Source organism: Corapipo altera, unplaced genomic scaffold, assembly GCF_003945725.1.
Source record: "Corapipo altera isolate COAL_440 unplaced genomic scaffold, ASM394572v1 0, whole genome shotgun sequence".
Taxonomy (NCBI): domain Eukaryota; kingdom Metazoa; phylum Chordata; class Aves; order Passeriformes; family Pipridae; genus Corapipo; species Corapipo altera.
In genome coordinates, this window is record NW_020884872.1 from 27,747,840 (window position 1) to 27,892,018 (window position 144,179).

Genomic DNA, 144,179 nt, shown 5'->3' on the forward strand with positions numbered 1-144,179 from the left:
TGTGTCCCCTGGCTGTCCCAGAAGTGGCACTAGGCAGAGATGTGATGCAGTACTTTGGAAGTCATGCTAGTGCAGAAGTTATGTCATTTAACATCTGTTTTCAACTTTTATCACTACTTCAGGCTTCTTACCTTTATACCTTGAGATAAACTATTCAGTTGTGAGGCACAAGGGAATTTACTTGACTTTTCTAGTTTTACTGATACTAGAAGTGCAATCAACTGCATACAGCTGTGGTCAGGATGAAATATGTGATTCTAGGCTCTGGAAGTAAATTTTTAGTGTATTCATTCTCATATAGCTTTCCATTTCATTTGCCATGCATGATACAAGTATTAACTAGGAAAAGAGAAAACACTGAAGAAGTGCAGTGATGGAACATGGATGCTATTTTATACAGTACAGACCAATAGCATGTTTTTACATATAATCATAATGGCACTTAGTGAAATAAAACATTAAATATTAGATTAGCTTTCACATGTTTGAAGATGACAAGCTGCCACCATCAACACCTGGCATTATGAATTTTATAAAAATATTGAAAATAAGTTTTTATAAACAGTGAATGATGAATTAAATAAATAGAAAGTCAGCCCATGACATGGAGTTTCCTATTCTGCTCAGTATTTCCATGCAACCAGGACCACAAAAAAAAGTCCTCCACAAAACATATAAGAAACATGACCAACTTTGGTGATGGTCTCTTTTGACCTATCAGTACAAGTGCTGTCAAGCATATTTCAACTGCAAATCCCAAGTCTGTAAAGTTCAGAAAAAACACAATGAAACAGTGCTGCACACTTTAACAGTCAAAGGATTTATTTCCTCTCTGTCTAAGAGCACTTCTACAAACATTGTCTATAATCCTCCTGCTTTGGGGGCCTACATTTGGTGGGATAAGCCCATAATACATTTGTCCAGTCCTATGATGTCAATTCTCTAAGGCTTAATTTATGTAATACGTTTTGATCCAGATCCTATAAAAATGTGTGAATCACAAGATTATATATATATATATATATATACACACACACATAATACATATATAATATATATATATATAAAATATATTGCAGTCATGGTAGAAGTATGCTGAATTTTGGAGTGCTGAGTTTAGGAGCATTTGTTTGTGTTTCTGACTTCTCATTCTAATTGCAAATGGATGTTAGTCTAGGAAAGGAGTGGTGCCTCCATGAGAAGAACATTTTGAAATTAGTATCCAAATGCAATATTCCTATATTTCACTTTTCATAAAATTATCATATACTTGGTTTTCCATGGGAACAACCACTATCAGCATTTTAAGGCTGATAAGGATTATAGCATGCAGGCACTGAGAAAGAAAACAAGCCTACATGGTTTATAATGTTTACATTGAATGCCCCACTCTGGGTCATCTCAGAGGTTAAAAGCCTTGGCTAATTTCCCATGTAGTTATATGTGCAAACAACAATCTCTTGGACAGCTGATCCAGCCCCTAAGGGTGAGGGATCCTTTATACATGTACCATCAGTCCTACCTTGTGTACACAGGCAGCAGTTTCTGTGTTTGGGCATTGTCAGTGGCCCATGAAGGGAGAATATAACTTTGTAATGGTGAGAATAGAGAGCAGGATGCAATGGGACAGCAGAAATCAGTTAAGATCAATACCAAATACAGTGTCCTATACAAGAAGAAAAGATGTATGAGACAGCAATCCAAATTACCAAATGTGGTAGGAGGACTCCATTGTGCTAACAACTCGTTTTCTCTGGGTGCCTAATTCCCCATCAATTTTCATTCTCAGTCTTAGTCTATGTGTGTACAAATAATGAGGTCACTGTCTTGTTTGGAGTGCCTGGGTGCTATGGAAACAGCTCAGTCTAAATCCAAAACTCAGCAAATTGCTTGCTGTTGATAGAAGAGCTGTGGTCTTCATTTGTAAGAGTATTCAAAAAATACAGAACTTATTATCTTTTGAGAAAATATTATGTTGCCGACCGATGGAACCCCCTGGTTCAGTGATCCTTCAGGTTTTGCTATATGAATAGCCACTCTTACATGGTCCCTACTGTAATTGCTTTGCTTCTTTCATTTGCTCTGAAGTAAAGCCATCTTCCAAAAGCCAAAACAAACCTCCCTGAAGCTCTCCCAGGTTAATGGGCTTCTTAACTAGCAAAAATATAGTCTCTGCTATGAAATTCTCATCAAAGGACTCAGCTTGTTTTCCATCTCTTCCTGATTCCAGCTTACAGTGACAGTTTATTGTGGCTTATTGGTAAATAAATTCTTAGAAATTTTTTGCTTATGTGGAAAAAAAATTGGAAAATAAACATGATTATTCACTTCATAAAAAAACACATAAAACCATTTCAATAGAAATAAGCTATTTTTCACATATCAGTGAGAAAACATGAACAATATTAACACAGTCCACTGAATAGAAACAGTGTTATTTTATTCAAGTTCTTATCATTACCTGAGGTATAATAAAACTCCTGCCTGAATAAATAAACTTCTTATTTTTCTCATCCTATAAACACTGTGTTTTCTGCTCTACAGGCTACTTTCAGAAGCAGTTCCAGTGTGTTCTCAACCAGCTCCATTTTCCTTGCCTAAGTTTCAGACATCATCAAGCTCAACAGCACAGTGAGGCGTAAGATTAAAGTTGACATGTTCCTTCAAAGCCTGTATGCTCCATGCTTAGCTCTCCATCACAGTCAAAGACCATTAAGGTTATCCTGCTTCCTGGAAATGATGCCAGCAGAAACATTGCAGTCTCTGAGAGTCCCCAAAGGGCTAGATGGGGACGAGGTGCTCCCAGCCCCAGAGGAGCAAGGAAGCATCAGCTGGCCCTTCCTCAGGGAGGCCCTGGTAGAGAGAGTGCCAGCTGACCTTGTCCCAAGGGATGTGAAAGCTTTCACATGGTCAGGAGAAACATGGGCAGGAATGGGGCAGGCAGGCATCAAGAGGGGACCTGTGGGGCAAAAGGAGGATCAACCCCGTTCCCACCAAGGGTGATGCAGAGCAAAGCGGGGCTACCCTCTTTTTTAAGGAGCTACCCAACAGAGGCACCCACTGCTCTGGCCCAGATCTAATAATATTGTTGGAGGGTAGAGGCATGAAATACCTCAAATTTCCTTTCAAAAAAAAGTTTTTTTGCAGAAGAATATGCCATTTCCTGTTTATTCAGCTCCACTAAGCAAACTTGATGAAGTCTGGGGAAGATACAGGGTTTTCTTTGTTCTCAAGTAGCCTTCCTCCAGTCTCCATGTGCATAGGATCAGAGACTTATAGCACAAAGTGGTGAGTAGAATGGAGGAACTGCTGAATCCATGAGATATTGTTCACATTGACACTAATACAAGAACTATACTAATGGTTTTAAAAGGCAGGAGGATGGCTTTTATCCTAGAGAATATAAGACACCATAATTTCATCTGAGTTGCTTCCCTGCTGCAGATAGAAAATTAAACGTCTTAATCTTGTGCAGCTTGCACTACAAAGCTCCAAGTGGAAACCAGTGCAGCTCTAAAATAAGGCAGATGTGCCAGTCGTTGCATTGCTCATCCTAGTGTGCTAGAGTTGGATGTCTTTTGATCTGATACTTTAACACACTGAGGTTTTGTGGGGTTTGTGGTTACAGGAAAAGACATAAAATCACAGAGCATGAAAGAATTAATCCAGTAGGAGGTTGAGTTTCAGTGTCCTGCCTACACTTCTGAATCTGGACAGTTTTGCACTAAAAGGAAGGCTTTTATCTCAGTTGTCTTTAACCATCTGACGTATGCTCAGCTCCATTTAACAATCCACCTACCTTCATAGCAGTTGGAAAGACACCACTTCCAGCTTCAGCTGCTTGTCTTAGGATGGGATGAATTATTTTGCAAAGTAGCCTTTCTCTAGATGACCATATTGTAAGAGTAGCCTGCTTTTCAAGTAATTGGGTGAATCCCATCTAAAATGTCAACATCTAAGTCTGTTGTAGCCAACAAGGGACCTTCTGTGGATTCCAGAGAGGGCTGCTTCACCATCCAAATATCTGCAAAATTTCTTTATTTGGCTTAAAAGTACCAATGTAGAGGAAAAGTATTCTTACAAATTTAAAAGTTGATATTAAAGTCATTACATTTGCAAGAGATGTCTGTAATAGCAAGCAGAAGAACTGGAAATAAGATGAATCAGACATAAAGTGAAAAAAGTCCATCTACAGGGGCAAATCTGCATCTTATGCTAAAAGGAAAGCCTGTTTCTGGAAAGGCTCCATGAACTGATAAAATTTTGCTCCTGAAAGGGCTATTTATTCACTGCAGAAGATAAAATCTACGCTGAGTCCGTTTTTTCCTTCACTAAACATCCATGGTGTTCTGTCCTCTCTGCAGGCATCCTCTTCGGTCATGCAGTTGCTGCAGCGAGTGGTGGCATTTCTGTAAATCATTTCAACACCTGGAAAAGACAGCTTTGTTGCCTGCAAATACAGCACTGAGATGTCTGCAAGAAGAGGAAAAGAGAGAAGCAATATAAAGAGACAGCCTTACAGATTGCATGCATTTTTTTTCTTCCTCTGACTGCAAAGAACCAAAAGAGCACTTTGCCAACTCAGATGGGAACTCCAGCACATGTTCATTCCACTTTCTGGGGTCCTGTAGGCAGCAGTTGTCTAAGGATGCAAGAGAACATAGCAACTGTGGCACATGCTAGTGACAGGAAGGATGCACAAGCTGCCCTTCAGCAAGCAGTTCCCATTCCTGATTCTCCCTCTTCTGCATGCCTCAGCCCTCCATCATTAGCAACGTTCACACTTGGGATAAACCTTTCCTTGGCTTCAGGTTTCTCTTTTCAGCTTGATAACCTGGTGGTGGTCATGCAGGAACAATTCTCCTGCCTCTACCCTCCTTACTGCCATACCTGAGCTTGAACCTGAGCCAGGACACCAGAGTGGGGTGGCTCCCTCCATCCTGGTTGGCAACAGCAAAGCAGCAGGACTTCCCTGACAAATGGACCCATCATGCTTTCGGAGCAGAAAAGTTTCTTACAAAAGTACCCTGAGTGCTGTTTTCCTCTGTCTGCTCTTATTTCTGCCTCCTTCCCATCTTTCCTGTATCTCCTCATTTTGACTAGGAGTTTAATTTATCCAACTGTGCTTTTAAGTTCAACAAATACATTTATAATATGTGTAGCGTTTAAAACCACATTATGAATTATATATGTGCACACTATTTAACAGGGTATGATGTGACTTTTTTTCCCCTTGCAAGTACAAATACAAATGATTAGGTCTTCAATCTTCCATTCACACTACAAATGTGTTCATTGGGTGCTTTACCCAAACTACAAGAGTGTTATAAGATATCCCTGATTGTATAATTTGCAGTCTCCAGTTTTATGAGATGTCAGGAGCTTTTTAAGGTAATCAGAAAAATACAAGTCTCGAATATTGTTGACTTTAAAAATCCAGTTGGAGGTCATATCTTTAGCAGCTCTTAATTTGAAGGTAGGTAAGTAAACTGACAGATGAACACTCTAGGGGACTGCAGGATGCATTTTAATTAGTCATTAACTGTCATGCTTCTACACAGAAATTATTTTGTATTTGAAAAGACATACAAAGCCTCTAGGATAACTTCAGTCTCTGCACACTGATTTCTGTTCTCATGCTTGCTTATAGCTCTACACTATCCCTGATCCACAGAGATTTTGGTGTCTTGGATGTAAACACAGTAAGAACAATGGTAATTCAGCAACTGTTCTCAAAGTAAGGAGGAAATTCTAAGCAAGAAGTGAGAGTAATATTGCTGTTACACACACACGCATACAAACAAAAAATAATACAAACATGTAATTCGAGAAAAGCTGAACTCCTTTACCAACTTCAGAAAATCATGACTATTTTTTTCAAGAATGACTACATTTTTTGTTGTTTCATAATGAAATATATAGTAGTTGTCTCATGATCAAATAATGAACACTAAAGTTTTTTTTTGAATGGGCTGCATCTTCTGGTAAAGGGTGCAATAGAGTATATAAGAAACTTCCTTGTCTTATGGGGTATTTGGCCAATATTTCTTGATTAAAAATTGTTTAGAAGATTATTTTGATTGTAGATACAGAATTTACCTATTTAGGAATCTTATTAATCTTCTTTAATAAGATTCCTCACCCTCTACTCTATGCAGACTTCTGTATGACATGAAATCCTATATATAATTTTATCTTATAATTAAATGTGTAGTTTTACCAGCATTTCTATTTGATGCTTCTGGCAGTAAGAAACGGAAGAGGGAATGTGGTGAGGGGGTAGAGTCAAATTCATATTTTTATTAATATTAAGAAATATGCATTACCTAGCAGTTGGGTCATTTGTGTTCTATACTTCATCTGTACTGTACCTAGACAAATAAATTTCTTCATTTCACTATGTTACATTTGTCAGCAGGTACAAATAGAGTACATTTTCAATTGACAATATATAATTTTCAAATTTTTGGAAAACTAAATTTTTTCCCAGCTGTGTCTCTGGAATCCCCGTCACCGTGACCAGAAGCCCTGTGCTCATCCTCAGGGACAACATGGCCAGAATTCAGAAGGAGTCACTATAATTGAGTTAGAGGGAAAATAACTTAGAGCTGATTTTATTAGTTTGAGTTTCTCTGCAGGAGTGTGTTTTAGCCTGAGATGGCAGCTACCAAAAGTCAAAGCTAAATGCTCCTTGAACTTGATTTAATTAATTATTATAATTACATTCCAGCTATGATTCCATTCTGCCACCCTTTTTTTTTAAAGAGTATTTAACTTTTTTTTGGTTGTTAAAAAAGTCATTGTTTTAGTTTATAAACTGCAGCATTTACTCTATGTGAAGATGAAATGTGGGGCCAAAATATTTTGAATGGGGCTAAAAAAGATGTCTACTGGTATGAAGACAGAGAGAGGAGTTAGCTTAATTTTATGGAAAGATCATAATAAGAACAGTTGGATAAAAATAAGATTCTAGCCAGAAAAGTCCGACGGATTAGTGGGAATGGGGGAGACCTCCAGGCTTTAGGCTGCTAGCCCATTACCTGCGAGGTGAATGCCCTTCCCCCCGCCCCAGCACGTGGCCCTGCGACCCCGCTAGGAGCACACAGACCACCAGGGAGGGACGGACGAAAGAGGAAGGTTATTGTGGGGTAGGGGTTTATAAGGCTTTCAGGAGGGTCAAAAGGGGACCAATCACAAGTTCAGGGTCACATAGAAAAAACCATCAGGTGAAGGGTCAACAGCCAATAGAAAGGGGTTAACAAAGGCCAATGGGAAACATCTCAGGACACCTTCCCAGGACACCTTGTGTGGGAGCACAGGGGATGTTGGGAAGAAGATCAGTGACTCTGCAAAAAGGTAAAAGCCATTTTAAAACCTGTTTAAACCACCTTAAAAACTTCAGTTTCTGTAACATTTGAACTGCTCTCATTTTCTTCACTAATCCATCTCTGACAGGACTTCTTCCATCCTGCATATGGCAAATCCATTGCCACAGAAAAGCACAAGCCAAAATATTCCTTTTGGTTTTTTTTAATATTTTCAATGATTTCTTAGGAATTCTACACAGTTTACAAGTACAAATCTGCTTTCCAAGTTCCAACCCTACCAACTCAGGACAGGATTAGAAAGTCAAGGTGTGCTATTTTTGGCCTATATATTGTCAGGACTGAAATAATTTAAAGAAAAATTATATTTTGCATTCTTGCACAGTTCAGTATCTCTAAGAATACAATATGATTTTTGACTCTGATGGCACTGGCTTAGTAATACTGAAAGGAATAAAACACTATTATTGATGCTGTATGTTAAGCTCTTTGCAAAGTACTCAGAATTTCTACTTATCCTTTCTCATGCAATTTTCTAAAACTATTTTTGTTACTAATACGTACATTATACCTTCCATCATTGTTGTTACCTCCACTGCAGTGAAAGCAGTCAGCCCTGTTGAGGGACAGACAAATAGCACAATACCCACACAAATTTCTGTGTTCACTGCACAGGTTGCAGCTAGGAAGGACCGTGGGGAGTATCCCTGCCATCACTTTGTGTCTGCCTTCCTGTGACGTTCCCCAAGCAATATCAGCCCCTATGTGCTCTTCACCCAGCACAAATCCCTCCAGGACTGTGACTATGTGATTGGACGTGAAGAGGATGTGTGCTCTCCTTTCTCTGCTAGTGACATCACACCCTGGCTGGAAAGGAAATATTTTTCTTCTCTGGAGAAAGTGCCAGATGAGAAGGATGCATGTTCTCCAAGTCCTTTCAGGCACAGATTTAACATAGCTTAGCTGAGTGATGAAGGCTGAGGAAGGACACGGAGGGGTGGGACTTCCCCCGAAGTAACAACATTGACAGATCACTGTTTTCTATTAGGTGCACAGAAGGGAAGACACATCTCTTATTTACAGGAAGCATGAACAACAGTTTGACTTGGCTTTCACTGTTTCACATCATAATCTGTAACCAATTTATATATGCTGCACTATGTTTTGCTTTCTGTTACTATTTCAAAACTACACAGACATACAGATTGTTGGGAGTTCTCATCTCTATGCCCAGGCATGTTTTTTTAACTATTAAAGAATTGCAATATCTATGTATATCTATGTATATCTATGTAAGGAAACTAAGTTTTATGAAATGGATTATGTATGATGAGGCTAGTGGGTTGTTGTTTCAACAAAATCAGTATAAAACTATATTCACTTCCTTGATAATTCTAAATTTTTATTATTTCCCTCAGACTAGGTCGCAAAAAAAAAAAAAGACATTCAAAGATCTTTCATTAGTAAATGTAACCTTTTGTGCAATTAGAATAGGGTTAGATTACTGTTTGGTTTAGCTATGATCAAGATTGAATTTTTTCCTGGCAAAGACCAAGCTAGTTGATATGATTGTTCAGAATCACTTTGCAATACTGATCCACCACTCTGACAACAGTCTGTCTTTTCTGATTGTGTTCTTTCTGTCAGCAAACCACCTCTATTCTTTTATTGCTGAAGGTCCTCTATGAGATATCTAACCTAAAGTAATTAAGTTTAAACAGATTCCTAAAAATCTTCCTTTCAGTTCACGCCATGAACATTTATGCAGGTTGTAAGCTTTGAATGGGTTTGACATAGCTAGGTCCCAGGGCTATAATACATGCAAGAAAGATGTTCTGTATTCAGAAACCACTCTTCCAGCTTTTAAAGCCAAAATGACATTGGCTTTTATGTTGGCAACTACCCAAGCTTCCCAGATGCTGATATATTATTCATAATTAGGACTACATACTTTTGCAGTGATTTTGTTATAGCACTGTAATTCACACACACAGAAACATAAATATGAAGGTAAATGAATTCCTAAATAACACTTCATTTATTGATATACATTTGTAGACGGATTTTGCATACACATTTACAGTTGTGGTCTAAAAAATATCGAGAAAGCTGGCGGTTTCTTGATTTTCTTTTTCTCCCAACAGAAGAGTGTAACAATGAATTCCACTCAGAAACAGTAGCACAAAGGTTGCATGTGTGCCATACAGTTAGCTAGTCATTGACCATATTATTTATCAGAGCTACATGGTGCTCAACATAATGACTGAACATGCTTACTAGCTGTTTCTCCTCTCTCAAGAACAATTAAAAGATTACCAGTGCATGACTAGAGGCCTACTTTATGAAAGCATTATAAATTATAAATTTATAATGGGGGGAAGACAAAGATGGAGAAAAGAGACAACCATGACCATTGCTTGCACAGATAAGATAATACAATTTGTTCCATGAATTTAGCCTGTTGGGTTGGAGAAAACTTTCTAACACCCAGATATGGCTCAGCAAACCATATAAGCTGTAAAACTGGTAATATTTCACATAAGAGCTGTGTGAGTGCAGTGAATTTAAGACTAAAAGGCTTATGAGGATGTAAAAGCAAAATAGAAGTTCTTCTGTCTCTAGACTTTTGATGAATCAATCTCCAGCTCCCTGCAGAAAACCTTAGCCATACAGAGAGACATGTAGGCTTAAAGGCATTCCTGGGAAAGGTTTCTTTAAGTGAAAATGTAAGGTAAAACATACAGAGGTATCTTCCCCAAAATGCCAAGGCAGTGGAAAGGGTTCAAAATGGGTTTATTTTGGAGGCAAAGACTTAAAACTTAAAACTTCTCGGCACTCCAGGCAGTACCATGCCTCAGAGAGCAAAAGGCAAACTTCCTGTTCGCTCTCAGGCTTTGTCATCACTGTCTCCCCCACACTCCCACTACCCCTGGGCCACAGTGGCCCTGTAACATTTCTACAAATGTTATCTCTCTCTTCTCACATATTAGAGAGAGAGGCTGAGAACTTCTCCTGCTATGCAGAGGTGGGGAGAAAACATTGAAACTGCCTTTGAGAAAGAAGGCTTCTAGGCAGAAAGCCTTCCTAAGTGAAAAGAGTTTCTAGCTTTCCCTTTATGAATTCTTCCAAACAAAAAAGTTACACTGAGGCTGAATTTATCCAACAATAATGAGAGCTAAAAATGTGTTAAAAAGCCAGAATGTGTTCTAATAAACCAGAAACCCGTAGAAGTGCTGCCTATATTTCAATGTAACTTCATAACTAGACATTTTAAAGATTTTGCTGGGTTTTTTTACATTCGGAAAGTTGTCTGTCTAGTGTAGTATTCCTCAAGAAGGAATTAAGTTTACTAGTTACAAATATCGACCAAAACCAAGCTGGGAACTAAAACTCATAAGTTAATGACCAACAATAGACTCATTCTTTAAGTAGGTCATCTGTAACACTGCAGGATACAAAGCAAATTTCCTGGTCATAGGTAAGCTGACAATTGTCCAGAAGTTGGGGAACAGAAAGGCATTTGCCTCCTGCCAGTGTGCTTCTGCCACCAAGCTATCAACAGCCTGAAGTAAGCCCAGCTTTTTGGGAAAAGAGGATTGAGAGGCATTCATATTCCCATCCTAGTCTACCTTCTACCTCGGTGTTCCCCTAGCTCTCTCATCTGAAGTGTCTGATTTTTAAAATGAAAAAAAATAATCTCTGATTCGTACAGAAGCTGGAGCATGAACTCTTTAGATGGATTTACCTTGAAGAATTTATGATTTACAGTATCTCCTGTCACTGAAGACAGGTCTAGTTGACCTACTGCTCTAGAAAGCCTTTTCATAACATTTCAGGGCCTTTCTTCTCTCTTTTAACCTTAGTTGAGCAAAATTCTTCCAGATAATTCTGTATTCTTAACAGAATTCTTTCTCTCTCTGTTTTGTTTTGGTGGGGGTTTTCTTAGTGGGCTTTTTTTCCTGGTCTTCTTCCACACGTTTTTTTTTTTTAACTAACAGAATTCTCAGGGAAGTAATTAATCTTCTCTCAATGTGATTTCTGATTTCCCTCTACCAGGCTCTTGCTGTCTCTACTTTTTTGAGACTATTCATTACATGTCTTCCCTTCTAAAATTCATAATACACTGAGAAGAAAGGAAAACCATATCACAAGGAAACTGGGGTGATGGATGAAAATGGCATAAACACACTTCTTTTTCCAGATTTTCACGTCTTACGCTTTTTTATTCACCTGAGCAATCATTGCTTCACTTTAATTAGGTACAGTAGTTTAGAAGACATTTATTTAAGTGTGGTTATTTTTCTGTGTCTAGTGAAATGCACTAGACAATGGGCTTTTTGGTTTGTCTGTAGTTGGTGTACACATACTGTATCATACATACATTATATATACGAAACTATATATAAATAGTTTACTGTGAACTGCAGACATCAAAGTTCATGCTTTCTTTTGCTTGAAAAGTGCTTTGCTAAGCACTTTCCTTTGCTTTGGGCACCACCCCAAACAGCAAAATAATAATAATGAACTCCTCCCTTTCTCTCCAGCTGTTTAACGTAGTTTCTTCTGATATACCATTAAGTCTAACTAAGCTTACCAAAACAATTGTGTTTTGCTTGTTATATATTTGCCATTGGAAAATCCAAATTTCTTTGTGACAAACCAATGTTTTTCCACAGAAAATTGGATTGAAAAAAAAGGAAACAAAAAGCAAAACAGAAAACTTCTTCATTCCAGGCCATGAGACAACTACACATGGATTCTTTCTTCAAAAGACTTCTGAGTTTGCGACATCCCATAGTTCTTACCAAATTATACCAAGGACTGAGTTTCCTCTCTGATGACTTTAACCACTTTAAAATTACATATGTGAATTGAACTACCTTCCTAGAGTCATCAGGAACAGATAAATACTTCTCAGGACTGTTCATCTCACATTTAGGTGTCTAAATCGAAAAGGTTCACTCAACCCCTCAAGACACTCTAACTGTCAGCACTGAATGAAAACCTAAAAAACTCAAAAGAGTTGAAAGAATATGATATCTTTGAATTTTTTTTCACACAGAACATTAAGGAATGGCTTTCTTCTGTTCAGGAAGAGAAAAAGATTTATAAATAATGGACTCCCTTAGAAATGGAAAATATTTTTTCCCAGGAAACCACATTTGTTTTATGTCACTTCCAAATGGAAAGACTGCAAAATTGTTTTCCATTATTTTATTAATAAGGGTAGATAAAAACCCCCATCAATCTGCCACTGCTGTTACTCTTACTATGAGAAACCATCCTCTCAGTCACTGTGCAGAAAAAATCTGTCCATGGATGGACAGAAGGAGTAGGAATCGAGATGGTGGTACTCATGTCAAAGCCACCACACAATTAAACCATGACCTGTATCTTCCTTAAAGCTTCACTGTCTGGAGTTTAATAAACTGTGAGATAAAACCAAACACTGGACTCAAAGCAGGGGAACAAAAGATTAATTTGGTTAGTCAACCCAATTAATCCTTTTCCTCCTCTGTTAATTCTCAGTACAAGAGACTTCAGGACACTACAAGATGCAGGACTGGACACTGTTTGTACATGATTTATGGAACTGCAGCAAAATGTCAAGTGTCTTAGATTTTTCCGTAAAGTGGGTTGGTGCCAGTAGTGTCAGATGTATGTTAATAATATATAAATGTATTCACTGTCCTAAAACAGTGGTGTTAACTTTGTTCATGCACATAAAACTTTATAGTGGTGGCATTTTTGATAAAGGGATTTTTTCAGGTATAATTTTATTCCTGTGGTGCTAGTCTGTGAACTATCATTCGTCTAATTTACCTGTAGTGTCATATAATGTGTTCCCATCTGCTGTTTTTGTCTTTATCAGATGCACTTAATGTTTCCTTTTTTGGCAGAGTATGTATATCTGTGAAAGCTGATATTTCAAACCTGAGTAGGAGGGTCATTTAATTTTAGGTTGTTTGGTTTTTTCCTGGAATAAAACAATCTTTTCAGAAATTAATAGAGATCTTGATAGTAATTATCAATTGTTCATTTCTTTCAACAGAATGAGAACTGATGCTATTAGGTTTCTTAAAAACATGCTGTTCATACCTATAAACAAGCACAAAAGGCGACGCTGTACCTGCTGTAATGTCCTGATGTTTCCTTGTGGCTTGTAAAACATGGAGTAGGATGAGGCACACCAGATGGTATACACTGTATTCTGAAATCTTATGTCTCTGCAATATTTTCACAATCCTGTTTTTCTCAAGGAAATTACAATGATTATAAAAATGTGTATTTGATATGCAAAAAAATGCTTTGCATTTCACTGAATTATTGTCATAGTGATATAGAAATTATAATTCTACTCTACTGTATACTGTAAAATTAGTCAAGATGCTTGATTGTGGATCTACATTATGAAGAACTGATTAGTATTTATTTCCATTACCTTCTTTAGGCTATAACCTTGCAGATGCACAGTGCATTTCAGTAGTTAAAACAGGCTCAACCCTTTTCCCATTGGCAGCCAATAAATCTTCCCTATAGATGTTGCTGTTGTGGAAGACTTGCAAAGTGTTTGTCTGTCAGATGTTTAAAAGACTGGGTTGTATATCTGACTATTTTTACAACAGGAAAAGAAAAATTAATCAATTTTTGAACTTCATAATGAGCATTGTCAATCTGGGTAAGCATTTATGACAGTTAAGAAGCTCTATTCAACACAAACTGTTGGGTCTAATTTCCTTCTCAGAATAGAAAAAGGAAAGTAGAGGGCTAAAAATAACTCCAAAACAACAGAGGTCTGAAGACCTCCTCTTTCAATATATGACATGAGCAACAAAGACATTATTGTGCCTAGTAGGATTAACATCATTGCGCCACAATGCAATTCCCTAGGCAACTTCATCCACATTCCAAAAGAATTTGCCTAGAAGTACTATCATCTCAGCATCTTCTGGATAGTGATGTTTACAGACACATAAAGCATTACCCCAAGTGGTGGCTAAACACTAACGATCCATTAGGAACATGACAAAACCTTTAACAGATCATTATCACCACCCACTTAGCCTCTAAATGACCTTTGAGTTCACCACATCCATAAGAAATGTTCCAAAGCAAGAAAAGAGGAAAACTTACTCAAAATTTCTGGGGCACAGAATGTTTTTTTACCCTCTGCTTTCACAGCTTTTCATCAAGAATTTGGAAACTTCATAGGAACGAAGCTGCCACAAAACTTTTCAGGAGGCTGGGTGGTCTCAGAGATCGTGGGTCTCAGACATTTATAGATACCAGCTACCTGAGGATATCTGTCACATACTTAACTTTTTTTCAGCCTCTCCTGAGGCCGTAATAGGAGGCGAAAAGAGTGCAAGAAAGTGGGGGCAGATCTGTGGATGTAGTAGATGCTGGGGCCCAAGAGGCAGCATGAGATCACAGAATCGTAGAATCAACTGGGTTGGAAAAGACCTCTGAGATCATCAAGTCCAACCCTTGATCCAACACCGCCATGGTTACTAGACCATGGCACCAAAGTCTCATCTTAAAAACCTCCAGGGATGGTGACTCCACCACCTCCCTGGGCAGCCTATTCCAATGTCTGATTACTGTCTCTTTGTCATGGGTTTACTTGTTCTAAAAAACCAAATGGGAACTTTTCTTTCCCCTGCTGCATGTGGGGGAGGGATGTTGAATGGAGAGGACAGTTTTCTGCCTTAGGTGATTATCCACACAAAGGAGCTGGCTGGCAGAACTACATTCCAGCCTGATAGCCCTCTCTAGGGCTGGGTAGGGAGTGGGGAGTTTTTTCTCCCCTCCTCTCCTTGGAAAGCAGCACTTCACTTTTTGCCTTAACGGAGGCAAAAGGGAGGGGCTGTGTTGGAAAAGCTTTGAAGTTGTTTTGCTCTCGACCTGGTCATCTAGCTGCTCTCCTCAGCTTGCCTGGATGCTGCCCCTGTCTTCAGCCTGAATCTGCTCAGAATTCATGGGAGAGTTTGTGCTCGTTGCGGAAAGGGAAGAGTCCCGACCTCAGCCAGCTGCAGAAAAAGTGAGTTTCATGGGAAAGAAACTGCCCTTCTTTCCCCTTCTCCCCTTCCCCTCCTTGGTGGGGGAAGATCTCCATTTCGGCTTCTCCCGTGATCCGGGGCCCCAAGCGGTGGCTGCCAAAGCCCAACAGCGCCCCTGCCGACCAACACAGCGCACTGCAGGCTCTGCTCCTCCAGTGATCCAACAGCGCCCCCTGCCCACCATGATTAGAATCGCACCAGAGGACAGAGAAGTATCAGACTTTCTTTTCTGAAGGGGACTGTTGGGTGCAGGATTATTGCTTAGTTGTTTTTGTGTTCCGTTACTGGTTTTGCCAATATACATATACCCTTTAATAAAGGGTTGTTATTTCTTCCTTTTTTCCATACTTCCTTAATTGGAGCCTCTTAATTTCAGATTTACAATTGCTGAGAGAGAGGAGTTTGGTCCACCCCATAGCTCATCCTCCTAAGCAAAACACTCCAGTTTCTTTAAACTGAGACACTCCATAAGAAATTTCTTCCTAATATTCAACCTAAACCTCCTCTGGCAGAGCTCAAGACCATGCCCTCTTGTCCTACTGCTGGTTGCCTGGGAGAAGAGGCCAATACCCATCTGGCTACAACTTCCTTTCAGGTAGTTGTAGAGAGTGATGAGGTCTCCCCTTCTCCAGGCTAAACAACCACAGCTTTCTCAGCCTCTCCTCACAGGATTTGTGCTCAAGTCCCTTCACCAGCCTTGTTTCTCTTCTCTGGACATGCTCCAGCACCTCAATATCCTTCCTGAACTGAGGGGCCCAGAACTGGACACAGATCTAGAATCTGAGAAGCTGGTTTATGAACTGAGGAATTATACTAGTTGATATTGTATTATAAACTCATGGCACTGCACAGTGCTGAACAGTTTGGCCACATTACCAGCTTGAGCTCATCTCCAGAAACATCACTTCTTTCAGAGTACTTAAAGAACCCCGCCACTCTAATTCCTATTTCCACTTTTTTTTTGCAAAAGGCCTTTTAAGGGTCCTGCCATATGAACAGTGGTGAAGAGATGACATAATTTGTCCTTCTTGCTCACTCTGTGTTACTCAACATCTCTGAGATGTCGCCACATTGAGGCTTTCTGCAAGAGGAATAGTTACTCTGAATCTGCAAGAGGAATAGTTACTCTGAATCTGAGTAAGAGCACAACTGGTAGAAAACATTTCTCTGAGACTTGCCACCCAGCATCATTTGCATCCCTTGCATCTCTTTTTCCTGATATCTTCTGAGGTGCTACACTTCTGGTGTTTATGAGGTTTTTCCTCAAAATCTCATCTGGATAGACCTCCTACTTGAGACTTATCAGGTAGAAAAGGATTCACAGCACCTCCTTTGGGAGGGTGTTTGACTACTCTTTTTTTTTAGGTTATACACTGCATAATCCTTCTGGGTGAATGGATAATTTTTTCAGCACGGGGATCCTGCAGCTTGTGACAGAATTAGAACACATCTCACATGATTTGTAGTGTAATTTTGTGCCATGAAAAGGCCATCATTTGTCATAAAAAGAAGAAACACTTGCAGCGGGAAATGTTTAATTATTTCTTCTCGGAATGACTCAATCATTGAACATCTCACATTATCTTTGCCTATTTGACAGAAAGAAATTAATAACATGAGTAAGATCTTAGGAGGCTAGATAATGAGCTCTCTAGGTATCAGTTCTCTAGTTACACTCCTCTTACAATTTCTGATCTAATGTTTAAGGCTCACCAGTTGGTCTTACTTCAGTGTCTCAGGATTTGCAATAGATAATATATGGAACTTCAGAGTCTTAAAATGAGAGTTGCTGAATGCATCTCTATTTCTGTTTTAATAGCTCTCAGGCCATTTGCTTGGGAATAATTCAAGGTTATAAAAACTTTCATAGAAATGAAGAAAGTAATTTTAACATCTAATTTAAAACTCTTGGACTAATATGGTAGTGTGTTACTTATTTGAAATTCTTCTGAAGAAGTAGGGCTGTACACAGATAAAGTAAAGCAGGTTTTACCCTTAACTTCATTTAGTGAGCCCATTCACTCTGTTACAGACAGATTGTTGCATCTCTACTTAGTACTGTCATCATGACCATGTCTATCTGACCCCTCTTCTATTATTTCTTTTCAGGTCTGCAGACTCATCCTCTCATTTCTTGTCCTTTTTTCAAATTGGCTAAAAGACTCTGGCCCTTTGACAGTTCTGATATTTCTTCTCCTGGCAGTTTTTGAAGTTAATCACTTCAGTTCACTACTAAGATCAAGGGCAATCAAGTAATAGAAATTACAGTTTAGACTATTACTGTCACAATCATAAACTGGAAAGTTTTTTGGCTTTCCCTTTTCCATTGTAAGACATTTGCATGACGTTAATTTGAAACTAAATCTAAGTGAGTAAGTTATTATGCAGCTAAGGGCTGGAAATCAGCTTCAGACATATCCAGCAACCTGCAGAAATGTGATGACAGAGCAAAGGCTGTTTCTACTGCCACCAACCCACTTGTAGCCCAGACCTGCATATGAGCCCAGATTCCCTGACCGAAGTTGGAGAACAAAGACATGGAGCTCTCCTAGCGTGGCAGGATAATGCTCTCCCATAAGCCCTGCCTTTCTCTGTAGTATTCCCACAGCCACAGCTTGAACCATTTCTCCCTGAAAATTTAACCCCAAACTTCAGCACAGTTTTCGAGTGTGTTGTTCTCACAGATTTCATGATGCAAGATACAGAGGGAGGTCAGAGCAGCACTTTGTGTCCTCTGGAGCCTGTGTGCATTGCTGGTCAGCCTGCAGGTAACATCCAGGGGTATCAACATCTTTGTAAGAGAGACAGCTGTGAATCTCTTAAGCAGCTAACAGTGACAGGAAAAATATTTTTAGCCACTGCTTCTATTCTGGTTGTCTTGGAAAAAAAACTATCCCTCTGGTATTTTTGTGCAAAGTGCCTTGTGCAAGGGAGCCCTGGTTCCTCAATAGAATCCTTATTTTTTTTGCAGTTGAAATACCAATACTATGCACATGTGAACTGAAGGCTTCACACTACATTTCACTAATAATTTTTTTCAAATGCTATAACAGCCTTTCATTTTTTCTCTCTTCTTTGCTGATTTTTTCTTCCTTGAAGCAAAATTCACCAAGGAGATAATTCTACTCTGTATATCAGAAATGAAAGCATGAAAGATTAATGTTTTTCTTTCAAATCCTGATGCTCAATTTGCTTTTCCTAGTGGGGTTCCAACAGCCAAACGTTTCATTTTTTTCCTTTCCTAGAGGAAGTTTTATGCTTATTTGTAGCAGAGATTGGTGAGTCAAGTTTAACAGTGGGAGAGCAGTAGCAGCCTGCAAACACAATGAAGTGCCTAATGGGCATATATATCTGAACTATTATGATACTTAGTACCAATAATATGACCATTACAAAAAAATTCTGAGCTTCCAAAAAAACCCCACTAGAGACAAGACTGTATCCTTCCCAGAAAAGATTATATATATTATTATAATAACCCGGAAAATATATAATAAGATGGAAATTCCCGGCTGTATTTTCAGTATCTCTGAGAGGTGTTTCCAAGCGTCTCTTAGCCAGAAGTGATGTTCTGGCTTTAGTGACTGGGGCAGCAGTGGTGGCGATGAAAAGCTGCAGTCACCGTGTGACCCCTGCTGGCAGAAAATAATTGATAATAAAATGTCAGAGGAAAGGAGACTTGTTTGCAATGCTATGACTGAATCAGTAAACTACATAAATAGTTGCGGAACCAATAGAAGAAATAAACAAAAGATCCTGTCCTTGTGAAACAGAAGATAAATGAACAAAAAATTTTCATTCAAAATGTCAATTAATTGATAATGGCATTTTACCAAGAGAGGACAAAAGTGTCTGCCACCTCTTCACTGGACTTATCCTGATGCAGTGTGCTTCATATATATTCCGAAGATCCGAACCATATTGTGATAAACAATGTGCTTACAAACTTCCTCCTTCTGCAACTGAGGCAGGGCCCATAGAGCTCACTTTCTATCCCAGTGACAGTGGTTAACACGGGCTGCCATCCAAGCTGCTGCAAAGGAATATCTGAAGCAACATGTGAAGGTAACGTGTAAGTCCCAATCTTTGACATAGTTACTGGAGTTTCCTAATGATTTTGGCACTACTACTGGCCACAAATCCAGGCTTCAGTGGCACAGAGTTGAGCATGGTCCAGAACTGACCCCCTACTTCCCAGACGGATAACGCTGCAGTCAATAGTCTCCTATGGCATACTTCATGCTGCACATTTGCTTGAAACCAAGTAAATCTTAGGAGATGCACAAAGGAAAATTCTTCAACAAACTGTCTGTGATTTTGTTATTCATTCCTGCTAGTATATAATAACTACCTTAATTTGTGTTACATATCATTCCCCTTTCAAAACACAGCAGATTTCTAACACTCTTAGACTAGTTCCATGTTGATAAGCTAGTACGCATTTTGTTAGTAGCTCCTGTTACTAAGGCTGGAATTGACTCATGACCCTGGAGTCCAGTGCTCTTCTTTGGTGCTCAAGTCTCTCCCTCTTGTCTGGGCACAATTACTGAGGCACAGCCCCAAGTTGGGGGCTTTTCACATTGAGTCGTCAGATGAAGTCTCTGCTGTGACTCACAGAGCTATTTTCTTCTCCGAAACATCTACAGGATAATGAAGTTTATTTAAAAAAAAGATAGATGCAGCTGAAATAGAAAAGAATACATACAAAGGAGTTAATGTAACTAGGTCACATCCACCATCTACCTGGGGAGGAACAACCCCAGGCACCATTACTTCATGGGGGCCTCCCAGTGCTGAAAAGAAGATAGGCAAAAAAGGACCTGGAGGTCCTGGTGGTCGCTAAGTTGAATATGAGCCAGTCATGTATGTTTGCCACAAGAGGCCCTTTGCCACGAAACCCACAAAAGCTGACTTGTGGTAAGTCCCCAAAAGTGAATGCTTACAGTGTGTAGCAAATTCTTATAATTCCTATAATGCTTATTTAGCTAATTAAAATTACTATGTATTTGCCAGACTAAACGTATATAAACAGACCCCTCACCTCCACTCAAGAGAGGGAGTCTGCTTATTTACAGATCATGAAGATCAGTTTTTCCTAATTGTCTCCTTGATTAATTGATCATTCCAAAACTCCACTTCACACGCCAACTACATTTTACATATGAGTATACAAACAGTTTTACACATCTTGCAATCTTACCTCATAAGCTGTGTTTCCTCACAAGGTACATGTTCCCATCTGCCATAGAGACATGGAATGATTAAAATGTATTTCCTGAAGAAGATGTCCACAGCCACAAGCTGAAACCAGCTATGTAGGAGTTAACAGGGAAATTTGAGGTTTTCCATTTAGGAAAGACACCCATCTGGGCTTTGGCTTCCAGTAGGGATATAAGCAAACATCTTTAGCTCGTTATCCAAGAGCTGAATTGGGATAATGAGTTCTGAACTTAGGTGAGCATTTTGCTCTAGTAATGTTACTCTTGCGTTAGTTTTCCTAAGTTTGGGGAAATTCTGAGATGACAAAGAAATTAGGTGCTGCCTGCTAGAAATTGGTGACTTAAACCACTGCAAGGCAGAACACACTGTGAGTAATGCTGGTGAACATCTCATTAAAGATATCACTGCTCAGCGGAGTCCCAACAGCTGGAGAAGTAATTTTGATGCAGTAATAGCATTCAAAATAGAGCTACCCCTCACTCAATGAGCCAGGGAGGATGTTTTCATTTATCTCTCATGTGTTTGTTTCTCAGCATCTACATCCTCACTTTAGAGCTATGGACAGTGAATATGTGCTTTCTGTAAACAAACAGTGGACTCTTCAGGAAAATGGCAGTGAAGAATGACTTTTATAATTCATGCTAATATATGCATGGAAATTGCACAGCAAGCTAAGGGTTTTGGAAGCATTATAGCATTTCTATTTGATTGTGTGTTTAACAAGCTGTTGAATGCTATTCTGACACAGTATTCACAGAGTACATACTTCTTTGTCTTGAACACAGAGGCAAATTCTGCAGATCTGTGGGCTTGCAGGCTATGATTATTAATTACTATATTCAGTGTGGCTTTTTGCACTGAAGTTCTTAATTATTTTAGTCAACAAAAATAAGCAAGCAGAATTTGTTTATTTTTGACAAAACTAACATGAAAGTTACATTCAGCTAGCACTCACAGGACAGATATGGCTTGGCCACTCATATCAGGTAGTAGAGTAGATTCATTTTTAAGAGCAAGCTTATTAAGGAAGTATTTTCCTTATTTTAACAAATTTTTACTAAAAAAATTACTGTTCCCATTGTAGAATATCCCAGAAGCATAAAAAAAAAATGTAAAATTTGCAGATGTAAGGTGGGCAGAAAGAAACTAACAGCTGAGCTCAACAAGACAAAAGCCTACCCCACCAGAAGGAACAGCTGAGTTCGCACACGTTATACTTTGGTGGGGTCACAACCAGTCTACAACACGGACATTGGTGACCATAAAAGCACCGTGACAGGAACCAGCCAGACATGGTTTCTTTTGTCTCTTTTCACACGTTATACATTGTGCTTTTACAAATGCCTCTACCCTTTTAGCTGGTTTTGCTGGTTTTAGCACTTCTCCTATCACAGCATTTCATGTTACCATTTCAAATCAATTCCACTCCTCTACACTGTATCTTATCCTTTCTGACCTTTTCTTTTCAGAATGAATGAACAGAAACACAAACAGGCATATGACTCTGGAACAGTATGTCCCCACGTACAGATAACCAGCAATAGCTGCAGTACATTCAATTCACATTTATAAAGAAAAGGTAATTTAGACTGATTTTCAAGGAAAGCTGTGCTTGAAAAACATTATAGTTCAATTTTCAAGAATATAATAGGGTAACAACTCATTATCACAGCTCTTTTATTGTCCTTTCTCTCTAAAAAAAATAAAAATTAAAAGGTACATTGAAACAACCATCAGAGGGTGCATATACACCATGAGTTTGGCTTGATCTCTAGTTTAGTCTTAGTATGGGCAGCTAGAGTGCCAGGATCTGTGTCCATGCTAGCTCTTGGACACCAAGCTCCAATTGCTCCCCCTTGAGGATTCAGCCCCAGCCTAAAGGACATGGGCCAGATCTCATTAATTAGTCTGAAGGAGCTCATAAAAATTGTATGGCTGTATTCAAAGCATACTTTTACTAAAACAGGAGGACTTACCCTTAAAATTTATAAACTGATCTGAGTGTAAGGGATGTTTCCATCTCTGTTCATAGATGCTTTGAGATAAGAATGGACTTGGAAGGTATAAGTAATTTTTTACTTCCTATTACCTAGCCCATGAAGAAAAGAATCAAAGAAGAAGGATTTAAAATATAAATGGGATAGTTTCAAATAAGTTATATTCAGATTTGTCTGTGCAATGGGCCATATACCTCCTGGTCATATGTTTCCAACTACAAATACCAAAAGCTGCTATATTGAAATTGAACAGAAATATAAAGCAATCAGTCAGGAGAAAACCAAAAGCTAATGCAAAAGTTACAATGACAGATTTATGATTTTGTGGCTGCAGTAGTTCTCATGATTATTGATCTAGCCATGGCTGTATTTCTATCACTATTAAAGAAAGAAACTTGAACTCGTTTTGTACACCAAGTTTCATCTTCAAAATTTGGTTGTATTTCATTTATGGCTGCCAAAAGACAGCTAAAACAATATTTTTATGCTAGAAGGGGAAATTAAATTTTCCACTCCCCTCTTAATTAAAAAAAAGTTGACATTAGTCATGCTTTTTTAAAACAAATCTATAGTTGGACTGGAACCAAGATAGAATGCCATAAACTGTAGCAATCAAATAAGTAGCAATCTAATAATCAAGGGTTTGATCTTTCACTCTTAATTTCAGTGGAAGTTCCACACTCTTACTCTAAATTGTGTTCTTTGAACACAGTTCAATACATCATGTTGGACAACACTTGAAGATAGGCTTGTTCTGAAACATTCCGCTGAATAGAAGTAATTACATGGCTTTAGCCTATGCCAGCACCTCACCTGCTTTATCTTGTTTTGCACATCCATAGATCCATAAAGTTTAGCACGCATAGGTGTGCTAAACATCCATAGATAGAGCAGTGTTTAGAGTATAGTCTGATCACAGCAAGTGCCTCTTTTATAACAAATATGAAATGTAGAAAATTATAATAATGGGTTAGGTTAAAGAACATGAATACTCAACCACAGAATTGTTGAGGCTGGAAGGTAGCACTGTATACCCTCCAGTCCAATCCTCTACTCAAAGCAGGGTCAACTAAAGCAATGCTGAATGCTGACCAGGAAGGGTTTGGATATCTCCAATGATGGAGGCTCCAGAACCTCTCAGAACAACTTGTGCCAGTGTTTGATAACCTCCACTGAAAAAATCCCCAAACTTATACTTAATTGTAATTTCCTGTATTTAGTTTTTATCCATTGCCTCCTGCCCCATCACTGGCCATCACTTAGCAGACTCTGGCTCACACTGCTTTACTCCTGCCCTCAAATATTTATACACTTGAATAAGATCTCCTTGAGCCTTCTCCTCTCCAGGCTGAATAATCCCAGCTCTCTCAGCCTCTCCTCATACAAGACATGCTCCAGTACCTTAATCATCTTAGTGGCCCTAAGTGGAGACACTGCAGTCCATGTATTTCTTTTACTAGGGAGCCCAGAACTGAACCCAGAATTCCTCATATGTTGCACCAGTGTCAAGTAGAGGGGAAGAATCAGCTCCCTAAGTCTGCTGACAGTGCCCTTCTCAATTCAGCCTGGGATGCTGGAACTGTCATACAACTTTCTAGAATTTGCAGTATTAATATCCTAGAAAATCTCTTCATGAAGCTGGTGTCTTCACATGAATTCAATTTTTTTATGAAGAAAACCCCAACTGTTTACACACACAGCAGTTGTATAACAGAATATACTGCTCAAGAATGTACAGCTTAAAGAAAATCCAGTCTCCTCATTAATGAAAATACTTTGTCTTGGAGCAAATGGGAAAACATACTCTTTAGACAAAAGTATCTCATAAAAACAAAACCTGAAAGTTGAAGCTATTTATAGTGCCTGAGATTATACAATTTGAGAAAAAAAGTCCATCATCAAAAAAACTCTGCTCAGTTTCCCCAGTGTATTTCTGAGGTTGTTTGATCTAGATAAGCAAAGACATTTGAAATAAAGTAATAAAATTGTCAGTGTGATCAGAATAATCTTTCTTTCACCAGGGACTGAAAACTAGATGCAGGTCAGATGCAACATGGACGAAGTAAAGGGAATAATCACTTCCTATGCTATATGACAAAGCTATCTGCATGCTTTCTTGGGTATTTCTACTGCAATTTCCAATGCAGAAATGCCCTCAAGTGTGGCAGGGGTTGTAAAATCTCTGTCCTTGGAGGTTTTCAAGATCTGACTACTAAGTCCTAACAGATCTGGTCTTATCAGATAATGAGCCTGCTTTGAGAAAGTTGTTGGACTAACAACCCCCCAAGCTTTATTGCAACCTGAATAATTCCATGATTTGATGGTCCAGATGATTAGATGTCTTCTCTTGTGATATATATAATATTTGGAGACCTATAAAGCTATGCATTTCCATATAGAAAAAAAAGTTCTTTGCAGATTTGTTGTACATTGCTTACTGTATCTGTAACACTGCTGCATACAAAGCAGGAAGAAATATTCTAATCTGTAAGTGGAAATGCCCTCAGAAAACTCATTTATGTTACTTATATTATAAGTAATTTCTTCTTTTCCTCAGGAGTGTCCACAAAAGATGAATAAGCTCTAGTAAAACCATCTGAGGACATTTGCAATCTACCAAAATAGGGGATGGAAAAATACGCCAGAGTCTTATCATATCTGATCCTATCAGAAAATCTGAATGTCCTCTATGTGTTACAGAATTAGTCCAAATCCTACCGATTTTCTGTAGCCTCTGGTACTCAATGAATCAGGTTTATCTTCCCCTGCACCCCCAAAGTAAGCAAGACATGAAATAGCTCCGGTAAGAGAGGTGCCTCTTTAGCTTAAAACACCTGTGCTTTTTGAATATGCTTGCTTTTTAGATAATAATTTAACAAAGGTGGAATGCAGAATTTCACATTATACTCAAGATTTTATGAAGCAAATACAACTGAAAAGCTTTTAACAATTGAGAGGAATGGAAAGTTATTCTCTATGGAGAAGAAGCTTTTACAGGATAAGAAAAGCTTTTACAATGCAATCCAAAGCCAAACAACATCCATTTCACTTCAAACTTCAAGTCTTTCCTCCCAAGTGTTTTGCAGAGCTTTACAAACAAAAAAGTAAGCGTAGTTTAGTATAGAGTAATTTTGGGATAATAACACCAGGACTTGAGTTTAGAATCAAAATACCACCAGTGTTTTAATGAATTTTTTAGCTAAATCTGTCAAAAGAGAAATTTGCAAAGAACTTTCCTCTAAAATTCTCCATCAGGAAAAAAACTGTTTTCTAATTTAAATAATTTAGATAAAGAACAAAAAACATTCAAGAAATTGTAGCCAACTGAAACTGCTAAAATTTTACACAGCTTTGTCTGTGAAGGCCTATTGACCTGGTATCCCTAGAGCATCATGCTGTTTTCTTCAAGATTTGCTAAGCATCTGATCTGCAAAATAAACAAAATAGTGAACCACACCAATATTGTTTAAGGAGTGAATTTAGACATAGTAGAACTAATTCAAATAGAAGTATAAAACTTAATTTGATGACTACAAAAATTTCAAACAAATGGGGAAATTTGAAGGATTTTTTTTTCCCTTTGCTGTGCCTTCACACACACATAGTACTGACCTTCTACTGTAACATCCAGCTTCACAACTCTCTTCACTTTCCTCTCTCACTCCTTCCCACTGCAGATAAGAACCTAAATCTTTTAACTCCTATTTGTCTCACTACCCAGCCATTCCCTTCCAACCTTTACCAATCACAGTTACCATCTGCTTTCTCATCAAAATAAGACTGTGTCCAACATGGGGGTTTTTTCAGCAGTTTAAGTATATCTATTATAAAAGCCAACCAATCCTATATCAGTGCTTTTTTTTTTTTTGTATACTCAAGCCTTCACAACCAGCTGAGAAAACTGAAGGTAGTACCAGGCAGGTGAAGTCACATTGACCTTTGTAGAGATTTCTACTGTTCAAGCCAATAACCTGCATTAGCATTTATGATCTTCATTGCAACAGAGTAGTTCCTCTCCTCTTTGTTTGAAGCACTGGAAGGGACACTGAGTACCAGTGCTCACTAGCTGCAGTACTGTAGGTAGATACAAGAATTTTCGTATACACCACTTATCCTTTTGACAGGTTTATCCCTTGACAGACAGCTTATGACATTTACCTCCAGAGAGATCATTGTCATGACTCTAAACGAAGAGAAATCATTGGTTAAAGTCTAAGTGAAACGGCTTCTGTTGCATTCACTCCTTGTTGAGCAAGGAGAGATTCCAGCTTTGCACGTCTCCTCAGATCTACTGTCCTTACTTCTGAGCATGGGGGTGGTCATCCTACCCCATGGGATCCCCAGTTTTTTTGGTAACTGCTTGTGTGTATGAGAGTTTGTGCCACAGGCAGTGTCTGTATGTACATGCCATAGCCTGGGCAGCCCGAGGAAGATGTCTGTCCTGAGAAGATGGCAAAAGAGGACAAACATATTTACAGAACAAAATCTTCCTCCTTAATCTGTGTTTGCACAATGGGCTCCACAGCCTTTCTTTCAAACAAAATTATGAGGCAGAGCCATCACCCTTGCATCCTGCCCCAGGCACCACGATGTCACTTTGGTACCACAGTCCATGTATATGCCAGGGTGTATCAGCAAAGGCACGGACCTAAGGCCTTTCCTGCATGGAAGCTGGAGAAGCTACCTCAGACTCCAGCCCCTGGCTTTTCTGGGCCAGAGACCAGGAAGGTGAACAGCTTCAAATACTTAACAAACAGAAGCAAAGAGGTCCCACAGGGGAAATGCAAAGAATCAGTTTTTTAAAGCGGGTTGCAAAGTCTCTTTCTTCTTACTTATTTATATCCTGAATGGCACAGGCCAAAGATTGAAAGAGGGAAGTGTCATCAGGGAGTGACTGGAGAGCAATAAATATTCTGCATTAGAAAGCAAACAAGCCAAAACAAGGTGCTTTTTGCTCTGTGAATACTCCCTGTAGGTCTCATTAACTGTCAGAAATTAGGCAAAGTTCTAAATATTTTCCACAGTGGCTCTTGCTGCTGGGAGCATTCACATTGATGTCACCATTTCAGAAGTGATCCAGGCATCAGTCAGATGAACTTTTCACCGACAGTAATATTGCCTGCTGTCATTTTGCATTTTAATTATGTTCCCTGTGCTGCAGCAAGTGCTCAGCTTGTGTGACCTTCCTGGTACCGAAGTCTCTGGCAGAAAAGCCCAGGCGTGGCTTTTATGTTTGTTTTTGATGAGTTTTCACAGTAACCTTGCTAACCATGGGAAGAAATGGACCAAAAGTTGCCCTTTGTTGTTACTGTTCTTTAATCTCCATCTTTGTTAACAGTTTTGGGAACCCTTAGGTAGACAGTGTTTTTAGAACTGTATCATGCTCTTTTTCAGCTCAGCTCTTCTGGCACTAGGATAAGAGGGGAGTTATCCTGGAACACCTCTTTTCCTTCATATTCCGTGCCTCTGAGGCACAGAAACTCAAAAGCATATCAGCAGCTAATGTAGCCCCAATAGACACTCTCCAGTTCCAGGAGGTACCCAAACATTTTTTTAAAATCCGGATGAACTACAGAGTGGAAACACACATAGATCAAGCTGAAAACAGCTCAACAACTATGTTCCTCATGGCATTCACCTCTTCTCCTCACTGTGCTTGGCACTACTGCGCCATTTGGAAGCTGATCATGAATAGTTTTCATCAGTGAAAACAGAATAGCAGCATGAGGAACAAGAATCAGGGGCACAGAGTCACTGTGGATAAGATGAAACCAAACAAGTTGGTTGCTGATTTGTCATTTCACAATTTGTTTCAAAAAGCATGAGTATTAATGATCTACATATTTTTAAAAGGAAATAAAATGTATACACTAAATTACATGACCATGGCAGGACCTCAATTAATACACCATTTCTGCTACTTCAATCCATCTATTATAAGCAATAGAAAAATTTTGTGTCTCTGATAAATATATTGAAGTCTATAAATGAATTTTCATCACGGCGCTCAAAGAACCTTTTAAAGAGGACAAAAGCTTAATCTAGAAAGGTCTGCTATACTTTTGATGTGGGCATCATGTGCTGACCAGTCCTTGGGACACTATCAGTGTCCTGCTGATAGTTTGGCTTCATTTAGGATTTAGCGTTACATGTCATATTGTCAAGATCAGTAATCCTTCTGTGAAAGAACAATTTAATAAAATTTGGGTAATTGGCTTTTACCTTGAAAGAGGGTACCTGAGTATAGCTGAAATGAGGATTTTAGAGCAAATGACAAAGGAAACCAGCAGCTTTACCTACGACCTCCATTAGCTGCCAAGACATTGGTCTTGGGTTTTCTGTTAGCAGAAAAAATGAGAAGCAAGAATTTTCTGAACACTTTTATAGCTAAAAGAAATTTGCAGTCCTGTTTTGATTTCAGAATCTAAACTAGAGCTTTATAAAGTCCCAGTCTAGTATGGTTTTATAAATAAGTTTTAAAAGTCCTATAAGTTGCATTCTAAAATAGCTTGGTATGAAACCTAACTGGATATGCCAGATATTCTCTCAGTATTTCTGTCAGCATAATTTAAATATGTATGAAAAAAAATCCTTGTGCCAGCAGCTTGAAGCAAAATGAATTACTGCAAATTAAAATATTAAGTTTAACCTGGTCAATTTTTCTGTTGCACCAGCTATTAAGTAGAAAAAGACCTTGGGGTCAAGCAGGAAATCCCATGTTGTGGTTGAAAGAAATCTAGACACATGGAGTTTGCCTACACATAATTTGTGTAAAATGGAATTTAATTCATTCTTACTGACCAGCCTTCTATACACCATACAGATGGGTTTTAAGATATCATTACCTCATGGGAGGCACTTATTGATCACCTCACCAATGTGGCCACATACTGCTCCTTCATTCTCACTTCATGTAGACTCATGAGAAAGATTGTCCATATACCCTTTCTAATCCATTAAGTAATAATGAGAGAACATATAACTTAAAATAGCAAAGATGCAGAGCTTCGGGGTTTTCTTGGGGTTGGTTGTGGAAATGGTGATAATGAAATATATAGAGGTAGGAAAATGGAAACGTACATGATATTGCTTCCCCTCAGTGACAGAGTGTTGGAAGGAAAAGTCAAGCCTGACATATGCAATTTATTATTTTTACATTGCTAGACTAGTATGTAGTTTTAGCAATGAAAAAGCACTCTGAGTAAAAATAGAAAGCTGTAGTATACAGACACATGAACATGAAGATAGTGTCCAGAAACAAGTCTAATTTAGAAGTGTTACACCAATTCAGTATATTCGTTAAGGTATCTGCAGGGCTACAACCTACACCACCAAGTAGGCAGCACAGGAGGCACTGATAAGTGTGTGAAAGCAGTTGTGCCTGGCTCCTTGCATGGGATGTCACCAGGGTGTTTTGGTGGTGGGCTTGGGGACCTGTGGGAGAAGGCTGTGGGTCACGCAGCACCGGGGTTGACTGACAGATACATTTTTAAACCAGTAAGAATTTGTATCCTCCTTGTGCAATACAGACAGAAGTTACACAAAAAACCAGCAATGCAACCAGCTGCTACCCAGAGCAAGATGACTGTGATGCCTCTTGCTTGAATCCTTAGATAAACACTTTGCAGTCTCAAGGCAAACTTGACTGGCAAATTGTCAGGTATCTCTGAAGGACTTCCTTCAGGCAGCATGTTCTCTGCCACACATTAAGCTAGAGTACAGAAAAATGTGTAACCATAAGGCATGTGCTCTCATCTCCACCTAGAAATGCCCAGCACAGTACATTGGCCTGGAATGGTTCTACAGTATTTCCCACCCTTTTGTCTTCTTTCTTCAGTATTTGCTTATCACACAGCTCTTTGTGTCATCTATTTGCATGTGCCAGTAGGCTGTCAGAACAGCATATAATTGGATATGCTGGTTCCAGAGAAAGAAAGTAGTAGAAATAAAGATTTCAGCGGGATCAAATTTTCATTATTTGGAAAACTGAAATCAAAGTAAGTTGGCAGAAGTGAAAGCAGACATAGCAGAAGGAATGACCCACTATATAAGACTTACGTCTCCCTCAATACTTAGCCACACAATCTTCTCAATTCATTCATCCCCATCTTTGTTCTTGCTGGGAGTTGGAGAAAAGGAAGGAAGCTGTTCTTAAAACACTTATGCAGGTAGAGGTAATATCAATGGCAGAGTCTAGTACTCAACACCTAATATCTATTTAGTGACTATAGATGGAATGGCTTTCATAGAAGTCCACCATGACCTATATAAGTAAGACCTGAGGTTACCAAACACTAAATAATGCTGAGGCTTGTTATAAAGCTCGTGTCTGCACTAAGTGGAGAGAGGGAGAGATGAAAAGGGATGTTTCCAGAGGACAATATGCACGGTTTTGGATGGGAAGCTAAGGAAAATCTCCAAGAGGCATCTAGCTCTCTCCAAACTCTGAACAGTATGCATAAGCAATAAGTTAGCCTTCAGGCCTATGTTAAATTACATGTGACAAATCTAACCCTAACTCTTGTTAATGACTTCAAGATCCCTTTCAAATGATCTATAGTTAAGCAACAAATAGCTGAAGATCTCTTTCATCCTCTTGTATAGTACAAATCGGAAGGAAATCCATCCTTCACTTACCTGGACAGGATGAAGAAATGGGCCGACTGGAATCTCATTTAAGTTCAACAGGACCAAATGCTAGGTCTTGCATCTGGGACTGAACAACCCCATACACCATTGCAGGCTGGGAACTGGCTGTCTGGAGAGCAGCTCTGAACAAGGGGATGCAGGGGTCCCGGTGGACAGCAATCTAAACATGAGCCAGATTGGCTCCCAGTGACTCTTCAATAATTGCATTGCACATTGGTCAGAGATGCTAGAAGTGAAGAAGAAACAATAAAAGTCTTTTCAAATGAAAATTATGCAAATGAAAACAGTAGAAAGCTGAAGCACTGAAAAAGTTTGCAAAAGCAATAAAAGCAAAACCAAAATATCTGGGTTTTTTGCTTAACCTATTGTTAATATTTGCCAGCCCACCATCATAAGTCCACTCTGGTTTATATAATCTTTTTATATTTTGCAGTCATGGCAGACTGGTGGAACTGCAAGTGAAGCTAGAAAACTCAGAAAAGAAGCCTGCCCAGAGATGTACCATTGTAGTTGGAATCAATACTGTTTCCATTCAATCTCTGAACAAAAAAATAGTAATTAAGGTGCTGTCTTTTTAGGGAGCTCTGATGCATTAAATACTCTTGGTTGAAAGTGTTTTGTTACTGGGATTACATTATAAGCTTTCCAGCTGGTTCTGCAGAACCAAGCTTCTACATCTTTAAGCAACTCTTGCTTCTGTAAATGCCTCTTTGTTCTATGATTTGTTGGAGTAGTATTATAAAAATTTTTAGTTTTTCTTACTCCCTGAAATGTCTGGCTACAGCCTGAAGGTTGTGGCACAACTAGCAAAATGGATTAACTGAAAAAATTCTATGTTTTAGCCATTTTAAAGAACATAACTTGCAACAGGCAAAACTGGTTGCAACAGCAAGAAAATCACAATCTGACTCAAACATCACCAACTTCTTTAGGCCCACAGTATCCCAATGTTTTTTGGTTCCAATGTGGGGACTTTCTCCCATAAGAATGCTGGTGTTTTTAACACACCCTTTTGAATGAGTTAACAGTATGTTGGTTTTGTTACTGACATTTTACTGTTGAAAAGCCTCATCATGGAAAGCAGTTCTTTCTGTCACATATGGAAAGACAAGGCAGGGATGTGAAAAATTAACTGAGTTGCAGTTGACTGTAAATATAAGCCCAGTATGATGTTGCTCTAACACCTAAGAACAAAGATAACAAGGGAAACAATTGGAATTAATCATCTGATATAGAACATGTGCTTTTGTATTTCCAGATTTACTCTGGGAATTTGAGGAACTATAAATGAACAGACAAAATCATTATAAACTCTAGAACTGTTTTTCCCTAATCATAAGATACTTACAAAACGATCAAAAAATATATCCAGTTTTCTAGAAAGACAAGAAAAAAACAAATCAGAATTCTGAAAATGTTTGATTCACTTGATAAAAACACTGTCATACTTTTCAGAAAAACATAATTGCTACTTTATTGATATTTATCAGGAGTACTAATGTGATAGGTTATATGCTGAACTGAGATCAGTGGGGTACAGTCCCACTGACTTGACCAGCACCATTTATGCTCAAAGATTTGAACCACTTTCTTTTTGATATTTATGGAAATATCAAACATTGAGACTCTTGTTATAGCAAGTTTTTCATTAATTAGTATTTATGCCAGTTGAGGAACACTAAATAGCAGCCTATGCTACCTTAATTATGCAAAATGCAGTGCTGGGTACTGTGAGCTGAAAGTAAGAATCATGATTACATAGATCTTCATATGGGATGATGATGTTATACCTTGGAAACAAGCTTTTTATAAATCTTGCTCCTCGCAAAAGCACTCTGTTTGGACTGTGAAAGCTTAAATGTTCCCATTATTTGTGCTAGACAGTTCATTACTTTATGTTATTACTCTAACAGCCATTCAAGGCAGAAATGGCACAGGTGCTTTACTCTGTATTATATTAATCTTGCCATTTCAGATGTCAAAATCAATCATTCATGTGTACTCTGGGTGATTGCAACTTATTGACTCGGGTAAAGATTTTGAAAATGCACTCAAGAGCTCAGGAAAAAAAAAATTTGATGATATGTTGCTGGGTTATGATGCCTTTGAGAATACACGCAGGATCACTCTCGAGGAGAAAAGGCAATGCAGGAAGAACCGTGTCTTGCGGAATACACCATCTAAGGAGTCCTTCTGTTGTGCCTTTTGCAATCGGACATGTCTGTCACGTATTGGCCTCATAAGTCACCAGCGAGCCTGTAACAAATGTGGATAAAGCCTTCCCAAATCTGTGTTCGCGAAGCCCAGCCATGATAAAGTACTTTTCACAGATTTGAGGATGCTGTGCAAACTTCTTAAAATAATACACATTTAAATCAACCATAAATACTCAAGCAAGGCTTAAGTTTCACCCTACAGGTCTTAAACTGATTCATTTGGAAAAGTCAATAAATTAAAAATTATTAATAGGAGGAAACCAAAATCTTTAGCCAGAATTCACTCTAGCACTTCTTATGTAACAGGTTTTCATAAAATATATTTAAAGAACTTAAGCACAGTGTGAATTACTACATGTGTCAGGCAGATTTTCGTGGCTGATGCTGAAGGTTGAACAGTATATTGGGAGAAGAATCATAGAATTAAGATGGTGACTGAAAAGTAGTTCTCATTCCTCTGCTCTACAAGAACTCTGCCTCCCTTGGAAATAGAGAGTTATTAATGAAACAAATTCATTGTAGTCTGCTTAGAAACACAGCTGGGCAGCCTTCCTGGCAATGCTAGGAACACTTGCCCCTTCCAGTTGCGCAGCTGATCTTACAAATCCCAGTCAATCCCCACTCAAAACCACCAGAATTGCTTAGTCCTCCTTTGGGGTACCGTTCCCAGGCAGTAATTCCCTATCTGCAAGTACCAAATCTCTACAGAAGACACAGAATGTGACAGCATCAATATGGAGAAAGTCGTACACTACGTGTAAAGAAATGAGAAATTACTTCTCATCTTTATGGTAACTGATTCAGTCCCTTGCCCATTGAAGTGAAAGAAAACATCCTTTCACTACATCACCACTCTGCCTTGTTTCCCCTATCACTTGTCTGCCCTTTTTACTCGAGTGCCGTTAGCTCTGGTAGGGGAAGGCACTCAAATCAAGCCACCTGCACCTCCTCCATCTCTCCTTGTCCCCGCCCCTCCACGGCCTGAGAGAGAGAAGGAATTAAATTGAAGTGACCTCTCTGTTAGTTTGCTGTTATCCTAGTTCTATTAAATGAAATGTGGGTGCTGATGTTTGCTGCAGAATGCACATTCCAAAATTATTTTTGCTAATATTGGCCAGAGAACATACATTCAAAAAATATCCTACAGCCACTATAATTTATAGCTACCAGATAAAGCATTCATTTGCTCATGATGTAGATTACAGGGCATGGAAGTAGAAGTGGAGGTGTATAAATAGGTATGCATGTGGTTTTTACATGGGTATAAATACAAACAATATGTAAATTTAGTCATTGAATGGAATTTGTGTCATTAAAAATAAACAAAAAAGATGATAAGATTAGAACACAGTAAACAATTAAAAATGTTAACAATTCAGAATAATAGCTAAGCCTTCTGCATATCTTGAAAATACTGCCCCCAAAGTGAGCATTCCATTACTTTCAATTAAAACTAGCTCCAATCCAGCAATCACTTGTACTCTAAGAAGAGTGGCAGTAATATGCATTTAAAAATCTTCTTTTGGAAAAAAAAATAGATTAAGACCTGAATCTAGTTCAATGAGCAAGGGTCTATAAATAGCAAAAGCCAGAGGTGACATGAAAATAAAATACAAAATGTGTCAACATTCTCTTCCTCATAAAATAATACAGAAGTACCATGCTAGTCAACTAATTGCCATTTCATTTTTTCCTGAGACTGTCCATTTGTTATTTTTAAGCTACTACTTCAACCCATTCAATTATATGGTTGCATCTGTAACACATATAGTAATACAATTGGCATTAAAGGGAAAATCATATTCAAAACAAGAGCTTTAATTACATCTAAATATAGAATTATAGTGCCACTAGTTATTTCAAAAGGCTTTTGAATCTTCTGTGGTTAATTGTCAAGATAATACTGATATGATTAAAGGGAATAAATATGCCACATTGATTTTGCTCAGCATTAATGCACTAAGTAAATCCTAAATTACTGTACTCCCTCTAAATCAGCCTGGTTATTAAAAGTAGATTCTTAAAACACTATGAAATCATCTGGTTCTGTCCGGGGGATTATGGTAATATTGTTCCAGTTAATTCGAATGCAATTTTTCTGAACAAGCTGTCAATATATGAAGGTGTTGCACTGATTTAGCAAAGAATTAGCTAGGTTAGGAAATCTCATGGGTTTTGAGCTCTTTCTGAGGCATTTTGCTTACATGAGGACAAATTACTCAATCTGCAGCCGAGCTGAGCTCCAAAACTCTTGACAGTGTTAAGTTTGAATGTGGATGTTGTATCACTGAACTCAACTATTTTTCCAAAGAAATCCTGGAATTATTCTGGGTGCTTATGAGATTACAGAAATGGTTGTTTTCAGATATGTACATTAGCAGCTGATTCTCTTCACAGAGAAGTAGGGCCTGGCACTGCCAGACAACAGGGATCAGATGGATCTCAGGTTCTTGAATTGGCATCATACTAGCTGGCGTGTCTAAAGTGAGCACCCAAACTGAGGGGATGTGACTGCAGCTACACAGCTGCCACCACAGTAATAACAGAATTGTCCTAAACACCTCTAGAATGAGGCTGACCTAAAGTATTGCCCCCTCAGTTTAATGCGGGTGAGCATTTCTCCCATCACTGGGATTGGTGGGAATTTCCTTAGCATGGAAAGCAGTCCCTTTGGTCCCTTTTGTGCAAGTAGAGGGAAAGAGAAACATTTAGGTGGAATATATTCCCAGCTGGAAGTGCTGATTCCCTGGCCTTCAAAGGGAACTTGGAAAAAAAGATTAGACATTTCACTTGTGGACTGGTAAAGCTAGCTGAGATTACTGGTTTGTGGGTCTCGTGATTCTTCTAACTCATACTACAAGCAGACTGGTGTCAGATCAGTGTACTCAGTAGAGGCAGGTAATGCTCTCAGAAGCTCCTGTTTCTTGCTGGTGATCAGGAAGACAACAACCACTTAGTGAAGCAACTGATTGGCTACCACAGCCATCCCAACATCTGTACTCAGGGCTATGGGTTCTCATTTCCCCTCAAGGACCAAACAAGGAAAAGACACAAATTCTCCTTCAAAAAATCGTCCATGTACTCTGTATGGATTTGTAGCCAGCATTTTTAGCTTGATCCTGCACTAAAATTAGCGAGAGCTTTGGAGGTTTTTTAGGCTTTTTTATTTTTGTTTGCTTTTTTTACATTTCAACACAGCAGGAGGGAAGAGTTTTCTTCTAACTTCAGCACATTTCTAAATCCCTAGAGCAAGAAGGTCCCAGCATATCTGAAAATACTCCCCTCTCTTTAAAGCTAGTGCTGCAAGACCAATCTAAAACTTGCAAAGCAACTTTGTCCATCACTGGGCTGTATCAGTACCAGAATGTGCTGTGGCTGGTACCACACAGTGCATAATTTAAAAATCAGTCATCCACTACTAAATTTAGGCCACCTCCTCCTGTCCAAGAAATATCTCTTCCCTAAAGGGATTTTGTTTATCTGCTTCTAAAAATTTGGGTCAAGGATAGAAAGGTTTCCCTAGAGATACTCTGAAGGATGGAAAGGGAGTAATAAAGTCACTGACTCACTTTGTGAGGAAGCTTAGAGACCTGAAACTGCAGCTGATAACCACTGGCAGAGTCCACTGCTGTCAAGGCAACTAGGGCATCCACAGATGGCAAAGGCATCTGAAGTCATCCTGGGTGATGAGAGGCAGGTTCCTGACCTGGACAAGAGCAGACTGAGCAGGTACAATACCTTTTGAACCATCACTCCACTTCTCACACTTTACATCTATCTTCTGGCCATTTGTCCAGCCCTGTTTTGAACCCATGTAAATTTTTAACATCTAATTACACCATCTCATAATCTAAAAAAACAATGGAGGAAGGAGATTGAAGTAAAACCAGTGCAAAAGGTCTAACAACACTCTAACACACAAACCATAGCAACCTTATGACTTGTAAACAAAATCCAGTCCAGGGCAGAAATGAAGGCTTGCTGCAGTTCTATTTCAAGCATATTAACATTTAATAACATTTCCTCAATTATGCCATTGTTATACTTTTGCTACACTGCAATGCACAATGTGTTAAGGTCCGTGAGTAATCTCCCTTTGTAATAACATTCTCAAAGATATATAGCTATACAACATGGTACAGAACTTTTGTTTTTCCATCCTTCTGGCTGTGGATTAAACTTGTCCAAAGGTCCATGATTGATTTAGACCCTTAGGTCTCTTAAGGGCTGGAGTGCACTCAATTCACAGCAGGAACACTGATTCTGGTTTAAAATTCATCAAAGGAATATTGGGTTTGCATACATCCAACTACTCTACAAGTCAAAGCAGCCAGTGCACAGCTAGAGACAATTAGAGTTCACTACATGGCTTCAGTAGTGTATCAAAGCGAAGTATAACGCAGATGCAGCTATAGATCCCTGTAATATTCTCCAGCAAACAGCAAGTCATGTCTCATATGACCTGCTTGTCTTTAAATCAGAAGAATTAGTATGGAACCATTGGAAAATTGGAGATGGAAGAAACATAACTTTTAGATGTGAACATTTGTCTTTTTTCAAATTTGGTAGGCATGTTAAATATTTATAAAAATAAGGAGCTTTTGGGAGGAGGAGGGGCCTGTGAAGATGAATCCCACTACTTCAATTAAAAATCACAATACCACTAATACGACTTTATGATTTCACACTGATTTTTGGACAGACATGAAATCATATGTAAGTCATACTGGATAAAAACTCAACTTACCAGAATTATTTTTAAAAGCAGAATAAATTGAATCTGTGAAAACTGCGTAATTCTTCAGTCATTGTTCTCTGGGTTGAAAAGCTTTAGAGGTTATTTGTTGTGCCTGTCATCAGTTTTGTCTGTCACATTAAAAAAGAAATAAATCACTTTTCCACCATATGAGAACTTTTTCTAGGCTGAACTTTCTGTCTCCACAATGTGTTCTCAGCTTGGAAACAAAATCCAAACTGTGATTCACTCCTTCCTGTTACTGATTCTACAAAGTATGTTCATGTTTAACTTCTCCTAGGTCACTTCTGGAGAGCTGTTGTGCATTAAAGATAATAAATGAATACAATAAAATTTCTCAATTTTCAGAATTTCAGTTTTGTTGTTAGAGGCAGGATTTCAAAGTTCAAATTTGGGGGTTTTTGTATGAATTTGGGATCAGAATGTATTATTAGACTTGTGGAGTCACGTTGCCCTTCGTATTTATCATATGACTTTGTGGCCTTTTTAGGTCGTATAGAAAACCCATTAATTTTGGTCTTAACAGTACTGGATTTAAACACATGCATACATGGTTTCATAACTTCTGCTTCAATTTGAGTAATCAGTCACACATAACCACAGCTTAAAATACGTATTTAAACTTACTTCATCATTATCTGCAAAGCCCCAGAATAAAATTGCTTTGTAAGCAGTGGATTGAACACTGCCTGGAAAACTGAACAGAATAGGAATTTATTGTTTTCTGATTCAGCATGGTCAAATATGCTGAGCAACTAAAGACAAATCAAATGTCAAGGTGGAAAGGTGGAAATTGGAAAATAATGACTGAGCACTAAGTCTTTGCTTCAGTATACTTTTTTCTTATCACCATTTGAAAAATCAATGTTATGATTTTTTCAAGCTTTTTCTTTGTCAACATGTTCTCCAACTATCTATCTATGAACGTGAGATAACCTTTCAGTTTAGCTAATGGACTACACGAAGAGTCAGCATTGCTTAGCATCACACTTTTATTAAGACCATAGAAGCAGGGAACACAATATTCTAAGAAACATTAAAGATCAGTGCTCTAATCATCACACATACTTTGTACTGGCTAAAAGAACTGCATGAAAATTTTGAACAAAACCAATTTTTAAAATTTTCTATTCAGTTTTCAGAATCATGAACAACAGTAAATCTCACTTTCCCCCCTAAAAAAACCCCAAAAAAACAACAAACCTGAAAAGTAAAAAAGAATTTATTTTTTGAGAAACAAAGTATTTCAGAAATCAAAAGAACCTTATTTAAGAATTCCTAGTGTAAAACCTCATGAGAACTCATTGTCTTAAGTGTCCTTGTTTTCCTTAGGACAAAATCCCAAGTAGGAATCAATTTGCCAATAAGAATTTTATGTGAGTACTCTAGGTGTAGCCTCAGATGATTTATCAAGATGGGAAACCAGAAAACACAGCTGGGGCTTTATTTGAATCAAGGACCCTCACCTATACAGAAATAGCATGCCATAAGAAACCCAAACAACAGTTCCTGTGGGTACCTCTGAGGTAATTTTAGACATTTTTTAAAGTATTTTTGAATTTCTGAATTTTTGTCTAATTCCTCTGTAAGTAAAAGCAAAAAAAAATTAAAAATTGGTGTAAAATTATAAAAACACAAAGTTAGAGGTTCTTAGGAAATCATTTAGTTCACAGTATCAAGTAGACACTCATCATTTCTGGAGAAGTTAATTGACCATGTTTTTAGCTTTCAGTGATATAGTTTCATAATGGGGTTTAAAGAGACAAAACAGCAAATGAACAATGGGCATGTTCTGCAGCACAAGAACTATTTTCCTTGACAAATATTCCCTTCTCTGCTGTTGTGAAGGCAGTACCTTAAATTCTGGTAAACTCTAGAGCCTGCCACAAGATTTGTTGAGACATACAGTACATTTCCCATCATTATGGCTGGAAAGGAGAAGACATCTACTGGGGAAAGTGCCTCATTATGGAGAAGAGATGGTGAACAATCTGTAAAAGAATGTAGCTACTGAATATTTTACTGTTATCTTCTACATCAGTTTTTACTACCTTGTCCACTTCATTCATGCTGAAGTTTGAAAAGTTTTGAGAAATACAGAGCTGCAACCTGTGAATCATATATATGCTTCCCTGCGGTGGTAAAATTTTTTAAAAAATAACTTTTGTTCACTTTTTAAAGAAAGAGTAAATGCCTCTTGTAGATAATTTGTAATATCAAAATAATTGCTGTAAGAGAACCAATTTTGAAAAAGACAAGACTTACTCAAGTGCCACCCAACAGTGAGTCATTCTCAAGACTGTAATGACTGGTCAAAGTCAGTAATAAAGAAATAATTTTCAAGCTGCAATATATGCAGCAGCTGCCTATGTTCTAGATGTCTATGAGAGAGGCCTCAGGAGAAGGCAGAGGGCAGAGAAGAGTCATGGTGTGCTAAGTAATTTTTTTGCCATGGTCTTGGAGATCTCTGTATTTAACTGGATGTGCCTTTTGGCAATTGAGTACTTCCTAGCAATTGAATATTCATAACTTGCCCGTAAAACAGAGTATGGAGAGAGAATGCAGCTTTCAGTTCTTCATCTGCAGCAAAACTCATATAGGTTTGAAAGAGAACAATTCCTCCTCCCCAAAATTCTTGCAGCTAGAGACTTGCAGGGTTTGTAATTTTTTCTTCTTCATTCCAAAAGCGTAGTACCACAAGATGTCATGAGCTCAGCTGTGCTGTCCTAGTGCAACTTATTGAAATTTAGTTAAAAGAGCAGAAGTGTTGACGGATAGAATCACTGCCACTCCTGAAGCTTCTGAAACAATCCTTCCTCCCCAAAAAGCAATCTTTATAGAAAGCATCCAGTTCAAGGGAAACATTGCTTTTCCTGATGTAATTTGCTGTAGAAATAAAAAGTACTTCGGAGAATCAAACATCCTGGAGCTATAGATTTCCCCTTCCATTGAAGGAACGGGACTAATGCAGCAATTCAGTAAACTGCCTTAGAGCTTGAAGAGCCCTCATTATCTGCTGAGCAAATAATTCTCAGAAATGCAGGGTAGAGCAAGTGGGCAGGTGAATCCTGAAGTCTCCTTCCAATTCACTTGGCGACACTACTCTGACAGCAATCCAGCATTCTCCATAGTGGAGCAGACCTGGGGATTTTGGTAATCTGTAGCAGACTGTTCTTTTCTGTTTGATTGTCACTAGAACTGTCAGTGCTGCCATTAACACTACTTCAGAAATTGCTGCTACTCTGAAATTTTCATCTGCCCCTATGCCAGAACTTTGGAAGGCTTCAGAAACTCTCAGCAGAGGTGTCATTACCAAACCAGCAACATCAGTCACACGCAACAGGAACCAGCACGCTCAATTAGTCTTAATGTACTGTATTTCTGTTACTAATTTAATAGCCTTGCAACCTTATCTGCAGCATCTGTTAGCTGCAGCAAGGTCATCAGCTCTGTCATTAGTGCTGAATGGCAGAGAGAACTGGCAACACGCGGAGTCTACTTAGAACACCCAGTTTTCCTGAGCGTCACCAATGCTTATTAGTATAGATAGCACTGCTTTCCTACAGAATCACTCTACCCTTTGGTTGGATTGGAACTGGGTTAGTAATTGAAAGTTCTTGAAACTACACTGATTTCAAAGATGGGAAATTCACTGAAGGAAGGACTAGAGACAAACAAACAAACAAAGGGAGTTTATTAATAAGAACCTTACCTTTTCAGCAATAGGGAAGAAAAACCCTCAGAGAATATGTGTAAAGTGTCAAAGGTACTCATAGCAGTTATTTCCAATTCACATTGTTAGAATTCAGTTGCCCATAAGGAATCTTTGAAAGTTAGCTCAGTTAAAGCATCTAAAACAACAGCATAGGTAGGATAATCCAGAAGAAAACATGTATCTTCTCTCAACTAATTGGTCCTTGATCATCTAAACTGTAATAAATTACCTATTATTAATCTAACTGTTCAACACACAGACATAAAAACATATATAGAACTAAAATCATGGAACCATGGAAGGTCACAATTCTGATGCACTCATAGGTTTTGAAGAAGCGTTTTTATGAATATAGACTGTTTGCTGAAATGTTATATAGAAGAATAAGAACAGAAAGCAGATGAATCAACACAACTGATATTGCTCTGGTTGTGCCTATCCCTGGAAGATGTTACAGTATCCTAAAACTGAGGACAGAAGCCTACATAAGGCAACCCCTCTGTCAGAATAATCATCCCAGCTGTCTGTCAATGCCTAGACTTTATAACACAATAAAAAAAGTTTGATTTCAACCTGATCAGTTCCCAGTCTGGTTCACTGCAGCTGCACAAAAAACAGTGTTGCTTTTTTCAGCACATGGATGGTGCCTTAGAGTATACAAGAAAAATAAAGGAGCTCAGCTCTTCAAGGCTGGCTAGGTACATGCTTTACAAACTTACAGACATGCTTTGCTTCCCTTACTTGAGCTGAGTATCTGGTGAGTAGTCAGAGAAAGCCATAATGGAAGGAAATACTCAGTATCCTACACAGAGAAGTAGGCTATTGCTTCAGTCCCCTACTTGTAAAATTGAAATAAAAGCAGTTTCCTTTTCTGTGGAGCTTGCTGTAGGTTGCCAGTGTGGGGGCTCAGCATCTGAGGTAGCTTGCAAAATCATTGGCACCAGTGCAAAATAAGTCCAGCCAAGCTGGATGGCTTGATAAAGGAAAACATGCAGGACAAACCTGAATATACATCTGGATATTGTTTTAAGAGGAATTCTGCTACACCACAATCAACTCAAAAGAGGTCACTACTAAAACTGCGTTCTTGATCTAGCTAGAGATCTTTACAGATAGTATCTGCCTAAAAAAAGAAACAGATTTTGAGCTCATTTTAGAAATTCTTTAGCCAGGACAGGTCACATTCTAAAATATATATCCTGTGGTATTACGATGGTAAGGAGTAGAGTTGAATTCTTCATCTAGTAAAATGCAAAGGCACACACATCACGACCACCAAACCTCAAATTCTCTCAGGGTCAAAGTACTATGATTTTTATTTCTGCAACTATAAAAAAACCCCTCACTCTCATGAGAATACAAAATATAACAGGAGCCAGTTACCTATTCAGCTTTTAAGAATACTTTCAGAGACATTCAAGTTCTCGACTCCCTAGTTGTTCTGTGTGTCGTGCTTACTCATTTCAGCTCCTTTACCTTAATTGCATATATATTGATCAGAAAGTGTGATTGTAAAAAAAGCTAACAATTTCTGGTCTTGAAAGTTATCTTTTTGTACTTCAAATAGAGGTAGCTGATAATGAACTTATGAATACAAGTTGACATAATTTCTAGACGGGAGGGTTACATTATAAAAATGTTGGTGTTCTGAAAGACTTCTTCTGGGGAAGAAAAAGGATTTTAGTTTTAAATATTGGTGTTGTAAAAACAATAAACACTTTCAAGGTTTGTTTTCCCCTAGAGTTTCAGTGGAGAGCTAGAGAAATGGTAGGGATGTGATACATACCAAGGAACTCAGACTCATCAAGTAAAGCAAATGAGATCATTATTCAGACTGTTTGAAACACCTCAATTGTGAAATTTGCTGTGGTTTTATTAGAGATAGTTTACATTCATTTAATTAAACTATTCACAAGAAATACTATCTGTGTGAATCACTCAACACTTCTGCCCTTTTAACTAATTTCTGAATAAATCTTTCAGCAAAAGTATAAGGGACAAGATTTCTGTTCCTGATATTTCTAACATTAGAAAATGAAGCAGGAAGAATGTCTGGAAAGTGCTGCTCATTCTCCAAACATGAGGCCTTTCGTGGTTCTGCACTTTGTTTTTGGGGTTTTAATTTTTTTAAGAGAACTGATAAACTTCTTTTTGCAGATCCCCTATAGTGACATAGTAGATATATGCTCATTTGTTGATCCAAAGACAGCTGAATCTGGACCAAGACCAGAGCATTACATTATATTTTCTCTCTGCTCAGCCACATAGGAGGGGTTTTGGCATGCCAAGACTCAGTGCCACATGCCAATTTTGTTGATTAACCTTTCCAAACCAACTAATGCATCAATTTGTTCCAGCCATTTGATAAAAATGTTTTACTTTGTCTAGGTCAAGATAGAGCCATGGGGTTTTAAAAATTACTTAGTTCATTTAATCTTAATCATATTTTATTTCTGTGACACTGAGTAAGCATGAGTAAAGCAAATATCAAGTGTTTTCCTCAGGAATCATTTTTATCAGCTGTTCGTTGCCACCTGTTAATATTCTGCAAAGCACCTACACAAATAATAGTCTGTGTTTGCAAATACATTTCAATATGTTTGCAAACGCATATTCAATGAATATGTAGATAAACTAAATGTTGACACTGCTAGTTCTCCAGTTCCAATCCCTGTATTACCAGGCTTGTACTGCTTTGCTCTATTTCTCCCTGCATTTTTCATTTATTTCTGTTCCGTCTCTGAGACACTGACAGAGAATACAGATTACCAGGAACTGACATCAATCTTCTGGTAAACAGTGGTATGGCACCAGTAAAACACATCAAGAGGGAAAATATACTTACAATGACATTTTTATGTTTAGCAGCCAAAAAAAGAGGCAGAGGCAGGGAAGACAGTTCACTGCACTAGAAAGCACTTGCTGGTTGGCAGACTGAATTCCTTAATGACATTCTTATTAAGTCCTTGCTGCCAAATGCTGTTGGCTTTTGCTGTCAGAACTGTCTGCATTAATAATGAATAACTGCTTAGAAGCTTCTTACATAAAGCATTGTTTTCACATCAATGCCATAGACAGCATCTCTGGGTAGATGAGAAAGTACCTTGTGAATGAGTTCATTGAACAGTGCTTTTTAACGCACTTGGGTTGCGACAGTGTTTCGATGGACACAGTCACACAAGTCTGGACTACAGCATCCTGAGGATGAAGACCTCCAGACTTATACTGTTAACCTGAGTGGTCTATCATATTTTCACTATGTTTACAATTGAGTTAACTCTGCTGTGAAGACACATTATTAGCAGTAGTTATGAGAGTAGTGAGCTAAGAGACCCTCCAGACAAATGTTAACACACTAAGTATGCCAAAACTGTAGTGTAATACAGTCCCAGAGGTAGAAGCATCTTGGCAGATGGGCAAGGGTTGCAATATATAAGTGAGCTTGCTGGGTAGTCTTGTAAAAACTTGTAAAAACTACACTGTTTGCAGAACAAATAAAGCAAAGGAAGACATCTCTTTCCTTCCACATACTGCAGTTTCTATCTTTCTGGTTTTGCCTCAAATATATTAATGCTTTTATTTTCCCCTGGTTGAGACCAGCTCCGTGTGCAGAATGTCTAAATAGTGCATAATTTAGAGTGGATGTCTCACAGCAAAAGTTCTGCTCCATGGAGCTGTTTTGCTTGCAGTACTTTGTTACTGTGACGATGTGGTCTATGTGAATTCTGGATATTGCTGTGAAGTTGCTGCAGCAAAACTCTTTCTTTGCGAATAATTTTGTGTATAAATATAATCCAATACTGTAACTGTAATCCAATCCAGTAACTGCTGAGGGATCACTAATATGACTTTTCCAGACAAGGTCTGACATAGATTTAGCCCTAGGCAGTTGAACTGTTTTTGAAAACAGCCATCTAGTCTTTTGGGAGTGAGGAGTACATAGCATGTGCTAGAGTCTTTCTTGGCTTTAAGAAGGTATTACTAAGAACAAGTTTTTTAAAGTAGAAAAAACATGCAGTGGTAGAAAGAATTTAAAGGGAAGAAAGCTATAGGAGAAGCCTACAAACATCTAAAAGGCAAAAATGTGTTAATCCCACATGTGGTAGTCAAGGTCATATAGAAGTCATCCAAAAAGGTAGAAAATAGCCTTGCAGGCTGATGTAAAACCACAACTATTTACTTCTCTTCAGATACGTAGCTCACACTTATCCCTCCATCACAATGGCTCCAGTGTGACCTGCATGTTCAGTAGTTGTATTCATGCACTGTAAAGACAAGCATGACTGAAAACTGCTTAGAGAGAGACAAAAAGAAGAGGTCCTGTATGTACCTTCAAGCATCTTTGCATAGGGTGTATAGGACAAAATTTCTCACCTGCCTGGATCTGACTTTTCTGATAAGGAGAACAGTTACACTGCTTGGGTAACTCAAATACCAGCAAAACCATATCAAAAGTAAAAATTGGAGTCTAATGCACATTTAAAGTTTTGCCTTTTTTAAGTACAGTGGTGCGAGGATGTATGTTTGTTTTTTTTTCCAGGTTAGATAATTATAGGTGCCATGTATTTCAGGCAGTCCAGAACACAACCCTCAGCCTTGTAAAACAAGTCCAATAGTAACATTACTATAATGCTATGAGTATATCTCAGTGGGTGAATGATGGGGGAAGATAGAACTTTATTTCTGTCACAATTACAGGAGGAAAAATTTTCAGGTATAGACAAGGTCTTAGCATGACTATTCCTTGTCCTGTAAAAGAACCCTCTTCAACTATCAAATGCCTTTTCTTTCTTCAAGTAGGCATTGCACAGTATGATGCCGAGGGTATTGCCTACTGCCAAACCATGCCTACTGCCATGAATCTCCCTGTCAGGGAGCAGCAAGGTTCAACTGTGCCATAAGGAAAAGGCAGTGGGAAATAAAGTATGAGGAAGCAGCTGGCAGCAGAGGGGCCATGTCAGCAAGGGTTGAGTCCCACAGTACCTGAGTGAGGTAACCAGAGAAGGTCTGGTGACTGCTCAGCTTAGGCTGAGAGTTCAGATGACCAGACGATCATAAAGACAAGCAGACTGATCAAGTAATGGAGTCAAACTCACATGTCAAGAACACAGTCTGGACAACAGTGTGCAAGGCTGGGGATGGGTATGACTGTGGCATAACTGCAAGGTGGGGACAAGGGCAAGAGCCTCAATCTAAAATATTTGAAGGGATCCTTAGAAAAGGCATCTTCCAGCTTCTTCTTCACAAGAGCTCTTCCCAATGAGCCAGCCTTGAATACAGACAGATAAGCCCTTGGCACCAAGCCCAGGCAGACAAACTCCCAGGAGGGGAGGGGAATGTGCTGATACCCTCTGGACATCCAACATCAGCACTCAGTATAGGTTCTCCTTCTAAATGGTGATGATCTCTTGGAAGAAACGAGAACAGAGCTCAAGTGGAATTACATATTTTTAGGAAGACTGTAATATACTTTAAGAGCAAATCTGAGTGTTTGCTCTATGGTCAAAAGAGACATGTGGCTGTAAGAAGACTTGTAAATCACATAGGATACTCAGTCTAAGAAAAATGGAAAAATAAACTGCCATCTGGCTGTGTTTAAAAATGGACAGAGATTGTTGTATTTTAGGTGACATCCATCCTATTTCTCTGTGACAGATGTAAAAAGAATACATATTCACACAATCAAACCCAGACAAGACTTTATTCTTGGTGTTGAAACCAAGCAGACTCCTTGTCAATGAAAAGCATTGAATCAGAATATGAGATTATAGTTAGATAGATAGCTAGCTGAGTATGCTTAGTGGAAATACAGGATAACAGCTGAACTACTGAATTAATTTAGATGGAAAAATCTGTGAAAGACTGAGACAAGAGACTTGTTATAAAGTTCTTTATAAAATCTCCATTAATTGATAAAGTGTGCATTCCTCCAAGCATAAAGAGACCACCTTTGTTATTTAAATCATGTAATACTGATTTTCCTAGCTCTTGTGCAAGCACTCCCACCTGCATCCCCAGGGTATTTTAGGTTGCTCCACTGTTTTCCTTTTTTTTAAGTTTTGATCTAATCCCATGATTATAACCAAGAGCCAGAATGAAGCATGTTCAAAAGAGAACTAGTTCCTGTGGGAACCTGGTAGGCATTTTGAGCTAGAGCTCATGAAGAACTTAATCACCTAAAAATTAAATCCCACAGTTGTCTAATGCTTAGACATCTGACCCCAAAACTGAAGCTATACTCCTGTGCCTTGAGTTCTTTGCAGAATGTATGAGGAGAATCAGCTAGCACCAGGTCAAATTCATTTAAACAATGAACTATAAAGTGTCTTCTGTGGTCCTGGCATCAGGTAAGTTCTGTTCCTAGTAGATTCAGGGCTGTCAAGGAGTTCCCCTATATTATACAGACCATTTTGCTATAGTGATGTTGGGCGGGTGAAGATTCCACTCACATTTTTCAGTTTGGTAGATGTCATTAGCTCCTGCTACACAGTTAATGAACAGTTACAGCTAAAGTGGTTTCACAAAGGATGTAACACAGTTGAAAGACATGTTTACATATGAATTTCAGATACAGTATTTAGGAAACAGGATACAACTAACATTCAACAAGACTAGAGGTTTCTGGAATTAATTTTTGGTAGTGGGATTGGTGTTTTAATGTTTATTTCAAACAACAGGAAAAGGTCTGCACAGAAGCGATGCAGTTTTCCTTAGAACAGTCAGACAAGAATCTGCTTTGGCATTCATGGACCTTTTGTTATGAATCTCTCAGTCTAGAGTTTAGTTTGGGATCTACACTGCATCCAAAGAGGAGCAACAAAGCTGGTGAAGGGTCTAGAACACAAGTCCTATGATAAGCAGCTGAAAGACCTGTGGTTATTTGTCCTGGAGAAAAGGAGGCTAACAAGAGACTGCAATGCTGGCTAAACTACCCAAAAGGAGACTGTAGCAAGGTGGAGGTTGGTCTCTTTTCTCAAGTAAAAAGTGATAGGACAAGATGAGATGGCCTCAAGTTGAGCTACAGGAGGTTTAGATTGGATATTAGGAAAAATTTCTTCACCAGAAGAGTTGTCAAGCACTGGAACAGTTTGCTCACGAAAAGGGTGGAATCACTACCTTGGAAGTGTTCAAAAAATATGTGGATGAGGCACTTAGGGACATGGTTTAGTGGTGGACTTGGCAGTGTTAGGTTTATGATGTGACTTGGTATTTTAAGGGTCTTTTCCAACCTAAGTGATTCTATAATTCTATGATATGGCTTAGCACAGTGTGTATACAAAATCACTTGGTGATTCACCCTTTTGAAATTTACTTTCCTTACTTTTAACTTGTATCTCAAGGAATTCACCTGGTTTCATGTATAAGGTCCTTTATGGATTTGTCAGTGACCAACATTCATAAAGGTAGGTTTTGTATGTGCACCTTCCATTAAATTCACAGGGAGCTGAAGGACTGTTAAAAAGTGTATTTTGGAAGAGGGGTAACATATTAACATATATTGAATATTGAAGTCTCTGACTGAGTAGCAGCCCCTTAGCACCTGTCTTCCCTCCCCCTGAGCTAACTTGCTCCTGCAGGATTGGACTGACATGATGCCACATAAATAAAAAATTATGCTTCTTTCCAAACCAATCAGTAAGTAGGTAGATCATAAATAGACTTTTATTAATTTTATCACATCGAAGTAGAATTATATAAACTATATGATCACTTCTGCTGATGGAAGAGGTTTTAAATAACATTTCTCTAGGTTTTGTTTGGAAAACTGGATGCTTAGATGATAATTACCCTATTTCCATTTCTAAGTTATTGCCACAGGAGGCTTAGCTATTGCAATCTAGCAGAGACCAACACCTCATCAGGCTCAAGAGGCAATTAAACTACTGAAGTCTAAAAAAAATGCAACACTTTTTCAGTGTCTTGCATTAATTCTTCTAAAGACTTTACTTACCTTTTTGAAATTTTCTCATCTGTAAACTGGGATGATCATTTGAATACCAAAAGGATGAAAAAATCCCTTAACTGCCTCCCTTTTAGTGATTGATTTCCTATAATAAACCTGAGCAGATTCAAAGCAAAGTATATCAATGGGTAAATCAAAGATATGTGCTATAGAGTGAGTGCTTGCTCTGGCCTTACTGTAAGGATGCACAAATTCTGCATGGGTTACTTCACTATATTCACAGTTCTACCTTTCCACGTTGTTCAGGACTATAAGAAAAAAAGGAAGGAGGAAGTGTCTGTGTGCTCGGGAGAAAATTAATGTATGAAAAACTGAAGAGTAAAAAAATAAAAATCATCTTACGCAGAAGAAATACCCAGGGTCAGTCTTGGTGCTAAAAATAGTATTTTGCAGACAAAGTCATTGAAAATAAAAAATTGAAGGTATAAAAAGCTATTACAATAAAACACTTCCCAGTATTCTCTCCCTCTTCTTTCAGCCTGCATTTTTCCTATTCATTTAGTGAATATCAATGACCTTCTGAGTTTCCAGGCCAAGTGAACCAACAGTCAGATGCTGTAGCTATGTCTGCAATACATGTCTGTGTACAAACCCCAGCTGAAAAGCCACGCTCAAGACAACAGAGCACGCTTTTGCAGCCCCTTTCTCTCGGTGGTCTAGTCACATGGAGTGTGCTGGGCCATGATGCCTACGCTACAAACCCAGTTCATGTCCCACACCTTTCTACGGCCCTTCCTCACTCACTTGTTTGCATATGTGTACTGGTTTGGGCTGGCACAGACTTAATTCTCTTCATGGCAGTTCACATGGTGATGTGTTTTGTATTTGTGACTGGAAGAGTGTTGGCAACTCAGGGATGTTTTAGCTATCACTGAGCAAGGTTCGCAGAGTGTCAAGGCCTTTTCTGCCTCTCACCCCACCTCATGGGTGTGGGGGCTGGGGATGCACAGGGAGTTGGGAGGGGATACAGCTGGGACATCTGACCCCAACTGACCCAAGGGATATCCCATATCATATGACACTGTGCTCAGCAATAAAAGCTGGGGGAAGAAGAGAGAAGAAGGAATATTTGGAGTCATGGTGTTTATCTTCCCAAGTAACCATTGCTGTGATGGAGCATGGCTGAACACACACCTGACCATGGGAAATGTTGAATGAATTCCTTATGCTGCTTTGCTTATGCAGTTTTTGCTTTACCTATTGAAGTGTCACTATCTCAACCTATGAGTTTTCCCACTTTTATCTTTCTGATTCTCCCCACTTCTCACAGGTGGGGCGGGAGGGGTGCAGTGAATGAGCAGCTGCATGAGGCTGAGATATCTTCGGTGGTTAGCCCACAACACCACACCAGCTCTGCATCTCTCTTATATAAAGAGTCTTTCTTTTTACTTACTTTGTCCAATATCTTAGCTTAGCTTTATGTAGAGAAGATGAAAATTTACATCAGGTGTCCACATCTCTGACTATTGCCATTCCCTACTGTTTGACTATGGTGTCCCCAGGACTAGCACTTGGTAGCTCTCTATGTGGAGCTGTGAGAATTTGAACCCACCGGAGTCATCAAGAGTAGCAGGGAGATGTACTAGACAGCTCGTGAAAGCTGGGAAACACAAAGATTTTTGGGCTGTTGTAACAGCTGTTGCACTCTAATGATGCTTTTATGGGCGGTCTGAGACCAAAACAGTGAGCAACATCAGGAATTTGGTGCTAGGTTGTCCTTCAGCTCCCAGGGAAGGACAATAATCTTAATTAATTGCAGGATGTAATATAGACAGCAACTACTGCTAAAAAGAGAGGTGTCTTTGCCCCTGGTAATAAACGGTTAACTATTTCCCAAAATGCATGACCATGTTGAAAGGCATCAGAGATCCTTAATAGCTGGTGTTTCAACACAGTTTTTGTTCAGGCATATTTCATTCAGCAGCCACACAGAGTACCTTAGCCCATAAATGTATGAGCACAGCCTTTACTAAAGCTTAAACAAATGTGAAGGGTGGTATCTCTAAGAGTATTCCAGATTTTATAATCTAACAAGATTAATTTAAGTGCTATAAACCATAAGTCTACCTGGCTATAAATACGGAAGTAAATTATGAAGCTAGTCAGAAATGTCTTGTTGGAACTTCTCTGGGGGAGCACATTAATTTCTAGACAAAGCTTCCGGATATGGTATTTCAGTGTAGTAATTTTCTTTAAAAAACGAAAATGGAAAATATTGCCTTCCAAATGGATTTTGCTTTGAAATGTCCATTGACATGTGACAAAATCGTACAGAAGACAAATGAATGGCCTGATAGATGGAATACAAAACTGGTTTTACTTGCACTTGCTCTCCAGTTGGCTGGATTTAGCAAATGAAGGCTGCATGAGATGCATAAGTAATTGGAGTTTCTACAGCCAAGTTCATTTTGGGTGAGAGTGGGTGGGCTGAGCCAAAGCATGCTACACAAATGCCATTCATGTGGATGACACCCTTCATTCTTCTCTCCTCATACAAACTCTTCTTTTTGTAAATGCCATGGAGTACTGTGTGTGGGGAGAAAAAAGGATCAGAAATCTGCTTTAGATTGTTATCGTCTAGTATTGTTCTCAAAATTCTTGAGAGAAACATGGATAATTAAAACTTTTATTTCAAAATATTTGGGCACAGCTTCTTAGTTTCAGCAGATTACTTTCCATTCCTTTCCCCCTTTTCATACTACTTTCCATTTTCTCCTGTAGGTTTCTCTTCTCCTGGGGCCCCGTTCCTTTCTGCCAGGAACCTGTCACTGCAGACTTTGCTCTTAAGTTTTGCTACAGAATTAGTAACTCCAGGAACAGAAAAGCTAATTAACCCTGGTCTGCAAAGCATTTGTGTTTTGCTGTTGGAATGTTTAATATCCAACAAATTGTGAGCTCTGATTGAAACTCTCATAGTCAGTGTTCAAATGTCTTTCTCCTGCATGGACTCCTCGCTGCTTAGTAAGACTTAAGCATAACCTATATATTTTCTACCTGCCTAGCACCAAGATATGCATAGGGAAATTAACATCTCTAAGACCTACGCTATTTTCAGATGTAACCAGCTAGTGATTAAAAAATTACTGAGGGACCAGAAAGACAAGAGAGCAGGGAGAGAGATATAAAGAGACATAGGAATGTGTACATACATTTATACAGTATGTACCCAGGCTAAACAAATCACAGCCATTACCAACACAGACATTAGGGTAAAACGTACACTAACAGCTCATCTAACTGATATTGCTTGATTCTTTTCAGGATACTAGTTTAGGTTATCCTGGCAAGAGACTAATTTTTCCAATATATTTTATGCAGGCCCATTTGCACTGTCTGGAAGTGAATTTGGAACAACTAGGTTGGGAAATGCTTTTGTACGTACAAGCTCATGAGCAATATTTGTTGAAATTGCCAATGACTTGAATCAATGTAATGATTTTCCTTTTAACGTGCACCAGAGTTTGAGATCCTTTGCCTACATAGTCAGCCTATCACATGTGCATAGAAGAAAGGTTTCCAAACCTTTTTGATCTACAGCCTGACTTCAGATGTAATCTCCTGACAATAGGATTATTTTTTTTCTAGAACCTTTTGCAGAATGCTTCAAAGTAATCCACATGTTGAAACTTCAGGATCTAGGAATACTTCCCAAGTGTAGTTCAGGTGTATGTTTCAGCTTTGTCTTCATTGCATGTGTTCCTTGATTCATGATTCACCTCACAGTATGGTTTCCATAGCTAAAATCAGAAGGTTGCATGAGCCAGTAAGGTCATATGCTTAGTCAAGGCCTGGCCGAATCAACTTGGCTTAAATGTCTAGTGTGAAGCCCGTGATAAATGTAAACTTGCTTGTTTATAAAACCTTCCCAAGAAAGCACTGGCATAACATGAAAAGATAAATTTCTGATAATTATTTCTGATCTAATAATGAAAACCCTGGATGTACGAGACCTTTGTTTTCTTTTGCTGATTGCTTTTAATAAGCACTGCAGCAATAAATTTTCTGTACAATGAGTGGTACAAGGTAAGTGTGCACATAAGAATTGTCATACTTTTTTCTATTAATAAGTTTCATACTCAAAAGTTCACATTGCTTTTAGATGATTTGGAAAACTATGAGATATCCTTTTCATCAGCAGTGAATTTATACTCCGTACAATGAGAAAATTCAAGGGTTCTTTTGCTACATTTGGCCAGTTTGTTGCTGGGCTGCAAAACAATTTCCTAAATTCATTTAACTGGTATTCACTGAGGGAATTTACCATTTAGGTAAGACCACAATTTAACTTTGGAAGGCAACAATGAAAGTTTATTTGGTTAAATCTCATTAACTACTTGAAAACCTATCTGGAAATTCCTAATTCGCCTTACTTCAAAACAGAAATTTGATACTGTAAATTACCTTGACCATAGGCTGTAATTCTAAAGCCTGTAATTGCAAACAAGAGTAAGTTTACACACAAGGCCGTTCATTAGTGTCTTTACTCACATGAATATTGAGATAACTAAAGCAAATTTATACAAAGATAGACACTTGCTTGGTTTTGTACCTATTCAGCTGTATCCTGGAAAACAATACAGTGAAAAATATGGATCTGTGCTTTTGCTTGTTTTGTAAACACCAAATCACAAAATGGCTGAGGTTGTCAGACGCTTTGTGGCAGTCATTTGGTTCAATTCTTCTGCTCAAGCAGGGCTACCTATAGCCAGTTGCCTAAGTCCATGTCCAGATGGCTTTTGAGTAACCTGTGCCAGTGCTTAGTCACCCTCACAGTACGAAAGTGTTTATTGATGTTCAAGAGGGAACTTACTGTTTTCCAGTTTGTACCCACTGTCTCTGGTCCTGGGCACCACTGAAAAGAGACTGGCTCCATCCTCTTTTTACCCTTTTCTTCAGGTCTTTGTACAAATGGATGAGATCTCTCCTGAGCCTTCTCTTCTCCAGGCTGCAAAGTCCCAGCTCTTTCAACTTTTCCTCATCATATGAAAGATTCTCCAGTCCATTAATCATTAGCCATTCACTGTGCTCTCTCCAGTATATTTATGTCTCTCTTGGGGAGCCCAGAACTGGACCCAACACTCCAGGTGTGGCCTCACTAGTGCTGAGTAGAGAGGAAAGCTCACTTCCCTTGATCTGCTGGCAGCATTCCTCCTAATGCAGCCCAAGATACCATTAGCCACCTTCTCCATATTGGCACATGGCTGGCTCATGATCAAGTTGGTGTCTACCAGGACCTCCAGCTGGCTGGCCCCCAGCCTGTACTGGTGCCTGGGGCTATTCCTCCCCAGGTGCAGGGCTTTGTGCTTTTTCTTGTTGAACTTTGTGAGGTTCCTGCCAGCCCATTTCTCCAACCTGTCAAGGTTTGTGTGGATGGCAGCTCAGCCCTATGGCATATCAGCCTCTTCTTCCTGTTTGGCGGCATCTGCAAATATGCTAAGGGTACACTTTGCCCCGTCACTCAGATGAGCCTGATACACAAGGCTCTTCTCTTTGCAGCTGTCCTAGACCCCTCTTCATAAGACCAGGGACTGTCATAACTATGGACTACATAAACTTAAGAATGCTCTGTGCTACATTTCCAGAAATTCGTGAGTGTACATGCTCTCTCTGGCATCCATCTAACTTCTCTGACACTACATCTAGGGAAATTTGTGGAGGAGTAATAATATTACACATCAGTAGGAAGTTTTGCACTCCAAATACGATTCAACAGGGTTGTGATACAGACACTTATCAGTAATGTCTTTATCTACATTCAACTGTATAAATTCTCTAACACCTCTAATGACCTTGTTTACTTTCTGCTTTATTGACAGCATGAGAGTAGTTGAACAGTGCAAAGACTTTCCTTGCCTCAAGGAGAAAACATCAACAGAGATATCTAGACTGCAGAGTAGATGTGCTCTCCAGCATGTTGTAGTCCTGCTCCTTCAGGTACTTAGCATCAGTTCCTTATTCCCAATTAACATGACAATCCTCACATTGCTGTAACATAGAAACACTATCACTGAGATGGCTTGTAAACCATATGCCTGAGGTTTTCATGAGGAAAGTAGAGGAGGCAGACTTTTTATGCAGCATACCACTAAAATGGTTAAAGTCACATCCAGCTAGCATTACTGCAAGTAAAGATGCAGAAGGAAAATATTTTCCCTGTTCCTGGCAGTGGCCAGCACAGACTTCCAGAATAAGCCCCAAGTGGCTTTTCTTAACAAAGAGCAACCCTCAGCCACTACATCATGTTTATATGACATGTATATACATCCCTAGCCCACCCCAAGGTAGGTTTATTCTTGTTCACTTTCTGGGCCAGTGGTATAAAAGGAAACAGGGACATACAGTTTTGACTGCTCTATACCATCATACAAAGAAGTAGTGGGCTTCTTTGTTACTAATTCCAACATGATCTGGACTTATCCAACCCAAAATGGATGCATTCAAAGTCGCTACTTCCCAAGCGCTCTAAGGTAGAGCCAATTAAAAAGCTCCAAAGGGCTTTGGAAATCATGAAATGTAAAACGGGAGTAAATGAGTAACTTGTTGACCCAGCCTAATAAACTTGCTTCATCTATATATGATAAAAGAATCTTGAGGAACAGTGTTTTAGTTCCTTACAAGTTTTTATAGTCACTAATTTAGTCACTATCTCTGCTATTTCATTCTGACCTTATTACGAGAGGATCTTGCATGTGGCCCTCTGCACTTTCAGAACAGATAGAGCACCATAAATCTTTTTCCAACTTTGAAAATGTACAGGGCTGCCTTCAGTTAACTCAGGGGAAAAATGCATCATGAAGAACAAGTAGTATGGTTGGTAATGGTACCAGTCAATTTGGAACATTGTTTGACTTTTTTTTAATCTAGTCAATGTATATCAGTTTCAAGCCTGGAGCCTGAAGTAACTTTTCTGAGTAGTGTTGTGTCTTGGGTTTCTGTGTGCTTCATGTAAAAAAAGAGCCTCAACTTTTACAGAATGAAATCTTGGGACTACTATATGAACAAAACTGGTTAACAAAATAGTTAGACTGCACTGTAGTTTGAAATACAATTATTTCCTTATATGTTATAGATTATTCTTTGCAAATAACTGTCTAAATCATTAAATGAGTCACCTAATTCCTACAAATCTGTATTTAATAAATAACTTTCATATTACGCTTTGACAGTTGCTTGTTTGTTTGCTTGCATTCACTGGATGATCTGTCTCTTAATTTGTATGTTTTCAATGGCTGGGATTGTCTCAATTCCGTGCTCATGTAATACTTAGGACTGTTGTGATCCAGTTGTATTTGAAACTGTTTATTGCCATCACCATCCAAATAATAAATAATAACTGTCTGAAGCACTTAGCAGCTTTCTTTTCCTTTTAAGATGTTAATATTAAAAGAATTGACTTTGTTCCCAGCACTGCATGTTCTCTTTTCATTAGCCTTTATAAAAACCACCACACAAACCCTCAAACTTCTAACTTTCCCTGAAAAGAAACACTGCTAGTTTTAACTCATTTTTGTCGGAGTTCCCTTCCCCACTATGATCTGTGGTTAAAAGTAGAACTAACCAAAAAAAGAGTCACATTCCAATCTTTTAAAAAAAGAACAACACATTTTTACACTCTTTGCATACATGAAGCCATTAGTTTTTCAAGACTATCTAGGGCTTTATATGACTGAATCGGTGTGTCTGTGCAGTACAACAGTGTAACTCCACAGAATCTCTAGATTTTTTAGAGGATAAGGGTACCAGAACAATTCCTCCCAGGTAAGCCTCAGTAGCTGTAGGATGCAGTTGAATGGTGAGGAAGGGTATGAGTAACTCTATGCAACTCTGTGTTACTTTCTTGGCTATATTTAGCCTGAACTAACTTAGAGACCAAAGTTAGAAGAGATGATAGTAGTGTGGCAGTGTGTTTTGGTTTTATTTTTTATTTTTTTTCAGTGCTTTGTAACTCATTTTGTTACCTCTTACACACCAGTTTTCTCTCCTCAGGTCTCAGTGCCCAGGGCCCACTTCTGTCTCCCAGATCATATAGAGGAATGTCATCTCTTGCAGAAACATAACTGGGACAAAAAGCCAAGATTTTCCCTATATTTCCACATGGCACAAGAGTCTCCCTCAAGTGGCATCCCGTGGAAATTCTGCAAATTGTAGCAGTTGGTTTGGTGGGGGATTTTAACCTGATTCTGGAATAACAGATGCGTAATTGCATAGTTTTGATCTGGTATCAAGGAAAAGTACATTGCAGGGCTGCTGTGAATTCTAAGTTCATACTGGTCGTTCAGGTAGACACACCTGCAAATTCACATTTTTAGTCATTATAAAAAGTTATTTAAAAATTCCATCTTTTTTAAAAAACCATCACTTTACAGGCAGTGATTTAGTGAACAAAAAATATCAAAATGCTCTCATAAAGCATTTTGAGAACTAAAGTTGAAAACTGCAGGATGGGAGACAGTGTATATTGCGTGCAAACTATCCCAGCGAGGACTGCCATTAGCCATTAGATGACGTTATGGGATCAGTCTAAGATAATGACCTGAAGGCAGATGGATGCCTGACACCCGATTTATAGCACACTAAAAGTCAGCACTCAAAACTGCATCATCTCTCTGCCTTTCTCCTGGCACATTTAGCAGTCACTACATACAAGAACCTCTGCTACTGGTGCCAGTCCTTGGTACAAGGTTGTGAATGTGACCAGCTGTGTCCTGAAATGTATCCCTGCTGTTGGCCATCATGGGTCCGAAGAACTCTATAGTACTTATAAGGTACATGTCTATAGTTACAGTTGAGATATGCCAGACTTACACTCACCCCCCTGCAGTTAAGTTAGACATGTTCTGTCTCACTTGGAGAGTGACATGGTCACAGCTGGCCCTGGTGTCATGCATGACAAACAGCTGGCCCTGTAGAGAGCACGGTCAGGCTGCCTTCCACAGAGTTCAAGTCTCCTCCCCCATGACATTCCATAACATCTCTTGCTCCCTTGCTCTCCTTTTCCCATCTTCATGGATTGCAGCCTGTCTCAACATGTTTCTGCAGCAAAAGTGGCCTGAACACTGAGTGAGGTGCCAAGTAAGGTGCCTTATGCCGGCAGCTTGATTGAGTCACAGATTGTGCAGCCTGGCTTAGGTCAGGGCAACCATTAAAAACATCTTGCCTTCCCCTAAAGGCTTGTGGATTTGGTATTGTACATATGGATACTATTACAGAAAACCCTTACTGAAAACAATGGGAGTTTGTGGTGCAGGGAGGGAATGATACTCCTGTAATATTCTCTAGCTTTCATGCAGCACTGTTCAGCTGAAGCTTTTTGATGGCCAAATTTACTGCTGGTATAAAACTCTGTTACTTTTCAGTGATTACTATGCAGATGAATTTGGTGCTAGGTTATGTTCTAAATGGTAGTATGGTATTCCCTTTACTCCACATAGCTATAAACAGCATAATTAACAGGAAAACTAAGTATATCAAACACAAATCAAAGGAAACTAAAGCCAAGAGGAAAGGAGTGGACTTATAATCAGAGCCCAGGGGTAGGAGTTAGGAAATTTCAATTTTCAAAGTTTCCTGGAAAAAGTCACTTCTCTGGACCATAAGGGTATGGATATTCTTAATCACTGCACAGTATCCTAATGCACTTACCTTTCTGAGACTCACACATTTATTTCACTGACTTTACTCCTTGTAATAAGAAAAGGTTAACTCTTGTAAACTGCATTGGCCTCTGTTTGACCGAGGTCATAGTTTCTTTGGTGTAAACAAGCTGCATTTCTATACTGAAATTAAATGATTGACTCTAGTAATTTAATTGAAGAGCACTCATTCTCATAGTCTTCTCCTGTGGGAGACGAGTGTGAGAAAGAATATTCCTTAGATACTGTGTGGAGGTAATACTATTCAGGGCCAAGGTCAGGTTGTGGAAAGATATTTCTCTTCAGATTAAGTGGGTGTATTTACTGGTAGAAGAACGTGATTTGACACATGAAGAAGATGCCTACCATACCAGCCAAATACCAATCTGCAGTTTGTAACAGGCCACAAGGACTTTGGACTGAAGCTGCAGTAAACATGTAAGCCATTTTAAAATAATTGCAATCTTGTTACCCTAAACAGAGACAAATTCATAAATTATTACTTTAGGAGGAGGAAAAATGCTCACATTTTTCATTTACAGAATCACAGAATGGGCAAGGTTGGAAGGAACCACAGTGGGTCATCTCATCCAAGCTTCCTGCTCAAGCAGGGTCATCCTAGAGCATGCTGAGGGGAGAGGACATCACAGTCTACAACACCCTCATGAGAGGAAGAGGAGTGACTTCTCTGTAGTGACCGGTGACGGAACCTGGAGGAGTGGCCTGAAGTTGTGTCAGGGGAGGTTTAGGTTGGATAGCAGAATAAGGTTTTTCACCCAGAGGGTGGTTGGGCACTGGAACAGACTCCCCAGGGAAGTGGTTGCAGCACCAAGACTGACAGACTTCAAGAAGTGTTTGGACAACGCTCTCAAGGCACATGGTGCGACTCCTGCGGATGGTCCAGTGCAGGGCTAAGAGCCGGACTTGATGATCCTTGCGTGTCCCTTGCAATTTGGAATATTCTGTGATTGCACAGAAACGTGTCCAGACAGTTCTTCTTACCACGGCAAAACGTGTAGATACGGAAAGCACATTTGGGACAAGGCAAATGGTGCTTTTAAAACACCAGGCATTGAAGGACGCAACGTTACACACGTTATCTACGTGTGTGCCCATGTTGGTCTCAGCAAGTCACCACCCAAGGGCCACCACAGTGGGTGGCCACAGGTGACCAAGCCCGCCGACACTGAAGCACCCTGGAAGCGCAGGGCCGCGAGGAGACTGCGGGCGCGCCGCTTTCCCGCAGGAACGCTCCGAAGGAGGCGGTCGCCCTTCGACCGGCCCGGGCCAGGAGCACTACGGAGGCAGAAAGGACGGCATAGCGCGCGCATGCGCGGGCACCGCTCCGGCCGCATCCACGGCGGGGAAGGAAGGGGAGGGCGGGAGAGCGGGCGGGCACCGCCGTCGCTGCCGCTGCGCCTGCGCGTGCGGTTCGCGGGCAGCGGGGCGGGGAAGCGGAGCGGGGGGGTGGCCGCGGCCGTGCAGGCGCCCGGCGCTGCTGCGTGCTGCTGCCGCGGGGCATGGTGAGCAAGGGGCCGCTGCTGCGCCTGCTGACCGCCATCAACCGCAGGAGGATGAAGCTGCTCATGGGGCTCGCCTTCGTCGCCTACGTCGCCTGTGAGTGAGCGGGGGTGGGGGGCGGGTCTGGCCCGGCCATTCATTGCCCGCTTGCCGGGCGCCCCCCGTGCCCCCCGCCCGCCACGAGGGAGGAGGCGGCGAGGGCTTCTCCCGCGCCCCGTTGCGCTGCCCGGTTGCGGGGGCGCCGCAGCGCGGCCCCTCCGGCCGCGGCGGGGCGGGGGCTCCCCGGGGCTCTGCGCGGCGGGGCTGAGGGTTCCCCCCTTTCCCTGCCCTGCTGAAACTTCCCCCGGTGCGGCTGGGCCGTGCCGGCGTACCCATCAGCCGTGTCTCCCCTGTCCCGTCCCGAGGGGAGCGCTGCGAGCGGGACGTGGCTCGGGGGTGTTTTCCTCAGACCGCACTTTGTCCGCCTCGATCGCGACCTGGTAGCGGCGTGAGGTGACCAGCCCGCAGGGAAGTTTTTCCAGGGCAGGCCTCGTGTCTGTTTTTTGTAAAATCCTCCCAAATCCTTTGCGGGGCTAAATAAATGTTTGTTTATTAACTCAGCGCGTAGCTGGAGTCTTAAGAGCCTGGAGAGAGGCACAAAGGTATTTGAGAAAATCTTAGAATAGCCAGTGACGGGGATGTTTATGACTTCAGTTACCAGCCAAATAGTCTGATTTGTCAGAGCTGTCCTGTCAGCTCTCTTCCCTTTATTCTTTCTTTCTGTTGCATTTTTAGTTTTATTTTATTTTAACCTGTTTTGTTTTCAGGCTTAGGTACTAGGTTTTATGTAGACTGAAGGATGCCTTGTCAGCTTAGCTAGGGAACAAGTGATTTCTCTTGGTGCTTGAAAGCACATGTAGGTGAGCTAGCTTTGGGTATGGGTGTGCGCATCAGATTTAGGATCCTCCCTTTGCATTTGGGAGGGTGGAGAGGTACAACACAAGCAATTTGGTTAGAAGGGGTGGTGTTTCCTACCACAGAAACACAACACAGCAGTTCCCTTTATTACCATATGTTACTGTGCTTACAGGGCTGTTTAGATACTGCTGTAATCATTGAAGTTGGGTGCCAGCTCTGACTTTTTGGGCAGTTTGTTTGTCCAGGTGACTTCAGGTGCCATGCATACTGACTACTGAATGTCTGTTCTTATTTTGCAAGGGCTGCATATTTTGCCAAAAGTGATAATTGTCAAAACAGAAGTTAATAGGCTGCTGTACAAATACTGGATGTGAGTGGCAGTTGACACGGTCATTGGGACCTGGCTGTTGATTAGTTTCTGTGGACAGTAGTTGGTGCTTGCTTTGTAGCTTTGTGAGTAAAAGTTAGCCTTAAGGAGAAGTCTTCTGGCTGCTTGTTCTTTGGGATTCAGAAGAATGTGGAGGAGGAGAGGGACTGCAGGTCAGTGTGGCAAAAAGTAGCTTGAAAAGGGAATAGGGTGGTGTATGATGGGAGTGTGTTTTTTGCAAATCTAGCATGTCAGGTTGCTGTGCTTTTCCATCTTTGACTACGGATCAAAAGTAGTGGAGTTTTGAGGTATGGCTCTGGTGTCATCAGCATAATATGATATGCTGGCAGATGCACTGGTCTAATAGATTCTAGAGAGACTATTTTTTTGTTTGCTTTTCTGTGGAAGTGATTATGATCCCATCCTTCTATCCTAAAAGTGTACTCCTTGCAGTATTACTGAATCATCACTGTACTCTGGTTGCAGTCAGATAATGCCAGACTAAAATAGCATAGAATCTGAGAAAAGTGAGCTGCTGGTGTAGGTGTATGTGCTGGCGCTTCTTACATTCCTTCCTTCTCAAGTACTCTCCAAATGACTAAGTGGTTTTAGGCTGTGCAGCTCCTTTCCATGAAATTCCGTTCAGTGTTAGTACATGGGCAATCAGATTTGGAGCACACATTACAGGGAATTGTGAACTGGAGGATAGGACTTTTTTTGATAGTGCCATTTTGTCAGTCTATGTGTGAAGCTGAGCAAATGTGTAGGAGGTGTCTTTGAACAGTGTCTTATTTCATAAAAAGCTTCTGCCTTTGAATGCAAATATGTTACAAATGTGCCTGAAGAACTTCTCTGTGAGAGTTTGCAAACTAGAGGAAGAGCTTTTTGCAGGCTGTTGAAAGGCTCTCGGCTATTGCAGTCTCAAAAGTCACTGATTATTACAGCACGAGGTGTAGGGTGGCTAGGCTCTCTCTGGTATCTCTGCTCCACATCTGTTTCCCACCAGCATACACCACATACAATGACTTAAATTTCTGTGCTGTACACCAGATGAAGGAACTGTGTTATAACCATTTGGCAGCGTGGGTAATCAACAGCTGGTTTGGCCCAGCTTCAGGAGATCATGCAGAGTGGTGAAATGGGCAGCTGTGAGTGCTGTTGGGGGTGTTGCTATCACATACTTTGCAGTGTCTCACCTAAGGAGTCTTGTTTACTTTGGATGAGAACCACTGTGGCACGAGGTGCACGGTCAGGGTCACATTAAAGATCCCTAGAACTCTTTTTATGGACTTCGCTGGTTTCCCTAGTAGTACTTAGAGTCAGAAAAATCCTTACTTTACATCTGGGTTTGAATTAAAGTAATATTTGATGCTTCATTTCTGGAAGTCTAATCTATATTAATTTTAAAAAATCGTTCACTTGAAAGAGTGTGCTGTGCATGCTTTGTGTGTATAAAAATAAATGTCAAAGGGAGCATTTCTGTTTAGCACGCAGTTAAAAGCTGCTGTAACATAAACAACTCTTTCCTGGGAAAACTGGAGTGAACAGAGTTCAACATTTACCTTTACCTCTTCTGGAGCCCTTGGGTGAAAGGGGTGACGTTGTTCCCCATCGCCCAGGTGATGAATCTGGAGGTACCGTAGCTAGCGAACTGTCTGAGTCACTCTGTAATCTGTTAGAATGCTGCTCAGTTTTGTTTTATATACTCTTCAGAATTAGCTTGGCTCACTTGCAAGGCTGTCTTTTGTGAACATTGCATGGCTACACTATGCTACATATTGTGGGAAATTTTGCCCAGAGGTTGCATTTGCATTGCCCTTTTAAAGGGACAAAGTCTTCTACTGCGGTTTTCCTCTGATTTAACTGCCAGCAAGATATTGCAGGACTGCAGTGCTAACCAAAGCAAGGTGGAGGGATGTGTGGAGGTGGACTGAAATGAATCCTTTCAGTCATGGAGGGAACTTACATCATATTGAAGCTTCAGAACATGAGGTGATTGTAAACACAGGTGAAGTGGATTTTTGGTGTCTGCAGTGAGAAATGTAGACAGATCACAAAAGAACAACCAAGTAAATCAATAATATTAAAAAATTTTCAGTGTCACCATAATATGAATAACTTTTATGCAGGCTGAGAGTTTTGCTTTTAAAAATACCACCTGTTTGTGTGTTGGTATGTCAATACATAAACACCTTAAACTCATTCCCTTGGACATTTTAAATGTTTATTCAGCTTTATGTGAGCATTCTGACCTGCTTTAGTGTGATTGTTTTTGTAGAATCAGGACCTTATTTAAGTTGTTGGAAATAACAGTGTAAAAACTTGTGGCCAGGATTTAAAGACCAGAGCTCCTCAATCTCCATGGCTTGCTTTAGTCTTGATTCTACTGTGAGTAATCTGCTGATGTCTTGATATGACAAGGGAGTTGCATGTTCTTAATGAAAAAGTTAAGAGCTCTATTTCTGGTAAAGTAGAACAGTTCTCTTTACTAATTTGTAGATCAAATAGTTCTCAGGAAGTGTATCAGTAGCCTTGTTCCTTTTCCCAGGGGAAAATGTCATAGTAGGGTGCTGCCATGAGATCCAAGCTTAAGACCTTGTTTCCTTTATAAGATAAATTACAGCACGGCTACTGAAACAACTTAAAAATGAAATATCAAAATAACATGAGGGAGGTGCATCCTGCAGTAGAAGTGGCTTGACTTCCCCCAGCATTGTTAATTTCCATGGTTGTTATCCTTTGTTTTACAAGATTAGCCATTTGTTTTTGTTAGGTTTCCATCAACTAGGAAGAATGTAGTATTCTCTTCTCAGAATATCAAGGTGTGAGTAAACTTTTCAGTTTGAATCTTACCAGCCCCTCGCATGTTGCTTGTCTTGCATATGTTCAAAACTAAGGTAAATACTACTTAATATTTTGTTTTGATAAGCTTTTACTTCCACTTTTCATAATAGAAAAATACCTGTCAATTTGGTCCTGTACTATTGCTTCAGGCCGACTGTCTCAAATGCTATTCGGCACTGATGCGGAGAATATCAGAAATCTTGATTCCCCAGCTGTTTTACAACCAGACATCAGGATTGACTAGCTATGGAAGAGTTAGAAATGATTGTATGTGACATCAGGCTCGCCTGCTTTTTGTGTTAGCATGCTATGGATTCTCCACCAAGAATAATCAAACCCAAAACATTTACTTGCTGGCTTCATGTCTTGCAGAGCTGCCTTTCATTTGTGGGTTTATGGAAGTGAGTTCACTGTCTTCAACAGCTTCCAGTTCCCTGCTCATCAGGGTTCCAACTAGCTGAAGCCATGTAGCTTAGGAAAATTTGTTCGTGCTTCAGTTGAGTTGGTCAGGAATAGATATACTCTGGCTATGTTTTGCTAACCAGGATGTTTTAAACCAATTTTTTGGCATCCTGGAGAAATTAATGCTTACAGATCCTATCTTATCTTGATTTAATATTTGTCTGTAATATTTTATTTCCACTTAGTATTTGTTTTTTCTGTGGCATGTTCAGGAGGTGGTGCTGCCATCATTCTACTCAAGGACAAACACTCTTAGAACTTTCATCTTCTTTACCCTATGTTTTTGCAAAGGGGAAACATTTTCCTGTCATTTATATTGCTGGTTTCTTTTCTCTAAGGTTGGTTGACCAAAGCAGAGTTTGGTTGAAACTGGTAGTTTTCAGCATCTTGTTTATGGATTGTAGGGAGGGAGAGGTGGGGGTTACTGCATCAATTTACCTGAAGAGGTTTGTGAAAGGTAGCTGGGAAAAGGGAGTTTGTTTCAGTTATAGTGCTGACCATTGGAGCATTCTGTGTGTCCACTGAAAACAGTCTTAGCAGTCAACAGATGGGTCAGTGGATGAGTAGCAGTAAAGAATGATGTGTTGAAGGAGTAGGAACACTGAACAGAGAACTGGAAAAAAGACAACAGAAATTTTGAAAAGAGTTTGCCATCCGGGAAACTAAGAACAGAATTCAGTCATGAAGTGATGATGCTAATTGAAACGTAACAAAAAGTATCCTTGGTCAGTTTACCATCCAGTATGAAGCTCCGTTAACTCTTGTAAAGAAAGAAAATTTCCATAATGTTACATCTCACAGCTGTAGGAAAGTACAGTTCTTAAGAGAAGGTACAAAAATGTCCTGATGACTATGTTACCTTTGTTTTGCTAACTGCTGACTAGCTGAGGGATTGGCATAGAGTGGTGGTGATGGTGTCCAAATAGGAGAGAGAGCACCTTTCCTGTGAAAACCCAGTGGGAAAAGCTCCAGTTCCTGTCTGCTGTCTTTGATTTGGGGCAGGAATTTTACTGTTGAGCAAGGCAGCAGTTCAGGAAATATAATAGGAAGAACTACTTGCCATACAGAAATCTGTGTAGACTTATAAGCCTCTTTTAAGTACTGAAAGGCCACAATAAGTACTTGCTGTTCCAGGCAGAACAACCCCAAACTCTCTCAAACTGTCTTCTCAGGAGAGGTGTTTCATCACTCTGACCTTTGGACCCTCTGACAGCCCTTTGGACCCTCTCTAACAAGTCAATGTCTTTTTTGTTCTGGGGGGCCCTAAAACTGGATGCAGGTGGTATCTCATGAGAGTGGAATAGAGGGGGAGAATTACCTCTCTTATTTTGGTGGAGGGCAGAATATGATTTACTTTCTGGGCTGTAAGTGCACATTGCCATTTCATGTCCTATTTTTCCACCAGTACTCCCAAGTCCTTTTTGACAATGGTGCTCTGAGTCTGTTTGTAACCAGTCTGTACTGATACTGGTAGTTGCCCTGATCCAGGTGCAGGACCTTGCACTTTGCCTTGTTGAACTTTATGAGGTTCATATTTGCCCACTCTTTAAGCTTGTCGGTGTCCCTCTGGATGGCATCCCTTTCCTCAGTGACACTTCTCAGCTCAGTGTCACCTGCAAACTTGCTGAGGGTGCTCTCAATCTCAATGTCTGTGTCATTAATAAAGATAGCGAGCAGTTCTGGTCCCAATATATGCCCCTGAGAGACATCACTTGTTACTGACCTCCCTTTGGACATTGACCAGAACTCTTTGGATGAAGCCGCCCAGCCAATTCACAGAATCACAGAATATGCTGAGTTGGAAGGGATCCACCAAGAGTCATCGAGTCCATCTCTTAGCCCTGCACAGGACCATCCCCAAGGGTCACACCATGTGCCTGAGAGTATCATCCAAACGCTTCTTGAACTCTATTAGGCTTGGTGCTGGGACCACTTCCCTGGGGAGCCTGTTTTTACCAGCCCAACCACCCCCTGGTTGAAGAACCTTTTTCTAATATCCAACCTGAGCCCCCCCGACACAACTTCAGGCCATTCCCTCAGCTCCTGGTCACCACAGAGAAAATATCAGTGTCTACCCCTCTTCTTCCCCTCACAAGGAAGTTGTAGACTGCAATGAGGTCTCCTGTCAGTCTCCTCCAGGCTGAGCAGATCAAGTGCTCTCAGCTGCTTCTCATACAGCTTCCCCTCAAAGCCCTTCACCATCTTTGTTGCCCTCCTTTGGGACTCTTATGAGCTTTTTATATCCCTCTTTTGAGCTTTAAATTTTTCTTACATTATGGCACCCAAAACTGCACACAATATTCAAGGTGAGGCCACACCAGTGCAGAGCAGAGCGGGACAATCCCCTCCCTCAACCGGCTGGTGATGCTTTGCCTGATGCCCCCCAGGACATAGTTGCCCCTGGTGGCTGCCAGGGCACTGCTGACTCATATTCAACTTGCCATCAGCCAGGCCCCCCAGGTCCCTTTCCATGGCACTGCTTTCCAGCATCTCATTCCCCAGTCTGTATGAACATCCAGGTACAGAATCCTGCTCTTTCCCTTGTTGAACTTCATATGGTTTGTGATTGTCCAGCCCTCTAATTTATCAAGATCCTTATCCATTGAGTAATCCGTCAAATCTGTATTTCTCCAATTTAATGAGAAAGGTGTTTTTTGGGAAATAATATATTCCTAAAGAAAGGAATTGTTTTCTTTACATTGTTAAATATGTACCTTAATTAAATTAAAACTTTGATGCATCTTTAATAAACAGAATTTTATTAAATAATATAAATAAATAAAATATAAATATAATTAAATAAATAAAAAGCTCCCTTTGTGTACTTTCCCTTTTCTCAGATTTTTCCTCTGGAGAAAATAAGCCTTATTTTTCTGCCAGGAGACTGAAGTTGCTGAGTGACTATGGAGACTCAGATTTAAGGAAAAGAAAAAAAACCCCACCCTTTTTTGAATGATGTTGCATCTGTCTGAAATGGAAAGTTTGACTGAAGCAATTCACTCTGGATGTTCAGAGCTTATGATTTTGCTCTAGAAATTCAGGTTATGCCTATATATTCGTATTGTTCCTGCATGCTCTTTCTGTTGATACACTTGTAACAAATGTCATCTTGTAGTCTTATTGTTCTGAGGAGCAGAAGTTGTAAGGAGGGCAATACAGGGCAAAAAGTCCTGTGTTTTCACCTAAATCTACTTAGACAAAAGTTTGTCTAAAAGTTTGTTTAACAGACTGTCTTGAAAATGCAACCAACAAAGCAATTAGGAAAAAAATTGTTTTAAAAGGGATTACATCTGGTTTTGGTACAGTTGGATCTCTATGGACATCATGGTTTTGCTTTTTAAAACATCTGTTTTAAAATGTATGTTATGCTGAAACTGATGTTGTCACCAATAATTTCAGATTATGGGTGAGTATTACTGTTGATGCCCTTTAATAGTCTATGACTTGACTTTAATGTCATTTAAAGAGACCCAGAGAAAAGGAATCATCCTGTGATAAAGGTACAGGCTTCTTTTGAGATTATTTGCTTTTTTTTTTCCCCCACCTTCAGTTGTGGTAGTGTTATTATTTTGGTTCCCCAGCCTATTTGGATGAGTTAATTAAGGCACGCAGGGTTCTCTTAGCATAGCAATCTGTGTTCTATAGAAACCTATATAATAAGTTTTATTGCAGATGACAGACTGAAAGGACATTGAGATGAAAACATTCATCCTGCTTTTATGTTCAGAGCATAACTCTTGGTGCTCTGGTCACCAGTGCAGCTGGTCAGAGTTAAAAGTCTGACTATGACAGAGAAGTGTCCATTTAATAGTGGATGCTCAGCAAAACCCCAGGACGGTGCTTGTGGTTTCTGTTGTACTTTTTCAAATGTGATTTAACAGATTTTGTAGTTTGTTTTGTTTTGTTTTGTTTGTTTGTTTTCACTCAATGCAGTCAGGGTTGGCTTGTATCCCAAGCAGAGCTCTTGGAATATTCCTTTGCTGACAGTATCCCACTCATTGCAGTGCTCTGCATCCAGCATAATTTCAGAAAGGGGCTTCTCTAGGAAAACTAAACAAACTTTTAAATTTCCAGGAATATAAGTTATATTCTGTAGAAAAAACCCCCATATTCTTTACTGATATCTAATTGACTGATTTTGTTTAAGGTAGTTTTGAGAAATCTTGTAAAACTGTAAGGTTGTGCTTGCCAAATAGTTAGGGCTTGATCTCTCAGAGGCTGTGGGAAAAAAAAAAACAGAAACAGACAACAAACCAAACAAAAAAGAGGATTGGTGTTTTCTGAAAACCCTGGGTGATTAATGTTTAGTCAGCAAAATGTAAATACTTCTTTAGTAACAATACTGTGATTAAGGTTTTAAGAAACAAATCTCCTCTTTTCTAAAAATATCACTATTTATCACTACGCCCAAGATGTGTTGTCCTCCTCTGGAAGTTGTCACTTCAACGTGTAATGTCTGTGGGAGGGATTAATGACTGATATATTTTTAATCTTCATGGTAATTGCAATTAATCCGTGTAAAAATGCTACAATAAAAATTATTTCTCTCATTATTTTATGGAAGGGATGCAGAGGGGAAAAAACGTCTCAGAAACAGAGTCAAAATAGGACTACAGGCCTTTCTCCTACAGGCTTTCTTGTGTCTTAGAACATTCCAGATATTCTGATTGCTTCCCTAATGGCAACTTACTATTACCTTAATGGCAACTTATTATTACCTTAGTCATTGGATGAGGTTTACAGTTAGTCTTTGAGAGAATAAGCAGAACCTCTGTCTCTTTCTGTCTTGTAGGTGAGTGTCTTGTTTGGTTACAAGTCATGCTTGTGTCTAGTCCAGTTCTTCCCTTGCACATTTTCAGTAGACAGCAGGAAGCCTCTGTGTTTGAGTGCTCTCTAGTTGGATGACTAGTAAGTTCTTCATAGAGTATGTACTGTGCGTGGCTGTGGAGAATGAGGGTGTTAAATCTCTAAGGTCTGGGAATTGGCACAGGACTGTTATCCTGGATGAGTACTTTTTGGTTTAAAATATTTGGCCTTATATTTGGATTTTTAAGACTGGCTTTTACAGTGAGGTGCTTGGTTATGTTACTGTTTGCTCAAATTTGGTCCATTAGGAGTCTCATGCTTTTGAAAACTGGGTTTATATGTAGTGTAGTGCCTGATTCATGACATTGCTGGTGTGGAAGACTTTTTTAACCATCCCTGTTTGCAGGTTTTGGTGCCTGAACTTGGTGGGCCTGTTAAGCGTTTTTATGGTACCTTTGAGGATTTTCATCTTGAATTTAGGCTTGTAATTCTGATTGTTCTGCTTGTGCATTTAGACCCACTTGCCTTAATATTTTTCAGTTGTTCTTGCCTGAATGTCAGACTGGCCTTGGCATAACCTTTAGGACAAGGAAATCCTCTGTGAGCCATAGTCCTTGTCATGGTTTAACCCCAGCCGACTGCCAAGCCCAGTCATATCACTGGTTCTGCAGCAGGGTAAACCTGTTATATAAACAACTGTGCATTTAGAAGAAACACAACCAAACCTTATTTCCACTGTAGTGCAAAATCTTACATCTGATCCCTTAAACCTTGATGTAAGCTCTGTGTGAGCACCATTAGTTAAAGAGATCCTTCTTGGAATTGTGCATTCAGAATCCTTTGTGAGGGCAGTATGTTGAAGCGGATTTCTGCAATGCCTCTTTGCATGTGAGAGAGACTTCAGGGTTCTTCAGATCCCTCAATATGGTAGTTCCTGTGCAGTTCATTTTGCAGTTTCTTTTTCTTCCCCTTTCCTCTTTCCTCTCTTTTTTTCTTTTTTATTTCCCCCCCCCCCATTGGTACAAAAATATACTGCTTAGAAGTGTATCATAAAGTTGTGTACCCCTACAGGACTGAGATATCAAGCAGTCAAACATAGTGATTTTCGAAGGATACAAATGCCTTTTTGGGCTCCCCTTCCCTGCTGTGGATACTGAGAACACACAATTAACATGTCTTCTTTAGGAAGCCAGTTTCTTGTATGCAGTATATCTGCACTGTCTTTTCAGCATGGTATTTGCGTTGCAGCTGGCAACTCATTTTTTCATCAATTCCTGCTGCATCAGCTCAGCCCAGATGCTTCCTGCCACTGCATAAACAACACTTATTGTTTGTATGCATTTCTGTAGCCCAGGAAAATAATTCATTGTAAGTGTAACTGAGAAGTATCTGACTTGAGAATTCTGTACCTGTAGTTGTGAGATGGTCATCATTCACTGAAAAAAAAAAGTTTTTCCATTAATGTTATCATAAATAATGTTGAAATCCTAATCAGAGGGTGAATAACTGGAATTTAACTTACTGCTCAACGTTGTATCCCTTTTTCCCCACAGTAAATTTACTTTTATCTAGTTAACATAAAATTCAAGTTTTTTTTTTAAATTCAGTTGGATTTTATTGATCATTCATTCTAATATAAAGCTTCCCTATCTTTTTCCCAGAAGATGACATGAGGCTTTATGACACCACCAGAGGTATCACAGTGCCCTCCTACAGTTTGTTTGATAGTCTGTCGTGGATTCGCTTGAGTTACTCTTTGAATTAATCAGCAGCACTCAGCAGTTACAAACATTTCAGTAACTTTGCCATCCCCTAAAGGGTAGAACAGCAACTGCATTACTGCAACCTCAGTTGTGTCTTCCCATTCCTTGTTCCTGGGTATGTTTTGTTTTTCCTCCTGCCTGGAAGGTGCCTGTGATTGTAGCAGTGATTTTTTTTTCTCGATTTTGTAACACCTCATCCTCTGCTTGAACTCAGAAAGTAACCATGATGAAAACGATCTGGAAAGCAGAAATGTAGGCAAAATACTTCACTAACTGCTACTCGAAACCTGCAATATAGCTTTCAAAAACTGAGGACACTTCAGAAGCTTTCTATATAAATACTGCATATAGACAACTGCTTCTTCTTAAGACCCAGTGTAATTTCAATCCTTAAAGAGCAACTGCAGAATGATTTTCTGGAGATATTGGAGGTATATTTGCTGTTTTGCTTGTTCTGCAGGGTCCCTTAACTGTTCCACGTTAACCTTGTTTAACTTGGTGATCTGAAGTTGTCAAGTCTTCCTTGTCGGTGTAGTCTGGTTTATGGCTTCTCAATTTTTCACTTTAAACTACATTCTGTGTCCTAGTTGAAAGGAAAAACAGTGTTCTGATAGTCTTCCTATAATTACTTAAACCCTGAACAGTTTCTAAAGATTTTTTTTCTAGTAGAAAATAATTTGGGCAGATGAATCCTTTTTGTGAACCCAGAAACTGATGCGTCTTTGCTGTGCTATTCTAGACTGTGATTTATCTTTCTATAAAACTTTTTCCATACAAACAGTGTAATAAATGGGTTTTGTTTCTTACTGTGAGGCATTTGGTTATATTACTTAGGTACCTTTTGTGTCTCCATCACAATATGTATGTGTTTAGAGAAAGAACACACATGTACACAAGTACTTGCTACCTTTAATGCAGGACTCTTGTGGCATCTCTTCAGACTGGTTCAGCTCTCACCTGTAGTGGCCAGTCTTTTTATTCTTGTTACTCTGCAGTTTCCAATTTGTGTGGTTCAGGTCTACAGGGTTCCTTTCTTGCTCTTGTCATTTTTTTCAGTGTCCCCAGTAAACAAGTCAAGTGTTCCTGTTTATTTAATCTGTGTACAGTGGCAAATTATAGTTTAGATAATTCCTGTGCGTTTCCTTATTGTCTCGTGTAATCTCATCAGAATTCCTCCCATGCTTTGAAACTGTGTCATAAATACTTGAAGGGGTGTGTGTATGCAATTTATTTAGATAATTTGTGATTAACATAGTTAATATTGTCCTAAATTCCTTCTGATGATAATAGGAAAAATTACCTCATGTACTGTTATATGACACTGTAATGTTTTCTGTGTTCTTATTTTTCAGCTGTATGGGGAAACTTTGTCAATATGAGGTAATGTATATCATTTTTGTATGGAATATTCTTATGCAAAATAAAATTAACTTACCTTTCCCATCAACATGTGTCAATATATATAAAGTAGGGAGAAAACAGAACAGCAGCTCACACTGTGGTTTGGGTGGTTGCTAAGCATCTGATACCATTTTTTTAAATCCAGAGTTTCGGTCTCAAAAAGGGTTGTGTGTCTGCTGCAAATCTCACCCAGGATCTTACACTTCAACATCTACCTTTCTTTACACAAATTTATCTTCCAGTTTTGGCAAGTTGGTTGGCATACCTGGTTTCATAGGTTTGGATTCTCTTTTTCTTAGCGCAGATTTGACTGTATCTCACTGATAATATGGGTTTAAATGTTGAAGAGCAGCAGATTCTCTGCTGTTCACCATAGCTGCGTTTCTGTACCTAGAATCAGAAACATACTTTGGAGAGTTTTTCCTCTTCCCAAGTTAATTGGGAGATAATCTGATGCTTTAACTGCTGAAAAGCAAAAAATCCTGCATTGTTCCCTGGAATTTTTTTCCTTTAGAAATAAAAAGGCATAGCATATGCATGCAAAACATGCAGATTTTCACATCATTTCTGCTTGCATGCGAGTTTGTCCTCCAGGAAAATTCACCAGCTGCAAATTCACAGCTGCAAAAGAAATTGAAGAGAATATGGGTACAGCCTGTTCCCTATAACAAAGTCATTGTATAGAGGACAAAATATTTCACCATGTTGTTTTGCTACTGAAGGGTTTTGGTACTCTACTGTACCAGTCTTAGCAGCACAGAGTAAGGAAAGTTTGAGGAAAAACTAAGAAAAATAATGAATTTTCTATGGGCTCTGATTCACCCAGCACAGCTTTCTCTGGGATCTGTTCCTGTCCCAAGCTGTCCACTTTACTCCTCTTGGAGTTTCCCACCCTTGATGCACAGAGTGTTCAGCTGTCAGGCAAACAGCTGCTGAGCTCCTTTGTCTTGCAGATGGAGATATCATTTAAATTACCGTGTTATCATGACCAGTGAACTATGGCAGCTTAGCAGCTGTTACATGAGCAGCTGAGCATTTCTTAAGGAAGGACAAGAACCTCAGAGAGGGGTTGGCGGAGGACAGGTGGATGTAGTATCCAGTGTGTTTATTCCCTGATAAACTGTTATTACAAATTCTACCACTACCTGCATATTTCTTATTTGAGATGTCCTTTTTAGAGCTATCGAGGGGGAAAACTTTATTTCTGAATGTCTGATGTTGGTCCTCATCCAGTAAGATTGTCTTTGTTAGGAGGAAGAGCTCGTTAAATACTGAACTGCAGTGACAGTCCTTCAGTTCCAGAATTAGTAGGAACTATTTTTGAGACGACCTTTTAATATACTGAGGGGTTTTCCAAATTTTCCTGTCTCGTTTATCAGAGAGGAAAGGCTATATATTCCACAGTTGTTTGTATAGCTTTTTGTAAATTTCTGTTTTTTGGAAAAACATTTCCAAAATCCACCAGGATAGCTTAATGTTGCTTCCTTATAGTAAATTCATTCAGTGTTAACTGGAGGGTTGTTATTTGCCACTAATACAATAAATGGCAATCTGATTTGAAAAGATGGTTCAGGGTCTGAGTGTCTTTGTGTAGGAATTTACTGTACTTTTTACAAATACCACAAAATCAATCTGACCGCTAAGGTTTTTGCCTCAGTAATAGACTGAGCTGACTTTTGAAAGGTAAGAGTTTTACAGAGGGTTATGAAGGGAATCGTTGCTCTAACTTCTAACAGTATGGTGTATATATATATATATATATATATATCTACTTAACAAAGGATCTTCTATTTCCCTAGGTGTAATGAGTTCAAGTCCCAAGTAAAGGAGCTCTGTTTTTTTATTTATGAAAGAACTCCATTTTATGTTGGATACCTATGAATCCTCTAGTATGCAAAAACTTACTACTGGAAGATAAATAATTCCCCTTTCAGAAGGTTTAATTGCAAAAATATAATTATGCAAATGTAAGGAAAATTACGTAGACTATATGCAGGGGGTAAAATATTCTACACTTGTAGAAGTTTACTCAAGAATGAACACAACTCACTGAGATATTTTACACAATTAGATGCTAAGTGAGACCACACAGATTTGTGCAAGACATTAGCTTCTTAGATGGTACTCTGTTTTCATAAGTTACCACAACATGCATCATCCTTGACTTCATTTCAAATGACTAGCATTTGTGTGCGAAGTCAGTATTGCCCATGAGGTGGTCACTTAAGACACATTTTAGTATAGGGCTTTTTTCCCCTTGTGTTTGAAAAAGTTCAAAGTGAGATCTATTTGTCCTTTTCTCTCTTTGATTGATACTGTTGTGGCATTAAGGGAAAATGTTTTGTCAGTGTACAGAGACCCTCAAAGAGAGTTTTGGGCATTTGCACAGTAAAGTTACACTCAAAACCAGTGATTAGACACTTTTCTAAAATGAAGTTAATTTTCTGTATAGAATGAATGTCATTTTTATAGTTACTGTTCTTTCCTGTGAGCTGGTTCAGTTTATGCCAAACTTGGTGATAAAGCTAACTGATTTCAGTGGGAATTGAACCACCCACTTTAATTTGTTCTAGAGTATGTCTTTGAAATGATACTAACTCGAGATGCTTTGAAGGTGTTGTTTTAACAGCATGATGAAGGTGCAGTGGAGCAGCTATTGCTTAGGTATGGATTATGGTTTTTTCTTTTCTTGCCAACAGGACTCTTCAAGAAAATGGGGATCAGAAGGTGGAGAGTAAAATAGAGGAGGTTAGTTTGCTAATACTTGCAATCTGTTTTGTTTTGAGGACTCCATTTCACTGATTTCATGTTGAAGAGGTGCATTTAGTTTTATCTCATTACTCTCCATTCTGCTAAAACCATTCAAAGCACTGGATTTGTGTCTGTACGTAAGTTTTTGAACTGTTCTTTGCTATAGTTGAGTTTCTAACATGGATGCATAACTCTGCTTTGTTTTCCTCAAAACCTTTCTTGAAAGTAATAAATCTGCTGATGCTTTTGCTGCAGAGACTGTGGTAGAATCCTTCTGAGAACTGTTAAATTTGTTACTGAAAGGATATACACAAATTCTTTCCTCTGTCACCCTTACAAAATGTGAAGTATATATATCTCATTACAAACTTGAAGCTGCCCAAAAATGCATTGCTTTGTTCTTAAATAATGGACACAGATAGCAATGTTTGTGGTTGGGGATGATGTGCAGTATTAATGCTTTAAGCATGAGCCTGGTAATTTCTGGAGTAGGCATGGGAAATGAACACACTGGTGGTTCTAAACTTCTGTACCTCTGAATTTCAATTTCAACCTCAGTTTGTTGTGAGATTTTAAGAATATGTGCAACAATTCTTTCTCCAAATGTTCTAGACTTCTAATAAAAATAAAGCAAAGCATCTAATAGATACAGAAGCCCTTGAGGTCAATACCCCTTACCCTTGTGTGGGTTTGAGTGACTGTATTAGTGTAGTCTGGTCTGTCTAATGTCTTGTAGTCCAGCAGGTTTATATAACAATTGTTCCTCTGAATGCAATGAGGAGCCCACTGAAATTGTTTAAAATCAGTGGAGAGATTGTGTTCCTAGTTTGTCTTTTCCATGCCTCTCTTCTCTTTTTTTTTTTCCTTTTTTTTTTCTTTAATTCTGGTAAGTGTAGCAACAAGCACTGTGAAAATTCCAGCTGTTAAAGAATGATGAAATGCTTGAAATTCAATGTGTAGAGCAGAGTTACTGTAAGGTCTGAGAAGTTGAGCATTTCTGGATCTTTTTAAAGCTTGAACCATCGGAATAACTGTTTAAAGAGCTATTTGCTGCTCCACAGAGCTAAATATTTAATAAATGTAAATGACAATACCATATTATTTCCTCTTAACGTGAATATGCAGCGTATTTCAGTTTATGAAGTTCTTGAATTGTCTAGTTCTAATTAGAAGTATTTGTACAAAACAAATTAATGTGGGTTGTTGATGTGTTGCTACATGGTACCACTTCAAGTGACAACCTTCTGATAGCTTTCAACTTATGTATAGCCCTAGAGAGTGTTTTGTTTTCAGTGGTAAGCTAAGGGATTTCATTTCACACTATACTAGGTGATTGGATTTTTGGTGGAAAAGGTTCAAGGCTTTTTTATGTAAAGGATGCTTTAAGATGCAAGTTTCTTGGAGTGTCTTCAGTAAAGCTCTTCATAGGAGACTGCCATGATTTTTGCTCAAAAGTAGCTCCCTGTATGTGTGTTTTGTGATGTGAGTCGAGTTTTATTCAAAGATTAAATGTTTTTCCTTTATTTTAGGCTGTTGCCCCTCTAAGGGAGAAAATCAAAGATCTAGAAAAAAGGTATGTCTTCTGCTAAATTTGGGAAGCAATTCAAAGGCACGATTTCTGTTCTGTAGCTGTCAACTCTGTAATTGTAGACTTGAGAGAAATGTTTTGTGTATACCCTCAGCAGGTTTGAGTTGTTATTATGTGTAAGTGAGGATGGGGCCTTGAATGCTGAAAGATACTTGTGCTTAAGGTATTCAGGCTGATTAATCCCACTAAAGCAAACTGGGAGTGCTGAATTCTTGTAAAGTTCAAATCATGTGGAGGAGTTTACTGTTTGGAGTCCATCTGCTGAATGGATTACCATGGTTTAGAAAGTCCAGCCCAGGTGTGCGTTTGCACGTACTGGTTTCAACTTCAAGAGACTGAAAGTATGTTTAACCTCATTTTTCCTACGCTTGTGATCAGTTACCATGGTTCAACTAATTACAGTGATTTACTTGTGAATTGTAGTCTGTGTATGAGCTTTGGATGAGCCTGATTGACTTGCTTCTCTCGGGATTTGTAAGGGAATGTGTTGTCTTGGATTAAACTGGATGATGCAATTGAGAAAAAGCACACAAGCTTTTTGATGAGCTGCAAATATTAAATATGTACTGTAGATCCACAAGTGCATATAATAGACATAGTTGCTAAAAAAATAAAAATCCAAGCCTCATCCATTTCTCCCTTGCTGCTTGTGTTCACCCTGCGAGATCATTTCCTCACTTTTATGCCATCAGAACCATTTGAGTAAGCTGGATGGGGAAACCAGGGATTTCAGTGTATATTTACAAGTAACTCCCTCTCTTCACAGCCTAGTTGCCTTTCTGTCAGATCAGTTCTCTGATTTGAGTGTCCTCATGGGCAGATTCTTTTCATCACAAAACAAGGTCTGGAACAGGGGTGGGAATTGTCAGCTCTGATGAGGATATGTTGCCTTGACAGTGATAGTGTTTTGCAGGTGGCACTGCTGGTGTCCTGAGCAAACAGCCAGCCAAGAGTGCTGCATTACTGAGGGCCAATTCTCAACTTGTCCAAGCAGTACCAGTAAGCCCACGAGGTTACATATGGCATACTGGTGGTTGTGTGCTGTTCCCCTTGAAAGGGGGGCAGAAATACCGTTGCTCTTGGCCAGAGGTTTGCTTGACACCCAGAGTGTTTTGGTGGTTAGAGTTTTGTCATTCCAGTGAGCAGTTGCCCCTCCTCCTCCCACCCCTCCTGGGCTGTAAGAAAAAAAAAACAGACAAATTTTCAGTTGTTTTTTACAATGGATTTGAAAGGTTCAGTGACCTGCCACATGCTACTTGTTTCAGTGAGAATACTGATCTGATTGCTCATCTCTTAATGTGCATGTGAACTTCATGATTGAACTAGGCATGTATTGGCAACATGAAACAAATTGCAGACTGTGTTACCTGTAGTGGTTGCATGTGATACTACCATACTAATTATAACTGTTCAATTGATTTATTTAATCTTTATTGATAGCCCAGTCAATGTTCAGTTTCAGTTGCTGTCAATTCAGGTATTTTCTTCTGCCATCCACAGAGGACCTTTATGGAAGCACATTCCTTTTGGCTTTTTTCTTTTTTTTTTTTAATAATTACTATATTTTTCTAAATGAGCAATGAGTTGTTGAGTGGAACCACTGAGTTAAAACTTCTCCCAGGAGCCATCTAAATGCTCTTTTCTTTTTGCATGTATTGATGAGTCTTGTTTCAGATCTCTAGCAAAGAAGAGAAAGAATTGAAATATTTTTTACCTCTGTGAGGCAGTCTGGGAATTATACTCTCACAAAATGTGGGCTCTTATTATTGTTGGATTTTTCAAATAATGCATTCATTTGCCTCTGCTGGTTAGCTGCATGTGGGTTGTTGCAATTAATAATATTTTAATTTTATGTCTGTGTAAAGTGACAGTAAATAACTACTCATTGTCAGATGCCTGAAGGCTGATCCTGCTTGCAAAGCTGACTTTAGTGTCAATGTTTTCTTACCTCATAAGCTGATAAAAAGTGAAAGCAAACCATAGTCATGTTTTTGAGAAGCAGGAAAAACAAGAATTCCTTAATGCTAGTCTCATGACAAGAGATTGTTTAACTGAAGCTAAAGCTGGAAAGTTTTTATTAATAGCTTACACAGCAAAAGCATTGCCATCAAGTCACCAAGGCAAGCATTAGGTCAAGATAAACTCAGTGTTGTTGCCAAAAGATCGTCATTTGGCTGCCAGACTCTATCCCACTGCTTCTGAACTAGTATTGGTGTAATAGAAGGAGCAAAAGTGATTGTGAGGTACCTTTGGCAGCAATATGATTCTGGTCTGGATTAATATGACCTTAAAATAATGGTCTTGGAAATGGAGAAGACAGACTTGTGCCTTCCATCTAGTTATTTGGCACTTAAACTTTTTCTGACCTCCATAAATCTCTTGTTATTGATGAATTTTCCTTTCTGTCACAGAAAGGAGTTTTACTTTCTGCATTATGCTTATACTCTGCTGTTTTTCATTGCCTCAGCTTAAAGAAATTCTTAATGACCTGTATAGTGATATAAGGCAAGTGTAAGCAGTTTCTTATTTCAGTCTCCCTGTGTGGCTATCATTGGAAGGTTCCAGCACCATATTTCTCCTATCCAGGAAACAAAACTGAAAGCAGCTTTCACAGTGGGATGAAAATTTGATGAAGTACAGAAGCATCTGTGCTTTACCTCTGAAAAATTCTTGTTGAGCCAGTACTGCAGGTTGGAAGCAGAGGAAGTGCTTCAAGATCAGAGGTTTAGGGTCAGTTCAGTCAGCATGTGTTTGTGAGTAGGAGAAAACGTAGCTCTTGGTATATATGGCTCCTGTGTGATTCATCCAGTTGCATCTCTGTCATGTGGACTTACTGGAGGAAAAGGGTAACCATAATTTGGTTTCCGTGCAGTGTCACACTGATACTTAATTAAGAAACACCTGAGCTATTAAAATATTGCCAAGACTATGATGCTAATTACTGAAATAAATAAATAAATAAAAATTCACACCTTCTTTGAGAGGACTTTTACTGTATGCAAAATGCATGCTGGGGAAGGAGAAAAGTGATGTAATTCCACATTCATGAAATTGTCTAAGGTTCTAAGTATCAAGAGCTTGATAGAGCACCTAAGATTTATATGTCACATAATTTTGTTTTATAATGGTTTTGTTTTGATTAAGGTCCTATAAGGAAGGTGCAAAAGTTAAGTGGCAGTAGCTTGAAGACCATCAAAACAATGGCAGTCTGGATGTTCTGGGAAGCAAATTAGGATTAGTTTTCATACAGAATGAGCTCTCTGGTAGAAATTGCTGAAGTATCTTAAGAGATGTTTCTTCAACATTCTGATTGTGTACTTGAAGTTGATTGTTGTGAAACTTTAAGGAGATTTAAAACTTTTTATTGTAAGTTTCTCATTGAAATTTTAAGGAGAAGTGTTCCAAGTCAATGCTGTAAATCACAAAACTTGCTTTCTTTTCCAGAACTTTTAAGAAGGTTGTTTATCTTTTAGAACTTTTTTTAAAAAGTGTCCAATTGCTGTTAGTGTTTTATTGTTTTATTTTCTTGTGATATCATGCCTGGCATCAGTTCTTCTCTCAAAAAATAGAAGTCAAGTGATTCATTCTAGCAAATCAGAAGGGCCGAAACTTACTTAGTTTCTCTTCTTTGTTTTGAAATGTTCTGTAGTTTTACCCAGAAATATCCACCGGTGAAATTTTTATCAGAAAAGGATCGTAAAAGAATCCTGGTAAGTTGGTGTTTATTTGGGGGTTGTTTTTGGGAAAAACCAAATAATTCTGTGAAATGTAATCTGTCTTGTAGGATTAATTAAAGACATGAAAAGGGATAAAGTAAATTACCTTGGATGTCATATATGTTGCACAGGGTTTGCAGTAGTGCTTCACTTACTTTGTGTTATTGTTCGTATGCTGAGTGTGAGAACATGAGACTTGGACTCTGTTCTGGAGATTCGATTTGCCAGTTAAACTCCTCTGTAACATTGTAGAATTGCATTGCCAAAGGATCTTTGTGTGTGTTCCCAGATGGCTTAAACTTGCAGAGCCTGGGAGACTTTTTAGGCACATCTTGACAGAAAGCTTGTGTGACCAAATGGTGCAAAATGTAGTCATAAGGCTGGAAAAACAGCTGCTCTGCTGGGAGTGTTCATCTCTCTGTTATCTTCTCAGTTGTTTCTGTTATTTTGAAGCATCATAAGCATTTGAGGGTAGAAGAGGGGGTGGCAGGTTAAGTCAGGACAAGTAGTCATCCAGGGCATTCTTAAACTCAGTGAATGGTGCTGCAACATCAACTTTCCAGTTCTGTCTATAACAATTTTGACATTATCTGTGGCCTAAATTTTTCCTTTTTTCTCTTTGTCAACTGGGAAAAAATTCTCCCATGTTTTGAAGACAGAGAAAGTATAGCTACTTGAGATGTGTAAACATAGAGTATGAACTTCTACCTCTGTTGTAAAAAGCAAAGTCCAGGACAAAACCCTGCTAAAGTGCCTAACTTACCTGATGCTTTCATTTGCTTTGAGTTCAAAATTTTAAGAAAAACACTGAAGATATGCAGATTAAAAAATTGTGATTTTGCTGCATTGTTAGGCAATAATCTTCATTGCTCCTGCAAAATTTCATAAAAAATGTTATCAAATTATTTTAATTCTGCAATGATGTTCTGTCATTTTTGTGACAGTCTGAAGGAAGGAGACCTGTAGGCTCTCTGTGCCCTTGTTGAATATGGAAGATATGCTGAGAGAATAGCAGAGAGAGGTTTAAGTCTAAAAATTCCTAAATTGTGTGCCTCATGTGCAAGGGTAATAAAGTAACTTTAATGTCATATTTTCTGTGTAAGTGAGAAGATGCTTTCAGGAAAAGTGTCAGTGAAAGCTACTAACAGGCTGTGGAGCTCTTAATGTTCGCTTTGACTTTGCCACTGAAAAATCCTGGATGTTTTGTTGAAATCTGTTATTTCAACAGAGATGGCAAGTAGTTGAAATAGGAGTGTTTTCTGCTGACCTGGAGGTGAACAGGTTTTTGGTGTCCACGTATTTTGTAGAGTTTAAATTTCTAAAGAGAAAACTGGCCAAAAGGAATGACAAGTTGTTCTGTCATTTCTTCTCTGTTATGGTCAGGGATTAGTTTGGTGCCAACTTGGATGGGCATTCACAAGCCTCCTGCCCATGTGGGCGGTTCTGTTCTGCTACGAGTTGCTGTTATAATCCTATGAGAAATAAAAATCCATGTTTTGAGTAGCTGAAATCCACATATAAAGGTCACATGTAGACCTTGCATGACACTTCAAAATTTCTCAAGACTTGGCAAGCCAAGTGAACTTCAGTACATAATTTTCTTTGTATTTTGTTGATAGTGCATCTTTTTCTAGAATCCATCCTAAATTCTGATTTATTCCAGCTCCAGCCTGGAAATACCCTCAGCACTGACTTGACTAGATAACAGTTCTAGCAATTATTTTTTATACACTGCATATGTTTGGAGATGTTTGCTAGTAATGATGGTATTTCAGCTGGGACTAGAGACACTGTCACTTTCATTGAAAAGAGGTCTTCATCCTGTTGTGCATGGTTTATCCATTTACTGAGCTCTCTGAAGTGACTAAGCCACAAGCTTTCATATGCCAGAGAAGGAATTCCGTTAATATTATGGAAGATAGTGTTGGCATTTGTTCAGTCTGTTGGGTGGAGCTTTTTCTGAATTGAATACAGTAAACTGATAAAAGCAGAAAATAAAAAATTAATATGATTTCCATGTAATACATGACATGTTTTGAATCTGACTGCAGACAGAAGAAATGAACTTATGTAACAAATAGTCAAACTTAGAAGTGGCTCTAGTGGAGATAATTATCAGTAATATTTGTGCCTTTTAGTAGGTGCTGAAGTTGCCGAGCATATTTGCACTACTAAGTAATTAAATATTTTTATTAATTCCTATGAAGCCCCAAGTGCTGGTACTTCAGTTCTGATATGGAAATTATTCATGTACAATATATGATTGTGTAGATTAATATGTCATTGTGATTTACAGGAAGTCATATTTAGAAATTATGCTGTTATGAGTGATTACAGGAAGGTTATACAAAGAACTTCAGTGATAAATAATCTTTTTTTTAATGTAACCTCAAGTAATGAAAAAAACCATAATTTACACAGTTGTTTACTTTTCCAGGGGAAATTCAGCTCCTTTTTCAATTATTTCTTTGTCTAATACCTATGGAAGTGATAAGTTAATAAAGCTAACTTAGATTTATCATAGAAACTATTCGCAGGTTTAAAGTAATTGGAAACTTCTTTCCAGACAAAATTGGTTTGTGCTTTTTTCTTTTTTCCTTTTTGTTTGTTTGTTTGTTTGCTTGCGTATAGCATAGTGCTGTAAGGAGTGCTTGGTTTTGTTGTGGTTTTTTTCCAAAAGGGAGATTGGGAAGAAGACACTTTCTTTTACTGCACCAAAGATATAGTGCAAGCATCGAGTTTGCCTTCTCTGCAATCTTGGAAATAGAAGTAGCAGCAGGAGATTTCCTTGGGCCTTGGTTGAAGGAGTAGGTTCAGGTTATCTACAGAAAAGTTTTGTCCTCATCATCACAAAAAAACCAAAACCCTTGGAACATCCAGGAGGGCTGCAACATGCTTCCAAGACAGGATAAGCTTATGGCAGTAGGTTTTCCATGCATAGTTTGTGTGGTGGCACTTGGCAGAGGACTGTTCTGCCTCAGTTACTATTCTTCTTTCCTTGTTCACAGCATTCTGCCAGAAACCTGTTCTTCCATCCTCTCTGTTGCAGCGTGGTAGGAATCTTGAGATTCTTTTTTTTCTTTCAAAGAGGGCTTCTCCTAAATACTGTTTCTCCTTCAGGTTTGTCAAGGAACTGAATCACATGTTGAATCTGCTACAAGGAAACCCTGACAAACTCAGAAGAATACTAAATAGGCCAACTAAATGATTCTTTTATTAACTGGTACTTACAGTTACTTTGAAACACTGGTGGTCCTGAATTTTTAATAAGAAAAACAAGTGTGAGAATGCAAGAAGTGGACATTCAAGTTTTTACAAAAGAAAACAGATGTAGTTTTTATGGGAGTTTTTTAGGTTTTTTTTCCCTTTTCAGTCTTTGGTAGTTTTCCTTTATCTTTTTTCTAGTTTAAAAAAAAATCTGCTGCTCTGGCTTTTTAAAATAGTGGATGGCAAGGTAGTGGGCAGGTTAGCCTTTGACTAACCCAAAGTGAAAGAACTCCAGGCATCTCATCCCTCTCCACAAAGTACTTTGTTGTTGTAGCACACCATTAGACTCCTGCTCGACAATTACACCATGTCCTTTCATTGTTTAGTTAGTTGTCGCTGCAGCTGAAGAATGGACATCAACAGCTGAATCACTTTCAAAATGTGAATTTGATCAGGCAGTCATATAATATAGCTGATGCCACACAGAGCTTTACAAGTCCATTTGTTGAGACTGGTGATCTGTCAGGTCTTTGTTCCTGAAAACAGATTATGTAATGCAGAAAAAAATCATTGCTTCTGTAGATAGATCTGTCTGGATGTGTCACACAACTTGCTGTTATACTTACTTGCATTGACTGCTTCAGTACTGAGTTTTGGGGGGTTTTTTTGATTGTTTACTGTTGAAGTCTGAGATGCAAAAGGGGAAAAAATAATGAACTTTCTTGTTTCTTGTACATCTGCAATGGAACAAGAGTATGAGGTTTTAAATATTTTTTTTCTGCTTGTTTCTTTGCAATAAAACATCAGAAATTTCCAAGACAGGCAAATACTGCATGTCAGAGCTAATGATATAGAACTTTTTCAGTTGTCAGGGACCTGCAGAAATCATCTAGACCAACTGCCTGAGCTCTTCTGTCCAGAATGATGTGAGCTATGAATGCATTAAAACACAAAAGGAATGATTTTGGTTTTAGCAAATATTTCAAATGAGAGGTCTTCAAAGAATTTCCTTCCTCCTTTCTGGGTGAAAACTTACAGTACTTACTTAGAACACCCAACATGTCTTCCATTTATACAAGACAAAAGCTAGATTTGACATGTCAGATATTATAAATCTGACACAAAAATAACCTGGCATTCTGTCATCTTTTTTTATGGGAAATGGAATTTGCAGAAAATTCTCCTGTTACCTTTTTGTGTCTTTAGGCTTTGCTGTTGCATAAAAGGGCACAATCCAATTTGAAAGAAAAAAGGAAAATAATGTAATCTGAAAAAGAGATTTTGTTGATGTGAATAGGTAGCTGAACTTCTAGCCTGACAGTGATGAAACATGTCAAATATGTCTCCTGAAATTTTGAATACTGTAAATCTTGGAACAAAAAGAGGTGTGGAAATGGAGTTGTTGTTGTTGTTTTCCCTGGAGTAAACAAAGATCTGAAAGCTACTGTTCTGTCTTCATGTTTGTAGACTTTGTCTAGTGTTTCTGTAAAAAGAAAAAGAAATTTATACCAACTGTCCTAACGCAGATAACTGGAGGAGCAGGGTTTGTGGGTTCTCATCTTACTGACAAACTAATGATGGATGGCCATGAGGTTACAGTTGTGGACAACTTCTTTACGGGCAGGAAAAGAAATGTGGAGCACTGGATTGGTCATGAGAACTTCGAACTGATAAATCACGATGTCGTTGAGCCCCTGTACATTGAAGGTAAGTTGTCTCTGCTTTGGTATTTGCACTTTGTTGTGCTTTACCCTTCTAAGTATGTGTGCCTGTAAAGAAATGAAATTTATGCACTAAATTCTGGATTGATCTATGTAATAGCTCTGTGCTTTGTTTATTATTAGTCTATTTTCTGTGACCACTATGGAGTGAGAGGTTCAGAGTGCTTTTGTCTTTGAAATCTGTTCTTCATGAGTGGATGGGAGGAAGGAGATCTTAAAACATTGCTGATGTGACTGATTTTGTGAGAAGGCAAGATGGCAGTGGGTCAGTCTGTCTGTCCCATCCATTGTCCCATTTCCCTGTGTGCCTGCACAGGCTTACACACAGAGTCTGCAGTCCAGATATTTCATTAACTGCACGGTTTAATTCAGGGCTTCAGTTACCCTAGACTTGCATCCTGCAACTGTGTACAGTCAGTTGAGAGGAAGCTAACTTCCCTTAGTTCCCTAAAGTGTCTTCTGTAGAAAACATTGCTCCTGCTTTAGGTACAGGCATTCTACAATCTGTAGAACAGGAAAACAACAACACCAAATTTCCCTGGGTTTCAACTGAAAAACAAAAAAAACCCACCAATCCTAAACAAGGAAAGAAACAGAAAAACATTATGCTTCAAAGTAGTAGCTCAACATCTAAACTGTCATAAACCTCAAACTACTATGCCATATTGTAAGATAGCATTAAGGTAGTTGTATTTGTGAGATACATGGATTTATAGACTTCTATGGGAGTATATAAGTATATAATGAATCAATGAAAGCATTACTCAAATTACACTGCAGTTCTGGTGAGTTTGCTCCATCCTTTTAAAACTCTGTAGCAATAGAGTTGTTCATTTTTTTAAAACAAAAAAATGAATCTCAGTTGTATTTTTTTATTCCTGCAAAATCTAATGGATGGGATTTCACAAAAAAAATCTCTAGCACTTGCATCTCTTGTGTAATAGCTTGTGATGAATTCCTGACAACAGTACTGGAACAGTCCTGCATAAACACATGCTCCTGCTCTGTTTTGACAATGCACTGTTTTAGTTACTCCTGTTATTTTACTTCAAACCTTTGCTTCTACAGACAGGATAATGGGACAAGGATCTTATAAATTGACTCCAGGTGCTGGTAGCTTATACTCCAACCACTTCAATTTGTCAGCTTTCCTAACCTTATTTCTGACTGATAGCACCTGAAACCTTCTCAGAGAATTATCATCATTGCTAATACTGTTGCCCAACGAACTAGGCACTAATGAATGGGAATTCTGAAATGCTTCAGCTGCCTTTCCATCTTCTGTGTAATTAAGACACCAATTCCCCAATTTGTGCTGACAACAAATTATAACATGTTATTCAGTGAGTAGTTTATTGAATGTCTTCTCATCCTTCAACAGTGTAAATTGAAGCTGGCATGGTTATATGTTAAAATAAAATTAACTTTCATACACTAGTATAAGAACATGATAAAATTTGATTTCATTGTAGAGTCCAGTGAGGCAGTGGGGGATAGTTCTTGCAACAGATTAACAAGTTTGCATACAGATCAGATACTACTTTTCTTAGTCCCATTTTCTCCTTTTTACTTGTCAATAGAAGTTGCAATGACTGAACACATGATGAAAAGTAGGTTTGTATCTAGAGAATTTCTGCATATTTGCTGTCCTGTTTAAGGCAGGTCATATAAGGTTGTTCGACAGTTGAATTCCAGAGAGAGTAATCAGTGTTTTATGTCTGATAGAGACCTCATTTCTGGTCTAGAAAGAACAGTGATTTCATTTTTGATTTGGAAAAGTGAATTTAATCTCGAGATGCATAACTTTGAGCTCCACAGTGATGCCTACGCACAATCTGCCTTGGCTGCATCATTATCTTTGATCCATGGCGTGAAGTGGCACTCAGCATTCTTGAATCGTGATCTAGATTGGGCAGAGACAATAATAAATCACCTAAACACACATTTTATTTCTTAGGCCTGTGATAACTCTGGTTAACTGTAATGCTGAATGTCTTTCTCCTCCTCTACTAGGATTTCCTTTGCTTTAGCATTTGGTAATGTCAGTGGAAAAGGCACAAGAACATAGCTTTCACTTGGGCTTTTTCAAGCAGAAGAACAAGGGCCCTGAATTCTTTAATGGAATGAAAGTAGTTTAGGAATCTTGAAAGATGGAAAATAGTAAAAAAAAATAAATTCTGAAATAGTTATATTAACCCTTTTTTTCCTATTTTAGTTGAATTCTACATTTTTAAAATACTTAAGGTTTTTAAAGATATTTTCATTTCAGCCTTATTCTTATATAGAGGTTTAATACACTAATAAATAGGGGGTTTTGATACAGAAAGACAGGTTTTTTTCTGAAGAGTGGTCTGTAAAGAAAAGAATCTCTTGTTACTCTTTTTTTCTATTATCAGAAAAAAAAGCAGAAATCCACCTTTGCTTATATTCTGCCTCATTCTCTACATTGTTTCAGATTGCAATCTCCCTGAGATAGTTACTTGTGAGCACTGTGGCACATGCTACTACTAATCATAGTGTAAAGACATACAGATATTATTTGGAGAACAAATGAGAATGGATGCTTGATCTGGTGTTACTGTGATCCACTTCAGGATAATAAATTGCATTAAAAATGCTAAAGGAAATTTTAGATTAAATAAATGTAGGTCATAAGTAATGTACTTGGTTTACATAGTAGCTTCAGAATTATTTCTATCTTGTTTATACCCACCTTTGCATTAGAGCTGACAGTGTATTTGTAGAAAAAATTAGGTTTTGTTTTTATATAATTTTAAGCTCCTGAAGTCTGTATTTTTACTGTGAAACAGTTATACTTAAGTATGTGTATAAACAAAAAACCCAAACCAAACCAAAAAAACCAACCAAACAAACAAAACAGAAAACTGCCATGCAATCTCCCAAAGAACAACCTCAACCCCAAAAGCACATACATGCCTCCACCCTGGAAAAAAAAAGCAACCAATCAACCAAAAAACCTTAAAAAATACCCCCACACCATACACCCTCAAAACCCCCCAAAACACACACACACAAAAGTATAAGCCACTTCCAAGGTGATGTAGTAAGATGGTAGTCATTCTACAAGTTGGATTTCTAAAAAGCAAGTAATCTCTCTCAATTTTCAGTCTTGAGGTCTGGTTATCAAATGCCATTAGGCACACACACCTTTTCTGCAATAGCTCCAGCAGTTGAATAAATGTGAAAGAAAACCTCAGACAGGTATGCATAGCCTATATCCTTCTCCCCCTGGTGTTTCTTCTTCTTCTTACTTCTTCAGCCACCTTTGGAAGCCTTAAAAAAATATTCTGTGAGGTGATAGATGCCTATTCCCTTTAAAACTCTCCCACCTGAAAGATGTCTTCAGCTGAACTATTTCACAGTTCACGTAAACACACTAAGGCCTTGGGTTTCTTTTTGGTTTTTTGTGGAGTTTTTTGTTTGTTGGTTTGGTTTTGCCACACCTTTCACAAATTTGAAACAAACATCGGCCTTAAAATGCCGCAGCTTTCCAGTCAACAGTGAAAACCCTTAGAATCACATAACCATCAAAGTTGGAAGAGAACTTTAAGATCATCCAGTCCAACTGTCAACCCAGCACTACCACTGTAACCCCTAAGCCACTAAACTGTATCACCCAGCACCAGATCCAGATGCCTCTTAAACACCTCCAGGGATGGTGACTCAGCCACCTCCCCAGGCAACCTCTTCCAATGCCTGACACAGTAACAATGAAAAATTCTTTTGTAGTATCTACTATGAAGCTTCCTCGTCTCAACTTAAGGCCATTTTCTCTAGTCCTCTCACTGCAGGCATGGCAGGATAGACTGTCCCCCACCTAACTACAACCTCCTTTCAGATAACTGTGGAGAGTGATGAGGTCACCCCTGAGCCTCTTCATCTTGAGACTAAACAAACCCAGCTCCCTCGTAAGACATGTTTTCTAGACACTTTACGAGCCTTGTTACTTTTCTTTGGACATGCTCCAGCACCTCAATGTCCTTTTTAAAGTGAGGGGCCCAGAACTGAATGCGGTACTTGAGGTGTAGCCTCACCAGTGCCAAGTACAGGGTAACAATCACTTCCCTCATCTGTTCTTGACACAGGTCAGGGTGCTGTTGGTCCTCCTTGGTGCACTGTTGGCTCCTATTGAGCCAGCTGTCAAACAGCACCCCAAAGTCCCTTTCTGCTGAATAGCTCTTGAGCCACTCCTCCTCAAGTCTGTAGCACTGCATGGGGTTGCTGTGACCCAAGTGCAGGACCCAGCACTTCACCTTATTGAACCTTACGCAGTTGTCCGTGGCGCATTGATAAGTCTACCCAGATCTCTCTGCAGAGCTTTCCTACCCTCGAGCTGATCAACATTTCCACCCAGCTTAGTGTCATCTGCATATTTACTGAAGGTGCACTTAATCTCCACATCAGTTGACTCAATTGAACTGATTTAATTTCACTAATCACAGATGTTTTGAAAAATATTGGTATAATACTTCTAAAATTGCAGTCTGTGGCAGCTGAAAGCAAAACAGGTTATTTCTTTTTTGGGCAGAGTAATGAAGAGTAGTTCCATTTTGATGTTCAAAGACTTGTAACAACAAATGCATGTACACTGCCTGATGTAATATGAAATGACAGAGAAGAAAAGTGTGTGTAGGTGGTGAATAAGGATGAACTGTCTTATTGCTTGTGTCCTGAAATTAACTGATCTTCAATTATTTCCATTAAATAAAACTGTTTGGTTTTGGTCTTGGTTTCTTGTTTTGTTTTAATTCTTCATGCCAGCTGTCTCATTTCTGGAAAAACAGTTCTTAAATGTTAGCTCTAGTTTCAGTGACTGTTGTGAATGCAAAGGTAGTTTTGGCTTATCTGACTTTCACTGAAAAGCTTTCAAAATGATAGAACAAAAACACATTTTGTAAGTTGAGAGAAGTGCTGTAAGTATGTGGCATATATAGTTATGAGGAGATGGGCTTTCAGAGTTTTCAGGAGGTGTTGCAGTTGTTAGTTACAGACATAGGTAAGTAAAATAACTATAGAACTTTATTAAATCATTTGCTTGACTGTGACTACAAAAAACTTTTAGTTATAAGTACTTTGCTAGCTTGTGGGTCTGAGTTGACTTTAAGGCTAAAACCAACAGTCTCACAAAATTGGTCAAAAAAATAGTCTATGGCTTCCTTGAAGTCAGGATGATAACATTTTACTAAATAGTGTTCTCAGTATCTTCAAGGCATCTCACAGGTAACTGAAAGCATACAAATAGAGGCATAGGGAGTGTCTTCAGTACATTCCTTTTTCTTTTTTCTTCTGTACTTCCAAATTTTTCCCTTCCTAGCCTTTGTTCTTTCTGACAGATACTTAGTACATTTAACTTGGTGGTTTTAGGTTGTTCAGTTAGGGAATGTTACGGTAAGGTAGAGGACATATGCTGCTTAATTTTGTTTATCCAGAGCTGAGTGCAGTGGTGCCTTAGTCTCTGGAGTGAAGCTCTCCAAAACTCCTCCAGTATGAGCAATATGGTAAACCTTTATGAAATTATTCTAGTTTGTCTGAAGTTACAGACAGCATTTTTGACATCAGAGAAATTATTTTTACTTGTAATCCTTTTTAGTTCGGGGCAATAGAAATGTCTCGCTTCACTGTGTCAGTATCTCTGGCCTGACCTACAGTAATGGAATTGGCATAGCTCTTTTTATGTTCAGGCTGTAGAAACTTGTTTGTGCACTTCTGATCAAAGCTTTTCTGCTTAGTGCTTCCTGACTAGCAAATATAGTGATGGATGCAGGTGCTTAGTGGACTTAGTGACCCGTTTAGTCCTTTCTGGGGCTATGACATGTGTTGAAGGCAGAAATTGAAAATGGTCATTTCCTGGCATAGGAAAGGTGGTAGGTTCCTCCCTTACCAATCACTTAGGAAACATAGAGAACACATGCAATATGATGGCTAGAAAATAAAGAAAGATGATATGAAGGAAGATAGTTGAATTGCAGTATTTTGTAGAAGTGAGTGCTTATATTGATCATTCTTGTTTAGCATTAAGGAAAACATAAGACTGAACATTCATGTCCAGATTTAGGTATTGCAGATTCCATGTATGCTAAATTTTAGGGATTTTTTTTTTAGCTTTTCACCTAGAAAAGGGCATAATTGACAAGTGTTAGTTGCTATTTATTTTCCAATATGTTACTTAAACGTTATGTTGAGCACAGATTTCTATATTTGCCACTGTATACCTGACTTGAATGTTTATGCCATCTTCTGTGTCTGTGCTATTTTGAAATGAATTTAATTTTTTACCTTTTTTCCAGCAAAATTATAACAAAAGCCATCCTGTGCTTGGTAAACTACTTGCTGCTGTGTTCCAATGGTTTAGAGTGTTCTAATCCCAATATGAGTTACATACAAAACTTTCAGAATTTTATTGTTATCATTTGTTCTTTTATGGTCCTTACTTACCTATGTAAAGCTTTGCACAACCATTCACGTGATTATTTTCAAATAATGCACTGATTTATTTGCAAAGCTAGCTCAAGGCATCTTGGTGGGCAGAATTAAATGCTGTAAGACTTTTTTTCTTTACTTCATGCAATAAGGAAGAGGTGTGGAGGTCAATAACTAGATGCATTTCTTTCTGTCCTCCAGTAGCTACTGTCCCAGGCACCCAAACAGTTAATCCTGTGAAAAGCTGTAGCTAGGATAGCTTTCCACTGTTATGACTGGAACAGAGTTAAGTTTCCTGCTGTCTTAAATAACTGTCAGCTTTGTGCTAGAGCACACAAGGTTGTCAGCCAAGCTAGGTGGGTGACTTTGTCTGGCTGGCCTGATGAAATTCTGAGACAAAAATATAGTAGATATTTTTTAGACCTGACAGTTCATAGAGAGAAGGTGGAAGGAGAAATAATTGTTCTTGTCTCAACGTCGTCAGTTTGATGGATCAAATGTGACAAGTTTGCAGGAGAAACTTGTCTTTTCACCCTGCTGAGATGTCCAGCATTCTCTGAATGTTTTTGAAAAACAGTGATGTTTTCCATTGGTCTAAGGCTTGATATACTAAAGATTCCTTAATGGGCAAGAAGGAAAGTCCTGGAACTGCTTGTCTGCCTATCCCTTTGATCTAGAAGATGGCCATCTGACAATTGACAAATGCCCCATCTTCCGTCTCTCTGCTAGTTCTGCTTTTGCTGAACCTTTTCAGCACAGGGTTCTATTTTTGCCTTTGTGCATATGGGAAAAAATACATATTGAGGCAAACCATAATGAGACAGCCAAGACTGTACTTCTGGCAAGGAAAACCTGGGTTTTCCCCCAGCTCCTTCTCTTTATTTCATTTAAAGCAGTCGTTAGCTGGGAAACAAGGAGAAATTGAAGGAGTAAAAGGAGAAGAGTGTTTTCACTTTCCTTTCTTTTTTTTTCAACACTGTTCATTACCCTTAATTTTTTGTTTATAAATAAATAAACTTGAAGATTATAAGAAACTTTTGGGTCTTTGTATTTATATACATTTGTTTCTAACTAAGTTATATGACCACTTATATGATCACAGACCTAGCTGTATCCTTGTGTGGCAAAAGGGAAGGTAGCTTTTCACCCTGTTTATCTGAATTGTCGCATGCCATTATAGCCCTCTTATAGGAGCTGCTGATTGTCAAAAATTCAGCAGGTATTTGAAAAAAAAGCAAAAATTAAGTGGATGGAGAGGGAGACAGGAAAGAGTTCACTACTGCTTCGACAGACTAGGATTAGGCAGTAAATTACTGACAGACCAAAATGCTTTTGAAGTGATATTTTCACTTTGCAAAAATTTCACCACAGCTTGCTGAAGACTAGATTTAGAAGAGGTTATGATGGAATAGGTGGGTAGAAACAGCATGAAGCTCAGGTCAGAGTTCAATTCTGAGTTGGCTGCAGGTGACTTCAACTATTGCTTTGTTCATTTTTCTGAGCCACTGTTCTTGAATTACCTGCTGTCTGCGAACAGTGTTCAGTGGCTTCACTAAGCATTCCTTTTGCCAACTTCCAGCCTGCCCTTTTCTTCGCTTTCATGACAGTACTAGGCTGTGGGAGGGGGATACTTTTTCAGGGGCATAACTTGAGTCAGTCAAGTTATTCATATTCAGGGCTTATCTGTAGGAGGCATGTCAAACTTTAACTGACCAACTAAACTTTACCCCGTGCTACATTTTTGCTTTATTTCCCCAGCACAAAAATTGATTACAGTTTTATTCACTGCTTAAGCTTACAATGTCAATAGTGACCAAAGCAAGGAATAATTATTCCATGTCACTCTTCATCATGCAGAGCAATTAATTAGCTTCAAGTTGCAGACAGAAATCCTGAAATTTTCAGTTGCATTAGCAATGCAGGCAGGGCTTGGAATCAAGCCTGAACTGAGAGCTTGCTTTCTCCAAGTCCCACTGCATCAGGCAGTCTTTGGATGCTATTTATGTTGTTATTATAGGTGCCTTGTGTGGCAGGTTTTCTCTTGATGCCGTACCAAAGTTGATAGTGTTTGGAAATACTGTTTTCTGTTAATTCAAGAACAAATAGCAGAAGATTTGCTACATGAAATTGTACTTCTCCGCACCTTTTTATGTGAGAATAAATCCTCACCAATGTTACACAGCTGCCAAAACTATCTCTCTAGCTTTCTGGGCTGTTTTGACATCTTTTAGGCAGCTGTTCATCTCTGCTCTAGAGGTAAACACCTGAAGACCAAAGACAGCACAGCAGCATATAAGAGATAGATACATTTTGTGGCATCTGCTCGAGCATGCTGACAAATACCATTATTCTATCATGACAGTAAAACTTGCAGTGGTAGTCATGCAGATTGCCTTAGAAACTCATCCTGTATTTATGCTGGTAGTTAATTGTTCTCTGGGGTGAGGTTTGACTTGAAATAATTTCTCCTTGTTTTGGTCACTCTTGATATTGTAAACTTAGGCAGTGAATAAAATTTAATCATAATTTGTTATTGCCGGATTTCTGATGTGATGCCAATAATGCAGGGCTGCAGCATTGGGTAAACTTTGACATACTTGCTACAGATAAGCTAGTATGCACTTAGCTGAGCTATGTTACATAGAAGGCAGCAACTGAGCTTGCCCAGTAGGCTGAAATACAGCAGTTAATCTAGAAAAACTTGACATTATGTGCAAGCACACTTCATTAAGGATTCAGAAGGAAAGTAGGTTAAATGTTTTACCATGCCAATTTAGCCAGTATTTTTAAAGCATTGTTATCAGAACATGTGCTTATCTTACAAAGGATGTTATGTTTTAATATGAAGGAGGTTTGTGTTTTGAAGACTTTTAACTAATTTTAATTCTTTTATTGCTTAATAGACTATTGAAAACTGTGCCTTTCACATGGATAAATCAAGCCACTTACATATGCTGTTGCTCTAATTCTGTGCTTTTTTTTATATTAGATAGAGAGGTCAGAAAGCAAAGGATTGTTTGTTTACTTTGTCAAATGAAATTTGAGAATCAGGAAGGAAGGGAAGTCTTCAACAGGAAGTACATTTCTCTAACTTTTCAGTGTTCTCAGATAGTTTTGAGCAGGGGATAACTTTGTATTTGATTTTTTATTTTTTCATATAGTGATAGGACGAGGGGTAATGGCTTTAAACTGAGAGAAGGTAGGTTTAGGTTAGAGATAGGGAAGAAGTTCTTTACTGTGAGGGTGATGAGGCACTGGAACAGGTTGCCCAGAGGTGTTGTGGGAATCCCATCCTTGGAAGAGTTCAAGACCAGGCTAGATGGAGCTCTGAGCAACCTGGTCTAGCGCAAAGTGTCCTTGCCCATGGCAGGGGAGTTGGAACTAGATGATCTTAAAGGTCTCTTTCAACCTAAACCATTCTGTGGTTTTTTTTCCCTACTAGATGTAACTCATATACAGCTTGTGTTGTGTAAGCAAGTATAGTTATATTTAAATGGAGAAAAAGAAAAAAACATGTTCATTTGAAAGTCGAGGGTGCTTCTACCCTGTTTTTAGTAGTAAAATTCATTTAAAACTGGAGAAGATCATTCATTATGTCACAGATACTGTGAAAGTTAAACCCAACAGAGGGATGAGAGAAATCAATATGTGGTCAAAATACAGCTTTATTTTTTAATGTTGTGATTTGCTACTGCTTGTTAATAATAAAACACCTAAGGAAATAACTAAAAGGAAAAAACATTTATTTGACCAATGGTGTTCTGTTCTAGGACAAGACAACCTTATGCCATGCAGTATTTTCTTCTGTCAGAATAGCACCTGGCCTTGACTTTTCCAGGTTCTGTCAGGTTGCAATACTGAGTCTTCTTAAAAAAAAACCTCACTACTTTTCTTTTGAAATAGAAAGAAGGAAGTATTTTCCCTCTCTTTTGTCCTGCCATTCTAATTCTTCTGTCACCTTTTGATTGCTTTTCTAGGTTGACCTTGGTGTAGGGAATTTGTTTTTCTTAAACATCACTATCTTTCATTTGATCTTATGTGTAATTTTTTTTTTTGGCTTATCCATAGCTGTTTTTTCACATAGTTCTGACTGGCTGTTATTCATGTTACATAGAGGACAGAAAAGACATTTACATATTTACAACAGTCATGTTATGAACAGATTGCAGGTTGAGCTTTTGAATATCGGATACTGTGAAAATTTTCATTGCTTTGTTTTCATTATAGTTGAACAAAAAAATCCTTATTTCCCTGTAGTATCTTCAACCTTTGCATTCCTGTCTCAGACAATGAATTTTGACTTGTGTGTAGGTTAATTATATTTCATAACAGGGAGTGGAGGGGCACTGAAATCTGTGTTGGCTTCTGGTTTGTGTGTTTGTTTTCTTAATTAAAGCTAAAATGCTGTATTGTACAAAGCATAGCATAGAACAAAGGTCATCATCATAGGGAAAAAAGGACAAAAGTTACATGCCTGTTTCTTACCATATATATTTAATATATAAATATGATACAAACCCCATTAATATTTCATTGACAAATGGTTTAGAAATAAAAATACAATATTTATTTTTCCAAATGGTTCTTCACGGTATTACAAAAATATTTCTACCATTTTTGCATCAAATTCCATTTCAGAAAATATTCTGAAGCTTGTAGTCACTTAAAAACTTGAGGGTAACAGATTGTTGCAAATACTTTTGCAACTTCTAAACATTTCTGACATACTCCTAAGTAAAGTTTTTACAAGTGGAAAGTGTGAACACCAACACAGTCATCTGTGTCTTGTCAGCAGTGTTGAGATATATATTATGCTTTAGGTTTTGTTTTACTAAAAATTAAGTCTTTCTAATGGTTACAACAGGTTTCCATACATATTATCTGTAGGTAGCAACACAGGAAGTATTGAGTTCCTGTGCTAGGAAATGCAGAGGATTACTTGTTTCTTGACTCTAATGCTATCTCCTTTAGTATGTTAATGGGAAAATAATAATGCTCCCCCCCTCCATTTTTCTCTAGTGGACCAGATCTACCATCTAGCATCTCCTGCTTCTCCTCCAAATTACATGTATAATCCTATAAAAACATTAAAGACCAACACTATTGGGACATTAAACATGCTGGGTAAGTGGAATTTTTTTTCTTACTTAACTTGATTAGAATAATATAACCTGGACAGAGTTGCTGGGGAGAGGGGAGGATGGAGTGGATGAGTTGTACATTTTAAAAAATTGTTTCTTTAAGAAAAATAAGGTTGGGGGTATTTTTACTGTCTTTGTACTTTTCCTTTAAATATATCTACAAATGAACATTGATAACGTGGCTGTCAAAGCACAAGAACTTCATGCCTGTAACTTGGCTATGGAGTGTGCAGTAATTATAAAAGTCCCAGGAACAGTTAAGAGCGTGTTATTTTATAGCAGGGTTTTGTTCACGACTGCACTTTTCACTTTGGTGACTGTGGAATGTTCCCATGATTGCCATGAGTGACTGTTCCTTTCCACCACAGCAAATGTTGAACTAGGTGGAACTGCACCCTCTTGTGCATGCCTTGGCTAGCAAATTCTGAAAGAATGTTTAGTGTCTGGCTTCATGCTAGATAATTACAAGGCAATGTTTTCGGCTTTGTCTGTTAGGTTTTATGCTGAGAATGGGTCTATGAAAAGAAGACCTCAAGCATTTGCTACTTTTTCTTTCCGTCTTTGATCCATTTGGTATATGCTGCAGCTTGATCTGTGTGTCACTGATCCTAAGAGTTGTTATGAGTCAAAAAGACTCACGGGCATTAGCTCAGCTGAGTTTCTCATCTGAGTGATACTCCAAAGTGTACAACTCAGAGAATTAAGTGATTTAGAAGCTATTGAGGTACCAGAATGGCATAGGTAAATGGCATATACTTTGATTTGCCATGCCAACTTGGAGACCAGAAAGTCATTGAAATGGAGTGTAGGGATAATCTCAACTGATGGGTAGGATCATCCAGGCAGTTTAAAGGGACATAATAGAAGAGAAATTATTGATTCTTGTCCTATAATATGTTATTCTCTATCAGAGTCTTTACACAGCTTATCTTTAAGCTATGTAAAGAAGGATTTGGTAATCATAATATAGTGTGTTATTTCAAGATCCTAATTTCCTAAGTGGTTTATGCTTCCTTGGCCTTTATTTAGGTTGTAATACATTAAGTTCTTGGATCTTGATTCATTGCAACTTTTAGTCCCAGAAGCAAACACATCACATGTGGGTGCTACTCTGCTGGTTTTAAGTTTTCTAGTTTGGGAATGTGAGCTATGGGTGTGATTTACAGCTAGATCTGTCCAGTGAAATGAAATTCTCTTTAAAAACATGTAAAACAGGATCACACTGAAACAGCTAATGTGACTGAAAGATTCTTGCACTTGCTCTTAATTGTGTTTTTCTTTCTCGATTGCCCAAAATTTAGGGTTAGCTAAACGTGTTGGAGCACGGCTGCTGCTGGCCTCTACATCAGAGGTATATGGAGGTAAGAAGGATAAAACAACGTTTACAGCTTTTTAGATATGACTGTATATAAGGGTATTTACAAATGTTTTGGCAGATGTCAGAATGATAGATTTTCATCACTGTCTTAGCTTGCCTTTTTATCAGATGTACTTCTCACACTTCAAAATGTGAGAAGGGTATTTACAATGTTTGCTTTATGTCTCTAGTCACAAGTGGTGGCAGGAGACTTGGAGTGTTGTTTATACCTTTCCTGTGTCCTGGTTTACATCTCTTTTTCTGAAAGGCTTGTGGGGAAACTGTGCATTGAACTCTAATTAAAATCCAAATGCCGTAATGAAAACCTGAGAGGAAAGATCATTTCAGTAGTAAATATACATATCTTTTCCCAGACACAAATTGTATTGTTAAGATTTAGCAATCACTGATGTGTAAGAGACAAGGATGTAACCTCCAAACTAAGAAAATAGTGGGTGGTAGTGCAGGTTCTTGTGATGTCTCTTAAAATGTAGTGTTCAGCAGCAGTGCTATATCTCTCCATCTTCCCTGTATTGTTAGAAGCGAAGTAGTGAGAGAATGACAGATACAATGCTGACTGGATGCAGCGAGAATCCTAAGTACTTCCTTGGGGTGTATGACAGACCATGTGCCTATTTGGGAAGCTTCCTGCTGTTGTGAACTCTTGCCTAATTGGTAATAGCAGAGTTGCAGCATTAGTGGGGATACTCAAGCACAGTCACCTGCTCAACCTGAGTAGATTTGAGAGTCTAGACTATAAAGAACAAACAAGCAAACAAACAGTGGTCATCTGTGTTAGACTATAGGAAGCTTTGTGAGCAAGAAGTGAGGAAGGACAAAGAACGCACCTCCGGATGCTCCACTTTTGGTGGAGCAACTTCAGTCAAGAAGGTTCAAAGCAAATATCCAAGCAAGAGATCACTAAGATGACTGACCAGCCAGATAAGTGGCTTGAGCATGTGCAGCATTCTTACTGCAGGGAAGCAGTCTACTCAGATTATAGTCTGACTAAACAGGCAAAGTAATTGTGATGAAAAATAAAGGACAGAAAATAAAGTCAGAAGATATCTATTAGCAGTCTCCAAACTTTGGAATTCCCAAAGGTGTGTTACATAGAGAGTTTCCAAGTGCTTTGTAGGACTGCCTCTGTCAGAAAGGACATAGAAAACTGGAGCAACCGTCCACATCACAGCATCTTTTGAGGCCTTTTTAAGATTACTACAGCTTTTTATAACCACGTAAAACCTCTCTGCATTTACCATTGCTCTGTGGCTTTCATATGGCAGGAATTCGTCTGTAATTGTGTCTGAGCAGCATTAAAACAGGAAAGTTTAATCGGAACTGACTGTCAAGGTTGTTTCAAAAGTTAACCTGTAACACTTGAAAGTTTTGTAGTATTGTATGCAAACTTCAAATCCAGTAAAAATGATACAGCCACACAGGCAGCAAAGGGGAGAAGTTTAACAAAGTGTTTGTATTTTTTCAAGCATATAAAGCACATACCATCAAGGTTCCTAGGTGATTGTTGTCTGTTTGTTTTTTATAATCAAGAAATTCTGTACTGGATCAAACCAAGGGATTGTCTAACCTGATTGTGGCCAGTGTTAACTAGTAAAAATGCTTAGGATAAAATAGAAAAAAAACATAACAAGTACATTGTGGTACTCTCTTCAAAAATACAGTACTTCTCCATTTTGTCCATTTTTCTTTCCTTGTTTCTTATTTTATGAAACTTGAATATGCTTTAATTTCTTTTTTTCTAAGTACAGTAAAAAGTGCTACCTACACAACCTATAATGTTTCCTCTGAAGTACATTAAGTAACAGTTGTATTGGTGCCCTTGAGGTAGTCTGTCTTTGCAGAGAAGAGTTGAATTTAACCCTCTGTTTGCACACTCTTTCGGGGAAAGCGTTTGGCTGTTGTTTGCTTGTAGTCATCTTACTAGGGTTGCATCTTCTGTTACTGTCATTTTCATGGTTCCATTGAGTGCACTTCTAAGGAATTGTGTGAAATGTAAGATTCTTTTAAAAGCATAGTTCAGAGAGAAGCTGTTGAACTGTATAACACGAGTGATCTACTGAAAGTCACCTTTTGATGGATCTTCATTTAAGATGGTTTTCTTTCCCCATAGATCCTGAAGTTCACCCTCAAAATGAGGATTACTGGGGCCATGTGAATCCAATAGGTCCAAGAGCCTGCTATGATGAAGGAAAGCGGGTTGCAGAGACCATGTGCTATGCATACATGAAGCAGGTATTAAACTTGTATCAGATTCAGTGTTTTTTCTGTAATTAATGAAGGCTAGTGTATGGCAAGACTGTAATATGTGTATTTAGGAGTAGGTGGGCAATAGAGTATGTAGAAACACATACTATAGCTGCAAAATGTTTTCTTTAGTGGGAAGGTTTTATTGCTCCCATCTGTTGTGTGTTTTCAAATGAGCAGTGCTCTTGAAGAAATTGTGCTTTAGTCTTCTTAATAGGTGTAATATGTCTTTCAGTATCATAAATAGTTTTTAGACAGATTAAACCAAAGTGACCGTACTACACTGAGAAGTGAATACGGCTGAATAGGGCCAGTACTGATAAATGTGGAATGTTTAATGAGCATAATCAAAATCAGAATATACAGGTAAAAATGAGGAAATTCTTTAAAAAGTACTTTTAACACTTTTAAACACTTTAGTGGTAAAAACATGTAGGTACAAACACAGACCTTAACGAAAGATATGAATACTTAGCCATGTGATGTGCTTTTTCAGACAAATACAGTAACATGAGGATAAAAATGCAGTTTAAAATTTGTGAAACGGTACGTGCCAGTTTCCCTGGGTTTCATAATCAAGAGATAGAAACTCATCATAAACTAACACAGCATTGACTCTTTACCTGTATATGAATCTTGCTTAATTGTGGTTCAGCAAAATCTCTGGGGGATATTCAAGTAGAAAATGTGGCACACTAAAGAAAGTTGTATCAGTATTTCTTGTTGATTTACAACCTTAATATACAAAAGTATAAATCAAAAATAGTATATTCTGTAGAATTTTAAACGTTTAAATTATAAAATGCTAAGTGCTTTTAAAAACCTTGAAAAGAGAATCAAGCTGAAGTGATAAGACTTTAGTGATGGTATTTTAGCACAGAGATTGTAGTAATTTTGTCTAATCTCCTCTGCCAGACAGAGAAGGCAAAGGTTCCGGTCTCCTCTGTTCTTTTTTAAATCATTTAAGGTCCAATATGGTGGTACTGCTCTTGTTCAGGATGATGTCTTTGATATTTCACTGTAGCAGAATATTCCTCATCAGTCTGGAAATCCATTTGCAGTTGAAGAAGATTGCAGTTTTTATGAGAAATTCTTGTGCTATAGGACATTGAATTTTTTGCAGGTTTGTGGTACACACTGCAGTATTCTTTTAGAAGGGCAAGACTGTAGGTAATTTTGAAAATCATGGGCTGTATCTTAAAACCACAGGAAGAGTCATGATAGCGTTTCATAAATTTTATGCAGGATTTAAAAGGGATAATAAAGATTTGTAAGGTGGAACTGCAGTGCCCACATGCATTAAGTAAAACCTCATGATGCAAATGAACTCTCTGTCCTAGGGGCAGCTCTGAGATTTATTTCTTGTACTTTATTATGGGTTAGTGAAGTCTGCCCAAGCTTGTCTCGTGTTCAGATTTATTCTGAAACACTGTTGAGCTGTGGGGGGGTGTTAATGTTTAGATGATAGGCTATTACTGGTGGAGGAAACACTACCTTTTGCTAGTGGGAAGGTCTGATTTCCTCTGTGAAAGTAGGTATTGTGCTTTTAAGAGGATTTAGTGACATAGCCCAAAACAGTAGAATTTGCAGGATTTCAGGCTAAAATATTTCCAACTTCAATAAAAAGAAGAAATGGGCAAACTTAATTTGCATTTTTTTCATGTCTTCCAGAGATGTCCATCATTATGCACATCGCTAGATGCCTTAAATACCTAATAGTGTTTCCAAAAAAATACGAAGTACAACTAAACTTTTGTGTTATACTTCTAGACAACCAGTTTGAATCAGAGCAGTTCTTGAATCTACCCAAAGATGACTATTCAGTGTTATCAGAGTTCCTCAGTAGCCTGTCAGTGTTATCAGAGTTCCTCAGTAGCCTGTCCCAACCAAGACATTTTTGGTGCACTCTTTTCTGCTGGCAACGTTCTTTTGTTCACTTCTTTCGACCCTATGAATAAAACATTTCTTGACTGTTTACAACTGTTTCTCTCCTGTTTACAACTGCTGTCTTTAAACAAACCCGGAAGTATGTAGTTATCAGAGTCAGAGGGCAGCAGTAGCATTCAGTAATATATAAGCATCTGGTTGCAAGGAGAGGTGAGGAGTGAAATATTTGCTGCAGAAACGCAGCACTCACAAATTCAAAGCACATACACAAGTCCATCTCATCCACTGCGAGGCACTCGAGCATGTGGTTTAAGAGGATATTTGCTGTAGGCTTCTGGGAGCAGCTCTTCCTTCATAAATTCACATGGAAGCTTAGGTCAACCTTGCTCCTTAGTGCGAGTGGAGGTACTTGCTTTTGGAACTTTTCTCAAGTTTCCTTGCCCTGTTCTTCTGAGAACTGAGTTGTGACCTCTGATTCAAACTTCTTCAGAATTCCCTTCTCTTCATCTTTTTCAGTGCTTGCTAGCACTCCCTCCTGGAAAGCCTTGTTCAGTTCACTCAACTGCCTTAACCAGATGGAAGCCATACTATTGAAACTCTCGTAAAAAACAGGTTGTCAATCTATTTGCTTCCTTCGTTCTGCACTCTTAGCTTTATTACTCGCCGATCCTTCACTGTTCTTCTGAAGTGCTTTTTTTGCATAAACTTTGTATACAGGTGTGTGACTTGGTATGGAAGTGATATGATTGCACAGCTGGTAATTTTTCTCCTTCACAGAACTTCTGTTTTACTAGATAAGGTCATACCACCATTTGTCAAAATATTCAGCGTTTTCAGAATGCAACTAAGGTCTTCCTTGGATATTTGTATTGCCCCTCTACTCCACTCTGGTGAGACCCCACCTGGAGTGCTGCATCCAGCTCTGGGGTTCTCAGCACAAAAAAGACATGGACCTGTTGGAATGAGTCCAGGGGAGGGTCACCAAGATGACTGGAGGGATGGAGCACCTCTTGTACGAGGAAAGGCTGAGAAAGTTGAGTTTGTTCAGCCTGGAAAGGCTTCGGGGTGACCTAATTGCAACCTTCCAGTACCAGAAAGGAGCCTACAAGAAAGACAGAGAGAAACATTTAACAAAAGCATGTAGTGACAGCAAAAGGGGAATTAATTCAAACTGAAAGAAAGTAGGTTTAAATTAGATATTATGAGGAAGTTCTTTGGTGCGAGGGTAGTGAGGCACGGGAAGAGGTTGCCCAGAGAGGTTGTGGATGCCTCATCCCTGGGTGTGTTCAAGGCCAGGTTGGATGAAGCTCTGAGCGACCTGGTCTAGCTGAAGGTGTCCCTGCCCATGGCAGGGAGTTGGACCTAGGTTGTCTTTAAGGTCCCTTCAGCCCAAACTATTCTGTGATTCTGTATAGGCAGAGAAAACATACTGCTGCAGGGGAGAGAAAAAGAGATGGGAAGGAAGTTTCAGTACATGGTATTGCTGTGGGAATTTCGTGCTTTGTTCAGGACTTGCCATTCGGTATATATATAACTTTAAAATGAATTGTGTTTGAAATTATGGAGCTACCTGGAAATCTAGGTATTAATGTATGCTCTGGCTGAATTTAAATACTGATCAGAATCTGACACTACCTTCATGGCAGGGATTTGTGACATCTGCATAGGCGTGTTGTAAATACAAATACGCAGCATTTTAAGTGCTTAACATATTAAAGGTGTTTTGTGAACTAGATTTTTTTCTTCTCTAATATCACTGACCTGTAAGGACATTCTCTAGAGCTGAAGGAACACTTCAGGTCTCTACAGGTTGTTACAAGGAGATTTTTCTTCTCCTTGCACTTTCTTCATCCTTTTTTCTTATACCAACTGTATGACTTCGAAAGTTTCAGTGGTAGCAAATGGGCTTGGTTGTACAATAAATGATGTGATAGTTTTTGAATTACCTTAGAATAGCTTAAGTGTTGTTTCAGCCATAAGATTGGAGATGTGCCTTGGTTATGTTCAGGGACCTGCATTATGCTGAAAGTATGGAGACAGATGATTGAGGCTGTCCTTCTTAGGTTGTTTAGGAGCTTTACTGTTTATGAAATTCAGATCTCAACATCAGTATTTTTGCAAAATAATTCTAAAAAGCTATTAGTAACTAAGAATTAATGTCATTTTGCTTATGCAATTGACAGTACATATATATAAAATTCCTTGGACCAAGCCTCATTGTAGACCATTGTAGCTTAAACACGTCACAGGTGGATCCAGTGAACACTGTGCTAGTAATTCTACTGTGATTACAATTCATGAGTTTGAGAGCGATTTTCAGAGTCAATGATCTCTGAAACACATGGGAAAGAATATGAAACAGTAAGAAAGTGACTAACAAAACAAGGAATGCAGGCAACAATCCTAGTAATTTGAGCTGAAACATTGATAAAGATTTGTATCAGGTCACAGTTACAGCAGTGCAACTGTCTGGACTTTTTCTGGCAGATTTTTTAACTCCAGTTGTGTAGCTTTTCCTCTCCTGATTTTGTAGGCAGGGAGGTCTAACTCATAATTGCTGTTCCGATAGATCCACAGACTTTGCAAAGAAGAAAACACTGTTAATTAGTAGGAGAAGCTTGTCTGATATCCTTATGAATTACAGCCACAACATACATGTTCAAGCTGTTTCGGTTAAAAGAAACTTTTGCCATTTGAGTTGTATTCTGTATTGCTCTGTTTTCTAAGACAGTCAACACAAGGCAATACCTTTTCTTAAAAGGCTTATAAAATTAAAATGTGTCTTTTAGAAGTAGGATGTCATCATAGCATCCTTGATGCTTTCTGGAGCTGGGATCTCTAGATCTAAGTGTCAAAGACTGACACTGAAAACCGTGGACAGCTTTGTTTTGCAGGCGAGACTGACTAATTAATGCTGCATTTTGACTGACAGCTGTAGGATAGTCTTGAGTATTTGTTCAGAGAAGGTATCTCTGTAAGCCATAACAATCTTTCTTGCATCTTTGCTGTCTTCCCTCTCTGTCCGTACAGGCACAGTCTCTGTGAACAAATTTATACTGTTAAATAATGGAGTGAACTGACATGTTTTGCTAGCCCATGCTGCTGTGTTTTATTAGCTTGTTCCCAGCCTCTTTTTTTTGATTGCTCAAGGAACTTGCTGATCAATCTGCTATAGGAAGGCATCATCTTAAACCGTGAGGACAGAAGTCAGTTGGTCACGTTTGATCTCAGCATTAGGGATAGATCTTAAGCTCTCTTTTGTTTAGCAGTATAAGAGCCAAAGAAGTTTTTCTCCTTTCTCTAGGATGTAATACAATGTCATACATGACTCACTGCCACAAATACGGGGGTGTAATTGACTTTGCTAGTGGGAATATGGTGGAAGTAGTTATTGGTACACGTTGTTAATACTCAGAGTGACTGGACATAGGTAAGAGCATAGTATAAGTATTCACAGGCAATTAATACAAAAAGGAGCAGAGTTATTCAACATACTAAAAGGATCACTGCAAAGGAGATGTTCATCAAACGTCTATAGGAAACATAGGACAATTTTTAAGTAATTGGCTCCAAAATCTCTTTGTCTGTCCAAGAGTTTCTTTTGAGAAGATAGATCTCAGTTTTAAAGGCACAAATGAAAATTCAACTGCATGGAAAATAGATTTTTCAAAGCAGTAGGCTGCAGAGAAAAACTTTACCAGGTGACACTATGAATAAAAAGATACTGATTTTAAAAGACAACATTACAGAGGAGTGAGGAGAATAAATAGAAGGGAGAAGAAATAATGGATTAATTGTGACTCTGAGTAAGTACCTATAGAGAATGTGTTGTTTTTCTTTTCTACATCCTTTGCTAATTTCCAGCCAATACTGGAAAACAAGGCTGCTACTATAGCTTGTGCAGAACAAGAGAGCCTTTTTTATCAGCATTGTTTAATGAGTTATTTTTATCTTGAATACTAGCTTCTAAGTGCCTTATTTTCTGTACCTGTTATTAGTGGCAATATCTGGAAAGCCCACATGAAATACAATCCCTCCCTGAAGGAGTCAGTGTCCTATTTAAGATAGAGTGCTGGGTAAAACAAAAGAAGGAACAACTCTATCACAGTATGTCTTTCCAGATACAGTGAAGGTTTGGGGAATGGCTCTGTAACATGCTGCTAGAAGTATATGTTTGAAGTCTTACACTGCTGTAGTTTTTTAGCTAGCAGGAAATAAAGAGTATGTTCCCAACTTGGTGCATTTTGCATGGAAAAGGACTTCTGATCTTTTCCGGGTTTCAGCAGCACCAAGTGGATGTTGTGAGGTTGTTTTTTGGCTCTGTTGGGGATACAAGCTTGTTATGTGGCAAAGATTGTAGCTTTTCCTGTGGCACAAGTTACCTCTCTGGTTACCATTTGTCATGGTTTGAGATAGCCCAAAATCCAATTCCCTAGCTCCATCCTCCCTCCCACATCTCAACCTAATGTGAGATGGGTTTTTCCAGACAAAACACAACCAGACTCAGAATGGGGGAAAGGGAATATATTACAATGACTGTACAAATAAATACTATAACACATTATACACAAAATCACAACTATCTCTACCATGACATATAGTATTTACAATGGATCAGATCTCCTCTCCCCTCCAAATAAAAGTCCAGGAGGGAAAGAAGGACAGATCCTTTCCAGTCTCTCAGGGCAGGAATCTGTTCTAGGGCAGCAGGTCTCCTCATCTCATGCATGCAGCAGTAACTGGATTGTTGTAGCTGGATCTCTGTTCAATACACACAAGGGGGTCTCCAAGCCCCTTGGCCCGTTGTCTCCAAAACGAGGGTCTCTCTTTTCCGTGGACTGCGTAGCAGGGACAAGCTCGCGTCACCACGTCATACCACGAAGCTCAGGGGTCTTCATGGCAGTCCCTTTCCTCAGGGGATTCAAATTCCCCTTTGCAGAGCTCTGTGCTCTGTCTCAAGGCTGCTGGCTTAGCAGCAGCAGCGAGGGGGCCAAGGTCAACCCCCCCGCATTCCTTCTCCGTCCCGGTCCAGCTTCCCAGGACGCCTTTGAGCTTCTCAGCTCCTCTCTGCAAGTGCTGTAGCACTCCAAGACTCTTTCAAGCAAGAGTCCATCATCTTCCTCCTTCCAGGAGGTCTCAAGGAGTTTTAGAGGTTTGGTACAGTTCCTACCCCCAGAACTCCAAAGCTCTGCTGCGGGCCCTCTTCTGCTGCTTCCTTCGGTTCAGTTCTTATCTGTCCTGGCTCTTATCCAGAGTCTCTGGACACTGCCGCCGCTTCTGCTCTGTCTCTGTAGCCCCCAACTGGGGCTGGGGGGGGGCCAGAGGCCCCGAGGGGCTCCGGGCCCCTTTTCCTCGTGGTCTCACAACATGGCAACTTCTTCTACCAACAAACTACAACCCCTTCTCTTCCGGTGCTTGTGATATGTTTACATTTCTGCAGGAGCGCTAATTGGGCAGAACTTCAAAACTTCTAGGGGTCTCCACCCCTGGGGGTTACCACTTTTTCAGCCTCTGGGGGAAAACAAGGTTCAAACCACTACACCATTAGATTACAATTTACTTGCAAGTGTAAACAACGTTTGATAATGACAGATGAATCTTTACCTGCAGTTAAACAGAACTGAATGTTCTTTGACCTTCTCGATGCTGGGAGGTGTTGGGCTTTAGCTATACTACTTGGTATTTCCAATTTCTCAACACCAAATGATAACTGAAGTGTGAAATGTGCTTTTTGCCTCTCACTCTCACCTGTAAAAAGCTAATGCTATTGCTTTCACAAAGAATCTTTGAGGATTCGTTTATGAATCACTTGGAGACCCAAGAGAGAAGATCACGTTTTCCTTCAAGTGTCACTTGTACATGAAGTTGAATCAACAGCACAAAGTTTGCTTCAAAAAATTACTTCCTGTGACTGATGCAAGGATGTCTTTTCCTGGGAGGTGGGAGGACCAGGTAATATGAAGAGGATGCTTAGACCCGTGCTGAAGTTGGCATCTTCCTCCCTGACATATGACTGTCAGTCTTTGGCATGTCTGCTTACAGGATACCATGTTGCTCTGAACACAACAGTAGCCAAGTGTGTGTTGTAGCTCACAAGGGTCAAGCGTCCTTCTTGTAGGCTCTATCATGAACTGTGGCTTGTCCAAATGAATGTGTCAGTAAACAGAAAATATCTAGAGAGAGACTACTTTCGGTGTTAAAATGCTGTATCCAGAAAGTTTCAAATTTCACATATTTGTTGCATTTTACTTTGAAGATTTGCAGAATGTTCTGTAGAAAGGACTTCGGAAATGATAGAAAAGTTTCTTGGGAAAAACCAAGCCATTTAAGAGACTTGGCTTGTAATGCATGCATTTACACAGCCTAATAAGAAGGGTGCTAAGAAACATTGTGGCTGTGGTTACAAACACACTCATTTTATGTCCTTCTTAATGATGCTTATCTGACATGTTCAACTTTTCTAATCTATGGAAATGCTACCTTGGTACTATATCTGGTGTTTGTGAGACTTCATATGTGCAAAAAAAAGTAGGTAAGGCCCAGGTGAACTAACTTGTTATTGGAAGGATATTCTTGAAAAATCTTCAAGTTCTTCTTGGAAGCAAATGCATCTGCTGAATTCTTGAGCTGTTCTGTCTCTGATTTAGATTTGCATTATAAATACTGAGAACTAGTAAAATTACCTTGCTGTATGCACTACCTTTTTCAGCAAGATTAGAAGTATTTCATGACTAGAAAACAATGCATGTTAAAGCTGAAAGAGGGATTCTTAAGAAAGTTTTTGGACAGGAAAGAGTTAACTTTTCTTAAGAAAGTTTTTGGACAGGAAAATTTTCACTTTTAGGGAGAAAGACACATTTATTAAGGAAGTAAGAATTCTTTTTTCTTTGCCTACAGGAAGGAGTTGAAGTGAGGGTTGCCAGAATTTTCAATACCTTTGGTCCTCGAATGCATATGAATGATGGAAGAGTTGTCAGTAATTTTATCCTACAAGCTCTCCAGGGAGAACCACTAACAGTAAGTAATGACTCTTGCTGATAGGAAGAACCATTCATCTTTATATCCTGTCCGTGTGTGCTGTGAATGAGGATAGATTTTAGAAAACACTGATGTTCCACCCCTCCAAAATTTAGTCTTTCAGTGTACCAAATGTATAGAATTATGTATCTGACAATGTGCTCTGTTGGTGGTGTTGACGTTCCTTTCCCAGAAAGAAACAAGGCTATCAGATGCAATCTGCACAAGCATTTTAGTCATCCTGAACTTGAATATTTATCTGTCTCACAACTCTTATATGGGGACATGGCATGGCAAGGCTTACAGAGTCCTGTTTTGGTACTTATTCCTGTAGAGGAACTTATTCTAAACCTTTTCTGGAAGCTAGGCATCTAAATGTCTTTTTGCAAGCTTGGACTTCAGCCCAAATTTTCCATGTGTGTTGTAATGTTAAAGGCCTTCAGGCTACATCACGTATTAGTACATGAAACCATCCCAGACTGGTTTTTGTTACCACTGACAAACTGTTGTGGCATGATCCACTTCTATACAGCTCCATTTTCCTGCCAAAACAAGTTGCCACATCCAACTGCTGTGAATGACTCTTGATTATGCTTAAGCGAAGTCACAACACTGAGAGAGGCAGAGCTGGCACAGGCCAATACTCTGCCAAAGATGCTGCTGATAATTTAGCAGTACAGACCCTGTCTGACCTGAAACAGGGAGAAGTAGTTTGGAATCTGAGATCAGTTATGATTTTATGGAAACATTTACAGTTTATGTGGCATACAACAGAAATGTCATACAAATATTTGTTACTATTGCTTAGGTTAGAAGAGTGAAGTGCCAGGAAATCATAGTCAATGGCTTCTGCCAAATAACTAAAGGTGTTGCTAAGTACCTCCACAGGGCAACTATCTTGAGATTGAGACAGCATTCGTTCTATTGGAGATTATGAAATAGATCAGTCAGGAATTTCTCTAAGAAGGAGCAGACAATCCAAAAAGTAAAAGGATGAAAGTTTTGTGGCAACTCCAACTACTGTAATTCTTGTAGAGCAAAATCTGAAACTGGGCAGAGCACTGAAGAGTATAGACCGGGGAATAAGTCATGACCAAGCAAGATAAAGCTTGGTGTCCTGTGGTAGATCTCCCCTAACTTTAATGTTTCTCAAATTATATGCCAAAGTATGGCTATCCCCTGCAAAACTTGGGTAGTAGATACTACCTTACTGACAGAGTGAAATCCAGAACTCTTTACAGAAGAAGGAATATAAAGAAGTTCAAATTCTGTATGTTCTGCAAAGCAGTGCACATCATCTGACTTAAGTACACTGAAACTTCTGAAAGATTGGTCTTGTCTGCAGGTCAGCATTTGCTTGCTGTTTTTTCAGTGAGTGATAACTTAGGCAATTTGATACTATTTTTAATCTCATCAGTAATGAATCTACTTTGTTGTTTCTAGCCATTTCTAAATTTCTGGTTTAGGCTTGTGGTTATTTCAGAATAACAAGCATGTAGTAATGCTGTGTTCACCGCTTCTCCTAAAGATTTGATTTTTCTGCAGAGATTTACTAGTTTTGTGGAAAGTGCTGTCAGTACTCAGTGTATGGTAGCAATTGTGTGATGCTGACTGTGACTTAATGGCCAGTGTTTACTAGGGCATATGACATTTAATCTGTCATATGTCAGCATTAAGACTGCAGATGTCAGGTCTCAGTCTTAGGTAACTGAGTAAACCAGTGAGCCCAGCTTGCCTAGTCCCTGATAGGAGTCTCTTCAGCTCTGCGTAGGCTAATTGCACAACTGTGTGGGTTCAAAACATAAAAAAAGGGCACTTAAATTCCTGCAAAAAGAGTTTCGTTTTCTTACCCAGGCATCTCCCCAAACCTACAAGATAGTAAACAAATAGAAGCAGACAAGAGGATGGAGCTTCTTATTTTGACTGTTTTGGTCCTTGTAGGGCTTCCTTGTATCAAAATATGAGTGTAACCATATGCTGGCTTGTCAGTGTCATATGTTCCCAAGATGGCTTCTTTGTGCATTAAAGTCTGAGCCTCTAAATGCTATTTAGAAAATTTACCTTGCTTACAGAGGATCAGAAGGTACTCCCATTTTTTAGGTTTGGTCCCCAGTGCATATTGGTGCCATATTTGGACTCTCAAATGTTTTTTTCATTCTTGCATAGTTTCTCAACTTTTATTGACAGTAGGACTGTAATTTTTATAAGAAGAGCGGAGTAAGAACACTAACCGGAAGTTTTGTGAAGCCTTACTAAATATGAAGCAGTTATCTTGCTTTAAAACATACAATCCATGGGATATTTCAGAACATCAATAAGAGAAGTCTGGAGTCAGTGCTTTTCTATGGGAGGGAATAATGAAAGCTTTATTTTTATTTTATTTTTATAGCTGCTATACTGTGTAAAGTTTAACAAGAATGTACTTGTAATAGAGGTTAAATTAGAATATTTGCCCAACATCACTGCTCTGTAGGCAATAAGTGGCTGATGTTGAAAATTAATATGAGAAAAGAACTAAGGAGAGAGTTGTTTAGCTGACCAGGTCAGATGAAATGAGTTATGAGCAATAAGTAGTGACTGAGACCTAAAAAAATGTCACCCTTGTATCATCACAGAGTTTGGCTGAAAGGAATACCAAGTGTGTTGACCTCTTTCAAAACTGAATGTGTTCGGTCTCTTAGTTCAAAGTAATTGTTCAAATGGAGCAAATAATCTCTTGAGAAAACAATACTGTAAATTTGTAGAGTTATAGCCAATGCAAACATGACAATTGTTGCTTTATATTATTGTAAAGGAAGGATTTATTAGGAGAAATTGGGAGGTATTTAGGGGGGTATTATTCCACCGTATTGGAAGGTGGAAACTATATTGTATTTTCCAGCCACTACCTGCAGGTGGGAAAGATAGCCACACGAATGACTTGGCAGAAATCACACATAGATTACTTAGTTCTTAAATTACTTTGTTCTGTCAAACTTATCCCACGAGCTAAAAGTAAACAAGCAGGAATAAACACATAAAATCTGCTTCCTGTTTATTTGGGAAACCATCATGCTGTCAGTGTACCCTCCTGGTGCATTCCTCTCAAAATCATTTATTGGTGAACTCTTAGGTGGCTGATCTTTCTCATTACGTACTGAAATATGAATTCCTTCTGGCTCTGAGTCAGCCTCGGAGAGCACGAGGCTTACCAAGTGACCGATGGTGGCCTGTGCACCAATTGTACTGTCCTTTCTGTCCTCTCGGAAAACAAGCATGCTTTCTATTCTGTCCTTCCAGAAAGCCTTTCTGTTGTAGCAGGTTGATGGTAGGATGTGTGTGTCACCAGTTAAAACTGAAATGTTTTTACCACTTAAATGTGCCCACTGGCAGCTTTCAGAATTTCAGTACTGCACACAGTTAAACTGTGAAAAAAATAATGGTATCAAACGCCATTCTGTACACTTTGAGTATATTTTATTGTCCATTTGAACTTAAACAACTTGTTGCAAAGTACCAGCACATAACCTGAGAAAACTTTTTCTTTTTTTTCTCTCTTAAGGTTTTGATACAAATCTATGCAGGTGACTGTGGGAGTTATATAATCTAGAAATTATTCTATTTAGAGCCACATGACTTTTCTTTTTGGCCTGATTGCTTTAAGCACAGTGCTGTTTCTCTTGACAGATTTTTTAGAGACCACTAACATTTAGTGGTCTCTTTGAAGCTGGCTGTTGTTAACAAGTGAATCAAAATTGCTCATCATAACCACATCTTAGTAGCGTGAAGTTTGCTTTAAATATTTGATGCCCTTTTCTGACTGAGTGCATGCTGAACCCTCTTTCAGTGTTCCAGGAGAGGACAAAGCATCACTCTGTCCTACACCCCTGAGAATGTTTCCTTCATGCAGAGTTCTGATTAAAAAAATGCCTAAAGATATGTTTACTGGAGACAGATCCAAGAGGAAGATGACCTTGAAAGAACTGATACTTTGCCAAAGGCTCTGCAAGCACAATTTGTTTTATTTCTGGAACACTGAACTTGTGTCTAAGGTGTTTCTTCTTGGGATGTTTTTCTAGAATGGTAAGGAAAAGATAATTGAGCTAGAGAGGACCTCTGTGTTTATGTAACTTTTCTGTTTTCTGTATGATTTTAGGTGTATGGACCTGGAACACAGACAAGAGCCTTCCAGTATGTCAGGTAAGCCTTGTTTGTACTGGCTGATAATTTACTGCACTTTATGGTTCTCAGAGGTTGGCCAGCTTTGTATGTGTGTTCATCTTAGTCAAAAAGATTATGTTCATTCTTAGGCCAGCTTTACTTTCAGAAGAGAGACACAGAGATTTATAGAAGTATGAAAAAATAAAACATTAGTTGGTTTAGAACTTTTAATTGAGATATTAATGCATTTTTCCCTTCAAGACACAGCAAGTAATAGATAGGCAAGTTTTTAATGCTGAGCAGTTTGTCACTCCTTGCATTTTAATGCAGTGCTGCCACCTTGTGTCTTCGGGACTGCTGTGGTTGATGTGCAAACTGTGCACACAAGAAGAAAAAAACTAAAAAGAAAATGAAAAAAACCAGGCTGAGCTACTGGGTTGTTTTAATCATTCTCCACTCAGAAATATTCTTTTCCTCTGCTGAAAGTAATAACAGTGGTAATAGATGTTACAGAAACCCCATCAGGTCAAAGTAGCCTGATCATAAGTCATAGTGGAAGGGATCTGGGTTTCTGTGTCAGGGCCAAACTTCTAAGTTTGTTGCTGATAATCCAAAATAACTTTGGGTTATTTTGCTAGAGGAAGCTAACACCAAAATACTGGGTTTTAACAAACTTGGTTTAAGAAGTTTGGTTTAAGAATTTCTGAAAATGAAAAGACGATTCAAACAACAGGCTGAAAAGCAGGTGGTGGTGTCATGTGCCTCTGTATTGCAACTTGCTCTGTTCTGTTTGAAGTGTGTTGGAAATCTGCCTCTAAATATGCTTGAGCACTGGAGGAAAGAGAAAACGTTATTCATTTAGTAGTAACAAAGGCTTGAGTAAACGTGCACTCATTGAAGTAAATATGATTACTGCATTCCTCAACTGTCTCATCTGCTTTACTGAAGTTCTGAGGAGGCAGCTCTCTTTTTTGACAATAATATTATTTATAGAGAAGTGGAAATTCTCTCAATCTGTTCTTCCCTTTTTTTCAGTGATCTTGTAAATGGGTTGGTGGCATTGATGAACAGCAATGTCAGCAGTCCTGTCAACTTGGTGAGTATGAGAGCTCCACTCTGCTGTGTTACTGTGCAGTGGTCAAGATCACCTCCACTTTCCTCCTTGTCACTGATATTGATTTCTAGAAAAAATAAATGGAGCAAAAAAAAGTCTTTCCATTATGAAGAATGTATTCTCCCATATATTCTATTTATAAATAAGATTAAGCCCCTAAATGTTGGCGTCTTACAGTTCCAAGAACAACGTAAACTTGCTGGAGTTTTTAATTTGTTCTAGCAAAAAGATTTATGTAATTAGAATACGAGGGAAGAAATTACTACAAAATACAAGGAAATGATCAAAGAATGGTTTTAATGGAAAAAAGCACTGAAGGAATACTTAGATCTAAATAATTATAAACCACTTCATACTAGCCTTGATTAGAGGAAAATGGAATAGTATTTTATGATATAGTTTTTTAATATTGATTAGAAAATTACTTGGATTTTTGTTCTGTTCCATTTGTTGTCACCCTGCTCTCAGCAGTGGATATAAGAATAGAAAAAGGATGCATATGCCAGGTCATTTCTGTGTATACCATCTTTTCCCCAGATCAGATATTTGGCTCTGCAAGGCAGTTGTTCATTAGATTTTCCTTTTCTACTATGGACATGAGTTAATTTCTATGTTTCTATCCAGATGCTGATATATTTGAACTCCATCACATTTTGTCTCTAGAAAACTCCATGTTTAAATCTATATGTATCGGAATGTTCAGCTTTAGGCGAAATGAGATGTAGTAAAGAAGAGTTTTGAAACAAGGAGAGCTAGGAATGGTGGGAAATGGGTCTGGTGAAGGTCAGCTAATGCTATAGCAGGAGGTTTTCAGTATTTTGTTCTGAAATGTTGATCAGGAGTTCATGTGCAAACTGGTTAAAAAATGTTAAGAAAAGGAATATTATATGGGAAAGCAAGTAGTCCTTATGTATTGATATGTAAGCTATGCAGAAGCAATTGTTTGCAGCTAAATTAGTTTGGTTTCCTAACTTTGGCTGAAATGAGAATTTAGGATACTTCTTCATTGTATCATCTGTCCTCAACTCAGCTCAGTCCTTGATGCAGATTCCAGCTGATAATGTGGTTGAGTGGGCTACTGAGTGACCTATGCCTTTGCTGCGATTGAGGTGCATTTGCCCATTCTTTACTGATTGATTTTTTGGGGGCATCTCCATACATACACTGAATTACCAAGGCAAATATAATGGAGCTTGTTAAAGTTACGTTCTTTTTTTTTCATCAAAGTAGGGATAAAGCTTAATTAGCTTTTTCAGAGTTTAACATGCCTCATCTAGAATCATCTAGCATGTTGTAAGGTGTTTGTTACTGTAGTGAATATCTCTTCTGTTTGTAGGGAAATCCAGAAGAGCACACTATCCTAGAGTTTGCCCAGTTAATTAAAAAACTTGTTGGTGAGTATGATAAGTAATTCTTAGTAAAGCTTATGAAGAACTTATTGTTGTTAGATGATTATTGCTTGATTAATGTGTGTAACATGTGGAAAATTTAATTGGTCTTTGTATTTCTTAATAATTTTATCAAAGGTATTTAATTGTATCCTGATCATATAATTAAATATTAATAAGATAATCCAGATCCTCTCAGTTACATGTAAAATATTACATAAAGAGTCAAATGGATACATTTTCTGTGTATCTGCAATCTATACCCATTAATTTGTATAATGTTTAGATAATTTTTTAGCTTTGTTTTGCCACAAAAAATGAGATGTAAAGCCCATGAATGAAAAATGTCTTGCATAACACTTTAGCTGCAATAAGGATACTTCAGCAAGGTGGTTCTTCAGAATTGTGCAGGCTTTGCTCCTTCAACTACCATTAAAAATCTCTTGCTGTGGCAACAGTCTTTCTCTGTGTTTCACTGATTTAACAGTGATTCTGACAAACCTGCGAAGAAAACACTGTGGCTTCCTCTTCATTCTTGCTCTGATACCTGTAACAAATCAGAGCTCTCAGGAATGGAAGCAAATAGTTGTGCTTCATCTTCTAGTGTGGCTTCCCAATGAGATGAAACATACTGCTGCCATTAGCCACAGATTTTTAGTCTGTAGATTCCAGAAGTGCTTCTGATAGATGAGAAAAAGTTGAGTTCAAACATACAGTACAGAAGCTGATGCATCTGGTGTTTCTAAGAGAGGACTGTTCCCTCCAGAAAACTTCTGTGAATCCACAGATCAAGGAAAGAAATTGAAATATCGCAGCACCAAACCTATCAAGTATATAGATTAATTGTCACCTCCATTTGTCTGTTTCTTCACAAACACCTTGATCTGTTCCAGTCCACCCAGAGAGGCCATTTAGTTCTACATCCATAAAATTCCACAGTAACATGGCATGTATAATATTTGCTAGATATGGTTAGAGAAATTGTTCTGTTTCCATGTATTGTCATGAGGAAAAGCCAGTGCTATGTTGGTTATTTAAATCAGACCACTGATCACGACCCTCTGGGCCTGGCTGTGCAGACAGTTTTCAGTCCACCTGACTGTCTGCTCATCGAGCCCTCAATGAGGATGTTATGGCAGTGTCAAAAGCCTCCCTGCAGTCAAGACAGATGATATCCACTGCTCTGCCCTTTGCTACTGAAGCAGTCATTTCATCATAGGAGGTTATTAGACTGGTCAAGCATAACTTAATTTTTGTGAATCCATGCTGAAGTCTTTATGAAATGCTTTGTGAATCCATGTTGCTGTGGGACAGGTGGTTCACCCAGCTGTTGCATGCAGTGCAACTGTGTGCAAAGCATTTCAGTGACAGAATCGTGAAGCAGAAAGCTGCAGAAAGACCTACTGCTGAAATTGGTAGGCAAGATGTAAATGCAAAGCACAGTGAATTGCAAATGATAATTCACAGTTTCTTGTTTAATAGGCAGTGGGAGTGAAATCCAGTTTCTCTCAGAAGCACAGGATGACCCTCAGAAACGAAAACCTGACATCAGAAAAGCCAAGTTACTGCTTGGCTGGGAGCCTGTGGTATGTACAGATGAATTACTGTTGCTGTGTGCAAAAGCACAGAGAGGCAGATGAGGCTGAGGGAGGGCTACATGATAATGATACATTTCCCTTATCAGAATATCTGCCTAACACAATCTCCTGGACAGTTTTTTAGAAGACTGTCCCTCATCTGTTGCCCTAGCTCACGAGCTCACAATTCAGGCATTACTTGGTAAGATTGTATGGCCTGTGCCATCCAGAAGAGCAGATTAGTATTAGCATTTTTAATAGTCTTCAGTAGGAAAAAAAACATTGTTGGGATACACATTTTAACTTTTTCACTTGTGTATTATGAAATGTTTACCTTTCTTTTATCCTTTGAAATACATGGTACATAGTTACCTATGTTACCAAACCCAGAGCTAGTGGATTTGCTCTTGTTACTGCAGTCCTTATTCCTGTCACTGATGATAAGAGCTGGTTGGTTTGGGGAGGTAAGGTCTGCCTAATCCCCAGAAAAGCTGTAACTTTCTTAACCAGCTCCTCTATTCTAGCTAGTACAGTGGTTTGTTTTGCAGACAAAAATCATTCCAGGATATGTGAACCTACCTAGTAAATGTAAACCTTATGGAAGAAGGTGGATCCAGACTCTTCTGAGACACACAATATTAATAGACAATGCCTGAAAGCACAAGGATGATGGCAAGGGTTGCAATCACAAAAAGTTTAAAACAGTTGAGTTTTGTACTTCTGGCCTTCTGTGTTTGGCACAGGCAGTAACAAAACTTACTGTGAAGTAGCAGTGCAGTGTTGGTACAGCAAGGCAAGCAACTTTTTGTGCTGCTGTTTATATCCTCCTGTATTGGGGATAGTATCAGCAAGCATGCCAGAATATGGCTCCAGAGAAAAATGGAGTACTTGTATTTCTGTTGTTCCTGTCTCCATATTCTATGCCCATATTTAAACATCACAATTTGTAGAATTACAATTATTTGTATAGGATTTAAGAATATCAAATGAGATACTGGATGCCAGCTTGATACCATTCTGTGAAAGAGGAATTTTAATCTTTAAAAACAAAAGGGGCTTAAATGCTGTGTGTTTGTCTCTTTCAATGTATTAGGAATTAAAAGGAGAATTATGTATGTCTGTTTTGATACTAAACAGACCAATCATAAGCACATGTGAGATCTAAAATTGTTGGGTTTTCGACTTACTATGTCAGAAAATATATCTGCTGTTTAAAAGCTCAGATTCATCAGCAGTGTGGAGATGTAACCAGTATGTGGTGCTGTTAATACTTACATTGGCTAAGAGACTCCCTATCTGCCTTGTGATAGCTGTATTAAAAATATACTGTTGAGAAATGAGCTGATGTGAACTTAGAGATATATGATTCTCTCCTCACTTTTGGGAACAGGTCCCATTGGAAGAAGGTTTGAATAAAGCAATTCATTACTTCCGTAAAGAACTTGAGTATCAGGCAAACAATCAGTATATTCCCAAACCAAAACCTGCAAGGATGAAAAAAGGAAGAACAAGACACAACTGAAGACTATTCGTTGGACAGGAAATTCCCTGCTTGACATTTGACGGATGTAATTTTTTTTTTTTTTTTTGAGAGACTTTAAAACAGGTATCATGAAGAACGAACTGGAATTTCATTCTGAAGCTTGCTTTAAAGAAGTGGATGTGCCTAAAAATAACAAACAAATATTCCCTTTCCCTGCAAATCTTGCCTTGCACTTTTTAAATCTGTCTTTTTATGTAAAATAGAGTAGAAGCATCTTTTAGTATCTTCAAGTTTTATATCTTGATGTGAGATCATTTTGTTGTGACTGTCCTTGACAGTTTTATTTACTGGTTTCTTTGTGAAGCTGATGATAAACACAAATGGGATGGAAAATGCCAATTTATTTATAAAATGGGTACTATAAAATATGAGATGTTCTACTATGCATAAGAAAAAAGCTAATGGTATTGTCAGGTGAGAGACACTGACATCTGCATATAGAGGAGTTTAAAAGAATTCTTTATGAGAGCTTTATGTATTCTTTAAAGGAGAGATTTTTTCAAAGGTTTAGTTTTAGTTGTACACTTGAATTTTAGATATTTTCATTGATTACCATGGATAAGGATATTTTGAATCACTACTGTGTTGTGCATACTCTGGGAATAAAGTTAATGTATTATTGGTTACAGTGGTTGAATATGCTATTTTAATAAAATATTGAAACTTCTATTTACTAGTTTCAAGGTTTCACTGTGGGCACTTCTCTGGCCTTGCACGTCTGTGGATTTATTGTGTATTAATTATAAAGTAACAGTCTGTAAATAATTCACTCAAAGTTAGTCACTTTGGTCTTTCATTGCTTGTCTCTTAATAGATGTATCGTAAGGGCTGCAGGATGTCTGTTGAAATAGATTGGACAAAAACATCATGATTTATTCCACTTCAGGTAGTTGATAGTGATGCAGGAGTATAAGATTTTCTTTAAACCATGGAGTTCAGCTTCAGCCTCCCTGAGGAAACACTGAGGAAGTGTTTCTGTTTTAAGCAGTTACTGAATTGCCAGTAAATGCTTTCAACTTTGATAACAATGCCTGTCATCCTAACAAAAAAAAAAAAAAGGCAAAAATATTCCAGTTCTCCTTATTTTCAATAGTTCTCCTTTATTTTCATTATGTAATACTGAATATCTAGGAGGGGAGATTGGCAGAGAGTTTGGTTTATTGCCACTCAAAATTGAAAATCCGAAATCTCATCAGGCAAAGTGACTTGATTTCATCTCATTAAAGTTTGATGGTTTTATTAACTTTTGAGTATCTTTAGGTTGGTGGTCAAAGTGGGAGTTAACTTGTAGTGATGAGGTTATGCCCAGACCCAGAGAAGACTCTGAGAGCAGTGTGGCTTTAGGCCCCTTTGTCTGAGTGTGCCATCCACCAGAGCCTCATGGTGCTTGCAAGGATTGGAGGCCCATCCAGTCTGTCTGGTAAAGTTCCCAGTGACTCCAACAATGATGAGGCTACTGTGTTCATTGGTGTGCCCAGCCTGGAGTGGGGCTGTAAGGATCCTTTTAAAACAAAATGGGTTTTTCCTTGCTCACAAGCACACGTTTTCATCCATTGGAAATCTGCCATACAACTAGGATGGGGAGCCAGGGTGCATTTTCCTGTCTTGCCTCAGAGGTAGAATTTAGGTAATATGCATTGCCTCTACCTTTTCACAGCTGAGCAGCTTGAGATGTGCTTTTTTGTTTGAAACCTTTTTCTTGATCTGGACATTTATTCCATATTAAATTGCCTGCAAAGTACACCATGATATGCGTGCTCCAGATGTGTCTAACCTGTCATTACTGATACACCCACAAAGCATAGGCTCTCATTATACTCAAAGCCACAGCTGGATGTATGTGAAAGTAGTGGCCACTTCTTAAATAGTTCTGTGGAGAGAACTGTTAATCAGTTCCCAGCATGGTGGGTTTAACTCTTAAACTCTAGATTATATTTGGGGGAAGATGTTTCACTCCTCATACAAATTGTGCTGTTGGATGCCAAAGCATCTATGAAGAGGTAGGACACAAGGGTGCAACCCTGGTTCAGCTTTTAGAGCAGTCATGTAGAGTAAGTGGGAGCTGTGGGTACCAGCTGTTTCTTTCAGGGCTGTTTTTCATTTAATCCAGTGACTTCACTACAAAATATGTAAACTTGTACAGGCACAAGCATGCTTCTGGAGACTAGCACAAAATGCATTTTAAAAAAAAAAATCCCCTGGGAAGTCTGAAGCTTTAGATACAACAGAGAAGGATTTAAAAGCTTTTTAGGTTACTTCACAGCTCCTTCATAAAAGGAGCAAATTCAAGAGAGGGCAAATGGTTGGTACCAGTACAACCCATCTGTGTGCGTGTCTCATGCTTCCCACTGGGCCTGAGTAACAAGGCTGTGGTTTTCCTACTTTCCTTGTACTGTTTTTAGCTTTTGTTTCAGAGGTTCCAGGTTCAGCTCCTATATTCTTTCAAAATAATATCCTCCAGAAACAGCAGCTGAGGCAGCTCTTGTCCTTAGGTTTTGAAGCCAGTGACTGGCCTTCTAGCTGATTTAAAAGGCATGAATCATTTTAAAACAGTCTGATGGTGCTTTGGACTGAAAGTCAGGGGTAATTTGAAGTTTTGTTGGTGCTCTCTGCTCCCATCTGGGGTTACATGTCTAGCTAGAAGAAAGAGGCATCAAGTTTGCTGGGAAGCACAGGTAAGAAACAGCTGCTGCCTCCCCAGAAGAACCATTTTTGATGGAGGGCAGTAAGAATATAGCACTGAAAGCTTGGAAATACAGGATTTGGGAATAAATTAAGCTGAGATGTGGGTTTTTTTCAGAAAATTTGAGAATTGGAATTTTCTGCTGTCATCTGGTCAGGCACACAAGGTAAAACTAACATGACCAAACTGAGATGCCTATTTAGTCACAGTGATCTGTATGAATGGGCAGGTCAGCTGGTGCTAGATGGAAGTCCTCCACTCTCAGTAGGAAATACACAGTGTGGCAGAGTGAACTGGCCAGCTTGGTGCTGGTGTGTGAGATCAGCCTTCTAGAATGAGAGATGTGCAAGGCACCCACTGCTGTGGATTCCTTGAACCTCACAAGAAGGACCACTCTTGCTGCTGAAAGTTATTAAAGCATGAGATCCACAGTTGGATTTAATTTTTTTTTTCAAGCATTATGTACCTCTTTATGTAGGCTGCTCAGGAGCATTGCCAGCCACATTGCTAGTCTACAGGCAAGCTACAGTGGGGCTTGCAGATATAATTTATTTTAAGTAGTTCCATGAATGTATAATCTAGAGAAGCCTCATGCCTATCTTTGGGTTAGATTTTTTTGCTATATGGGGAAATAATGATCTGACAGTTTCCCTGTGTACAAGGTGTCTGCAGCTTCTCTTAACCTATATAGACACCAGTGGGTTTAGTAGCCAGTGAGTTCACTGCCCTCTGGACATCTATGAATGTGTCTTAATCATCTGTTTCTTCAAGAAATTTTTAAAAATGTAATATATTTGAAAAAACTTGCACTTCTTCTCAGGGTTTGAACTGAGTTTCAAAGTTGAAAGAGGCATAATTGCCTTAGAGAACAGGCTAGAGAGAGCAAAGTGGGGCTTCAATTAGTTTGATGCATTTAGCTAGTCCACAGCCTTATTAGTATCGGGTTTAATGCTACCTGAGGCTTAGAAGTCCTTGAAGGTTGTTAGGGGCTGATCAGAGCCCACCTGTCCACAGGAACAAGATGCTTTGTTAATAGTAATGGAACTGTGTGCTCAACCTTGCTAGCCCTAACCACCATACATCCCTTCCCTGACATTGCTGGGAACATAGCTGCCACAAATCCATAGTTGCTCTGTTATGAATGTTTCCTTGTCCTGGGATCTCAGGTGGCAGGAGAAAGGAATGCCTCCTTTGTGACCCTGACTCCCTAGAGCTACCACAAAGAGCACCAATAGCTCTGAAGCAAAGCAGGACTCCTTCTGTATGGCAGGAGGTTCCTGAATGCAATTACTTATCAACAGGGAGGTTTTGCTGAAAAAACAATTTCTTGCAAAAAAATCAGTCTCTGGTTCTCTTTTCCCAGTCCCTTTCCTTGTCTCACTTGCCTCTTTGATAATAGCAAAGTAGCAAATTTTTGTCCACTTGGGTTTGTTGCCATTTACAGCCTGAAACAAGCAACAGCTTGGTCATTCTTGCTGCGTTTTCCCTAGATTCTGACACGCTCTTCAGCAAGGACAGGGATCCTCTGAATGCCTTGGTTCATGCTATGGCTGAAGTAGCTGGAAGGTCCAAAGGATGGAGCCACAGGGAACAGTGGCCTTTAAGTGCTGTCAAAGCCAAGCACAGCAATCTGGGCTCTGCCCACTCCCACTGTAGAGAACGCTGTTTTGATCAAGGAAAGCTACATCTTTCACCCAGGAAACAGTCCTGGGATAGAAGTGCCCAATCCCCCATTCTCAACATGTTTGTGTTACAAATAACTTAAAGGGAATGAAGGCCTGTCTGCCCCTCAAAAAAAAAAGAAAAAAAGTATATAAGGTTGCTGCTGAAGATGCTGGATTTGGAGAGAAATATCTCGGTCTAGACTTGGGGATGTGTGTGAGAGTGGCTGTGGGGACACAGCAGTAATATTTCCTTGCTTTGGCAGAAGGGTTTCCTGGCAGGTATCGCCAGCAAAGAAGGCGGGACTACCCTGTCAGCCTGACCAATGGATTTGCCGGCTGACACCCACAAGCTGGGGGCATCGGCAGCATTGGGTTTTGAAATATGAAGTGTTGGAGTATGGCCAAGCTGTTCATGTTCTGTGGGGAGCCACAATGAACAATTGCTGCTCTTCTGTCTTAGTGGAGAGAGGTTACATGATGTCAGTGCTGGGATGGCTGGGAGTGGTGATGAGGTGAAGTGCTCTGTGCTGTTTGCACAGCAGAATGGAAAGGCTGGGAGGGGAAGCACAGTTTTTGCCTGTTCGGGGATAGTCAAAGAAAATTAACTTTGAAGTGCTCCATGCATATCTGATGAATTTTTTTTTCCTCAATAGTCTTCCTCCTTTGGCCCAAACCTGTGATGGCTCGTCCTTGCTTGCTTTCTTGCCATTGCAACTGCTGCACTTCAAGCCAGGTGCACCCGTCTGCAGGAAGGAGGGTGCCCTCTCCTCAGAGCTTTGCCTGTTGTGGGTGACCCCAGCCAGCAATGAAGTACCCTTACAGCCATTCCCTGCCCCAATGGGACATGGGAGAGAATTAGAAAATCAGAAAAAAGTAAACTTGAGGATTGAGGTAAGAGCAGTTTAATGAGTGAAGCAAAGAAGAAAAATATGCAAGTGATGCAAAAGCTACTCCCTATCTCCCCTAAGCAAGACTATTGCTCACCCTGTCCCTTAGCAGCAGCTACCCTGGAAGGCAAAACCCCTACCCCTTATTCTTTTTCCCAACTTTGAGTGTTGAGCAAGTCATTCTATCAGGCGGAATTGGCCAGTTTGGATCAGCTGTCCCACTCACACCCCCTCCCAACCTCTCACCCACCCCCAGCCTGCCTGCTAGGGGACAGTGTGGGAGATGGGCAGTCTTGAGGCTGTGCAAGCGCTGTTCAACCACAGCAAGAGCATTGGTGTTCTGCCTACACTGGTTTAGTCACAAATCTAAATCATGGCATCATACGTGTTGTTACGGAGAAAGTTAACTCTATCCCAGTCCTTAACCATAGAACACAACATAATGGTAAAGATTTTCTTTTTTTTTTTTTTTCTTAGAGAATTCAGAAGATAGAGATCATAGACTTGGTTGTGAGCCTGCAAGGCACAGAAAACTGCTAGACTGTCAGCCTGCAGGAATGGATACAACTTACAAAGGCCTAGGGAGGGATGATCTTAATTTTCAGCACTTTTTAAATTCTTCCTTATTCAGCAGGTCTGAATTCCCAGTTGTTGTAAATTCTGGGAAATGATGAAAATTATCAGCATGCTTCAAACGTTGCCAAATTCAGTGCACTTTTTTTGTAGGATGCAAACTGGAAGTATTCTTCTAGGAATAGGTGTATTCCAGCTGTGCAAAAGAGTCTGTGCTTGACTCAGAATGGGATTATTCTGTATTTGGAATAAAGGCTCTTCTACCAAGGAAACATACCAGTTTGAACCAATTAAGCTGGCAAGGATGCTAAGAGCAAGCCTAGGGAAAGCTGAGGGTTTGGAGCATGTTAGGCTAGCGTGTATCTGTGCATGCAGAGAAGTGACTAATGTTTGTTCCGTTTGATTCCTTCAGCAAAGAGCTATCTCCCTGGAAGTGTTCCTGGAAGGAGCTTGATAGTCCTGAGCTGCCTCTCCTAGACACCAGTCCATAGCATGAGGGCTTTAACTGAAAGATTAGGAAATACACTCAGAATTAAGAAAGAAGTGAAGTGTAAAGAACGGTGTTGCCATGATCCATGCTTTGGAAATTTCTTGTAAGCTTTAGATGACAGACAACTAAAGCATCCATGCTGTCTTCTCTAACTGCTATGGTTGGAGGAAACCATTTCATCTCTCTTTATCCTGATTCTTCAGGAGCAGACAGCCTTCCTCACCTGCCCCTTCCCAGTCTTCTACATTTGTCAAGCACCAGCAGGGCTTTCCCCTGCCAAGCTCCTCCTGAAGCCCCTGACAGCTGAAATCTCCCTCCTAGGCTTAGATTTCCATAAGTGCTTTTCTACAATATTGACTGACATTGCTGTGGTACAAAAGTTGGTTGTATATCAGGGTTCTTGTCAGAGACTGAAATGGTTAATGATTTATGCATTCTAGGAGACTTTTGCAGGCTTTTGACTTTTCCTCGGATGGGCAGTTGGGCCTGTCTCTCCCTCCAGTGAAGAGCCGAGCTTGCAAGCTTTTGCCTGTTGCATTGTACCTCTGATGGGCAATTAAAGGTGTCAGGCCCTGAAGGGGTGGGGCCTCTGATGGCCCATAGGAGCCCATCTCCCCCTCTGCCAGTCTGCAAAAGGGTGGGAACCAGGCCAGACACAGAAACTCTTGCGCAGGGCCCAAGAGAGGTTGGAGGCTCGAGGCATGGCCCGTGACACTGACCATGGATATAATAACTCATAACTTCTTGGAGTGTGGGGGCTTCCCTCCTTCACCCCCAGCAGATCAAGGCCACCACTTCAACTGACAGACATGGAAGCTGCAACTACCAAGTTTCATTGCTGGACCCCGTGGGCGGTGACTATATACATCTGTCCACTCTCAGCTTTTCTTTCCCTTACTCTCCCTTAGCCTTATCCTGCCTTTCTCTCCCCTGTGCATTTTCTTCCCCCCCCAAAGGTTATCTCTATGTCACATTGTTATATGACAGCACCCAAAATGCTAGCATACTTGTTGATGCAAAATTGTCCCCTATGCATTTTCTCCCCCTCCAAAGGTTATCTCTATGCCACATTGTTCTATGACAACACCCGAAATGCTAGCACGCCTGCTGATACAAAATTGTAAAATAAACCTTATCAATATGTGTTTTCAGACACCAATTATTCAGTGCCTTTTCACTCTAATACACCCCAAGGGAATTATTGATAAAAACCTGGGTTACTCCCCTCCCCTTTTTCTGGGGCGGGTCATAACAGTTCTTAACATACATGATGCCACCAACAACGCGCCCATTGACAGATGCCTAGTCTCTGATATATTGTGATGCTCAGACTAATGCGCATACATTCCAGTTTGAATTGGGGATAGAGGGAACTTCACAGTAGGAAATTATGTCAGGGAACTGTGTTGGATGCTGTCTGATACTAACTTCATTTTAAATAGCTTAGCTTGTTGTTTTGAGCTCAGCTGAAAGCTTGACGCTAAGTGGAATGGACAAAAAGGGGAATATTCACCAAAGATAACCTTTGGGTTACCGTGCCTGGGAGGGGTTGGGTTAGATGCTCTGCATCTCAGCAATTACTTCTGAAGTCAGGTTCATGCCTTGAGCCCATTCCCTGGAGACTCTTCAGAAGCTTTGTAGGTAGGCGAGTTCCTCTGCACTGAATTTAGCTTTTGTGAATATCTGTCCTTGACCCAGTAGAGCCGTAGAAGTGCCATGTCGTACAGGCTGTGTGCAATAGGTATGGAAACAACAGAGGAGGCAACAAGGCAACACTTCAATTGAGATGATTTTTTTTTTCTTTTCCCACAAGAATAATTGGATTTATTTGTTGATAAAAATCTGAATGAGCAGGCACATCTTAAGTATACTGGCTTATATTATATATTCTATATGCCAAAGTAGATGATATAATGTAATTTTGCAACTGATTGTAGGAAAGCAAATGAAAGTGCCCTTTAAAAAGAAATCCGTAGTAATACAGTTGGAATTAAACTTGCTGTTATGAACTCTACTGAATAATGGCAACCTGCTTATTTTATCAAAAAAGCTTTATTTCTAAAACACTTTATATAAAGCGTACTACTAAGTAATGGTAGTTAAAATCAAAGTCTGCCAGTTCCTTTACTCTTGCTGTTTGACATGAATAGAAAGAAAGTGGGGTCATTCTGACTGAGGGAGGACTCACTTTTGCCCAGTGCAGCCCTACAGGCACCAGCTATAGTAGGATAAATGACTTTAGTAATCATCATAGTTGACACCTGCTCCGTGCCTGAAGCTGTGTGGATCTCGTGGGCCAATTGGAGAATCTTCATCGTAGTGGTGCTGGTAGTACCCACCATAATATTCATTACGAGCACGCCCTAAGTTTGTCCAGTAGGAGATGTCATCTTCAAATTTCTGCCGAAAATAAAAAAAAAGGGGGGGCATTTGCTTTCCAGCCTGAAACTTTACAACAGTGAGATGAAACAGAAGTGGTGCAAGAGCCTCTTTCAAAAATTTGGATCCTTCACACATTTGTTGTAAATTAAATCTTTAGATCTAAGAGGTTTTGAGACCTTTTGCCTTCCTGAGTGCAGGAATTGTCCCTCCCCAACCCCACCTGGCACCCACCCCTACACCCTCTGCCCACTCTAAAGTGCTGAAAGTGAGAATGCCTTCAACTGAAACGTGCTCTAAGCACCTTTAATATCTCTTATTACCTTGTCAATGGTGGACTTTAAAACCATTTTAATGTTTTGGACTTAAAAATCTAAAGGTTTAGTTGTCTGTTGTTCCGTGCCTTTAGTTGTTATGTTGGTGACTGGGGTGCAACAGGCTTTTTCTTTCTGTCTGTGATCTCTCACTCCCACCTTCCATGGGTAAAAATGAAGGTACAGTGCAGCCTTCTAGCTATGGAAATGCAATAAGCAGTTCAATTCTGCTCAAAACAGCAGAGGAAAAACAGTGTGCAAGGATATCAAATACTTGCCAAGCCAAAGTCTTTCCATCTGAATGACTCTTTGGAAATAATTTTTGGCTGAGATTTGAAAAAAAAATTTTGCAAAATATACAATGGCTAAGTATGACCCAAGTCCTTTGCTGGAACAAACAGTTATTTCATTGTTAAAACTGTGTCTTAATACTCAAGAAAACCTACTAAGTGGATTCATTGTATCCCTCAACAGGCCTCATTTCAGTTTTTGAAATACACACAGGAACTCAGAGGAGAATTCACTTTTTCTGCATGGCTTGTCTTTACTACTTTTGGTATTTGCCCCCAGTCTTAAGTTTCTGATGTATAAAACACTTTTCCTATTTTTTTCTATTCCTATTGATGAAGGGGGATATAGGCATACTGTTAAAAATATCCGCATAATGTCCAGGAGAATTAAAAAAAAGTACCCTTCATAATTCCAGCTCAAGCAAAGGATTATTTTTCTAATTGTTGCAGCTTTGAAAATGAGTGCATTCATCTTCTAAGCAATCCACATAGCATGAAGGTCTAAAATGTATTCCAACTTGCCTGTTCCAATGCAATTTTATTAAACATATTCATGCAGCTGACAGAAGCCAAGAATTCAACATCTATAACTATTTTTATCCCTTATTAAAAGTAGAAATGATGCTACATGTTGGACTGCAACCAAATGCACTTATTTTTCCCCTATTTCAGCATCTATTTAGTAGAGCTTTGTGCAGAGCTTGATTCCACTCCAGTGTTTTTACAAATTAACTGCTTTTAAAAAATGTATCCTTCTCTTTTGAATATTATCAAATGGTTTTCCTTTCACATTTAGAGTTGAGGCACAGCTGCTGGTGTTGGTGCTGGTCAGGGGAGCTGCCCACACCAAGGAGGCACATGTGTGCATTAGGTACATGATGTCAGTGCTATTTCATCGAGTTATGAATGCCAATCATAACCAGTTTGGTGTGGATTTCTGAGCGTGTTTAAAAGCAAGCTGATTAGGTTGAGGCTGACAAATTAATTTCCTGAAATAAGACTTATTGCTTTGAGTCTGGCCATTTATTTCTCAAAGCAAACTTTGTTAATATGTCCAATTGCAATTTATTAAGCTTACCTTCAATAGCAGGCAGGAACTCCACCAAAAATCTTAATGTAATTTTTTTCTACTAATAACATTTTGCAGAAATCTTTAACAAGTAAGAGAGCTAATATTTCTGTGTGACATTTGCTGCTTTAAAAGAAGAAATCTCATTCTATGTGGACAGAAGCAGGGCAGCTTCTCCCTGGAAACCCCGGGGCTGTGCATCCTCACTCATCACTGCTCAGACTGAACCCCTCCCAAGCCTTATAAAATCACAGAAAAGCTTGACTTGGAAGGGACGTTAAAGATAATCTAGTTCCAACCCCCCTGCCGTGGACAGGGACACCTTCTACTACACCAGATTGCTCAAAGTCCCATCCAACCTGGCCTTAAACACTTAGAGGGATAGGGCAGCCACCACTTCTCTTGGAAACCTGCTTTGTGCCTCACCACAAGTAACTAAATAATTGGGAGCAAATAATTTCTTCCAAATATCTAATCTAAATCTTTTTTAGTTTAAAACCATTCCTCCTTGTCCAATCACTACCTGCTCTCCCTCTTTTTTATAAGCTCCCTGTAAGTACTGAAAGGCTGCAATAAGGTTTCCCAGAGCCTTCTTTTCTTCCCGCTGCTCTCCACTTCATATACTCACCGCCTCATCGAATCCCAGGTACAGAAACTGCTGGTACCACTGCTGTACATCAGGCTGGCTTCTGTCCCACAGCTGGCGCCTCTGGCGTCTCAGGCTGCTCAGGAACTCCTTGGCTGCCATTTCCTTCACTGACACCTCAGGCTTTGCAGCAACAGGGGCTGAAATTAATTCCCCCCACAAAAGGCATGCCAGGAAATATTTGGTCAGCCTGAAGTGTACTGCTTGCAGCAGGTAAGAAAATGCTTCTCACATCATGCCATCACCTTTGTGCTTGCCAGTGCTATGACTGTCGCAGAGTACAGTAATAAACCCAGGAATCACTGATGTAATAGGATTTCTCAGCTACCCTCATTCTCCTGGATTTTTGAAAAGCTGTTCTGAGCTCAGACAGCAGCTTAGTAAGGAATTTAAATGTATACACCCAAAGAGCACATACACAATGTGTTTGTGCTTTGAGGAGAGAACAGAAGACTGGCCTCTCTGTGCTGCAGTTGCAGAAATTGGAATGAAGCCTCAGGAAGCTGGAGAAACACTGCTAACTTCTCAGGGTAAAGAGAGGTACACATGAAAAGATAGATTTTTAAATCTGTTGTGTAAGAAAGTAGCTTTGAAATAATGAGTGCTACTAAATGCCCTGTATGCCTGAAAATGAAAGCCCATTAGGCTTTCATAGCACACTGTGTGGTGGGTGCATGGGAATGTCCTCAGCCTGCCAGACCCAGATGTGACTGTCTGGCTTGCTCCATGCCTAAGAGTCAGGCAATCTGCTGTGGCTGCTAGAGGAATTTATGTACCTCCAAAAGGTATGGATGTGAGGACTACAACAGGACAAGAAGAAATGGCCTCAAGTAATGCAAGTTTATACAGGATGTTAGGAAAAATTCCTTCACTGAAAGGGTGGTCAGACATTGGAACAAGCTGCCCAGGGAAGTGGTGGAATCACCATCCCTGGAAGTGTTCAAAAAACACGTAGATGTAGCACTTGGAAACATGGTTTAGTAGTGAACGTGACTGTGCTGGGTAAATGGTTGGACTCAATCTTACAGATCTTTTCCAGCCTTAGCAATTCTATGATTCTATGACTGGCCAGCCCCCAGCCACACACAGAAATGATAAAACCTGGTATTTGTCTGCCTGTGAAACTCCTCCTCTTGGAGGAGTAGGAGAAATGTCTTGGCTTCAGAGTGTTAATTGGAATGAGGGAGAAATCAGGAACATGGGTGTCGACGGGGATTTTTGGAGGTTGCAAGGGAAGAGACTGGGGCAGGCAGGGAGGGAAGTCAAGGGGAGATGTGGAAACCTTTGAAGTAGGAGCTGGTCAGACTGTCAGGGAGACAAAGGACTGCAGTGAGCAGGCGATTCAAGAGATAGAAGTGATAGAGTTGTTGCAGAAAGAGTGGGAAACGGTAGGCTGTCCTGTGATGATGAGCTGGAAACTGGTAACTCAGGGTGAGCTGGGTGTTATTACTGGGAAGAGGGACAGCTGAGCAAATGTCCCATGAATAAGCCTCGCACAAGAGACGCTGCCAGCAAGAGAAATGGTACTGTGCACTTGGCCTGCTCACTTCAGAAACCAACCAGAAAAGGGGAGCGAGGCTGGAGTTAGAGGGGCTACATGTTCCCTCCTTCAAGGCTTTGCAGTTCTTCCTGGTCTAAGCATGATGTTTGCGTGCTCCAAAAGCCTCCCCTTTGGTGGTCTCTCTCCCCAGGGGAACTGAACAAACAAGTGGCCTGTTGCTGGGGTGCAGGGAGGACGTGGGTTGCTCCTGTCTGCACGCAAACACTGCAGAATGGTGTCGTAGAGAACTCGCACACAAGGAAAACAGATGTGGATGGGATACGTATTTTAGGGCAGGTAAGAGATGTTGGGTGATGCCAGAAAAAACCCAGTGAGAAATCAGGCAGAAAGTGGGAGTCCCCTCCGTGGCGGTATAAATATTTTAGTTCAGCAATAGAGCAGACTGAGGGAAGGTGATCAAAACTTCTGGGATATTTCATCTGCTGCTTGTTCCCAGTTGGCATGATTTCCACATCCTTCCCTCAGCCAGCAAGCCATTCTGTGCATCTGACTGCTGGGCCCATCATCTCTCCTCTAAGAAAGCAGTCTTCCGAAAAGGAAGCACATGTGGGGCCAAGAAGACAAAAAGAACAAGTCAAGGCATCATAAGCAAGCCAGGTTTGCATATTTTCTTCTCAGTGCCTGAGCCAGCAGGATCTCCATGCATTATAATTCCTCGGAAAAGCTTGTGACTTCCCAGAATGAACCAGATAAATGCCACATCTGCCATGCATACACTGGAAAAGGGAGGTGCTATGCACTGCACAGAGGAAAAGGCAGCATGCTGCCTGAGGTTGGGAACCCCAGTTTTCAGAGTGGGCTGTGGTAAGCAGAGCCTGCAGCCTTGCCCATACCAGGTCCCAAGCAGGCATGCAGGCACAGGCTCTGTCCAAGCAGGAGGTTTTGGTGTAGTATGTAGCGAAAGTGGCTGTGTGCTTGTAGCCTGCTGCTCCATCTGCTCTCCTTGGGCTGGAGGTACAGGGACCACAGCAGCAGCCTCGACTGACAGCAACCGACTCAAAGGAAAAATAAAGGAAAGCATTTGGCTGCTTCCTTACTTACCTTCTCGTTTCTGAAGCATCAGTTTAAGCTTATTTCCCCTTGAAACATCTAGACAAATAAAAATAAAGCACATGCATTTCTTGAAAAGGAAATAACAACATAAAGATTATTTCTCAAAAAATACCAGAAGTATTTTTGTCATAGCTCCAGTTCAACAGGCAAAAGAGAGAAGCTTCTCCCAGTGCTTCTCTTTACTCCCTTTTCCACATTTGAGTGCAACACACACCGCTTCTGACACTCCAGTATCCCCTCCCCAGCTCTTCTTGGCAACAGAATCCTGATGCTGGCCTTCTTCACCAAGTAAATTATATTTTTCATCAGAATACCACAGCTGTTGCCAGTACCAGCATCCGAGGCACAAAACCCTGGTCACTGGGTGAGGGCCATGCTAACTACTCCAAAGTTGTCTGGCAGACTGGCAGTCTGCCCGAAAGTACATCGAAGCAGTCATCCTGCTGATCCCCAAGGCATTAGCCCACGGTCCGGCAGCACAACAGGAGACCTGCAAGTGCCCGGCTGCTCCGAAATGCTTTAGTTCACTGGCAAACAAGCACCTTTTTTAGAAGATGCCCAACTTGCACAAGTTTGGAGCGTCCGAAGGTGCTAACCCACGCGGAATGCCAGGAAAAGGCTTTTTCCCGCTCCCCAGGACGCGCCGGGTTATGCTTTCCCTCTGCCCCTTATCCCGCACGCCGCGCTCACTCACCGGGGGCCGCGCAGAGCAGCGGGAGCAGGAGGAGGAGCAGGAGGAGCAGGGACGCCCCGGGCAGGGCCCCGCAGGAGCGCGGTGGCGGCATCGCGGCGGGGGCGGCGAGGCGAGGAGACCCACCTGTGCGGGAGGACACGGAGAGGATGGAGATAGAGGCAGGGACGGAGGAGCCGAAACGGGGGGAAGGGGCCCGACGCCACGAGGAGGGGCGAGGAGGTGGCAGGACCGGGGAGGGGAGGGCGGGTCCAGAGGCAGCGCTCCTGGCCCCGGCAGCTCCCCGGCGTCGGGTGGAGTTCCGCGGACTTCCGTGGGATTGTACACCCTGCGCTTAGAGGTGCGGTGAGATTCGTTTGGGCAGGACCAGGCACCCACCCGTGTGCTCGGCCACTTGCCAGCAACGCCTTTTTTTGGTGTTGCACGTAATCAATCCAGTGAGAATGGAAAAGAGCCGTCAGCGGTTCATGCTGGCTTTTCTGACAGGGGAGTTAAAAAAAAATAACTGTAGTCTGTCGTTTCACATTGCTCTCTATATAAACCCAGTTTGTCTGTTCCTTGTAAAAGCAGATGGAAATGGAGAGATTGTCTGGTGGAAAAACTAATCAGAATCCACCAAAGGTGACTTAGTTCAGGATTTTTTCCCTCTCCCTTCCTCCCACCGCCCAAGCCCACAGAAAACCGCAACGTATTTCAAATAATTTTGATTTCTTTTTCTGCATATAGACAGTTTTAGTTTATTGTAAGAACTCAGGGACCAAAAGCAAAGTCACAAACTAAAAGCCCTTGCTCAGGAGGTTCATAACTGTACCAATGCCTAAACTTACTCTCTCTTTTCCTAATTGAGACTTAACCTTCCCTCAGTGAATTAATCTTTCAGTTCCTTCCCTTACAGATGCCAGACACACCCTAGATGCATTCCTAGTTAATTCCTTACTCATCCTCAGACACAAACCTCTCTCTTCCCTCACAGCAGAGACCCACAACACCCCGGAGACCGTTATGAGCATCTCAACTCCTGCTGAACCCGTGCCAGAGTAAAACAAGATAGAGCTGAGCTCTCTCTGTAAACTACTTGTGAGAAATCCGGCAAGTGCTGAGGCCTTGGCTTTGTGATACAAGGATCAGTTCTAGATCAGTTGCAGTTGAATACACACACACACACACACACACACACACAGAGTCTGCATACTGTATATGGTGTAATTGTATATAAATGTGTATATTGAATATGCACATGTGCATATATACAGATACAGGAGTGCACACTGAGGGAGCTGTGCAGTGGTGTGGCAACTCCCTGTGATGAGATGTGTAACCTGTCAGTGCTATTCAGATACAGCTAATTGTGGGAGTGAGACCAGACCCCATGGCTGGATTTATCACTCACCATAAAATGCAGAAGAATCATCAGCATGGGCTGGTCCCTCAGCAGTGCCTCAGCCTCAGCTTGAATGCTACCTCATGCAACTGCTCCTGTTTGCCCAATGGATCTTTCTCCTTGTGAAAAAATTATTTGGACCTGCACTCAAAGCTTTTCCCTTGCTGCCCTTCATTCCCCAGCACCCTTGAGCTAATGCTCAAACCTCTCTGCTCATCTTTCATATAAGGACTTGTTAGAAGGGCATGTAGTGACAGGACAAGGGGAATGCCTTCAGACTAAAAGAGAGTAGATTTAGATTAGATATTAGGAAGAAATTTTTTACTGTGAGGGTGGTGAGACACTGGAACAGATTTTCCAGGGAAGTTGTGGATGTCCCATCCCTGGAAGGCCAGGTTGGATGGGGCTCCGAGCAACCTGGTCTAGCAGAAGGTGTCCCTGCCCATGGCAGGTTGGAACAAGATCCTCTTTAATGTTGCTTCCAACCCAGTTCTATGGATGCTGTGATTCTGTGATCCCAGTTGAAGTGGCAGCAGCAACATCTTGAAAAAACCATGCAGTTACTCCAGCCAAGTGCTGCAGTAACTCTCTGCTCTCTGCAGGAGCCACATCTTTCCATGGAGGCAAAGCAGGAGGTAGCAGCACCTTCCAGATCCCTGTGATGGAAGCACTCCCATAGGAACCTGAGGTCCTGGCTCCACTCCCACACAACTGTGAATCAAAATGTGTTTGTCTATTCTGTCATTGCTTCTGAGTGATTTTTCCCTATAGCCCCATGCTTCAAGTGTCAGCAGACAACACCATGTGTTGGAGCAAACGTCTCTTCTTCTGAATCAACGCACTCTTTCATCAGTTTAACGTTGACAACCTGTTTGCAAAAACCACCTGAGGTTTTTGGATAGTTATTCGCAGAATGTAGCTGGAAGGGACAGAAGTGAAGCACAAATGCAAGGCTACATGTAAAAGCTATGATGGAGATAATTTACAAAACCAGGGCAATAATTCATGAATATTCATGGTTTACTGCTATACTGGTAATGGCAAGGGGTGTTTCGTTCAGCTGGGTGGTTTATAACAAGCCTTGTGCGGGAGCTGGGGCTGTGCAGAACTTCAGGTTCTTTTTGCCTCTGGGCCAATGGAATACAAAGCACAGAATCTCCTCTGGATACCAAATATATCACTCAAGAAACTGCTGGGGTGAAATGCAATCTGGTGAAACCCAGAGAATAGATTGACTCAAGTACAAGGTTATTGTAGAAAATCATTTCTCTAGTGATGGAAGAAGTGATTGACAGAAAGCTATAATGCTCAGGTTTAAACTGAGTGCAGTGTCTCCCCAGAAGAGGTCACTTTCTCAGTTCAAGGGACAGAAGTTTTTGACATAAAGTAAAGAAGCTGTGTAAAAATATAACACCACTTTTTTTCGAAGGTAAGGCTGAAAGGTGACTGGCATTTTCCCAGTAGCAATCTTTATTTCTTTTCAGGTTGTTTTTAGGACTAAGGCACTGTTGCGCTGGCATTGTAGTAAGACGTATTTTTTTCTGCTGAGCTTGCAGCTACTGCATTGTCATTTGAACTATTTACCCCCAAGTGAATATCCAGTTGACATGTATGTGGTACCCCTTTCTGCTATTTGCCATGGAAAAACACAGTTGCTCTGTGTGCAGCTTGGATAATTCAGTGTTTTCCCGGGATCTGTCCATCAGCAGTGACATTGCTTTCTTTAAAACATGGATGAGTTTAAGGCTTGTCTTAGGGCTTGGTTTGCCTCCACTGCCATGCCAGTGCTTAAAGCTGTCTGCCAGGATGGTTGGGCAGCATTCCCAAGGGCACCAGGTAAGCAAGTCTGCATTAGTGATGTCATTCAGTTAAATGTCTTTCATCACCACTGGTGACAATAGTAGGCTCTTGGTGCTAAAATTTTATTGAAAGATGTTAATTAATGCTGTCAGCAAAACTGTTCCCCAGACAGCTCTGGAATGAGGAGCAGTGAGCAGGGTCCCTTCACACATGGTGTAAACTCCATCAAGCCTGATAGCATAATGGGAACCATGAATGGAGGAATGCCTGTGGCAGGATAGCAGGCTGCTGGAGCTGACAGGTTCATCACATTCGCAGCATGGAACTAGACTGAGGACTATGGTCTTGCAAGCCTGAGGCAAAAACTTGGGAGCAATCCAGCAGAAACCACTCTGAGCCTGACCTTGAGAAACTACAGGCAGGAGCAAGGCAAAGAGATCACTGAAGACAGAGAAATTCTGGTACCTGAGTCTGCTGCTGGCCAGCTTTGTCTTTGGAGCCTGCAGAACTTCATGTATAATTTTTGGGATAATTAAAGAAGACTCTAGCTGGTTTTCTAAATAGCTCTGCAACTTGCTGCATGTTTGGTGACTGCTTGGGCTACCCCATTTCATCTATGTGATCTCTGAGTTTATGTATAGTGGTTTTAAGCCCAGCAGCTTCTGCAGGTACCTAAAGTGATGTGGGTATGTGTGGCTGTTTAACTGGGGGGGGGAAGAGGAAATCTCTGCCTCAAAGCATTCTGAATTTTTAAGTGTTTAATTTTATTACTATTTTTATTATTATTATTATTGTACATTTTGCCTAAAATTTAGTACAAAAAGATTCCTCCGGTTTTGCATCTCATCACAATAGGTGTTAAGAGAACTGTGTTTTATTCATTAAAATGTAAGAGATAGTATCAGTAATGGCTCTTCAAGGATATTCAGTAATTCCAAGCACAAAAAAATGCATTAAGAAGATTGATCTTGGTTTATTTCCTTCTTCCTTTATTAGGCTTCATGTTTTCAAGCATTTCAACACAATAATGTTCTTAAGTATGTTGTAGATTAAATGTTTATATAATCACAGAACTTCAAAATCTGGGTTTCCAAGAACAACTCTCATAAGTCTCATATAGTGAGACTTATGATAGAATAATCAGGCCTGACATCAGCATAACTTAGTAGGCAAATAGGTAAGTTGGAAATTGTCCAGGGATTGCAGGAGATGACACTTCATCTTTTGCAGAGAAGCATCATGTAGATTTTAACAATCCATTAAAATTATCCATTTGATCAAGAACACGGCAGCATTGAACAGCACTCCCAACACCCAGAAAATGATTACTTTCTGCTAATGAGGTTTTTGCAAAATCTCCCAACCATATTGGCCTGGTCTCTAGCCTTAGGATAGAGGCACTTGGCACTCCAGATTGTTCTATGCAGCCTGTTCCAAGAAAACTGCATGAGTTTTTTTCTTCCAAACAGAAGGAAGAATATTTAAATCACCACTCAGTTCTTTCCAAAACATTTTGAGTTTCATACTATTTCTTCCACTGCTCTAGACATGTCCTGACAGTGTCCCAAGTGCCAGGGCAAACACTTTTTTTTCTTTAGGCAAAGTTTATTCGAGAGACTCATTGACCTTGACGCAAGGTTTGGTACACATTTCTGCCATTGCATCTCAACTGGTTGCACCGTTACTTTGGTCCATGTTAGCAATAAATATTAGAGCTCATATTTTCCATAGAGAATAGCTTAAAATAAAGTTTTTGGGGTTCTTTTTCTCCCCTGTGCTTGGCTACTGCTGATATTTTTTGCAGCATCTGTCTGAGCCTGTCAAATAAGAAATAGTGTCTGTCAGTCTGTCCGTCCTCCTCCTTTCACAGTGTTTTGCTCTCCTCGCTGTAGAATTAAACTTATTACTCTGGTAATAAGCACAGTGAGAAGCAGATTAGTTTGGCAGTGTTATCTGATCATGGCTGCTTCCTTTCCACAGAGGGATAAAAATATTCTCTCTCTAAGAAATCCTTCTCCTTTTTCTCTTCCACTGCCTCCAGTATCCTTTTAGGATAAACCTGGAAGTATATACCACGTCCACGTGCCAGATTTAACAGGAGGGGAGATGGAGAGAGACTGTAGTACATTAATACCTGTCTTTTTATCATGACCTGATTTCATTAAAATCATTCTCTTTTAGTGCTGTCTCTTGGGATTCTTATTTTTTATGCTTCAAAGTATTTTTTTCGGAACTCTTGTCTCTGAGCTATTTTTTACTTGTGTCATTCCTTTACTTTATCATTCACATCCAGAATGTATACACACACTTAAAAAAAACCAACAGTAAACCTCAAACCCACCCACCAAACAGGCTGCACCTACTCAAAGATTAGGAAATGCAAAGTCTAAAAAATCTTAAATTTAACAATTTAGTTTTAGCATCCCTTTTCCTACACATCATTGCTGTCTTAGTGGTTTTTACATATTTCTGTTCCCCCTCAAAAACTCTGGGCTTTCTTGTGGGGTGGGCATTATTCATATAAATATATAAAAAGCTATATGACCTTGTACTATATCATGTCATCAGCAACCATGTGCTATTTACAGGCATCCAGTCCCTCCCCGAAGAGTGTCCGACACCAGTGCCAGAAGCCATGTTCTGGCTGCCATGTCTTCTGGGGCCCTCATCATGACAGCATTATTTCCTCCCTTGAGCTTCACCAGAAAGCTGGTTTGGGAACACAGCACCATCACATCAGCAACTCACTCAAGACGGGGGACAGCTGTGAGAAGATGAGTTTCTTGCAAACCCAGCCATCTACAAGCACTTGGGCACCTTCAATCACAGCTGGAGGAATATACCTTCTCTTGCCACCTGCAGCCCTAAACCTCTTCACAGATGAGCTTCTTCCTTTGTAAATAGGAGCCAGCCTTTGCAGCCCACAGTTCAGTACCCAGCATCAATTGGAGGATGGCAGGAAACCAGGTTGTGCTTCCTATGGCTGTTGCCTTACACTTAAGAGCTGAAGTCAGTTGTTCTACCACCAAGATGGGGAAGTCTCTTTGCCCCTTGCTACCTCATCCTCCCTATCTTTACCAGCTCCAGCACATTTTGAAGCCAATTCAATGTGCTAGGTTTGTTACCACCAGGACTAGTGAGCTGTGATAGCTCAGGCAGGTGGTTTCAAAGAGCTAGAGCCAAATAAGAAGGCAGTGGGAGAGTATGTGCAGAAGTGGAAACGAGGTGAAACAGAACTTTTCCTCTTTGCTGGAGGGGGGTATTATGTCCACCATACCCTGAGGAATAGCCAGGGGTTGGGCTCACTTGATACTTGGTAAGCACTGTCCCCAGAGTAGGTGATCGCAGAGGGAGAGGCAATGTGACTCCACACAAATCCCATCCCACCTGATTTCTTCCTTCTCCCATCTTGTGTTTGAGGCTTTAACAATGCCTAAAACTGGCCCCTGCAGGACAAATCAGTATCTTCATGACCCCTTGTCAATGACTCAGATGCCAGCTGAATTTGGGCATGCTTCAGAGTGGATTTCTACACGTGCAGGAAATTTTACCAGCAGAAAAGTTTGCTTGATGAGAAGCAAAGAGCTTGAGGCAGTGACAGGTTTAATCTGTCATACGTCTACTCAAGGTTTCTCTCTCTCTGCCTCAGTCCCCTCAGTCCTAGGACCCTGCAGCAATGCACAATAGCCTGGGCGGCAGGGTGTGCCCTGCACATCTCCGTTGCAACCTCTGCAGCATGGCCACGAGCCCCAGAGGCCTACAGGGACACAGCATGTGCCTACTGAGCATATGCTTTAAGGCTTTTTTTTATTATTATTTGAAATGGGAGAAAGTGGGTGCATTTTCATGGAGAAGGAAAAGAGAAGCATCCCAGAGAGCTGCTGCCACCCCTGGCTCAGTGTGAAGCCCACATTTCAAAGCACAGGAGCTGGAATATTGCCTGAAGCATGCCAGGTACTTTCAGCATAAACACAACAACCTGCTTTCCCCTGCCTGCCTTCTCAGGCAGGTAGGAATCACATGGGCTGCAATTCTCAGCAACACTGCCAGCCTGCCTGAGGCAGGCCCACAGCATGCAAAACGTCTGCCCAAACAGTCAAAATATGGTACGATCGCCTGCAGCAGAGGGCAGGTAACTGGTCTCCTCGGGTCAAACATGAGCCCTTGAGAGCCTTAATAACAGGCAGAGCATCCCAGCTCAGAGTATGATTCTCAGGTTATCAGAGCAGAAATCTCACTTGTCTTCCCGATGTTATCACATGTGACCTTACACCTCTCTTGATCTGCTCTGTGGACGCTCCACTTTATGTCTGCGTTTCCCAGTTTAACCAATGCCCTGCCTAAGACCTACCTGTGAACAAGCCTGTGCTTTTGCTCATCTGATGTTGGATTACCTCTCTGATTTACAGTTCAATTTGTTTCCAGGAGAATGCACTCTCTGTACTCTCTCCATGCTGCTTCTGAGTAAGAGATCATGACATCTTTAATCTTCCCTTGTGAAGCCCCACTGCACCCAGCTGTCTTTGGAAGCCAGTGACTTCAAAGGGCAGGTGGCTGCAGGGTATGGAAATTGGAGGGGAGATTTTTTGCCTGTTGTGATCATTTAGGCACCCACCCTGCAAGTATTCATGCACACATGTTTTTAATCACAAGAGCCCTATGGAGTCCCATTTATCTCGGAAAGGTTTAATCCCTTGCTATGCTTGGATATCACAAAACACTTGTACAGAAACACAGCTCCCTTGGAAAGGTGGATATTTCATCCTCAGTTCTTTGCTCTCCTGGGCCTGTTTGGTGAGCGATGGAGAGGAAAGCTACTGGGTTCTGATCCTGAAATCCAGCATGGGGCTGGACCCAGCTTACAACAGGGCACATTAGCTTTCCCTCTGCTACAAGTCTCCACGAGTCCTGAAGTCAAGCTGGCATCTCCATCAGCCACACAGAAGAACCTGCCTGGACTTGTTAATGTAGATAGATCTCTGAAGTCCCTGAGAGCTCCTCTAGGCATCGGCATAATTGCTCTTATGCCCTGGAACTCTCACCATGGAGTATGGCTATGGCACAGAGGAGCTAATATACTGCCACTCATCTCCAGCACATTGTTTCCTCACTATCAAAAATGCTCTGGTGGGCAAGATAGCCATATTTTTGGTCAAATCACTCAGTTTTGGACCAGACTAGGTATACACTTTAATCTGAAAGTTAATCTGCTTCAGAAAGAGGAATTCTGAGACTATAATTCTTCAAGGTGGGGTGAGCAATTCAATCACTTCTACCACTTCTACACAGAAGTCTCACCTTCTGCTCTCCCAAGATCTGCCATTTTAAACCTTTGTGTCCAACTTCTTCTTCTTTTTTTTTTCTAAAGAGGACTGCAGTGATTTTTGCTTTAAAGTTTAATACCTTTTCACACCTTGCATGGCAGATCTGTAGTATTCTTCCTGAGAGAAGGTCAGTGGTTGCCTTTCCATTAGGTAATGTTATCACCTAATGGCCACAATGGAAAGATTGGAGCTGGGGATGATCTGAGCACAGTAATTGCACAGTGGTTCTCTGGTGACACCAATTTCTTTCTCTCACATGTGTTCAGGTTAGTGTTTATCCATACAGCAGTGAGTAAACACACAGACAAACATTTGAGGACTTGTTGTACCTTCCAGAAATGTCATGAGCACAGTAATGATGATATGACAGATCATACGATAGATATCTATATGATAGATCAGGATAGGCCACACAGTGGTATTAGATTGTTTATTTTCACTCAAGGTATAACTAGATTAGGAATATCTTCTTAAAGATGATCATTGAAACTTTTAATTTTCGTGTTGATTAATGCAGGTGTAGGGAGAGCATGCAACATGAAATACAACTTTGCTGTTGCTAATCATACAGAATCATTTAGATTGGAAAATACCTCCAAGATCACTGAGCCCAACCTGTGACTGATCACCGTTTTGTTAACTAGACCATGGCACTAAGTGCCATGTCTGGTCGTTTCTTGAACACCTCCAAGGATGGTGAGTCCACCACCACCCTGGGCAGCTTAACAAACCTTTCGTGAAGAAGTTCTTCCTGAATTTCACTTGTTAATAATCACTTGCTAATCAGAGATGGTAACATCATAGAATCTATGAACTATTTAGGTAGGAAAAGATCTTTAAGATCATGGAATCCAACAACAAACCTCCCACTGCCAAGTCCACCACTAAACCATGTCCCTAAGTGCCAAATCCATGCATCTTTTAAAA

General features: G+C 39.7%; 2 protein-coding genes across 2 annotated transcripts; one reads left to right on the forward strand and one right to left on the reverse strand.

Moving 5' to 3' along the window:
* The first annotated feature begins 61,003 nt into the window (after positions 1–61,003).
* On the forward strand, positions 61,004–121,116 carry UXS1 (UDP-glucuronate decarboxylase 1). The gene is made up of 15 exons (XM_027640935.1): positions 61,004–61,150; positions 73,546–73,573; positions 76,294–76,342; positions 77,875–77,918; positions 81,583–81,643; positions 86,383–86,563; positions 98,038–98,142; positions 99,461–99,520; positions 101,648–101,769; positions 110,566–110,685; positions 114,821–114,864; positions 115,861–115,921; positions 117,276–117,333; positions 118,810–118,913; positions 120,295–121,116. Exons 1-15 carry the CDS (start codon positions 61,054–61,056, stop codon positions 120,424–120,426), a joined length of 1,266 nt encoding a protein of 421 aa, XP_027496736.1. The 5' UTR covers positions 61,004–61,053; the 3' UTR covers positions 120,427–121,116.
* A 7,661-nt stretch (positions 121,117–128,777) lies between these two features.
* On the reverse strand, positions 128,778–134,947 carry CUNH2orf40 (chromosome unknown C2orf40 homolog). The gene is made up of 4 exons (XM_027638316.1): positions 134,751–134,947; positions 134,045–134,092; positions 131,425–131,582; positions 128,778–129,144 (listed from the first exon to the last, which is right to left on the reverse strand). The coding sequence occupies exons 1-4, from the start codon at positions 134,839–134,841 to the stop codon at positions 128,983–128,985; spliced, it is 459 nt and encodes a 152-aa protein (XP_027494117.1). The 5' UTR covers positions 134,842–134,947; the 3' UTR covers positions 128,778–128,982.
* Between the last annotated feature and the right edge of the window lie 9,232 nt (positions 134,948–144,179).

Bases quoted from the DNA above. Each gene is read 5' to 3' on its own strand.
- CUNH2orf40 (XM_027638316.1), bottom strand. From the start codon at position 134,841: ATGCCGCCACCGCGCTCCTGCGGGGCCCTGCCCGGGGCGTCCCTGCTC. The intron at 134,093-134,750 runs GTGAGTGAGCGC...TTATTTGTCTAG, and splicing joins GCTGCTCTGCGCGGCCCCCG to ATGTTTCAAGGGGAAATAAG. The intron at 129,145-131,424 runs GTGAGTATATGA...TATTTTCGGCAG, and splicing joins ACCTGGGATTCGATGAGGCG to AAATTTGAAGATGACATCTC.
- UXS1 (XM_027640935.1), top strand. From the start codon at position 61,054: ATGGTGAGCAAGGGGCCGCTGCTGCGCCTGCTGACCGCCATCAACCGC. The intron at 73,574-76,293 runs GTAATGTATATC...TCTTGCCAACAG, and splicing joins GGAAACTTTGTCAATATGAG to GACTCTTCAAGAAAATGGGG. The intron at 86,564-98,037 runs GTAAGTTGTCTC...ATTTTTCTCTAG, and splicing joins TGAGCCCCTGTACATTGAAG to TGGACCAGATCTACCATCTA.